Raw genomic sequence first — 131970 nt, forward strand, 5'->3', positions numbered from 1 at the left:
TGACTCCTGTTGTTTTAAAGTTTCATTTTGATCGCCTCTCATTGTCCTAAATTCAAGGGAACACAGGCCTTGCCTATTACCCTCCCTTGTATATTATATTGCAAACCTACACTGCCCCTCGTGAATCTTCATTCCATTCCCTCCATGGACAATCTTCTGGCTGGCAAAAAAATCTCCTCAGAACCCGTCCGCACCATTTGCCACTTAGGATCATACAGGCTCTTCAGCCCAACTCATCCATGCTAGCCCAACTCATCTATGCCAGCCATGGTGCCCACCAAGCTAGTCCCATTACCTCACGTTTACCCATACCCTTCTAAACCCCTCCTATCCAAATGTTTTTAAATGTTGTTATACTTGCCACAGCCATTTTTTCTGACAGCTGATTGACGTTCACACCACCCTTTGTGAGTTTGTGCCCCTCAGGTCCCTTTTCAAATTGTTCGCCTCTCAACTTAAAGCTGTACCCTCTGTTTTTTTATTTCCCTTCCCTAGGGAAAAGGTTCCTCCTTCAATCCTGCTGAAGAGTCTTGGCCCAGAACATCAACTGTACACTTTTTCATAGATGCTGCCTGGCCTGCTGAGGCTCGGCATTTTGTGTGTGTTGCATCTGAAGGTTTACTCGTTTCCCTATCTATTCTTGTTCCTTTTTGCGCCTTGTGCATGGGGTGGCATTTTTTTGCAGTTTCCTTAGTGTTTGTTTTCTTTATGAGGCTGAGTTGCTAGCTTGATGCTCAACCCAGCATGGGTGAAATGTGTGCAGGGAGCTGGCTGGATTTGAACCTGGGACCATTGGTTTCGAAGTCCGGTGTTGATGCCACTACACCACCGTCCAGCTATCAGCCTATCTATACCCCTCACTATTTTCTGCACTTCCATAAGGTCATCGCTCAATCTGCTAGTTCCATAGAATAGAACTTCATTGTCATTGCTCGAGACAAAATTGCAGTGCTACTCCAGTCTGTGCAAAAATGGATATTTATAATGTTTATTTACATGCAGCAAGTGACTTTGATAGTCCATGACACTCAAAGGCCACTGACAAGCTGGGGTGTAGCGTTATTCAGCTATACAGCTGCTCTCAGGAAGAAACTGTTTGTCAGTCTCACTGCCTTTGCTAAGATGTTTCCGTATCTCCTTGGCCAAGACATTTCTATACCACCTTGCCTAAGACGTTTCATATCTCCGTGACTAAGATGTTTCCGTATCTCCTTGGCCAAGACGTTCCTGCATCTCCTTAGCCAAGATGTTTCTGTATCTCCTTGGCCAAGACGTTTCTATACCACCTTGCCTAAGACGTTTCATATCTCTGTGGCTAAGATGTTTCCGTATCTCCTTAGCCAAGACGTTTCTGTATCTCTTATCAGATGGAAGGAATTTGAACGGACAGTGTCCCAGATGGAATCGGTCTTTAATGATATTACAAATGCACTCCGGGCATCGAGAGTTGTAGAATGTTTCCGGGGTCAGCAGTTGAGTCCTAATCTCCTGTTACAGTGCTTTGTTATTAATTCCTAGCCTGCCCAGCCTCTCCCTATAACTCAGGCTCTTATCCTGCTTCCTTGTAAATCTTCTACACACTCGTTCCAGTTTAAGGATGTCATTCCTATAATAGACGATTAAACACCAAGTGCAGTTTCGGCAATGTTTTGTAACACTTGTAACATAGTGTTGCAATTTCAGTGGAGTTGTAACTGATGAAAGCCAGCATGTCTATCTGTGATGGCTGCTTTCAATCAACTACTTCACAGGTCCTTCTGCTCCACAATACTTTCCAGGGCCCAACCATTCACTGTATAAATCCCACCTCGATTCGAGCCGGGCAGAGAAGTGGCAGATGGAGTTAATTCTGGAAAAGTATGAAGTGATACAATTCATCAGATCAAACTTGAAGACGGAATACAAGGTCTTTGGAAGGATTTTCAGCAGGGCAGAGGAATAGAGGGATCTTGGAGTCCAGGTCCATGGGTCCCTAGGTTGGGAGGGTGGTTTAGATGGTCTAAGGTGTGTTGGCCTTCATTAGTTGAGGAATTTAGTTCAACACTTGTGAGGTAAAGTTACAGCTCCATAAAATTCTAGTTAGACTACACATGATGTTCTAGTTGCATCATTATAGGAAGGATGTGGAAGCTTTAGAGAAGACACAGAGATTTACCAGAATGCTGTGTGGATTAGAGAATATGTCCATTAGGAAAGTGAGCTATGGCTTTTTGGGGTGACGAAGGATGAGAAGAAACTGAGATTTCCTGGTGGTGGCTGATGGAGTAACAGCAATCTGCCATTGCTCCAACTCTAATTGAATACTCTGAATACTCAAACCATGTATCCATTTGCTAATCCCTGAACACAGACTACTGGTTAAGCAAGTCAAACCAGTTCACAGGATGATCAGGACCTTGCCAGAAGGTGACACCACAGTGCTGCAGGACTGCTTCGAAAGCACAGACTGGACCAAACTCAAGGAGGCAGCTACCTACGACCATTAGTAATGTAGAGGTTAGCACAACGCTCTACAGTCTCGGCAACCCGAGATCAGTCCCTGCTGCTGTCTATAAGGAATATGTCTGTTCTCCCAGTGACCTTGTAGTTTTCCTTCAAGTGCTCCAGTCTCCTCACACAATCCAAAGTTTAGTAGATTAATTGGGCATTGTAAATTGCCCTGTGATTAGGCTCAGGTTAAATTGGGAGATTGCTGGGCGTCACAGCTCAAAGAGCTGTAGCGGCCTATTTGGTGCTGCATCTCAATAAATCACGCCAATATCGACAAATATGCAGGATCGGTGACTGGCTACTTATGAAAGTGCATTGAGGACGTCAGTGTGTTTAAACATGACATTATCTGGGCAAGCCAGAAACCATGGCTGGCTGCAGAGGTCTGTGCACTGCTTAGGGATCAGGACACTGCCGTCAGATTGGGGGACAGGACAAGTCAAAGGTCAACAAGAGCTGCACTCTCCCATGCCATCAGGAAGGCAAGGTATGAGCATGCACCGAAAATGCACAGACACCTTGTGACCCCAGGGACGTACAGCATGTGGCAAGGTACACAAATCATAACCAATACCAAGTCCACCCTGCACACCAACAACAGTGAAGCCTCTTCCTGATAGGCCGAATGCTTTCTATGCTCGATTTGACCAATTGAATGATGTGACATCAACGAAAGCCCTCTCTCTTCCTGAGGAACGGGCACCCTATCTGGCCACAAGTGAAGTGAGGAGGACCCTAGTCGGGGAAGCCCACGCAAAGCCACAAGGCCAGACAACATACCTGATCAGGTTCTGAGGGACTGTGTGGCCCAGCTAACAGAGGTCTAATAGACATCTCCAATATCTTACTGAAACAGTCCACTCTCCCTGCAGGCTAGAAGGTAGCCCGAAAGAATAATGGAAACTGACCTAAATCATTACCCCCCAGTGGCACTGACGTCAACAATCATGAAATTCCACCTTCCAGTTCACCTACCACTCAAACCGGTCCACTGATGATGTCATAGCTTCGACCTTCCACTCCATCCTGTCCCACCTGGAAAACCATGCCTCATATGCCAGAGTTTTGTCATTAACTTCCCTCGATATTTAACACCATCATGCCTCAGAGAGTGGTGGGTCAACCGCCCTCGTTGGGACTCAACACCCCTTTCTGCAGCTTGACGGGAAGACCCCAGTCAGTCCAATTTGTCAGCAACGTCCCAAGCTCCATCATGATGAGAACTGGTGCCCCCCCTCCCCAGGGCTCCGTGCTCAGCCCACTGCTGACTCATATTTGCACTGCCAGATTCAACTCAAACCACATCATCAGGTTTGCTGATGGTACTACAGTAGTTGGCCTCTTCGGCAACAATGATGAGTCGGCATACAGAGAAGAGGCAGAAAGGTTTGTCAGGTGGTGCAAGAACGACAACCTGAATCTGAACATGGATGAAAGAAGTTGTAGACTTCAGGAAGGCACATGTCGATGCCTCTTCATTGCACATCAGTGGAGAGAGTGAAGAGCACAAAGTTCTTTGGTGTGAACATAACAGACTATATTACCTGGACCCACAACACCTCCTCACCAGTCATGAAGGCATAACAGTGTCTGCACTTTCTGAGGAGATTGAGGCATCCCTGCCCTATTCTAACCACTTTCTACAGAATGTCCTGTCTGGCTGCATCATTGTGTGATATAGATGCTGCCAGACCCTACAGAGGATAGTGAAAACTGCCAAGAGGATCACCAGGGTCTCCCTCCTCCCAATTTATTACATTTACTGGGAATGTTGCAGACAAAGGACCCAAGGCATTGTTGAGGATCTCTACCACCCATCCCACAATTGCTTTGAGCCAGGACTGTCAGGAAGGAGGTACAGAAGCATCAGGACTAGGATTAGGCCTAGGTCAGACTAGGTAATAGCTTCTTTCCTTGGGATGGGAGACTAATGAATACCCTGCCACCACTGAGGTCTCATCTCTAGGACACCAAGCTATTTACTGCTTACTTGTGTAATGTTTCATTTGGTTGTACAGTACAGTATATATGTTTAGTCAGATGACAATTAACATGAACTTGGAAGTTGATAAAGGAAACATTGCCTACATGTACTTGAGCAAATCCGTTGACGAGGTCCCAGTTGGAGGTCAGAAGGTTCAATCGCTTGGCATTCAGGATGAGGTAGTAAATTGGATTAGACATTGGCTTCATGGGAGAAGCCAGAGTGGTATTAGATGGTTGCCTCTGACTGGAGGCCTGTGATGGGCTGAAAAATGACAGATGGAATTTAAGCAACACGCACAAAATGCTGGAGGAACTCAGCGGGCCAGGCAGCAACTATGGAAAAGAGTAAGCAGTCAATGTTTTGGGCTGAGATCCTTCAGTCGTACAGGTCCTGCTGAAGGGCTCCGGCCTGAAATGTCAACTGTACTCTTTTCCATAGTTACTACTGGTCTGCTGAGTTCCTCCAGCTTTTTGGATGTGTTGCTTCAATTTCCAGCATCTGCAGATTTTTCTTGTTTAAGATGGAATTTAATGCAGGCGATGTGTTCGGGTAGGTCTTACACGGTGAGCAGAAGGGCACTGAGCAGTGCAGTGGAGCAGAAGGATCTGGGCATATAGATGCATAATTCATTGAAAGTGGCATCACAGGTAGATAGGGTTGTAAGGAATAATTTTGGCACATTGGCCTTCAAAATCAAAGTACAAAGTATAGGAGTTGGGATGTTATACTGAATTGCATAAGATGTTGGTGAGGCAAAATTTGTGATATTGAGTCTAGTTTTGGTCACCTACTTACAAGAAAGATGTAAATAAAATTGAAAGAGTATAGAGAAAATTTACAAGGATGTTGCCAGATCCAGGTCACTCCTCAGGAAGGAGCTGATAAACTTCATGATCAACCTCGCAAAGTATTTCATCACAGTGGATGTAAGTGCTACCGGATGACAGTCATTGAGGCAGCTTCTTCTTGGGAATTGGCATGACTGAAGCTAGTTTTAAGCAGCCGGGTACCTCAGGCTGCCGAGGAGAGAAGTTAGAATCATAGAGTTATAGAAAAGTACAGCACAGAAACTGGCCCCTCAGTCCAACTAGTCCGTGCCGAACTATTTAAACTGCATTCTCCCATCAAACTGCACCAGCACCATAGCCTTCCGCACCCCCACCATCCGTGCACCTATCCAAACACCTCTTAAATGTAAAAATTTAACTTGCATACACCACTTGTGTTGGCAGCTCATTCTACACTCACACATCCCTCTGAATGAAGAACTTTATGTTCCCCTTAAATATTCCACCTTTCACCCATGCCCTCTGGTTGTAGTCCCACCAAACCTCAGTGAAGAAAGCCTGCTTGCATTTACCCTATGTATACCCCCCATAATTTTGTCTACCTCTATCAAAATCTCCTTTCAATCTTCTACATTCCAAGAAATAATGCCCTAACCTATACAATCTTTCCGTATAACTCAGGTCTTCTAGACATGGCAAAATCCTTGTAAATTTTCTCTGTACTTTTTTGACCCTATTTACGTCTTTCCTGTAGGTAGGTGACCAAAACTGCACATAATACTCCAAATCAGGCCTCACCAATGTCTTCAATATAACATCCCATCTCCTGCACTCAATACTTTGATATATGAAGGCGAATGTAGCCAAAGCTTTCTTTATGACCCCGTCAACCTGTAACACCACTTCCAATGGATTATGGACCTGTATTCCCAAATCCCTTTGTTCTGCCATACTCCTTAATACCCTGTACCCTGTCATTCACGCTTGGCTGCGTGAAATTCCATCTGCATTTTCCAGCTGAGTTCCTCCAGCATTTTGTGTGCATTGATTGGTTAGAAGCTAGCTCTTTTTACACACCCCTGACATTGATCGTCCAACTCAGGGAAAATCGCCGCAAAGTTCTGCTTTTTAAATCTTGAACGCGGACCTGACTGAAAGGTAGCTATTTTTATGGCACCATAATAGGCCAGTTAGCCTGAATTCAGTGGTTGGGAAGATGTTGGAGTCCACTATTAAGAATGAGGTGTTATGGTACTTGGAGGCACACGATAAAATCAGCAAAAGTCAGCATGGTTTTCTTAAGGGGAAATCTTACCTGACAAGCACGTTGGAAATCTTTAAAGAAACAACAGGGATGATAGACAAAGGAGAATCAGTGGGTGCTGTGCACTTGAATTTTCATAATACCTTTTACAAGGTGCTGTACATGAGGTTGCTTAACAAGATGAGAGCAAATGTTATTACAGGAAAGATGCTAGCATGGATAGAAGATTGGCTGACAGTGAGAATAAAAGGGGCCTTTTCTGGTTGGCTACTGGACTCACTTTAAAGGACTCTTTACCTGATGTTCTCAATATTTATTGCTTATTTATTTATTTATTATCATGAATGTTTCTTCTTTCTTTTCGAATATGCACAATTTGCTGTCCTTTGCACACCGGTTCTATGCCCTGTTGATGCAGTTTTTCATTGATTCCATTATGGTTATTGGATTTATTGAGTATGCCAGCAAGAAAATGAATCTCAAGGTTGTATATGGTGATATACTTTAATACTTAATTTACTTTGAACATTAACAAATAGGATCACAACTTCCAATTTTCCAAATTAAAGCAAGACTTAAGGAACCAGTAACAAATAGAAAATATAATCACTTTTGACACTTCCCTGGAGCTTAGCCATGAGCAGTTGCAGCACTTGCTTTAAAATTACTAATGGAAGTTATAAAAATACCCTAAAACCAAGTTTTTCATAACCAAATGGGATTATAAAATTATGTTCAATAGAAAAATTTATGAGGTTCTTTCTCATTTGAAATCCATAGCGTGAAGAATATTCTTATGACCTTTTGCAGCAATGCTGAAGAATGGTATCAAATTGTCAGTACAGTTCAATGGTGAAAAAGAAAGCCAAAAATCCTCCCCACTCTCAATTGAAAAAGACTAACCACGTCAACACTATCAATCCCCCTCACAATTTTAAACACCTCTATTAAGTCTCCTCTCAACCTTCTACGCTCCAAAGAATAAAGACCTAACTTGTATAACCTTTCTCTGTAACTTGGGAGATGAAACCCAGGCAACATTTTAGTAAACCTCCTCTGTACTCTCTCAATTTTATTGACATCTTTCCTATAATTTGTTGACCAGAACTGTACATAATACTCCAGATTTTGCCTTACCAATGCCTTATACAAATTCAACATTACATCCCAACTTCTATACTCAATGCACTGATTAATAAAGGCCAGCAAACCAACAGCTTTCTTCACCACCCTATCCACATGAGATTCCATCTTCAGGGAACTATGCACCATTATTCCGGGATCCCTCTGTTATAAAGCATTCTTTAAAGGGTTAGGGTTTGGGTTTGGGTTAGGATTAGGGTTAGAGTGAGGTTGAGAGTACGCGGACAGTGGGCAAATCAGCCCTCTTGTGCCTTTTAATCTCTTCACTTGAGATTCAATTTCACGCAACCCTGCCACATTGATCTGGCCTACGCCTTCATTAACCAGGTCGCACTAGGTTTAAGGTCAGGTTGAGAGTATGCGGGCAGTGGGCAAATCAGCCCTCTTGTGCTTTTTGATCTCCTCACTTGAGATTCAATTTCACGCAACCCTGCACTTTGATCTGGCCCACGCCTTCATTAACCAGGTCCAACACTTGCCTTTCTTGGATCTTGCCCCTCCTGAGAAAGCTAATCGGGTTTGTGCGGGTGTGGCCAGGGTTAGTTGGGGTGTGCCTAGGATTTGTGGGGGTGTGGCAGAGATAATCGGGATGTGCCGAGGGTTTGTCGGGGTGTGTGCCCCCTTGGACTTTAGAATTAGGTTTGAGTATCGGGCTGGTGAATGTATATGTGTGACTGGGAGAGGTAAGGCTGTGGAGTTTTGAGTGGTGAGGTATGAGGTGCTATGGCGTATAGACTTGTGTGGTGAAGCCAGGTGAATCTGGCCCATGCCTTTCATTATTGTGGTCTGACACCACTTGGTTCAATGAACCGGGTGTGCACTGGGACACATCATCAGTAATGCATCCTCGGATCATCAGGTGTTTCGGGTCTTTCATCATTAAACACCCTCCCCGAGGCGACCCAGCCGGAGTTGATCAAGCTCGGCTTGGGTTTTCCCATGGACCAGGATAATGAGAGACATGTAACTATGAGAGTAATGATGTTTTTAAACATCAAAACCTGGCATCTGTATGCCTGGGATTGCATGGGTTAAATTGATAGTGTTTACTGGGCATTCGGTGTCTCTGCTCCTGAGTTTAGTGGTGAGTTGTTTTCTGTGGACCCAGCTTGGGTTTAACTTTCTGGTTCTCTCTCGCTTTTTGGGTATCTGGGCTTTTTTATTGCCATTTTGTCGACCAGGAGAATGAAGAGCGTGTCACTGTAAGGTTAGGTTGAGAGTATGCGGGCAGTGGGCAAATCAACCCTCTTGTGTTTTTTGATCTCCTCATTTGATATTCAATTTCACGCAACCCAGCCACTTTGATCTGGTCCACGCCTTCATTAACTAGGTCCAACACTTGCCTTTCTTGGATCTTGCCCCTCCTGACAAAGGTAATCGGGTTTGTGGGGGTGTGGCAGAGATAATCGGGATGTGCCGAGGGTTTGTGGGGGAGTGTGCCCCCTTGGGTTAGGGTTAGGTTGAGAGTATGCGGGCAGTGGGCAAATCAGCCCTCTTGTGCTTTTTGATCTCCTCACTTGAGATTCAATTAGGGTTAGGGTTAAGGAATGGGCTAGGGTCAGGTTTCGGGTATGGGAATGGGCTAGTGTTACGGTTAGGGTATGGGATGGGCCAGGGTTAGGGAATGGGCTAGGGCTAGGGTTAGGGCAAGGGCTAGCGTTTGGGAATGGGCTAGTGTTAGGATTAGGGAATGGGCTAGGGTTGGGGTTAGGGTTAGGGAATGGACTAGGGTCAGGGTTAGGGAATGGGCTGGGGTTAGGGTTTGTTTGAGAGTATGCGGGCAGTGGGCAAATCAACCCTCTTGTGCTTTTTGATCTCCTCACTGGAGATTCAATTTCACGCAAACCTGTCACTTTGATCTCGCCCACGCCTTCATTAACCAGGTCCAACACTTGCCTTTCTTGGATCTTGTCCCTCCTGACAAAGGTAATCGGGTTTGTGGGGGTGTGGCCAGGGTTAGTCGGGGTGTGCCTAGGGTTTGTGGGGGTGTGGCATGATAATCGGGATGTGCCGAGGGTTTATGGGTGTGTGCCCCCTTGCACTTTAGGATTAGGTTTGAGTGTTGTGCTGGTGGATGTGTTTGTGTGACTGGGAGAGGTAAGGCCGCAAAGTTTTGAGTGCTGAGGTATGAGGTGCTATGGGGCATAGGCTTGTATGGTGAAGACAGGTGAATCTGGCCTATGCCTTTCATTATCGTGGTCCGACACCACTTGGTTCAATGAACCGGGTGTGCACTGGGACACATCATCAGTAATGCATCCTCGGATCATCGGGTGTTTCAGGTCTTTCTTCATTAGACACCCTCCCCGAGGTGACCCAGCCAGAGTTGATCAAGCTCGGCTTGTGTTTTCCCATGGACCAGGATAATGAGAGGCATGTAACTATGAGGGTAATGATGTTTTTAAACATCATTACCTGGCATCTGTACGCCTGGGTTAAATTGACAGTGTTTACTGGGCATTCAGTGTCTCTGCACTCGAGTTTAGAGCTGACTTGTTTTCTGTGGACCCAGCTTGGGTTTAACTTTCTGGTTCTCTCTCGCCTTTTGGGCATCTGGGCTTTTTTATTGGCATTTTGTCGACCGGGAGAACAAAGAGCGTGTCACTGTAAGGTTAGGTTGAGGGTATGCGGGCAGTGGGCAAATCAGCCCTCTTGTGCTTTTTGATCTCCTCACTTGAGATTCAATTTCATCCAACCCAGCCACTTTGATCTGGCCCACGCCTTCATTAACCAGGTCCTTTCTTGCCTTTCTTGCATCTTGCCCCTCCTGACAAAGGTAATCAGGTCTGTGGGGGTTTGGCCAGTGTTAGTCGGGGTGTGCCTAGGGTTTGTGGGGGTGTGGCATGATAATCGGGATGTGCCGAGGATTTGTGGGGGTGTGTGCCCCGTTGGACTTTAGGATTTGGTTTGAGTGTTGGGCTGGTGGATGTGTGTGTGTGACTGGGAGAGGCAAGGCTGCAGAGTTTGGAGTGGTGCTATGGCGCATAGGCTTGTGTGGTGAAGCCAGGTGAATCTGGCCCATGCCTTTCATTATCGTGGTCCGACACCACTTGGTTCTATGAACCGGGTGTGCACTGGGACACATCATCAGTAATGCACATCGGATCATCGGGTGTTTCGGGTCTTTCATCATTAGACACCCTCCCCGAGGTGACCCAGCCGGAGTTGATCCACCTCGGCTTGAGTTTTCCCATGGGCCAGGATAATCAGAGGCATGTAACTATGAGGGTAATAATGTTTTTAAACATCATTACCTGGCATCTGTATGCCTGAGATTGCATGGGTTAAATTGACAGTGTTTACCGGGCATTCGGTGTCTCTGCACCTGAGTTTAGTGGTGACTTGTTTTCTGTGGACCCAGCTTGGGTTTAACTTTCTGGTTCTCTCTCGCCATTTGGGCATCTGGACTTTTTTCTTGGCATTTTGTCGACCGGGAGAATGAAGAGCGTGTCACTGTAAGGTTAGGTTGAGAGTATGCGGGCAGTGGGCAAATCAGCCCTCTTGTGCTTTTTGATCTCCTCATTTGAGATTCAATTTGGGTTAGGGTTATGGAATGGACTAGGGTCAGGGTTAGGGTTAGGGAATGGGATAGGGTCAGGTTTCGGGTTTGGGAATGGGCTAGTGTTACGGTTAGGGTATGGGATGGGCCAGAGTTAGGGAATGGGCTGGAGTCAGGGTTAGGTTGAGAGCATGCGGGCAGTGGGCAAATCAGCCCTCTTGTGCTTTTTGATCTCCTCACTTGGGATTCAATTTCACGCAACTCTGCCACTTTGATCTGGCCCACGCCTTCATTAACCAGGTCCAACACTTGCCTTTCTTGGATCTTACCCCTCCTGAGAAAGGTAATCGGGTTTGTGGGGGTGTGGCCAGGGTTAGTCGGGGTGTGCCTAGGGTTTGTGGGGGTGTGGCAGAGATAATCGGGATGTGCCGAGGGTTTGTCGGGGAGTGTGCCCCCTTGGGTTAGGGTTAGGTTGAGAGTATGTGGGCAGTGGCCAAATCAGCCCTCTTGTGCTTTTTGATCTCTTCACTTGAGATTCAATTAGGGTTAGGGTTAAGGAATGGGCTAGGGTCAGGGTTAGGGTTAGGGTCAGGTTTCGGGTATGGGAATGGCCTAGTATTACAGTTAGGGTATGGGATGGGCCAGGGTTAGGGAATGGGCTAGGGCTAGGGTTAGGGCAAGGACTAGCGTTTGGGAATGGGCTAGTGTTAGGATTAGGGAATGGGCTAGGGTTGGGGTTAGGGTCAGGGTTAAGGAATGGGCTGGGTTTAGGGTTAGTTTGAGAGTATGCGGGCAGTGGGCAAATCAGCCCTCTTGTGCTTTTTGATCTCCTCGAGATTCAATTTCACGCAACCCTGTCACTTTGATCGGGCCCACATCTTCATTAACCAGGTCCAACACTTGCCTTTCTTGGATCTTGCCCCTCCTGACCAAGGTAATCGGGTTTGTGGGGGTGTGGCCAGGGTTAGTCAGGGTGTGCCTAGATGTTTGTGGGGGTGTGGCATGATAATCAGGATGTGCAGAGGGTTTATGGGTGTGTGCCCCCTTGCACTTTAGGATTAGGTTTGAGTGTTGGGCTGGTGGATGTATATGTGTGACTGGCAGAGGTAAGGCTGCCAAGTTTTGAGTGGTGAGGTATGAGGTGGTAAGGCGCATAGGCTCATGTGGTGAATCCAGGTGAATCTGGCCTATGCCTTTCATTATCGTGGTCTGACACCACTTGGTTCAATGAACCGGGTGTGCACTGGGACACATCATCAGCAATGCAAACTTGGATCATCAGGTGTTTCGGGTCTTTCATCATTAGACACCCTCCCCGAGGCGACCCAGCCGGAGTTGATCAAGCTCGGCTTGTGATTTCCCATGAACCTGGATAATGAGGGGCATGTAACTATGAGGGTAATGATGTTTTTAAACATCATTACCTGGCATCTGTATGCCTGGGATTGCATGGTTTAAATTGACAGTGTTTACTGGGCATTCAGTGTCTCTGCACCTGAGTTTAGTGGTGACTTGTTTTCTGTGGACCCAGCTTGGGTTTAACTTTCTGGTTCTCTCTCGCCGTTTGGACATCTGGGCTTTTTTCTTGGCATTTTGTCGACCGGGAGAATGAAGAGCGTGTCACTGTAAGGTTAGGTTGAGAGTATGTGGGCAGTGGGCAAATCAGCCCTCTTGTGCTTTTTGATCTCCTCATTTGAGATTCAATTAGGGTTAGGGTTAAGGAATGGGCTAGGGTCAGGGTTAGGGTTAGGGAATGGGCTAGTGTTACGGTTAGGGTATGGGATGGGCCAGGGTTAGGGAATGGGCTCGGGCTAGGGTTAGGGCAAGGGCTAGCATTTGGGAATGGGCTAGTGTTAGGATTAGGGAATGGGCTATGGTCAGGGTTAGGGTTAGGGAATGGTCTAGGGTCAGGGTTCGGGAATGGGCTGGGGTTAGGGTTAGTGTTAGGGAATGGGCTAGGGTTAGGGAATGGGTTTGGGGTTAGGTTTAGGGAATGGGCTAGGGGCCGGGTTAGGGAATGTGCTGGGGTCAGGGTTAGCGAATTGGCTAGGGTTAGGGTTAGGGAACGGGCTTGGGTTTGGGCATAGGAATTAGCTAGGGTTAGGGTTAGGGAATGGGCTGGGGCTTGGGCTAGGATGCGAGTATGCGGGTAGTGGACAAAATATCGCTCTCGTATTTGTGGATCTCTTACTGGAGATGCAGTATCACTTCACCCTGCCACTTTGTTTTTGGCCCACGTTGTAATCATCTCAGTCCGCAACTTGCCTTTATTGGGATCTTCCTCCTCTTTGACTTCCATTCTGGAGTTTAATTTAAAATGGTGGAGTTCTTGCCTGTGGATCGTGTTTTGGATTTGGGGACTTTTTTTATAGGGCCTGCGTGCTGTGATCTGGGGGCTGTGCAGTAGCTAATTGAGGGGTGTGTGGGGAAGGACATGCCCAGGGGTAGAGTTAGGTAATGGTTGTTGAGGATTCACGGCAAAGCGAGGTGGGGTGGGTGGCAAATGGTTTTGCGGGGGGGAGGGCTGAAATAGGAGCCTAACTGCTGGTGATATTGTGTGAATTTGGCCCCTTGATGGGGTGAGGGTTTGGGTTTCTGGGGGTGTGTAGCAGGGTTGGAGGTGTTAGGTTTAGTGGTAGGGCAAAGGACTATTATGTAAGCCCTTTAGTGTGGTGTGGTTAGGGTTATTTGGGGTGCTGTCCGGTTTAGTTGGGGTGCACGGTCCCTTGGAAATTAGGGTTAGGGTGAGGTATAGAGTTGGAGATGTTTATGGGGTGGCGTGGTGCTGGTGCGTGGTGTACTTGGCTCCTGGGAGGGGTTTGGGGTTAGGGTTTAACCCTAAACCTAACGCTAACCCTAACCCAATCTTGTTCCATCCACTGTAATTTTTTTCCAAGGCAGTGGAGTATGGTTTGTGCAACACCCATTTTAAAGTACCTGGATAGCTGTGTTTGTTACAACAGATAAACCCCATGGGAACTATCATCACTGAGCACAGTAGAAGGACTGCATCATTCTCCAGTTCTGCTCTTCCTCAGATTCAAATAAATGTTTAAACATCTCCTTTATCACAGCACCTCATCAGATAAGTTGACTGTCATCCTTGCATATCTGTCTCCTTAAGCATACAGGAATTTAGTTCCATAACAAAATCAATTGGATCTCTTTTTATTGCAGTTACTTATAGTAACTCTTTAAAAAATCCTTTCATCTTCTAAAATAATTAGAACATCAGTGATTATTCATGATCAGTTGGTAAAGGAAATTTGTATTGTGTTGTTAACTTCACAACCCTGCTAAGCTTTCTATTAATGAGGACCATTGCTTTGTAATTAACTTGTGACCTTTTCCTCTGCCATCAGATGTCTGAATGGACAATGAACACATGTACACTACCTATTTTTACCTTTTTTTGTTCTCTTTTTGTACAACTTATTTAATAATAAGGCATGTTTTATTGTAATTTATAGTTTTTATTCTTATGTATTGCAATGTACTGCTACTGCAAAACAAAAAAATTCACAACTTACGCAGTGATATTAAACCTGATTTGGATTCGGATTCAGATTCTGTCATTGGAAACTCACTCAAGCAGAAATCTGATCCAAATTTGAGAAGCCATGCATACGGCTCATTCCTGCCTCTAACTGCTCCCAGTAATGAGATGTTGGACAGATAGCATTTATAAAACTGTGCTCTAAGTGAGACAATGCAAAGTCCTAGCTGTTGTTCTAACTTACTTTAGGGAAGATGCCTGGCAAATTGGGCTGTGTGTTGCATATATAAAAAAGCAGTGAGTTTTCAGTGTAAGAAATGCAAGGGATCATGTCAAAAACATGACATGTGCCCTGAAAGCAGAGATTATATACATCACTTTCACAGCACCTCACTGAAAAAATGCAGTGGGTATTTCCAAAAAGGATTGAATAAAATCAAACATGACCAGAACAGTAAGAGTGATCAAATCTTGGATATGTCATACAAACTCAAGTCCCAATTTACACCCTCATCAGCTGTAGAATTTCAGTCTTTGCTGTTTAACTGTTCAATCGGAATATGCAGTTGTAAAGGGTTCCTCAGTCGTCTGAGATCCTCTTCTACCTACAAAATAAGGACATTGGATCAGCAAAAACCACGAACATGGAGTAAAACTGCACATTTTAAACAGAGATATTACTAAACGGAAATGAAATGCCATGCCAAAGGAAAAGAAAGTAGAATGAGAAAGAAGTGAGTGTCATATGGGTAAAAAAAGAAGTGTGGTAGAAGTGTCTAAATGGCAAATTCTGAAATATGTAATAGACGGCCTAATAAATTGCTGCCAATGACATTTGGAAGGAAATGGAGAATGGTGAGGAAATTACTACAAGAGACAATAGTTGGAGGTAGTGGGTTATGAAATTGAAGGATATTAATAGCAGACAATGGAGAGACTCAAACACGAGGCTTTGTGTTTTAAAATGTTGATTTCTGGATCCCATTATTCAGTTTATAGCAATGTCGAAAAGAAATGAGCATGCATATTAAGATCTTTTGGTGGCAGAGTATCAGGTGAACTGAAGTTTACATACGTAGCAGCCCGGCCAGAAAAATTGTTGAGTCTGGAAATAAAGTTTGAATAAGTTGGTTAGAATGGTTAATGTTATAGAAGTACGCACTTTTCGGATACGATACAAAGGCGAACCAAAATGTTTTGAATAGCATCCTTTAGCAAGTGGCAATGAGCAGAGAGGGGTTTGAAAATAATGGAATGGCACAAAGTTTGCACTGGCTGCTGAAGATTCTAGTTTTTGCCATTTGAATTTGGTGGTAGTTCTACCACATCTGTGGCTCACAAATTTCATCATACCGTCAAGAATATTAAGTATCTCTGATCAAAGATTTAAACAAAGCCAGGATTTAAAATGAACTCATCTGAAGTAAGATAGTGGCTGAACAGAAGTTGTTTGCAAATGAATAAACTATCTGAAGGAAAAACAAAGGCAAGATTGCTGACCACTTGCTGAGCCTAAGGCAGCTCTGGTGTTGAGATAAGCAGAGAAAAACAGAGGCTAAGATTTCTGATCAAATAATTCAAGCTTTGAACTTGGTGCTACCTAACCTTAGCTATCTCTTCCTTGATTTTGTTGTAGTTTCCTACATCAAATCTACATCTTCTGGCAAATCGATGAAAGTAGCGAAGTTTCTGTCTTTCTTTCATTTCATTATACACCCAGTCCTAAAAAAAAGGACACAATTTCAGTAAATTGTATAAAAATGCCATCCAATGAAAAAGCAAAATAAAACAGATCCTAGATATATTTACTTGTTCACAAGATGTGTATACTGCTGGTAACATTGGCATTTATTGTTAGTCCTTATTGATCTAAAGCAGGTGAGAGCGAAGTCCAATGCAGGACAAGGATGGCTAATCTCCTTCCCTGAGGAGGGATGAAACAGCTGTCTGTGTGGAGATTGTACATTTTCCATTGCCTTCAAAGATTTCCTCGAGGTTCTCCAGTTCCCTCCCACAAACCAAAGGCATTTTGATGGGAAACAAGATGCTGGAAATGGTAGTTTAATTGGTTACTTTGAATCCACTCCACCCCCCCCCCCCGTATAGATAAGTAGTAGAATCTGTAGAGAACTGATAAGAATAAAATACTGAAATTGAGATTTAGTGCGTGAAGTCGGCAGGCCAAAAGGCTTGTTTCTGTGGTGTCTTTCCATAATTCTATATTTTGGAATTTTTAAAGATGTACGCATAAGCTAGTTTGATTCCTGCACATCCTCTGAGTTGGTATGATTTTCATATAATCTGTCCTTTTATCCCATCCTTCACTCAATGATATGAAGTTTGGAACCACTAAATATTTTTCTGAATCTCTCTAAACTACAGCTCACAAGTCATAAATGTCAATTCATCAACACTAAAAATGCCATTCTTTAATATAAAACCATAAGACATAAGTAGAGAATCAGGCCCTCAGACCATCAAGTCTGCTCTGCCATTCCATTACGACTGATTTCATCCCTCTCATCCTCATTCTCCTGCCTTCAGCCTGTAACCTTTAATACCATTAGTAAACAAGAACCTGTCAACCTCAGCTTCAAATATACCCAATGACTTGGCCTCCACAGCCACCTGTAGCAATGAATTCCACAAATTCACCACTCACTGGCAAAAGAAATACCTCCTCATCTCTGTTCTAAAGGAACGTCCTTTTATTCTGAGGCTGTACCCTCTGGGGCTAGACTTTCCCGCTATAGGAAACATCTTCTCCATGTCCACTCTATCTAGGCCTTGTAATATTCGATAGATTTCATTGCGATTCCCTCCCCTCGATTTTCTAAACTCCTGTGAGTACTAGAGGCATTAAAAGCTCCTCATATATTAACCCTTTCATTCCCAGGATCATTCTCAGGCTCTCCTCTGGACCTTCTCCAATTCTAGCATATCCTTTCTTAGATAAGGGGCTCAAAACTGCTCATGATATGGTCTGACAAATGCCCTATAAATCCTCACCATTCCATCCTTGCTTTTATATTCTAGTCCTCTCAAAATGAATTTTTTTTCTAAATTTTATTTTTATTTGGATAAGGTATTCACAAGTAATACACAAACTTTTTTTTTAACATATATAACCTTTTCCATTTTTTATGTGAGTAAATCTATATTAATTTGTACATTCACAAGTGCACATTGAGATAATATAGAAAATAATTAGGCACCCAAATAAATGTTTATGTGCAATTGTAATTCCACTCTAATAAACTAAATAATGAAAATAGTTGTTATAAAAAATATTAATAATTGTGGTTGAATACTAACTTCCATGTATCTCTTCTGGTCCATTTCTTTCTGGTCTAAAATTTCCCCAGATCTTTTCTTTACTTGTGTTAATTCCACATTTTCCAAAAAAAAACAGTAAACATTCGAGCCGAGCCAAGGGTGCTTACGGTAACACCATTACTATGTTGGTGAGACAAACAGTATAAACCATTAGGAGAATCATCTAAAGTCTGCTCACTCTGGGGTTATAAATTCAATCCATTTATTCCAAATTTAATAATTTTTTTCCTTTTGAATTCTCAGAGAGTAGGTCATCTTTTCCATTTTAAATATTTCCAAAATGATTTCATGCCAATCTTCTAACGTAGGTGACGTTGGATTTAACCACTTTCTGGTGATTGATTTCTTACTTGCCGCTAAAAGGACCTGCAGCAGCTTTATATCTTTCTTCTGTTCCAAAAACAATACATGCCCAAGTAGAGTGTCTCAAAGTTCAGAGGTATCTGAGTCTTAAATACCTTAACTAATGTTCTCTGAATATCTTCCCAATATAAACTTAATTTAGGGCAATCCCAAAAAATATGGAAATGATTTGCCTTCTTGGAACCACACCTTCTCCAACACTCCACGTTTGTGTCTTTATATTTTTCCTGGTATGGGGTCTTGAAGTATCTTATAATATTTTTCCAACAATGTTCTCTCCAAATCAAAGACTCAGTCGAAGACCACTGGAAGCTGCATATTTTCCCACAAGCCTCCTCTGAAAGTACCAACCCTGCTTCTTTCTCCCACTTCTCTTTAATATACAATGTGTTTTCATTTTTGGCATGAGAGAGGGCATTATAAATCGAGAAATTGATTTACTTGGTATTGAACTGTAAGCTGAATTCAGAATCTTGAAAAATTCTAATTCTACTGTTGATCAAAATGAATTCTAACATTGCATTTGCCTTTCTTACCACCGACTCAACCTGCAAGTTAACCTTCATGGAATCCTGCACGAGGACTCCCAAGTCCCTTTGCACATCCGACTTCTGAATTTGCTCTGTTTCGAAAATCATCTATGCTATTATTCCCTCTATAAAATGCCAAACCGGCCTATATTATACTGTCTTTTGCCATCCCTCCCCACTTAAAGAGTGGAGTGACATTTGCAGTATTCCAGTCCTTCTGAACCATTCCAGAATCTAGTGATTCTTGAAAGATCATTATTAATGCCTCTACAATCTCTTCAGCCACCTCTTTCAGAACTTTGGGGTGCATCTGATCCAGGTGACTTGTCTACCTTCTGGCATTTCAGCTTCCCAAACACTAGCAACTACACTCATTTTTGTCCTATGACACTCTTGAATTTCTGAAATACTGCTGATATCTTCCATGGTGAATACAGAAGCAAATGATGGAATTATTTAGGCTTTTGTACATGAAGGTACTTTTGACTGAAGAGTGAAAAATAAAAATCACCCTTTTATGTAATAGTTACCTGACGAGTGATGAGGAAGTATGCATAAAAGACCATGGAACTCCCACAGGCTATGAAGTAGGTGACAGGCTCCATGATGTCCCAGGAGTAGACCCACCATGTTAACCAGGCTAATGCTCCAGCTTGTGTGGACATTAGAGCCAAACCTATCCACAGCAACCGACTGGATTTAGCTTCAGCTTTCAGGAATAATCGCGACTTCATCTAGAGGCATGGAGGGTATAGTTACTCACAAGTCTTGTATAATTGAAACACACCATGAATAATCGCTGCAGTCTGTAAACACCTAGGCTTTGTATTAGTTTTAGATTCTATTGTACAGTACACTGATCCTGAGAGCATTTACATCACAGTTTAAAACCGTATCACAGAACATGTATGGTTGGCTCAATGAACTGGTTCAATAGCACTTTTTTTTTTAACCCAGAATGGTCATTATCCGGAAATGCACCTGAGGGTTCTTTACAACTGTGAAAGAGACAAGCTACTGGAGCAGCACTTAATGATTTGACAGCAAATGCAAAATTGTTATGTCCAGGTATATGGAGGAATTTAAGGTGGGGGGTTATATGGGAGGCAGGGTTTGAGGGTCAGCACAACATTGTGGGCTGAAGGGCCTGTACTGCGCTGTACTATTCTATGTTCTAATTCTAGTTTTATTTTAATCCCCTTGTGCAATCAATTAATTCTATTACAATAACTCAATTCACCAATTCCAAAACAAAATGCACAGGGAATCAGCTGACTGCTCATAATTGCTGACTGTCATACCAAATGAAATATTAAAAACTAATTATATGCATATGAAATCATAATGAATAACGTGATCCAACACTCCAACTGATCACCAAGATATTCTTAATCATTTTATCTTACAACTATAGAGTATACAGTAGACCATAAGACCATAAAATATAGGAGCAGAATTAGGCCATTCGGCCTGTCAAGTGTGCTCTGTAATTTTTCATGGCTGATCCATTATCCCTCCTAATCCCATTCCCTGCCTTCTCCCCGCCCACGACTAATCAAGAACCTATCAACCTTCACCTTAAATAACCTGGCCCCTACAAGCACTTGTGGGAACAAATTTCACCACCCCTAGGCTAAAGAAATTCCTGCTCACCTTTGTTTTAAATGGACATCCATATATTCTGAGGCTGTGCCCTCTGGTCCGAGACTCCCCCACTATAGGAAGCATCCTCTCCACATCCACTCTATACCTAGGCCTTCCTAGATAATCTAGGCCAGACACACTCTTTTTACTGTATTTCATGGTTAGTAATCACACATACGTCAGAGAAAAATTTTATGAGACATTTTCAGCTATAGTCCTGAACTAGCTCAGTCATTAACATTGATAATGAAACACTTCTGTAGCTGACAACATTATTAAACCTCATTGCTTGCTCCACTGGTTGTGTATACAATCTTTAGACAAAATAGATTTTTAAAATGCTTAAGAACAATTACTATGAACTGTTTCACCTGTTTGAAAATCTGTAGTTTTCCATTTAGATTTTCCAGTTTCTCCAGGAGTTCCCACTCTTTGTGCAGTTGGTGTTCTTGTATATGAAACGCCATGTAAAGCTTATGAGTCAAATCTTTTATACCATCCATTTCCACAGACCGCTCACTACTTATCTGGTCTAAGGTGATGAAAAAAATAGTCAAGAAAGAATTAACGCATTGTCTGAACAATCAAATCAGCTGATCATTTTGCAAAACCACAATATAGATCATAACATTTCCAATTAATGTCGATGTTCATCAAGAATAAACTTACTGATGAAGCTGAAGAATGGGAAATTGAATAATCCAGAGCAATGTTTTTACTGTCATAGAATCATAATTATACAGCATAGAAACAGTTCACCTGGCCCATACAAACTAAATGAGCTTGTTCCATTTACCATCTCTCTCTAAACCAGAGGTTCTTAACTTTTGTTATGCTACGGACCCCGTAGGCAGTGCCCCGAGGCCAACGGACCGCATTGGCAGTGCCCCGAGGCCGACGGACCCCTTCTCAGAATAATGTATTTAAATACATTGGATCACAAAAGAAACCATTTATATGGAAACAGAGTTATCAAAATATTTAAAAATAAACAAATAATTGAAGGAAATGCTAAATTTCAGTCAGGGGTTAGTGAAAATGAATATGTAAATTTTTTCCCATCCAAGGACAGACCCACTGGAATCTATCCACAGATCCCTGAAGGGTCTGTGCACCTCAGGTTAGGAATCCCTGCTCTTCATGTTAAATATTGCAATTATACCTGTCTCTACCCATGCACCTATTCAAATCCCTTTTAAATATTGCAATTGTACCTGTCTATACCACATACTCTGTTAAATTGTTTGACATACCTACCTGTGGGAAAAACTTAACTCTTCAATTTTTTGCGTTATTATGGGAAAAATACTGACCACCCACTCTATATATTGATTTTAAATACCTCTCTATAAGTTCACCCCTTAGCTTTCTGTGCTCCAGGGAACATGCTGACCCTGAATTTTCACTGTCTCACCTTTGTAAATGTTAGGTAACGCTGGTCAAAATACTAGTATGATATATAAAAGCACAATAAAGGTCAAGTGAACCTCAGCTCAAAACATCAACAACAGATCATTTATTCGGTCCAGGCTTGATTATATCAGAAGTGGCTCGAATCTGTAGTCTTCTGATATAGAAGCTGGAGGGTAAATATGTACAATAAACTCCTCCTTCACTCTTTAACAGATACATTAGTGTTAGTGTCAATAGTTGGGTCAAAATATAGTAAGTCTTTTTGAATTGAAGTATTAAACATAATGGATTGTGCTGAGGACAGGCTGTGAAGAAGCAGAGCTGTGCTGGCTTTGACATTCCCCCAGACTCTTAAAACAGAAAGCAACTTTCAACATTTTGAAAAGAAAACCACAGACAATGTACTCAGAACACTGACATTTGTACACATTCACCCAGAAAATAACTACTAAAAATATATACTGTATATGTTAATTAAGCAAGACACCTCATGTAGAGATAAAATATTCAGTAAATTTAAATGAATTGCTGTCAAACCAGATGAAATGTTTACCTTTACAGGACAGAATGTTACGCCATCATGACCTTACTTTCTTGTGACCTTACAGGGCTTCTAATCATTTCTTAAATGTGAACTCTTGCAGCAGCAGCTACTTCATTCTCTGTTCAGTATTTGTAGCCAAAAATCTGACCCTGTGAATTTTTAATCTGACTCCACGTCATATTTGATTTTTTAATAAGTACATAATGGTACAATTTATTGTAACAGGCATGACCCACTGTATTCTTCCAACATCTTATGTAGTTCCAGAATCCAGCATCTGCAGTTTGTTGTGTCTACAGTTTGGTCCACAGAATTGTTATTTTCCCCATGTTAACCTGTCGCATAGAGTACCAATACATTATGGTTTTCTTTTGGCTACTACTTAGCCTTGACTCATAACTAATTCTCCTCTGCCTCAACCATTTGTTTTCATAGAATTAATCCATGAAAAGACAGCACAGATTCACATGAACATAGAACATAGAATAATACAGCACAGTACAGGCCCTTTGGCCCACAATGTTGTGCCGACCCTCAAACCCTGCCTCCCATATAAGCCCCCAGCTTAGATTCCTCCATATACCTGTCTAGTAGTCTCTTAAACTTCACTAGTGTATCTGCCTCCACCACTGACTCAGGCAGTGCATTCCACGCACCAACCACTCTCTGAGTAAAAAACCTTCCTCTAATATCGCCCTTGAAATTCCCACCCCTTACCTTAAAGCCATGTCCTCTTGTATTGAGCAGTGGTGCCCTGGGGAAGAGGCGCTGGCTATCCACTCCATCTATTCCTCTTGTTATCTTGTACACCTCTATCATGTCTCCTCTCATCCTCCTTCTCTCCAAAGAGTAAAGCTCTAGCTCCCTTAATCTCTGATCATAATGCATACTCTCTAAACCAGGCAGCATCCTGGTAAATCTCCTCTGTACCCTCAAAGAACTCTCTCAGGCTTGTTAGACACGATCTGCCCTTCACAAAGCCATGCTGACTGTCCCTGAACACACCCTGCTCTGGCACCAAGCCAGAGTTGGAGGGTTGTAGCTGAGTGTTGTTTTTCAGACTGGAGGTGTGACATCAGCAGTGTGCCATAGGGATCAATTCAGGGTGAACTGTTGTCTAGACACTTCCAAGATCTAGCCTGCTGTATGGTAGAGAATTGTACACATTCCTCATTCTCCTCTCGCCACCCCATAAGCACAAGAATTATGACACACCTCAGTTTTCACTTACCAGTTCCTCAGTGCCCATTTACATCATTATCACTCATTAGGATGTGGATTTAAAAATACATATGTAAAAGTAAAAGTACAACCAGACACTAGATGTATAAATAGATTTTATTTAGGACAATGCAGTACATGTGGCTTTATAAGCCTTTTGATAAGGTCTCTCACAGTAAATGTGGTTTACAGGGACTTCAGCAAGCCCTTTGACAAAGTCTCTCACAGTAGATGGTTTACAGGGACTTCAGCAAGCCCTTTGACAAGGTCTTGCTTGAGATTCTGTTTCAAAAAGTTAGAGCACATGGGATCCAAAATTGTTTTGGGAAAAGGAGACAGAGTGATGATCAGAGGGTATACTTTGCCAGTGATTAGTAATATTCCACAGGAATCATTGTTAGGGCCCTTGCTGCTTACAATATACATAAATGGTTTAGATTTGGATTAGGTAGCACAATCATAAGTTTGCAAATGACAAGAAGATTAACTGAGTTGTGTATAATGTAGAGGGTAGTCTTAGGCTACAGAGTGTCATCAATGAGCTGATCAACTTGGCTGCGACATGGCAGATGGAGTTTAATCCTAATAAATGTGATTGTGCAATTTGTAATGAAGCTAGGTGATACACTAGGAGTGGTAAGGTCCTATGAAATATTGAGGAAAACTGAGGTGCACATAGGATACCAGCCTTCAATAGTCAGGGTACTGAATACTAAAGTGAAGAGGTTATGATTCAACATTGGTTAGACATACAGTTCTGGTCATCAAGCTACACTAAGGATATGATAGGGTGCTGAGGACATTCATCAGGATGTTGCCTGGGATGGAGTTTTAGTTATGAGGCGAGACAGGAGAAGTTAGGTTAGTCTTTGCAAGGGTGGTGGAGGTTAGAAGGGACAGGACTGATATTGATGTCAGGGGTAAGTTTTTTTTTTAATTTAGAGAGTGGTGAGTGTGTGGAATGGGCTGCCAGCAGCAGTGGTAGTGGAGAACACAATAGGGTCCTTTAAGAGACTCCTGGACAGGTACATGGAGCTTAGAAAAATAGAGGGCTAGGGGTAACCCTAGGTAATTTCTTAGGTAAGGACATGTTCAGCACAGCTTTGTGGGCCGAAGGGCCTGTATTGTGCTGTAGGTTTTCTATCTTTCTATGTTTATAAGTGGCATAAATAGTGTAAACTACATAAAACTTGTTGAATAAAACTAGAGGACATTGATTTAGGGCAGGGTGTATGAGATTTCGCGTGGACCCGAGAGGGAGTGTGGTGAGTATGTGGAATGAACTGCCAAAGAGAGAGGTGGCAGCAGAGCACTGACAGCATGAAGGAGAGTCTCAATGAACACTTGAATCACTTGGAGTAGAAGGCAATGGGCCAAGTGCTGGAAGATAGGATTAATATGGATGAGTGTCCATTGATTGATGTGGCTGTGGTAAACTCAATGGCCTGTGTCCATGAAAACCAAACTGTTATTTGAATGAAATGATAGGAGGCAATGAGCAATAAGATCATACAGCAGACATGGATATAAACTGGGGTGTGTCTGAACTGAACTCTCACTGGTTATTCTTCATATACAATAAGTAAATAGAATATATATTCAGATTCTTATGGTACAAAGATTGAACCAAATGACATGGATATAGTGTCCATAGGCTCTTATTACCTGTCACAGTGTCCTGTTAGTTACAGAGGTAGACACATCCTTGATGGAAGGCAGTAATCTCTCAGCTAATGTCTTTCCTAACATATGTGCCCTTAATCTTTTATATATTACAATGTGTAAATCCATATTAAACTTGTTCGAAATTGAGCACAACACTAAACATTTTTAACTTTCTTAAATATCACACATTCGTGCCAGACAAGGGGGTTGCAGCAAGGAACAGGAATTCTGCAGATGCTGGAAATTCAAGCAACACACATAAAAGTTGCTGGTGAATGCAGCAGGCCAGGCAGCATCTCTAGGAAGAGGTGCAGTTGACGTTTCAGGCCGAGACCCTTCGTCAGGACTAACTGAAGGAAGTTAGGAGCTGAAGGAATTATAGACCGGTTAGCCTAACGTCGGTGGTGGGGAAACTGCTGGAGTCAGTTATCAAGGATGTGATAACAGCACATTTGGAAAGCGGTGAAATGATTGGACAAAGTCAGCATGGATTTGTGAAAGGAAAATCATGTCTGACGAATCTCATAGAATTTTTTGAGGATGTAACTAGTAGAGTGGATAGGGGAGAACCAGTGGATGTGGTATATTTGGATTTTCAAAAGGCTTTTGACAAGGTCCCATACAGGAGATTAGTGTGCAAACTTAAAGCACACGGTATTGGGGGTAAGGTATTGGTGTGGGTGGAGAATTGGTTAGCAGACAGGAAGCAAAGAGTGGGAATAATCGGGACCTTTTCAGAATGGCAGGTGGTGACTAATGGAGTACCGCAAGGCTCAGTGCTGGGACCCCAGTTGTTTACAATATATATTAATGACTTAGATGAGGGAATTAAATGCAGCATCTCCAAGTTTGTGGATGACACGAAGCTGGGTGGCAGTGTTAGCTGTGAGGAGGATGCTAAGAGGATGCAGGGTGACTTGGATAGGTTGGGTGAGTGGGCAAATTCATGGCAGATGCAATTTAATGTGGATAAATGTGAAGTTATCCACTTTGGTGGCAAAAATAGGAAAACAGATTATTATCTGAATGGTGGCCGATTAGGAAAAGGGGAGGTGCAACGAGACCTGGGTGTCATCATACACCAGTCATTGAAAGTGGGCATGCAGGTACAGCAGGCGGTGAAAAAGGCGAATGGTATGCTGGCATTCATAGCAAGAGGATACAAGTACAGGAGCAGGGAGGTACTACTGCAGTTGTACAAGGCCTTGGTGAGACCACACCTGGAGTATTGTGTGCAGTTTTGATCCCCTAATCTGAGGAAAGACATCCTTGCCATAGAGGGAGTACAAAGAAGGTTCACCAGATTGATTCCTGGGATGGCAGGACTTTCATATGAAGAAAGACTAGATGAACTGGGCTTGTACTCGTTGGAATTTAGAAGATTGAGGGGGGATCTGATTGAAACGTATAAGACCCTAAAGGGATTGGACAGGCTAGATGCAGGAAGATTGTTCCCGATGTTGGGGAAGTCCAGAACGAGGGGCCACAGTTTGAGGATAGAGGGGAAGCCTTTTAGGACCGAGATTAGGAAAAACTTCTTCACACAGAGTGGTGAATCTGTGGAATTCTCTGCCACAGGAAACAGTTGAGGCCAGTTCATTGGCTATATTTAAGAGGGAGTTAGATATGGCCCTTGTGGCTACGGGGGTCAAGGGGTATGGAGGGAAGGCTGGGGCGGGGTTCTGAGTTGGATGATCAGCCATGATCATAATAAATGGCGGTGCAGGCTCCAAGGGCCAAATGGCCTACTCCTGCACCTATTTTCTATGTTTCTATAAATACAAGATTCAGGTGCTGGCTTCTAAAAACTGGCAATAACCTGAATATTTTGCCTTTAATAATTTCAATTCAGTCATGTACACTCAGATCTTGCTCTAGTACTTTACTAGACTGAATGTGGGCAATGATCATATGCAAATGCAAGATGAAAGATTGCTTTATTTGTTACATGTACAACAAAATGTACAGTGAAAAGTGTCACTTACATCAACGACTAATGACTGGCCTCAAGTGTCACCATGCTTCCGATACCAACATAGCATATCCAAAATTTACTAAACCTTACACCTTTGGAATGTGTGAGAAAGCGGGGCATGTGGAGGAGAGCCACACATTCACTAGAAGAATGTACATACAGTGGCGAGACTGAATCCAGGGCGCTGGTGCTAACTGCTATGCTACAGTACTGTCCAAGGTAAAGAGACAGAAATTAATCTGATCAGACAGTTTTACTTGTTTACAAGAATATTTTAAAGAAAACAGTGAAAAATAGCTCTGAAAATCATAAATAAAAATATCTTAACTGAAGAAACCCAATGTCAAGATGCTCATCTTACCTTTATGAGGAGGTGTTACAAAATAATTTGCCTTGTTAATAACTAATTGAAAGTTATTTGATAGCAGAACAGTCATTGGTGTGCAGGCAGAAACTCTGGCGCCATCTGCAGGAAAACAATAAAATATCTTTGAAAGTTACAGGAAAAAAATCCAGTGAACTCAAATGTTTTATTCTCACTCTTTATTCAAGATATGGTGCTCGATGCCAGATATAAATGACCCCAGTGATAGTATCAAGAGCAGCAGTGTTGACCATTCTATTAGAATTCAACACCACAACTTCATTGAGACAAAGGTATTCTCAACTCCCACTGCCAGATGATATTCACCTTGACAGAATTCTCACACTGAATTTTCAGAAATTAAGCGAAGACATCTTTTCTCTATCACTCATTTTTCCTTCTTAATTGATGAAAATTAGCACGATTCACGAGAGTTAACATAGCTGGCTAACAAACAACAATGTGTGGACGTTAATCAGTTACCAACATTACACCACCCTAAAGTTTTATAGTCGTAGAATATAATTTATAAACTGAGAAATTGCTATTGATTGCATATTTACAATGAGGTGAAATTTTTTGGGGGGGATGTTACTTTATTACTGAAAAATGGTTCAACTACATTAACAGAAGAATCAGCAAGCTATGTTGTAAAAGTATATGAAACTTAAGTATCACCGTTCTACTAACCAAGAGATTTCTCCTCCATGATCCTGACTGTAGTTTACATACCGCCAAAAGCAGCTATTAAGCAAGCACTCGATGTATTGAATACTGCAATAAGCAAATAAAAAACAGTCCAGGTGCTTTCCAAATCATTGCCACAGACTTCAATCAAGCTTGCTTGAAGAAATCTGTGTCCAGTTATCATTAACATATCACCTGTAGCACCAGGGGTCCCAACACACTTGACCACTGCTACACTACCAACAAGAATTCCTACCATTCCATACCTAGACCGTATTTCGGGATCATCTGGCTGTCCTCCTGCCTGCATACAGGCAGATGATAATGAGCAAAGATACACAGGTAATGACAACAAAGAGGTAGAGGATAATGAGCAAAGGTACACAGGTAATGACAACAAAGAGGTAGTAGTGGGAGGCTAAGCAGCAGCTGCAGGATTGTTTTGAGTCTGTGGACTGGACTGAGGACTTAGAGAATCTAAATGAATACAGCACGGTTGTCATGAATTTATAAAGTCTGTTGGGGACAAGTGTACTGTATGCCCATAAAGTCATTCAGTCTTCCCCAACCAAAAGCCCTGGATGAACCAAGAACTCTGCAATCTGCCAGGGCGAAAAGTAAAACACAAGAGGTATAGGTACGACCTCTGGAAAGACATCTCACATGAGAAGTGGCAATTTTGGACCAAACTTGAATCGCAGAAGACGGCTCAAAAGCTGCGGCAGGACTTGAAACCAAGTGACACAAGGTTTTGCTCCCAGATGAGCTCAATGCCTTTTATGCTTGCTTGGACTGCAAAAAAGCATGGAATCACCTTCACGAATTCCCACACCCTGTGATTTCAGTCTCTGAGGGCAACGTGAGATCATCCTTCATGGGGTGAATCCATGAAAAGCCAACTGGCCCAGATGCAGCACCTGGCTGTGTACTAAAGATCTGCACTAATCAATCAGCTGCAGTAGTCACTGATATCTTTAACCTGTTGCTTCAGAAATCTGAGGTACCCACTCATTTCAAGCAGGCTTCAGTTATCCACGGCCCACAAAGAACGTAGTGACCTGCCTCAGTGACTATCCCCCATTGCACATATATCCACAGTGATGAAGTGCTTTGAGATATTGCTGATGAAACCATCAGCTCCTGTCTGAGAGGCAACTTGGATCCACTCCAGTTTGCCTACAGGAGCAACAGGTCCACAGCAGCTGCTATATCATTCACTTTTCACTAAATCCTGGAACATCTGGACAGTCTAGATGCATAGAGGGCTATGGGTAACCTGAGATAATTTCTAAAGTAAGTACATGTTTGGCAGAGCATTGTGGGCCAAAGGGCCTGTATTGTACTGTAGGTTTTCTATGTTTCTATATAATAGGATGCTCTTATTCGACTACAGATCATCATTCAATACCATCATACCCCCAAAACTAATCAATAAGCTCCAGGTTCTTGGCTTCAATCCCTCCTTGTGCACTTGGATCTCAATTTCCTCACTTGCAGACCCCAGTCAGTTCAGCCGACAATACTGTACAGCAAACATGCACTCAGCCTGATGGTTTGAGATATGTTCATTTTAATGCAAGGAGTATCATAAACAAGGCGGATAAGCTTAGAGTGTGGATCAATATGTGGAACTATGACATTGTGGACATTACTGAGACTTGGATGTCTCAGGGGAAGGAATAGCTGCTGAGGGTGCCAGGCTTTAAACATTTCAAAAAGGAGGGAGGCAAAGGAGGTGGGGGCGTGGCATTGCTCATCAAGGATAGTATCACAGCTGCAGAAAAGAAGGAAGTCAGAAACAGGAAGGGGGCAATAACTCTACTGGGTTTTTATTTATAGACCCCCCCCTCCCCAATAGTAACAGGGAAATCAAGGAGCAGATAGAGAGGCAGGTTCTGGAACGGTGCAATAATAATAGGGTTGTTGTGATGGGTGATTTTAACTATCCAAATATTGACTTATACCTCCTCAGAGCAAGGGGTGTAGATGAGGTGAAGTTTGTTAGGTGTGTTCAGGAAGGTTTTCCAACGCAATATGTAGATAAGACAACTAGAGGAGAGGCTGTACTTGATCTGGTATTGAGAAATGAACCTGCTCAGGTGTCAGATCTCTCAGTGGGAGAGCATTTTGGAGGTAGTGACCACAATTCTATCTCCTTCACCATAGCACTAGAGAGGGATAGGAGCAGACAATTTGGGAAAATATTTAATTAGGGTTGGGGGAAATATGATTTTGGGCAGGAACTTGGGAACATAAATTGGGAGCAGATGTCCTCAGGGAAATGCACGGCAGAAAGGTGGCAAATGTTCAGGGAATACTTGCATGGTATTCTGCATTGAATCATAGTGTACAAAGGATGCAAGTTAAGAAGAAAAGCTTATGAAAGGTTCGAGAAGCTAGGTACTGTTAGAGCTCTAGAAAGTTACAAGGGTGCCAGAAGGAACTCAAGAATGAAATTAGGAGAGCTAGAAAGGGCCATGAGAAGGTCTTGGTGAGCAGGATTAAGGAAAACCCCAAGGAATTCTACAAGTATGTGAAGAGCAAGAAGATGAGCCATGTGAGAATAAGACCAATCAGGTGCGATACTGGAAACATGTACTTGGAGCTGGAAGAGGTAGCAAAGGTACTTAATGAATATTTTGCTTCAGCATTCTCTACGGAAAATGACCTTGGTAATTGTAGGGATGACTTACAGCAGACTGAAACACTTGAGCATACAGACATGAAGAAAGAGGATGTTCTGGAGCCTTTGAAAGCTATTAAGTTAGAAAAGTCACTGGAATTGGGTGAGATCTGGAGGAAGTAAGGGATGAGATTGCTGAGCCTCTGGCAATAATCTTTACATCATCAATAGGGATGGTAGAAGTACTGGAGGATTGGAAGGTTGCAAATGTTGTTCCCTTGTTCAAGAAAGGGAGTAGAGATAACCCAGAAAATTATAGACCAGTGAGTCTTACTTGAGTGGTGGGCAAGTTGTTGGAGAAGATCCTGAGAGGCAGAATTTATGAGCATTTGGAGAGACATAATCTGATTACGGATAGTCAGCATGGCTTTGTCAAGGGCAGGTTGAGCCTTCCAAGCCTGACTGAATTCTTTGAGGGGGTAACAAAACACATTGATGAAGGTAGAGCAGTGGAAGTAGTGTATATGGATTTCAGTAAGACATTTGATAATGTTCCCCATTTGAGGCTCATTCAGAAAGTAATGCGGCATAGGATTCAAGGAGACCTTGCTTTGAGAATCCAGAATTGGCTTGCCCACAGAAGGCAAAGCGTGGTTGTAGATGGTTCGTATTCTACATGGAGGACGGTGACAAGCGGTGTTCAACAGGGATCTGTTCTGGGACCCCTCCTCTTTGTGATTTTTATAAATGACCTGGATGAAGAAGTAGAAGGCTTGGTTAGTAAGTTTGCTGATGACACAAAGGTTGGGGGTGTTGTGGATAGTCTGGAGGGTTGTCAGAGGTTACAGCGCAATATCGATAAGATGAAGAACTGGGCTGAGAAGCGGCAGATGGAGTTCAACCCAGATAAGTGTGAAATGGTTCATTTCCATAGGTCAAATTTAAAGAGAGAATATAATATTAATGGTAAGACTCTTGGCAGTGAGGAGGATCAGCGAGATCTTGGGGTCCATGTCCAAAAGAAGCTCCAAGTTGCTGCGCAGGTTGACAGTGTTGTTAAGAAGGTGTATGGTGTGATGGGATTCATCAACTTTGGGATTGAATTCAAGAGCCGCGAAGTAATGTTGCAGCTATACAAGACCCTAGTTAGACCCCACTTAGAGTACTGTGCTCAGTTCTGGTCACCTCACAACAAGGATGTGGATACTATAGAGAGAGTAAGAAGAGATTTACAAGGATGTTGCCTGGATTGGAGAGCGTGCCTTATGAGAATAGGTTGAGCAAACATGGCCTTTTTTCCTCGAAGCAACGGAGGATGAGAAGTGACCTGATAGAGGTGTATACAATATTGAGAGGCATTGATCATGTGGATAGTCAGAGGCTTTTTCCAGGGGCTGAAATGGTTAACACAAGGGGGCATAGTTTTAAGGTGCTTGGAAATAGGTACCAATGAGATATCAGGGGTAACTTTTTAGAATGGTGGGTGTGTGAAATGCACTGCCAATGACGATGGTAGAGGTGAATACAATAGGGTCTTTTAAGAGACTAAGATAGGTAGGTACATGGAGCTTAGAAAAATAGAGGACTATGCGGTAGGAAAATTCTAGGCAGTTTCTAGAGTAGGTTACATGGTCGGCACAACATTGTGGGCCAAAGGACCTGTAAAGTGCGGTAGATTTCTATGTTCCATTTATCTCTTCCACAATCACCATTAGCATAGGTGCACCATAAGGCTGTGTGCTTAGCCCCCCAGCTCTACTTGCTTTACACTTATGAATGAAGGATAAGTACAGCTCCAACGCCATATTTAAGTTTGCTGCTGACATCACTGTGTGGGCCAAATCAAAGGTAGTGATGAATCAGCATATAGGAGGGAGACTGAATATCTGTCTGAGTGGTGCCACAACAACAACCTCTCACTCAATGTCAGCAAGACCAAGGAGCTGATTCTTGACCTCAGGAAGAGGAAACTGGAGATCCATGAGCCAGTCCCCATCAAGGGATCAGAGATAGAGAGGCAGCAACTGTAAATTTCTGGCATTACCATTTCCACGGATCTGTCCTGATGAAACGGTGGAGCAGACTCGTTGGGCTGAATGGCCTAATTCTGCTCTGATGCCATATGGTTTTACGGTCCTGTGTCCAGCACCAATGTGCCAATACAAAGCAGGCATGGCAGCTCCTCTACTTTCTTAGAAGTTTGCAAAGATTCAGCATGTCATCTAAAACTTTGATAAACTTTTACTTTTATTTATTTAGAGATATGGTGAGGAATTGGCCCTTCTGGTCCAAAAAGCTGCACTACCCAGCACCCATCTATTTAGCCCTAGCTTAATCTCAAGACAATTTATAATGACCAATTAACCTACTAACTGGTACGTCTTTGGACTGTGCGAGGAAACTGCAGAACCCGGGGAATACCCCCACACTCAGGGGAAGAACATACATACTTTCTTAGAGGATGCGGGAATAGATGCGTGGTGGAAAGTATACTAACTGGCTGTAACACAACCTGGTATGGAAATACCAATGGCTTTGAACAGAAAAACTTACAAAAAGTAGTGGATATAGCCACTGCAATTACAGTTAGAACCCTCCCCACCATTGAACACATCGACATGGAGCATTGTTACAGGGAAGCAACTTCCATCAGCAAGGACCCACACCTTCCAGGTCATGCTCTCTTCTCACTGCTGCCATCAGCAAGGATACAGGTACAGGAGCCTCAGGTCACACATCACGAGATTTCAGAATATTCATTGCCCCTCAAGCATCAGGCCTTGAACCAGAGGGGATAACTTCACTCATCTTCACTCACTCCAACACTGAACTGAGTCCACAACCTATGGACTCACTTTCAAGGACTCTACAACTCATGTTCTTGATATTTCTTGCTTATTTGTACAAAAGGTACAGGCTACACTTAAACCCGAGGGAGTCCAATATCCATGTGGGCAGGTTGGCTAGAGTTGTTCAGGAGGGTTTAAACAGATTTAACAGGGGACTGGGAACTAGAGTGATAGTGCTGAAGATGAGGTAGCAGGTTTACAAACAGAGACAGTGTGTAGTGGGACTCCTAGCAAGGAGAGGCTGGTGAAAGGGCAAAATTGCAGTCAACAGGATGAGTTGCAACATATAAGGTGGACAAATTCAAAAAAGGCCAATACAGGTGTTGTATTTGAAAGCGCGCAGTATACGGAATAAGTAGATGAACTTGTAGCACAGTTACAGGTTGGCAGATATGACGTTGTGGGCATCACTGAATCATGGCTGAAAGATTATAGCTGAGAGCATAATATCTAAAGATAAACATTGTATCAAAGGGACAGTCAGGAAGGCAGAGGGGATAGGGTGACTCTGTTGATTAAAAAAACAGAATCAAATCATTTGAAAGAGATGCCATAGGATCAGAAGGTTATAGGCAATTGTTATGAACAGAGCTAAGGAACTGCAAGGGTAAAAAGACCCTGATGGGAGTTATATAGGGATCCCCCAAACAACAGTAAGGAAGTGGTCTACAAATTACTATGGGAGATAGAAAATGAATGCCAAAAGGGCAATCTTACAATACTCAGAGGATTTCAATAGCAGACCATAAGACATAGAAGATTTAGGCTATTTGGCCCATTGAGTCTGCTTTGCCATTCAATCACGGCTGATCCTCTCCCCACTACCCCCACAAACCTTCTCCCCAAACCCTTGATGCCGTGGCCAATCAAGAACCTATCTCTGCATTAAATACCCCAACAACCTGGCCTCCACAGCTGCCAGTGGTAACAAATTCTACAAATTCACCACTCTCTGGCTAAAATAATTTCTCCTCATCTCGGTTTTAAATGGACACCCCTCTATCCTGAGGCTGTGGCCCCTTGTCATAGACTCCCCACACCATGGAAAACATCCTTTCCACATCTACTCTGTCTAGGCGTTTCAACATTCAAAAGATTTCAATCAGATCCCCTCTCTTGCTTCTAAATTCCAGTGAGTACAGGCACAGAGACACCCAAAGTTCCCCTGATAATTCTTTCATTCACAGAATCATCCCTGTAAACTGCCTCTGAACCCTCTCCAATGTCAGCACATCTTTTCTTAGATATAGAGCCCAAAACTGTTCACATTACACAAGGTGAGGCCTCACCAGTGCTTTATAAAGCCTCAGCATCACATCCCTGTTCTTATATTCTAGACCTCTTGAAATGAATGCTAACATTGTGTTTGCCTTCCTGACCACCACTCAACTTGCAAATTAACCTTTAGGGAGTTCTGCACAAGAACTCCCAAGGCTCTTTGCATCTAAGATTTTTGGTTTTTCTCCCCGTTTAAAAAAATAATCTACCCATTTATTTCTTCTACCAAAGTGAATGACAATGCATTTTCCAACATTGTATTTCATTTCCCACTTCCTTGTCCACTCTCCTATCATCTGCAAACTTGGCAACAAAGCTACCTATTTCATCATCTAAATCATCGGCATACAGCATAAAAAGTGGTCCCAACAGCGACCCCTGTGTAACACCACTAGTCACTGGCAGCCAACCAGACACAGATCCATTTATTCCCACTCACTGCCTCTTACCAATCAGCCAATGCTCTAACCATGCTAGTTACTTTCCTGTAATGCCATGGGCTCTTAACTAGGTAAGCAGCCTCATGTATGGCACCTTGTCAAAGGCGTTCTGAAAGTCCAAATATACAACATTCGCTGCATCCAACTTGTAAATTCAAGTAGTCCTCAAATAATTCCAACAGGTTTGTTTGGTAACATTTTCCCTAAGGAAGCCATGCTGACTTTGTTCCATCTTGTCCTGTGTCACCAAGTATTCCATAATCTCATCCTTAACTCATTCGTAAGGCCAGTGATGTTGTGGGGATGGAACTGGACTCTCTCACGGTGGTGTCTGAAAAGAGGATGCTGTCTAAGTTGCATGCCATCTTGGTCAATGTCTCCCATCCACTACACAATGTACTGGGTGGGCACAGGAGTACATTCAGCCAGAGACTCATCCCACCGAGATGCAGCACTAAGCGTCATAGGAAGTCATTCCTGCCTGTGGCCATCAAACTTTACAACTCCTCCCTTGGAGGGTCAGACATCCTGAGCCAATAGGCTGGTCCTGGACTTACTTCATAATTTACTGGCATAATTTACATATTACTATTTAACTATTTATGGTTCTATTACTATTTATTATTTATGGAGCAACTGTAATGAAAACCAATTTCCCCCGGGATTAATAAAGTATGACTATGACTATTAACAATTGACTCCAGCATCTTCCCAACCACTGAGGTAAGGCCAACAGGTCTATAATTTTCCTTCTGCTGCCTCCCCTCCTTTCTTAAAGAGTGGAGTGATATTTGCAATTTTCCAGTCCTTTGGAACCATGTCAGAGTCCAATGATTCTTGAAAGATCAATACTAATGCCTCCACAATCTCTACCGCTAACTTATTCAAAACCCTAGGGTGCATTTCATTTGGTCCGGGTGACTTGTGTACCTTTAGGTCTTTCAGCTTTTTGAGCACCTTCTTCCTTGTAATAGTAATTGCACCACTTCTCTTCCTTCACACCCTTCAATAGCTGGCACACTGCTAATATCTTCCACAGTGAAGACTGATGCAAAACACTCATTTAGTTCATCCACCATCTCTCCTTATCCCCCATTATTATTTCTCTGGCCTTGTTTCTAGTGGTCCTATATCTACTCCCATTTCCCTTTTTTTTTTACATACTTGAAAAAGCTTTTACTATCCACCTTGATATTGTTTGCTAGCTTGCTTTCATATTTCATCTTTTCCCTTGGAATGATTCTTTTAGTTGCTCTCTGCAGGTTCTTAAAAGCTTCCCAATCCTCTATCTTTCTGCTAATTTTTGCTTTGTTGTATGTCCTCTCTTTGGCTTTTACATTAGCTTTGACTTCCCTTGTCAGCCATGGTTGTACTATTTTGCCATTTGAGTGTTTCTTCATTTTTGGAATACATCTATCCTGCACCTTTCTCATTTTTCCTAGAAACTGAAGCCATTGTTGCTCTGCTGTCATCCCTGCCAGCATCTCCTTCCAATTTACTTTGGCCAACTCCTCCCTTGTACCACTGCAATTTCCTTTACTCCACTGAAATACTATGTCAGACTTTACTTTCTCCCTATCAAATTGCAAGTTGATATTGTGATCACTGCCTCCTAAGGGTTTCTTTACCTTAAGCTCCCTAATCATCTCCAGTTCATTACATAACACCCAATCCAGTATAGCTGACCAGCTATTCTTGACTGGATGTTGTGCAATGAACCGGTATTGATTAGAGGGTTTAAGGTTAAAGATCCTTTTGGAGAAAGCAATCATAATATGATCGAATTCACCCTAAAATTTGAGAAGAGAAGCTAAAGTCAGAAGTATCAGTATTACAGTGGAGTAAAGGGAATTACAGAGGCATGAGAGAGGAGTTGGCCGAGATTGATTGGAACTAGCAGGGATGATGACAGAACAGCAAAGACTGGAATTTCTGGAAGTAATCTGGAACCCAGAAAGGAAAAAGTATTCTATGGAAAGATGACACAACCGTGTCTAACAAGAGAAGTCAAAGCCAACATTATAGCCAAAGAGAGAACATATAATAGAGCAAAAATTATTGGGAAGTTAGAACATTGGGAAGCTTTTAAAAACCAACAGAAGGCAAATAAAACGTCATTAAGTTAAAGGTGGAATACGAAAGTAAGCTAGCCAATAATATTAAAGAGGATACCAAAAGTTTCTTCAGTTACATAAAGTGTAAACGAGAGCAGATATTGGACCGCTGGAAAACAATGCTGGAGAGGTAGTAATGGGGACAAGGAGAAGATGGAAAAACTGAATAAGTATTTTGCATTAGTCTTCACTGTAGAAGACACGAGCAGTATATTGGAAGTTCCAGGTGTCAGAGGTAATGAAATGTGTGAAGTCGTCATTACTAGCAAGAAAATTCTTGGGAAACTGTAAGGTCTGAAGGTAGGTGTATCACCAGAACCAGATGGTGTATACTCCAAAGTTCTGAAAGAGGTGGCTGAAGAGATTGTGGAGGCATTAGTAGATATCTTTCAAAGATCACTAGATATTGGAATAGTTCCGCAAGACTGGAAAATTATAAACGTCACTGCAATGTTCAAAAAGGGACAGAGGCAGAAGAAAATAAAACTATTTTAAAACAGTTCGTCAGACCTCAGTGGTTGGAAAGATGTAAGAAATGATCATTAAGGATGTGGTTTCAGTGTACTTGGAGGAACGTGATCAAATAGGTCATAATCAGTATGTTCTCCTCAAGGGAATATCTTACCTGACAAATCTGTTGTAATTCTCAAAGACAAAGGAGAATCGGTTGATGCTGTATATTTAGATTTTCAGAAAACCTCTGACAAGGTGCTACACGTGAGGCTGCTTAACAAGTTAAGAGTTCCTGGTACTATAGGAAATATACAAATATAGATAAAGCAGTGGCTGGTTGGCAGCAGGCAAAGAGTGGGAATAGGGGAGCCTTTTCTGGTTGGCTGCCAGTGACTAGTGGTGTTCCACAGGGGTCTGTGCGGGACTGCTTCTTTTTACATTATATGTCAATGACTTGGATGATGAATCGATGGCTTTGTTGCAAAGTTTGCATATGATATGAAGATAGGTGGAGGGGCAGGTAGTTTTGAGGAAGTGGAGAGTCTACAGAAGGGCTTAGATCAGGAGAATGGGCAAAGAAGTGACAGTCTCTCCACATATACTGCCTGAACTGTTCCTCTTCAAATGCTCTGCCTGAATTTCTGAGTGCTTTTATGTTACTGCAAGATACTTTAGCCACAAAACAACAAACCTGATGTTGATTCTGAGATTAACTGGTCAGTATTACAGTTCAAAGGATGCTGTGAGAATTTTGATTCAAGAGCTATGGGCATTAGTAGTGGGGCATTATAAAGTGACCTGGGGAAGGATAACCAAACTGTGTGAGGAAGAGGGAAGGTAAAGCAGCAAGTGGGTTCAAGAAAGAAAACATGGTAACAAGATGAATAGGTTGTAATAAAAATCTGAACACCAGATAAATATTTAAAAGACAACTACACTGTATCTAATTGTATGGAGCATTCATAATAACAACACAAATTAACAACACAATTTAATGTAAACAGGTAGTTCACAAGTACCACTGAGGATAATAGAACCAGGAAGGAGCTTTGTAGAGTTTGTTTGGGGAACTGCAGTAGGCCAGCTGATAGGAGTTTCAAGGGGAGAGCACTTTTGGACCAGTGATCCTAACTCCATAAGTTTTCAGATACTTATGGGTGAGGATAAGACGGATTTTGGTGCAAAGTGCTAAACTGAGGGACAGGAGCTGGGAAGAGTAGATGAAGGATGACAAACCCACATCAGATATGTGGGAGACATTTAAAGGCAGCTAGTATGAATTCAGGACCAAGATGTTCCTATAAGTAAGACAAACAGAGATCACAAGGCTTCTGAATCTTGGATGACAAGATCAAACTAGGAAGGGGCATCCTAGAGTCATTTCGGAAAATGTGGTAGGAGTTTCAGTGGGAGTTTAGAAAGAGTTGTATGTGTAAGGTTTAGAAAGCCAGAATCCAACAGGGCCATTGAGGAATATAAAGGAAGCAGGAGAAATCTTATACAAGGAATCAAGAGAGCTAAAAGGGGTCATGAGATTACCTTGGTTGATATGATTAAAGAAAATCCCAAGGGACTTTAAATATACATGGAAAACCACAAGACAGCTTGGGAGAGGGAAGGACCATTCAAGGACAAAAAGGGGAATGTATGTCAGGATCCAGAGGAAGTGGGTAAGGTACTTAGTACCACATCAGTACTCCCCAAGGCAAAGGCCATGGAGGACAGCAAGATATAGTAGAGGTCTGCCGACAATCAGGATATGTTGATATCAAGGAGGAAGTAGTGCTGACAAACATGAGAAAAGGTGCAGATACTGGAAATCCAAAACAGCAGACATATAATGCTGGAGGAACTCAGCAGGCGAGGCTGTATCTATAGAAAAGAGTAAATGGTCGATGTTCCCAGACGAGACCCTTTATCAGGACTGGAAAGGAAGGGGGAAGGAGTCAGCATAAGGAGCTGGGGGGGGGGGGGAAGGGGAGGACATAGCACAAGGTGGCAGGTGATAGGTGAAACCAGGAGAGGTGAAGTAAAGAGCTGGTAAGTTGATTGGTGAAAGAGATAAAGGGTTGGAGAAGGGGCAATCTGATGACAGGACAGAAGACCTTGGAAGAAAGGGAAGGGGGAGGAGCACCAGACAGTATATTTTCAGCAGACAATTGTTGACGGGGAGAAGAGAGGGGCAATTACCAGGAGTATGAGAAATCAATGTTCATGCCATCAAGTTGGAGGCTACCCAGGAGGAATACAAAGTGTTGCTCCTCCAACCTGAGTGTGGCTTCATTGCAGCAGTAGAGGCGGCCGTGGACTGACATGCTCAAGGATGTAATGTTAAGACTTTATAAAGCACTGGCACGGCCTCACTTGGAGTATTGACAGCAGTTTTGTTCTCCTTATCTTAGAAAGGACATGCAGATGAGGTTCAAATGAGGTGCATGAAAATGATTCCAGGATTAAACATGAAGAGTCTTTGATGGCTCTGGGCCTGTATTCAGTTCAAAAGAATCAGGGGTGACCTCACTGAAACTTATTGAATGGTAAAAGCCCTTGATAGAGTGGATGTTCTATGGTGGGAGAGTCTAGGACCAAAGACACCGCCTCAAAATAGGGGGACATTCTTTTAGAATGGAGATGAGGAGGGATTTCTTTAGCCAGAGAGTAGTGAATCTGTGGAATTTGTTACCAGATGCAGCTGTGGAGGCCAAGTCTTTTTATTTTTATATATATATATATATATTTTTTTTTTAAAGGCAGGGGTTGATAGATTCATGATTGGTCAGGGCATGAAGGGATATGGGGGAGTAGGGGAAGGCAGGTGATTGGGACTGAGAGGAAAAATGGATCACCTATGATGAAATGGCGGGGCAGACTCAATGGGCCAAATAGCCTAATTCTGCTCATATACAGTATCTTATGGTCTTATGTCGGAATGGGAAAGAGAAATAGAATTGAAATGGGTGGCCACCGGGAAACCTCGCTTTTTGTGGCAGATGGAGCAAAAGTGCTTGATGAAGCAGCCTTCCAACCTACATTGGGTCTCACTGACATAGGTGACCTCACTGATACACAGAAGGCCACACCGAGAACATCAGATACAGTAGATGACCTCATGATACACAGAGCATCGGATACTGTAACTTACCTCACCGATAGTCAGGAAGTCACACCAGGAGCACCTCACTGATATACAGGAAGGCACACTGGGAGTGGCGTTGAATGGGAGACCGCTTCATTGAACAACTTTGCTGCAATTTCCCAGTGGTTACCCATTTCAATTCTGCTTCCCATTCCAACATGTCAGTCCATGGCCTCCTCTACTGCCACAAGGAGGTCACACTCAGGATGGAGAACAACACCTTATATTCTGCCAGGGTAGTCTCCAACCTGACTAAGTGTAATGTAAGAATGAGGGTTTGAGATACAGTACGAGGAGAAATTGGATAGGCTGGGATCGTTTTTCATTGCTCAAGGAAGGCTGAGAATTGATCTTCAAGAGATTTTTGAAATTATAAAGGACATAGATAGATAGCCAAAGTCTGTTTCCCAAAATAGGAAAATCTAAAACTATAGGGCAGAAGTTTAATACAAGAGGGGTAGGATTTATATATCAATATAAATCATTATATCAATAATCACCTCCTGAAAATATTGCAACATTGCTGATGCCTTGATCCTCTTCCTTTATGTCCTTGAGAAAGTCTCCAACATTCACCAACAATGGCTTCACAATAAACTGGCAGCGCTCATTTCTGGAGGGGAGTGTGATGGAAATTATTGTAAACCTATTCTTGTGTTCAACAGTCACCTCTGGAAAATAAAAGCATAATTCAATCACAAATTGCATTTTCATTACATTAAACAAATGATGAAGTATGGTTTCCAAACCTCTGACAGTGTTTAGTGAGATGCTGGTTTTGTAATCCTGATCAATATCTATCTCTCACTCCACATTACTAAAAATAAATTGTCATTGGTCCATGGAGCTTAGAAAAATAGAGGGCTATGGGTAAGCCTAGTAATTTCTAAGGTAGGGACATGTTCGGCACAACTTTGAGGGCCGAAGGGGCTGTATTGTGCTGTAGGTTTTCTATGTTTCTATTATCATATTGCCATGGAACTGACTGCTCTACTTCCTACATTACAATAATAACACTACAAAAAGAATTTAATTTGTCATTAGTTTTATAATTGTAAAGCCAATTTTTACAAGAAATATATATTTTCACTGGAACTGGAGTAGAGGTGAGCTTTGTTCAAAGTTCAAAGTAAATGTATTATTAAAGTACACACATGTCACCATAACCTTGAGATTATTGCAGACATACTCAATAAATCCAAGAACCATAATAGAATCAATGAAAGACTGCAACTAACAGGGTGGACAAACAACCAATATGCAAAAGATTAACAAACTGTAAATACAAAAATGAAATAATAATAAATAAATAAGCAATAAATATCAAGAACACCAGTTGAAGAGTCCAAACTCACCAATAGGCACCAAGACCTTGCCTGGTTGGCGGTGAGAGGGGCCCTCCCAGTCACATCCCTCCTGCACGCCCGGCATGTCATCTCTACACCCCACTGCCCACGGGAGGACTGCAGTGAGGTGGAGTCTGTGACCCACCTCTTTTCAACTGTGGGTTTGCGGAGGAGGTGTGGAGGAGGGTGTCACACTTCATCCCCAGCAGCTGCGTGACAGAGGACTCTCTGCTCTGCAGGCTGTTCCCGGGGACGCACATGGAGACCAACATCCGGTGCTGCTGGCAGATCATCATCTCGGTGAAAGACGCTCTTTGGTCAGCCTGAAACTTGATGGTCTACCAGCACATGGAGATGTCTGTGGGAGAATGCTGCTGACTGGCACATTCTCGGCTACAGGAGTACGTGCTGAGGGACGCACTGAAACTCGGTGCAGCCACCGCAAGGGCCCTTTGGGGAAGGACCACGGTTTAGGGTTCTTCTCCCGTAGGAGTGGGAGGGGTCGGGTGGTGGGGAGTATACCCCTCAACAATGATGGGTAAAGATAAACCAGAGCGGCACGTGAGTGGATGGAAGTGTGGAAATGTATAGAATGGAATGGTAATGTCTGTAAAGGAGTCAGAGTCATTGAATGGCTTATTGTAAATTATTCTATTTTGAATAAAGTATATTTTGTTAAAAAACTGATTGGTACAGTGTAATAACAGTCGGTCATCTTTATTTGTAAAAAGAAAATGTTCCAAGTAAACACAAGAGCTTTTGCAGATGCTGGAAATCCAGAGTAACACACACAGCACTGGAGGACACCTGATAGAGGATCTAGGCCTGAAACGTCGGCTTTTTATTCCTGTCTCTCAATGCTGCCTGACCAGCTGAGTTCCTCCAGCAGTTTGTACATGTTACTCAACTTTCTAAGTAATTTGCCTCTGAACTAGAATAGAGGATTACTAAAAGGAAAACAGTCGGTGCCTATAATGCTGTAATAAGGTAGAAAACTATAAAGTTATTCAAAATATAGTGTTGACCTACCATCAGATGAAACCAGGGTGCTGTGAAAGGTCACTGTACTTTGTCTCAGGTGGATGCGAGATTCTGAATCCTTTTGCTGCAGGACATAAGAGATTGCACGTGAGACATCTTACAACAAGTCCAAAAGGATCTAAGCACTTGGCTGCTAAGATTAGAGTGGATTTCAGATAGTTTATGATAAAAATATTTAAAATTTAGAAAGAGTGATGAAAGATGAGACAGGACAGTAATTTAAAAGAAAAGAGCAAAACTACTTTTATCATCAATGCGTGTGTGGCCTCCGTCAGTCGTGGTCGACCATGGTAGTTTGTCGAGTAGCGTCGACTGTGGCTATTAAGGCCGATCCTAAAACGGCAGGCTCTGCCACAGTTGCTGCATGTGTAGGGCGTCATGAGGGAAAATTAAATGGTCTTCTCTCTGACACCATCTTATGGCTACCATAGTCCTTATATAATGGTCAAGAAATGAGTATTGCTATTTCAATCACTGATTATAAACCTTTACCTTATACACCGTAGTCCATTATCCTGGAACTTCTGCCTTGTTGATCGTTCAGATCCTTGCGTTAGTCCAGGAATTGTGGCATTGGACTTCAGAGATAATGAGGGGTGGCTTATCATAAAAGATTGCTGTTTCCCTCTCCCCTATGTTTTTTTTAAAATCATCTCCATGGCAACTTTATAAGCAACTGTTCTGCAGCTGCCACATAGAGAGCTCCCTTATGATCTTATGATCTGATGACCTAGCCTGCAGCTAGCATAACATTGGAGCTCTGCTCACCGGATTTGGGAAGGATGCACTTATCTTGTTGAGCACTCATTTTATGTGTTTTCGTGAGATTGTTTCTCCTTTTTCTAAACTCTGAGTGTACACACTGAGGTGATCGTGTGGTTGTAATTAAGCCTACTTGGATTTTCCTCATATAACATAACTGGCATCCTAAGAATCAATCTCGTGAACCTTTCAAATCTCTTACTAACTCTTCCTTCAGTTAGTCCTGACGAAGGGTCTCGGCCTGAAACGTCGACTGTACCTCTTCCTAGAGATGCTGTCTGGCCTGCTGCGTTCACCAGCAACTTTGATGTGTGTTGCTTGAATTTCCAGCATCTGCAGAATTCCTGTTGTTTGTTGTTCATGAACCTTGGCTGCATTCTCTTGTAATCATATCCCCTTTTAGAGAGGTAGGCCAGCCCTATACTCCAGGTGCAGTCTCACCCTATATAAATGCAACAAGATGTAGATGAGAGATTTTGCAGCTGCTGGAATTCTTGACTAACACACATGCACATGCACACATGCGCACACACACACACACACATTTGCACAATGCTGGAGGAACTCATCAGATCAGGCTGCATCTACAGAAGGAAATGAACATTGACATTTTAGGCTGAGACCCTTCATCAGGACTGGAAGGCAAAGGGGCAGAGGCAAACTAAAAGGGGAAGGAGCGGGAAGAAAAAGGAATGGTGAAAGAAGTTAGCAGTGGTTAGATCAGGGGTCCCCAACCTTTTCTGCACCGCGGACCGGCCGTCCGGGGTGGGGGCGGTATCCAAGTAGGGTTAAACTCACCTCAACATGTCTTTTACAGTAAGGGTTGCCAACTTTCTCACTCTCAAATAAGGGACAAAAGTAGCAGTCAAATCCCGGGACACTTTACCCCAGGAAAGACTACCATGACCATGAGATGGGATGTCTCGGATCGGGTCCTGAATATTCTGAAGGGGGAGGGTGAGCAGCCAGTTGTCTTGGTACATGTTGGTACCAATGACATAGATAGGACAAAGGAGGAGGTCCTGAAGAGAGATTTCCAGGAGTTAGGAAGGAAGCTGAGAAGCAGGACCTCCAGGGTAGTAATCTCGGGTTTGCTACCTGTGCCACGTGCTAGCGAGGGCAAGAGTAGTCGGATCAGGCAGATGAATGCCTGGCTGAGAGACTGGTGTAGGGGGCAGGGCTTCAGATTCTTGGATAACTGGGATCTCTTCTGGGGAAAGTATGACCTGTTCAAAAAGGACAGGTTACACCTGAACCCGAAGGGGATCAATATCCTGGCGGGAAAGTTTAATAGAGCTGTTAGGGACGGTTTAAACTAATTTGGCAGGGGGATGGGAACCGGAATGATAGAGTGGAGGAAGGGGAAAACAGAAATAAATCTAAGGTAGTGAGCAGTAAAGATGTCAGAAAAGACAGGCAGGTGATGGGGCAAATTTGTAGCCATTGGGATGAGTTGCAGTGCAATAAAGTTGCAGTGAAATCAAAGCGAAAAGTACCAAATACTGGTCTTAAGGTGTTATACTTAAATGCACGCAGCATAAGAAATAAGGTGGATGATCCTGTCGTACAGCTACAGATTGGCGGGTATGATATTGTGGCCATCACTGAGACCTGGCTAAAGGATGCATGTCTCTGGGAGCTGAACGTCCAAGGATACACGGTGTATTGGAAGGATAGGAAGGTAGGCAGAGGGGGAGGCGTGGCTTTATTGGTAAGAAATGATATTAAATCATTAGAAAGAGGTGATATAGGATCGGAAGGTGCAGAATCTTTATGGGTTGAGCTAAGGAATAGCAGGGGTAAAAGGACCCTGATGGCAGTTATTTATAGGCCTCCAAACAGCTGCAGGGATGTGGACTACAAATTACAACTGGAAATAGAAAAGGCTTGTCAGAAGGGCAGTGTTATGATAATTGTGGGGGATTTTAACATGCGAGTAGATTGGGAAAATCAGGTCAGCACTGGATCTCAAGAGAGAGAATTTGTAGAATGTCTGTGAGATGGCTTTTTAGAACAGCTTGTTGTTGAATGCTGATACAAAGGTTGGAGGTGCTGTGGATAGTGTGGAGGGCCGTCAGAGGTTACAGTGGGACATCGAAAGGATGCAAAACTGGGCTGAGAAGAGGCAGATGGAGTTCAACCCAGGTTAATGTCAGGTGGTTCATTTTGGTAGGTCAGATATAATGGCAGAATATAGTTATTAATGGTAAGACTTTTGGCAGTGTGGAGGATCAGAGCGGTCTTGGGGTCTAAGTCCATAGGACATTCAAAGCTGCTGCACAGGTTGATTCTGTGGTTAAGAAGGTATACGGTGTATTGGCCTTCATCAATCATGGGATTGAGTTTAGGAGCCGAGAGGTAATGTTGCAGCTATATTGGACCCTGGTCAGACCCCACTTGGGGTACTGTGCTCAGTTCTGGTCGCCTCACTATAGGAAGGATGTGAAAAGCATAGAAAGGGTGCAGAGGAGATTTACAAGGATGTTGCCTGGTTTGGGGAGCATGCCTTATGAGAATACGTAGAGTGAACTCGGCCTTTTCTCCTTGGAGCAACAGAGGATGAGAGGTGACCTGATAGAGGTGAATAAGATGATGAGAGGCATTGATCGTGTGGATAGTCAGAGGCTTTTTCCCAGGGCTGAAATGGCTAGCACGAGAGGGCACAGTTTTAAGGTGCTTGGGAGTAAGTACAGAGGAGATGTCAGGGGCAAGTTCTTTTTTTCAAAAACCCAGAGTGTGAGAAATGGGCTGCTGGCGACAGTGGTGGAGGTGGATATGATAGGGTCTTTTAAGAGACTCCTGGATAGGGACATGGAGCTTAGAAAAATAGTGGGCTATGGGTAACCCTAGGTAATTTCTAAGGTAAGGACATGTTCGGCACAGCCTTGTGGGCCGAAGGGCCTGTATTGTGTTGTAGGTTTTCTATGTTTCTATCTCTGCTCCTATACACTCCACAGCGCCCAACCACTTAATGTGTACCCTGAGTGGTCCTTCCAAATTGCAACAGCTCACACTAGTCTGCATTAAATTCCATCTGCCATTTTTCAGGCCATTTTTCCAGCTGGTCCAGATCCCGCTGCAAGCTTCCTCACTGTCCACTATACCCCCAGACTTGGTGTCATCCGCAAATTTGCTGATCCAGTTAACCACATCATCCAGACCTTTGATACAGATGACAAACAACAACTGACTTAGCACCAATACCTGCGACACACCACTAGTCAGAGAGGCTACCATCTAATACCACTCTCTAGTTTCTCCCACAAAGCCTATGTCTCATCCAATTCACTACCTCATCATGAATGCTAAGTGACTGAACCTTCTCGATCAACCTCCCATGCGGAACCTTGTCAAAGGCCTTGCTGAAGTTCATGTAATCACATCTACTGCCTTGTCTTCATCAACTTTCCTGGTAACTTCCTTGAAAAACTTTATAAGATTGGTTAGACGCAATCTACCATGCATTAAGTCATGTTGATTACTCCTAATCAGCCTATCTATCTAAATACTCATACCTCATCCCTTACAGCAGGGGTCCCCAACCTTTTGCGCACCGCGGACCAGCCGTCAGGGTTGGGGCGGGGGGTACTACAGTGCATGACAGGAAATGAGGAAAGGTGCAGCTGACTCATACCGTTTCATATCGCCAAATCATTTCCTAAGACAGTGGTTGGGGACCACTGCCTTAGAATACCTTCAAATAACTTTCCCACTACTGATGTCAGACTCACTGACCTACAATTTCCTGGTTGATTTTTAGAGACTTTCTTACACAGCTGAACAACATTAGCTTCCCTCCAATCCTCCAGTAACTCACCCGTCGTACAATCATCACAGCAATATTTGATTCTGCGCTTCTCACCCCCTGGATTACAAATATTAAATACTAAAAATATTAAAAATACTAAAAATTAGTAAATATTAAAAATTTAAATTATAAATCATAAATAGAAAATAGAAACATGGAAAGTAAGGTAGTACAAAAAAACCGAGAGGCAGGTCCGGATATTTGGAGGGTACGGCCCAGATCTGTGTCAGGATCTGTTCAGCAGTCTTATCACAGTTGGAAAGAAGCTGTTCCCAAATCTGGCCGTATGAATCTTCAAGCTCCTGAGCCTTCTCCTGGAGGGAAGAGGGATGAAAAGTGTGTTGGCTGGGTGGGTCATGTCCTTGATTATCCTGGCAGCACTGCTCTGACAGCATGCGGTGTAAAATGAGTCCAAGGACGGAAAATTAGTTTGTGTGATGTGCTGCGCCGTGTTCACGATCTTCTGCAGCTTTTTCCGGTCTTGGACAGGACAACTTCCATACCAGGTTGTGATGCACCCTAGAAGAATGCTTTCTACGGTGCATCTAAAAAAATTAGTGAGGGTTTTAGGGGACAGGCCAAATTTCTTTAGCTTTCTCAGGAAGTAAAGGCACTGGTGGGCCTTCATGGCAGTGGACTCTGCTTGGTTGGACCAAATCAGGTCACTTGTGATACTGACCCCGAGGACCTGTTCCACTTGTGCACCACCAATGTAAATGGGGTTGTGCGATCCACTATTCGTTCTGAAGTCAACAACCAATTCCTTCGTCTTGTTGACGTTGAGGTATAAGTTATAGTCTTCACACCATGCCACCAGGTTCTTAATTTCCTCTCTGTACTCAAACTCCTTATCTGAGATACGGCCTACAATTGTGGTGTCATCAGCAAACTTATATATTGAGTTTGATGGAAACTTGGCTACACAATCATGGGTGTACAGTGAGTACAGCGAGTACAGCAGGGGGCTGAGTACACAGCCTTGTGGGGCACTGGTGCTCAGAGTGATTGTAGAGGAGAGCTTGTCCCCTATTTGTACACCCTGGGTCCTGTCTGTGAGGAAGTTGAAGATCCAGCTGCAGGTCTGAGTGCTAAGGCCCAGGTTCTGGAGCTTAGGAATCAGTTTCAGAATTTAGGGTCCAGAATATTCTGAAGGGGGAGGGTGAGCAGCCAGTTGTCTTGGTACATGTTGGTACCAATGACATAGATAGGAAAAAGGAGGAGGTCCTGAAGAGAGATTTTTGGGAGTTAGGAAGGAAGCTGAGAAGCAGGACCTCCAGGGTAGTAATCTCCGGAGTGCTACCTGTGCCATATGCTAGCAAGGGCTAGAATAGTAGGATCAGGCAGATGAATGTGTGGCTGAAAGACTGGTGCAGGGGGCAGGGCTTCAGATTCTTGGATAACTGGGATCTCTTCTGGGGGAAGTATGACCTGTTCAAAATGGACAGGTTACACCTGAACCCCAAGGGGACCAATATCCTGGCGGGAAAGTTTAATAGAGCTGTTAGGGAGGGTTTAAACTAATTTGGCAGGGGGATGGGAACCGGAATGATAGAGTGGAGGAAGGGGAAAACAGAAATAAATCGAAGATAATGAGCAGTAAAGATGTCAGAAAAGACAGGCAGGTGATGGGGCAAATTTGTAGCCATTGGGATGAGTTGCAGTGCAATAAAGTTGCAGTGAAATCAAAGCGAAAAGTACCAAATACTGGTCTTAAGGTGTTATACTTAAATGCACGCAGCATAAGAAATAAGGTGGATGATCCTGTCGTACAGCTACAGATTGGCAGGTATGATATTGTGGCCATCACTGAGACCTGGCTAAAAGATGCACGTCTCTGGGAGCTGAACATTCAAGGATACATGGTGTATCGGAAGGATAGGAAGGTAGGCAGACGGGAAGGCGTGCCTTTATTGGTAAGAAATGATATTAGATCATTAGAAAGAGGTGATAAAGGATCAGAAGGTGCAGAATCTTTATGGGTTGGGCTAAGAAATCGCAGGGGTAAAAGGACCCTGATGGCAGTTATTTATAGGCCTCCAAACAGCTGCAGTGATGTGGACTACAAATTACAACAGGAAATAGAAAAGGCTTGTCAGAAGGGCAGTGTTATGATAATTGTGGGGGATTTTAACATACGAGTGGATTGGGAAAATCAGGTCGGCACTGGATCTCAAGAGAGAGAATTTGTGAATGTCTGCGAGATGGCTTTTTAGAACAGCTTGTTGTTGAGCCCACTAGGGTATCGTCTGTACTGGATTGGGTATTGTGTAATGAATCGGAGGTGATTAGAGAGATTGAGGTGAAGGAACCCTTCGGAGGCAGAGATCATAACATGATTGAGTTCACTGTGAAATTTGAAAAAGAGAAGCCGAAATCTGATGTGTCGGTGTTTCAGTGGAGTAAAGGAAATTACAGTGGCATGAGAGAGGAACTGGCCAAAGCTGACTGGAAAGGGACGCTGGTGGGAAGGGTGGCAGAGCAGCAGTGGCTGGAGTTTATGCGAGAAGTGAGGAAGGTGCAAGACAGGTATATTCCAAAAAAGAAGAAATTTTCGAATGGAAAAAGGATGCAACCAAGGTTGACAAGAGAAGTCAAAGCCAAAGTTAAAGCAAAGGAGAGGGCATACAAGAAGCAAAAGTTAGTGGGAAGACAGAGGATTGGGAAGTTTTTAAAAGCTTACAAAAGGAAACTAAGAAGCTCATTAAGAGGGAAAAGATTAACTATGAAAGGAAGCTAGCAGATAATATCAAAGAGGATACTAAAAGCTTTTTCAAGTATATAAAGAGTAAAAGACAGGTGAGAGTAGATATAGGACTGATAGAAAATGATGCTGGAGAAATTGTAATGGGAGATAAGGAGATGGTGGAGGAACTGAATGAGTATTTTGCATCAGTCTTCACTGAGGAAGACATCAGCAGTATACCGGACACTCAAGAGTGGCAGGGAAGAGAAGTGTGCACAGTCACAATTACGACAGAGAAAGTACTCAGGAAGCTGAATAATCTAAAGGTAGATAAATCTCCCGGACCAGATGGAATGCACCCGCGTGTTCTGAAGGAAGAAGCTGTGGAGATTGCGGAGGCATTAGCGATGATCTTTCAAAAGTTGATAGATTCTGGCATGGTTCCGGAGGACTGGAAGATTGCAAATGTTACTCCGCTATTTAAGAAGGGGGCCAGGAAGCAAAAAGGAAATTATGGACCTGTTAGCTTGATATCGGTAGTTGGGAAGTTGTTGGAGTCGATTGTCAAGGATGAGGTTACAGAGTACCTGGAGGCATATGACAAGATAGGCAGAACTCAGCATGGATTCCTTAAAGGAAAATCCTGCCTGACAAACCTATTACAATTTTTTGAGGGAATTACAAGTAGGCTAGACAAGGGAGATGCAGTGGATGTTGTATATTTGGATTTTCAGAAGGCCTTTGACAAGGTGCCACACGAGGCTACTTAACAAGATAACAGCCCATGGAATTATGGGAAAGTTACATACGTGGATAGAGCGTTGGCTGATTGGCAGGAAACAGAGAGTGGGAATAAAGGGATCCTATTCTGGTTGGCTGCCGGTTACCAATGGTGTTCCACAGGGGTCAGTGTTGGGGCCGCTTCTTTTTACATTGTTCATCAACGATTTGAATTATGGAATAGATGGCTTTGTGGCTAAGTTTGCTGACGATACAAAGATAGGTGGAGGGGCTGGTAGCACTGAGGAAATGGAGAGTCTGCAGAGAGACTTGGATAGATTGGAAGAATGGCAAAGAAGTGGCAAATGAAATATAATGTTGGAAAGTGTATGGTTATGCACTTTGGCAGAAGAAATAAATGGGCAGACTATTATTTAAATGGGGAAAGAGTTCAAAGTTCAGAGATGCAACGGGACTTGGGAGTCCTCGTACAGGATACCCGTAAGGTTAATCTCCAGTTTGTGTTGGTGGTGAAGAAGGCAAATGCAATGTTGGCATTCATTTCTAGAGGAATAGAGTATAGCAGCAGGGATGTGATGTTGAGGCTCTATAAGGCGCTGGTGAGTACTGTGGGCAGTTTTGGTCTCCTTATTTAAGGAAGGATGTGCTGACGTTGGAGAGGGTACAGAGAAGATTCACTAGAATGATTCCGGGAATGAGAGGTTTAACATATGAGGAACGTTTGTCCGTTCTTGGACTGTATTCCTTGGAGTTTAGAAGAATGAGGGGAGACCTCATAGAAACATTTCGAATGTTGAAAGGCATGGACAGAGTGGATGTGGCAAAGTTGTTTCCCATGATGGGGGAGTCTAGTACGAGAGGGCATAATTTAAGGATTGAAGGGCGCCCATTCAGAACAGAAGTGCGAAGAAATTTGTTTAGTCAGAGGGTAGTGAATCTATGGAATTTGTTGCCACGGGCAGCAGTGGAGGGCAAGTCATTGGGTGTATTTAAGGCAGAGATTGACAGGTATCTGAGTAGCCAGGGCATCAAAGGTTATGGTGAGAAGGCGGGGGAGTGGGACTAAATGGGAGAATGGATTAGCTCATGATAAAATGGCAGAGCAGACTCGATGGGCCAAATGGCCGACTTCTGCTCCTTTGTCTTATGGTCTTATAGTTTATTTGGAATGATGGTATTGAAGGCAGAGCTTTAGTCAATGAAAAGGAGCCTTACATATGCATCTTTATTCTCCAGGTGTTCTAAGGAGGAATGTAGGGCCAGAGAGATGGCATCTGCCATTGACCTGTTACTCCTGTAGGCGAATTGCAAAGCGTCGAGGTTGACTGGTAGGCTGTGGTTGATGTGTGCCATAACCAATCTCTCGAAGCACTTCATAGCAATTGATGTCAGAGCCACAGGTCGATAGTCATTCAGGCATGCCACCTTGCTCTTCTTCGGCACCGGGATTATCGTTGCCTTCTTAAAACACGAGGGGATCTTAGACTGAAGCAAGGAGCAGTTGAAGATGTCAGCAAACACTCCAGCTATCTCGCTTGCACAGGCCCGGAGAACCCGTCCCGGGACGCCATCTGGGCCCGTCGCCTTCCTTGGATTTACCTTCAGGAAGGCCCTTCTAACGTCCTCCTTGGGAAGCCCCTTGGATTTGTCCACCCTAATTTGCATCAAAATAGCAAACACCTGCTCCTGTTTAGATGTAGTCAGATGACAATAAACTTGAAACTGAACTTGATCATCCTGGTTTATCCTTTCTGCCCCCTTTATAGGTTAATGACATCTTTCCTGTAACAGGGTGATCAAAACTTTTCCATAACACGCCCTGGGGATGTACCGTTCACTGTTCCATAACACTCACATTTCGGTTCTTTGCAGGAATGGTACCCACTCTTAGGGCCTCACAATCAGCCATTTTGATATGCCAACGATACGGCCTGGAAGGCAAGTGCACCTTCAGGGTGCCAGATTTTCGTAGCTCTGGAGATGGGCTGATTCAAAGCTGGTGCCCCTGATTGAGGCGTCACGGGAGAACACAGAACATCTGGAGCTATGTGTCCAGGAGACCTGAACCTTTCCAGGGCCGGTTCTCTGGACACAGAGCTTGTAAAAAGCAATGCAGCAGACTTCTAACATCATAAATTAGTGAGTTGTTTGTTATGTCTCCCCTCTCACTGTGAATGGAAGACACCTCTTTTTCCCTTATTAGGGAGAGAGAGAGCCTGTGGTATGTTGAATTACCAGGTGAACGAGTAATCTTTGGGGTACTGCAAGTCTGTGACTTTATTGATGGCTTTACTGCTGCTTATGCATCGGATGGGGGAGCTGGGGAGGCTTTGGGGTGCTAGCGTCTAACTGCTACTCATTCGTTGGGGTACTCTTCTGTTTTCATGGATGTTCGTGAAGAAAAATTTCAGGATATATATTGTATGTATTTATCTGACAATAAATGTACCTGTTGAACTACTGAACACTCCCAGGGGATGTACCATTCACCGATACATAACCCTCCCCAGAGACGTACCATTCACTGATACATAACACTCCCCAGGGACGTACTGTTTACTGTACAAGTCTCACCATAGTCTGATCTCCCAAAATGCAACACCTCACATTTATCTGGTTTGAAAAACATTTGTCAATCTCAACCAACACAGCTGACTGTTCAGCATCTCCCTGTAATAACTACACTACATATCTACAATTTTTATAGCATCTTCCAATAAGTTACTAACCATGTCCTGTATATTCATATGCAAATCATTTATACAAATTACAAACAACAAAGGTCCCAGAACTGACCCTGTAGCCTACTACAGGTCTCTAGTGTGGAAAAACAGTGTCGAACATTACCCTCTACATGCTACCATGGTCCTAGAACTGACCCTGTAGCCTACCACAAGTCTCTAGTGTGAAAAACAATCTCGAACATTACCCTCTACTTCTTACCACTGTACCAATTCTGAATTCAACCTGCTGTTATCCCTGGATCCCACCTGATCTAACCTCTGGACAAGCTTGTCATGAGGACCTAGTCAAGGGCATGCCCAAGACCATATATTCAACAACCACAGCCCTATACTCATCTACCCGCTTGCTTACCTTCTCAAAGAACTGCAAGAGATTTGTCAGATATGCACCAATCCGTACTGATATCCCAAATCAGGCTGTGTCATTCTCAGATCCTGTAACTGAGCCATTTACACACCACTGATTTCACATTCATCTGCATGGCTTGTTTTTGCTACTCTTTCCCAGCCAGAGATGAAACAAAAATTTATAGCTCTTCAAATGTTTGGAGAATACATCAGGTCAGGCCCTGGGGATTTTCCTACACAACTATACTCAAGGCCTTCAATTCCTCCTTCTTGCTACTTCATGTGTGCTCCAAGGCAACACTACTCATTCCCCTCATTTCCTTAGCTCCAATCATTTTCTCCACAGAGAAAAATATTCATTAAAATTCTCTCTCATTTCCTTCAGTTCCATACACAGACAGTCACGATGATCTTCAAGGAGACCTCTTCCTAGCCACCCTTTTACTCTTAATATACCTCATGTCCTAGGATTTTCCTCAGCTACCCTGCCAGATCCTTCTCATATCCGCTTTTCCACTCCTAACCTCTTTCTTAAATGCATTCCTACTGTTCTTGTAGTCAACAAATTCCCTAGTTTCCAAATGCTTACGCGCAGTATATGCTTCCCTCCATTTTCCTAATCAGAGCCTGAATATCTCTTGTCAGCTAGGGTTCCTGAAAACCACACTCTGTCCCATTCACTGAAGAGACCATAAGGCATAGGAGCAGAATTAGGCCATTTGGTCCGTTGAGTCTGCTCTGCAGTTCCATTAGGCTGATATATTATCCTTCTCAACCTTATTCTCATGCCTTTCCTCCATAACCTTTCATGTCCTGTCTAATGAAGAACTTATCAACGTAGGCCCCAAGATCCAGGCCCTGAGCTCTTGACATCACACTTTTAAAGGCCTCCCACTTGGTCACCCACTGATGAAAAACACAAGAAGCTGTTTTTTTTCCTATGGTAAATAACTCACCCCGGCTGTTTAAAGAAGAAAATGCTGGTATCTACAAGGCACAGGTCAAGATTAGAATAGAATACTCCTGATTTTCATGGATTGATGCAGCTCCAACAATATTCAAGCCTGACATTTTTGAGAGTAAAGCAGCCTCAGATTATCTATGAATAGAGCAAATCTCCTCAGAAACTATCTACTCTCTTGCCTCAGTTGTGTTAGGTTCTATCAAAACTCTTAATTCAGTGGAAGCATGTCATCTTCGACCTCGAGTTCCTTAAGAAACGTAAAGCACTGTGCTTAAAGCAGTTTTCACTAAAACTGGTGGAAGGGTTTTGAAAAATATCCATTGCTCCACTTGTAGTGTTGTCAGCAATTTCTTATTCCTCCGCTGCTTTCTGGTTCTGTACACAGCCTTCAAATTTAGCTTCTCCATATTTCACAACAAGCTTGTGACCAACAATGTCTGCAACCATTCAAGAAATGACTGACTCCACTTTCTTCAAGGTAATTCGCGGTAGGCAATAAATGTGGGACATGCCAAAAAAATGCCAAAATCTCACAAATTAAATTAAAAAATTATCATTGCTCACCTCCCAAAACATTCTAATATATTTCTTTTTTGTCAGACCAACTGGAACTTTTAAGAAAGTAAGTGTAACATTTTATTGAATCCGGTAGTTTGTTGTATTTTCTGGTATTGGTACTAGGCTACTGCTCTACCACAGACCACAGCGACACACATTTCCTGTCTTTAACAACACTTATCTGATAATCAAAAACCAATGCTAATATTTCCTCCCAATCCGATTAGCAGACAGAGAGTTGCTGATCTCTGTAAACCTTTACAAATGACTTTAAAACTTCTAACTCCATTCCAGGAATATAATCGCATCTGCACATAATTATACACACAAATATGAATACTGTGCTATGAATCTACACAGATCTTGTAATTGAAATGGTTTCTTTCATTGTAAGAATGACATGTATTTTACAGCCAAAATATCATTAGAAATTTTGCAGAATCCTTCAATAAATTGTTGATATACGTTTGTAGGTGAATATTTATGCATAGTTAAGCCGACAAAAATATAGATGAATCAACAAGATGATTCAGCTGTACGAAACTAAAATAGTGCTAATTATCATTCCTTTGGTTCATGGCTCTACTTGGCTCCATGTTAACGATGCCTGAAGCTGTTTTGTCTCACCCTGTTAATCCAAGGCATTATTACTTGGCCCCGATACCTGGAAATATTTTCATCACATTAAATCGTGGGCACAAATCTGACAATATTTATTGTTCCATTATTTTTACACCTTGCATTCTGGACTACGCATTTAAAATTCGAAGTGTAAGTAAACATTTTTTATTTTTATTCAGAGATACAGTGTGGAATAGGCCCTTCTGGCCCTCCAAGCTGTGCCACCCAGCAACCCGTGACAACCCCGGTTATAGCCTAACCTAATCACTCAACAACTTACAGGGTTCATGGCTTCATCGGATTTTTCATCATTAATGTACCCAGTACGTCTTTGAATTGTGGGAGGAAACTGAAGCTCCTGGAGGAAACCCACGTATTCCACAGGAAGGAAGAACTGATACTGAGATTGAACTGTGAACTCCGATGCCCCGAGCTGTAAAAGCTTTGCTCTAACTGCTACACTTATTATACTAAGAAACAAGCAAAATTCCCAGATATAAGTGGAGGAGTCAACTCTTCCTTGCAAGGAGGCTTTGAGATCTTGAATCTTTTCCTGTGATGTTTGGAAAACAGTATCTAGAGCTTTACTCTGGCACATGAAGGAGAAAGCCTGCCCAACACCATGTGACTACAATTTGTATTTTAATGTTTAAAATATTTCCTTGTTTCTCATTCCAGTGGATTTGATTTTGGAGGAATGTGCAGTGCTGACTAAATATGCCATGTGTTTGAGGGAGTTCAATTGACCAAGCAATGTGAGTACATGTAAATAAAGTATCTGCTATGCTAAAACCCATGGGATTCTATTTCCTGCTCCCTTAAAACTCACTGGAACTCCCTTTAAAATGAGTGAGTTTAGTGAAAGCTTATTATATGACTACGTAACAAGGAAAAAGATACGTTGGGGGATTACTACGAATAACCTTTCCCTACACTAAAACTTTTGTGCATGGATAATCAGCCCACTGTTGACCAGAAAGAACTACAATCAGTGAACAGGAATAGAGGTGGCCATTTTGTGAGATTGTCCTCGCAACTGCCATTTTGTGAACTGATTCCTACTCTTTGATAATTTAATCAGAGCAACTAGATGTGGGCACTAGGAGTTTCCGCTAATGATCTACTAAACCTGAGGCCATTCTCAGATAAGAATCTGTTTATTGCGTAAAATGGCAGGTTTGCAGAAGTAATCTCGTCATTGGAACACAGTGTCTGGTTGACCCGGTTTAACTGGTTTGGAACAGTCAGAGCTGAATAGAACAAGTCACCTAAGACATGAATTTAAAGGCAAAGGCCATAAAACAACATGGCTACACCCAATGGGAATCTGACTGACACATCTGATAACATTGAGCTAACAAAATTGAAACATCTTAGATTTACCTGATGAGGAAAAGTATAAGAATAGAGGACTTTGGGAGTTATTGGTGACAACTCTCTGGAGATAATCATCACGGATGTAGAGGACCCCACGTCGAACACATGGAGGTCACATCAGGAGCTGAAAGAACACCTGGCCAACATAGACTTTTTCCCAGGATATCTTTTCTATTAATTGACTGTCCCTGAAGGGCCAGGGACATTTAGTAGATGTGTACACAGGTATTCCGTTGTGTGAATTTGCGTGCTTGCGAACTGAGGTAATAAATTTAATTGTCAGTAAATACAGATTCTCTCTGTGCCTAACTGATCATTATAATGAAGGGGTAATCCTTGTAACACCATCCATATGTTTGTTACTGTGTTTATAAATCTCACCACACCCTGCCCTGTAGACTTGCATCCCACACACTACAACTCACTAATTCAGGTGGCACAACCTGTGTGATTTACTCTCCATATTAGAGTGCTGGAACCGCCTTCTGGACTCTAGCATTCCTGTTGCTAGCATCTGAGTACTAGCTGTTGAATTCCCACAGCTCACTTTTATCAAATGGAGCTCAGTTCACATCTGTACCTCTAAACCTATACCACTCAGTGGACTGTTTCATCAACTTTACAGGAAGGTCAAGTTCACTACTGTGACTGAACAGAGGTTTTCTACAAAGTAATAACACAACTTGACCAGCTTAGCTCAGCCTATGGGCAACAACAGTTGACTTCAGCACCTAAGACCAAGTTGACAGAGTTACTTTTTCCTGTTCTACTGGTCCCTAATGCAATTACATATGCAACATCAGTGATGTTCACTAATGTCAAAAAAAGCAGCACACTCATGGAGTCATAGAACGATATAGCACAGAAACTGGCCCTTCAGCCCATCTAGTCTGTGTAGAACTATTAATTTGCTCAATCCCATCAACCTGCAGCCAGAACATAGACCTCCATAACCCTCCCATCCATGTACCTATCCAAATTTATCTTAAATGTTGAAATCAAACCTGCACCTACCACTTGTACCGGCAATTTATTCCACACTCCCACTACCCTCTGAGTGAAGAAGTTTCGCCTCATGTTCCTCTTAAAAATTTCACTTTTCACCCTTATCCCATGACCTCTAGTTGTTGTCTCACCCAATCTTAATGGAAAAAGCCTGCTTGCATTTACCCTATCTAGACCCCTCATAATTTTGTACATCTCTATCAAATTTCCTCTCAATCTTTTACGTTCTAGGGAATAAAGTCTTTACCTATTCAACCTCTCCCTATAACTCAGGTCCTGAAGACCCAGCAACATCCTTGTAAATCTTCAGTGCACTCTTTCAATCTTATTTACATCTTTCCTGTAGGTGGGTGACCAAAACTGTACACAATACTCCAAACTAGGCCTCACCGATGTCTTATACAATTTCAACATAACATCCCAACTCTTGTACTAATACAATGACCTATGAAGGGAATGTGTCAAAAGCTTTCTTTATGAGCCTATCTACCTGTGATGCCACTTTCAAGGAATGATGGATCTGTATTCCCAGATGCCTTTGTTCTACCACACTGCTGCGTGTCCTACCATTCACTGTGTAAGACCTACACTGGTTGGTCCTCCCAAAGTGCTACATTTCATACTTGTCTGCATTAAATTCCATCTGCCATTTTCCAGTCCATTTTTCCATCCGGTCCAGTTCCTGCTGCAAGCTTTAATAGCCTTTCTCACTGTCCTTCAATCTTGTTGTCATCTGCACTCACTCTCTAGCTTCTCCCAAAGAGCTAATGTCTAATTGAATTTACTACATCATCTTGAATGTCAAGCAACTGAACCTTTTTGACCAACTCCCACCCAGGACCTTGTCAAATGCCTTGCTAACGTCCATGTAGACAACCATCCACTGCTTTGCTTTCATCAACTCTCCAGGTAATTTCCCCCCAAAAAACTCCAAGACTGGTTAGACATGACTTACCATGCACAAGGCCATGTTGACTATCCTTGTATTCCGAATACTTACATATCTGGTCCCTTGCTTTCAATTAACTTTCCCGCTACTGATGTCAGACTCACCAGCCTATAATTTCCAGGCTTATTCTTAGAACCTTTCTTAAATAACGGAACAATATTAGCTATCCTCCAATCCTCCAGCACCTCACCCATTGATAAAGATGCTTTAAATATCTCTTCTATATAACCATACAATAATTACAGCACGGAAACAGGCCATCTCGGCCCTTCTAGTCCATGCCGAACTCTTACTCTCACCTAGTCCCACCGACATGCACTTGGCCCAAAACCCTCCATTCCTTTCCTGTCCATATATCTATCCAATTTAACTTTAAATGACAACATCGAACCTACCTCAACCACTTCTGCTGGAAGCTCATTCCACACACCTACCACTCTCTGAGTAAAGAAGTTCCCCCTCATGTTACCCCTAAACTTTTGCCCTTTAACTCTTAACTCATGTCCTCTTGTTTGAATCTCCCCCATTCTCAATGGAAAAAGCCTATCCACGTCAACTCTATCAATCCCCCTCATAATTTTAAACACCTCTATTAAGTCCTCCTCAACCTTCTACGTTCCAAAGAATAAAGACCTAACTTGTTCAACCTTTCTCTATAACTTAGGAGATGAAACCCAGGCAACATTTTAGTAAATCTCTTCTGTACTCTCTCAATTTTATTGACACCTTCTAGGGCCCCTGTAACTTCTGCACTAGCCTTGCAAAGGGTACAAAGGAACACCTTGTCAGGCCCTGGGTTTTTATCCACCCTAATTTCCCAAGACAGCAAACAGCTCCTCTTCTGTCATCTGTATATGGTTCATTACATCCTTCGTGCTTTTCCTCACTTCTGTATGCTCCGTACACATTTGCCAGAAAACAACCTGGCCAGATCCTTTGATTCCATCAGAATTGAAGGGGGGGGGGGGAGAAGATAGCAGTGCGACGCAGTGCGCACGGCCGCTCCAAAATGATATCGTATTTGTGCACAATCCTGATTTGGTGGAGACAGACATGAGAAGCATGGAAGAACATCTGGAGAAACTTCTGAAATGCCCGCTTCGCTGCTGCTGCTACTGTGCAATCAAGAATCTCTGGAGGGGAGGGCCCCAAATCCTCGGCTTTGCCTGTTGCTAGGGCCAGGGTCAAAGCGCTCGGCCGAGATGGTGCTCAGTGCTTGGTGTCAGAGGGCTGGTCGGAGGCTCGAAGTTTTCGGATGGACTCAGAGTCGGACTGTGGTTGGGTGTTTCCAGGATGCTGCATCAGCAAGTTTGTGGCGCTGGAAGCTCATGGCAGGGAGAGTTTCTCCCTTCAACCGTCTGCGTGAGATGATGGGACTTTCGAGAGACTTTGAGACTTTTTTTTTTACTGTGCCCATGGTCTGTTCTTCATCAAATTACGGTATTGCTTTGCACTGTTGTAACTATATGTTATAATTATGTGGTTTTTGTCAGGTTTTTTTAGTCTTGGTTTGTCTTGTGTTTCTGTGATATCATTCTGGAGGAACAAATTGTATCATTTCTTAATGCATGCATTACTAAATGACAATAAAAGAGGACTGTGTGTCCTCATAATCTAAAAAAAAATTGGCCCTTCTCCAATTTAGAATCCCATCTTGAGAACCAAACCTAACCTTTTCCATAATTACCTTGAATCTAATGGCATTATGATCACCAGATGCAAAGTGTTCCCCCACACAAACTTCTGTCACCTGTCCTGTCTCACTCCCTAATAGGAAATCTAATTTCACAATTTCTCTCATTGGGATTCTATGTATGAATTAAGGAACTGACCCATGAACACATTTGACAAACTCCTTCCCATCTAGTCCTTTTACAGTATGGGAGTCCGAATTAATGTGGAAAGCTAAAATTACCTACTATAACAACCTTATGTTTCTTGCAACAGCCTGTGATCTCTCTACAAATTTGCTTCAATTCCTGCAAACTGTTGTGAGGTCTATAATGTGGCCCCATTAACATGGTCATACCTTTCTTTCAGTTTTATCCATAAAGCCTCACTAGATGAACTCTTCAGTCTTTCCTGTCTGAGCATTGCTGTGACATTTCCCCTAACTAGTAATGCTACCCCTTGCCTTTAATCTCTCCCACTCTATTATTATGTCTAAAACACAGGTACCCCAGAACACTGAGCTGGTGTCCTATCCCTCCTGTGACCAATCTCACTAATGGCTACAACGTTATAATTCTATGTCTTGATCAATGCCCTAAACTCATCCATCGTTTCTACAATTCTCCTAGAATCGATGCATACACAGCTCTGAATATCCTGGAAGCCCGAGAAGAGTTCATTTGTCATAGAGAGAGCTAGTTACACTCAAGCTGAAGGACATGGGTAACTGCATGACTGTCAGGAGGGGTAAAGGGGATAGGCAGGACACAGGTCCTGTATGGGTTGTGATCTCAGGATTGCTACCTGTGCCACATGCTAGTGAGGCTAGAAATGGGAAGAACATACCGTTTAGCACATGGCTAAGGAGTTGGTGCAGGAAGGAGGGCTTCAGATTTTTGGATCATTGGGCTCTCTTCCAGGGAAGGTGAGGCCTGTACAGAAGGGACTGTTTGTACCTGAACTGGAGGAGAATTAATATCCTAGTGGGAAGGTTTGCTAATGCTGCATGGGGTGGTTTAAACTAGAGTTGCAGGGGAATGGGAACCAGAGTGCCAGAACAGATAGTGGGGTGTTGTGGGGAAACATAGAAACATAGAAAATAGGTGCAGGAGTAGGCCATTCGGCCCTTCGAGCCTGCACCGCCATTTATTATGATCATGGCTGATCATCCAACTCAGAACCCCACCCCAGCCTTCCCTCCATACCCCCGATCCCCGTAGCCACAAGGGCCATATCTAACTCCCTCTTAAATATAGCCAATGAACTGGCCTCAACTGTTTCCTGTGGCAGAGAATTCCACAGATTCACCACTCTCTGAGTGAAGAAGCTTTTCCCTAATCTCGGTCCTAAAAGGCTTCCCCTCTATCCTCAAACTGTGACCCCTCGTTCTGGACTTCCCCAACATCGGGAACAGTCTTCCTGCATCTAGCCTGTCCAATCCCTTTAGGATTTTATATGTTTCAATCAGATCCCCCCCCCCCAATCTTCTAAATTCCAACAAGTACAAGCCCAGTTCATCCAGTCTTTCTTCATATGAAAGTCCTGCCATCCCAGGAATCAATCTGGTGAACCTTCTTTGTACTCCCTCTATGGCAAGGATGTCTTTCCTCAGATTAGGGGACCAAAACTGCACACAATACTCCAGGTGTGGTCTCACCAAGGCCTTGTACAACTGCAGTAGTACCTCCCTGCTCCTGTACTTGAATCCTCTCACTATAAATGCCAGCATACCATTCGCCTTTTTCACCGCCTGCTGTACCTGCATGCCCACTTTCAATGACTGGTGTATAATGACACCCAGGTCTCGTTGCACCTCCCCTTTTCCTAATCGGCCACCATTCAGATAATAATCTGTTTTCCTATTTTTGCCACCAAAGTGGATAACCTCACATTTATCCACATTAAATTGCATCTGCCATGAATTTGCCCACTCACCCAACCTATCCAAGTCACTCTGCATCCTCTTAGCATCCTCCTCACAGCTAACACTGCCACCCAGCTTCGTGTCATCCGCAAACTTGGAGATGCTGCATTTAATTCCCTCATCCAAGTCATTAATATATATTGTAAACAACTGGAGTCCCAGCACTGAGCCTTGCGGTACCCCACTAGTCACCGCCTGCCATTCTGAAAAGGTCCCGTTTATTCCCACTCTTTGCTTCCTGTCTGCTAACCAATTCTCCATCCACATCAATACCTTACCCCCAATACCGTGTGCTTTAAGTTTGCACACTAATCTCCTGTGTGGGACCTTGTCAAAAGCCTTTTGAAAATCCAAATATACCACATCCACTGGTTCTCCCCTATCCACTCTACTAGTTACATCCTCAAAAAATTCAATGAGATTCGTCAGACAGGATTTTCCTTTCACAAATCCATGTTGACTTTGTCCGATGATTTCACCGCTTTCCAACTGTGCTGTTATCACATCTTTGATAACTGACTCCAGCAGTTTCCCCACCACCGACGTTAAGCTAACCGGTCTATAATTCCCCGGTTTCTCTCTCCCTCCTTTTTTAAAAAGTGGGGTTACATTAGCCACCCTCCAATCCTCAGGAACTAGTCCGGAATCTAATGAGTTTTGAAAAATTATCACTAATGCATCCACTATTTCTTGGGCTACTTCCTTAAGCACTCTAGGATGCAGACCATCTAGCCCTGGGGATTTATCTGCCTTCAATCCCTTCAATTTACCTAACACCACTTCCCTACTAATACGTATTTCGCTCAGTTCCTCCAGCTCACTGGACCCTCTGTCCCCTACTATTTCTGGAAGATTATTTATGTCCTCCTTAGTGAAGACAGAACCAAAGTAATTATTCAATTGGTCTGCCATGTCCTTGCTCCCCATGATCAATTCACCTGTTTCTGTCTGTAGGGGACCTACATTTGTCTTTACCAGTCTTTTCCTTTTTACATACCTATAAAAGCTTTTACAGTCAGTTTTTATGTTCCCTGCCAGTTTTCTCTCATAATCTTTTTTCCCCTTCCTAATTAAGCCCTTTGTCCTCCTCTGCTGAACTCTGAATTTCTCCCAGTCCTCAGGTGAGCCACTTTCTCTGGATAATTTGTATGCTTCTTCTTTGGAATTGATACTATCCCTAATTTCTCTTGTCAGCCACGGGTGCACTACCTTCCTTGATTTATTCTTTTGCCAAACTGGGATGAACAATTGTTGTAGTTCATCCATGCAACCTTTAAATGCTTGCCATTGCATATCCACCGTCAATCCTTTAAGTGTCATTTGCCAGTCTATCTTAGCTAATTCACGTCTCATACCTTCAAAGTTACCCCTCTTTAAGTTCAGAACCTTTGTTTCTGAATTAACTATGCCACTCTCCATCTTAATAAAGAATTCCACCATATTATGGTCACTCTTACCCAAGGGGCCTCTCACAACAAGATTGCTAATTAACCCTTCCTCATTGCTCAAAACCCAGTCTAGAATAGCCTGCTCTCTAGTTGGTTCCTCAACATGTTGGTTCAAAAAACCATCCAGCAGACATTCCAAGAAATCCTCTTCCTCAGCACCTTTACCAATTTGGTTCACCCAATCTACATGTACATTGAAGTCACCCATTATAACTGCTGTTCCTTTATTGCACACATTTCTAATTTCCTGTTTAATACCATCTCCGACCTCACTACTACTGTTAGGTGGCCTGTACACAACTCCCACCAGCGTCTTCTGCCCCTTAGTGTTACGCAGCTCTACCCATATCGATTCCACATCTTCCTGGCTTATGTCCTTCCTTTCTATTGCGTTAATCTCTTCTTTAACCAGCAACGCCACCCCACCTCCCCTTCCTTCATGTCTATCCCTCCTGAATATTGAACATCCCTGAACGTTGAGCTCCCATCCTTGGTCACCCTGGAGCCATGTCTCTGTGATGCCAACTATATCATAATCATTAATAACAATCTGCACTTTCAATTCATCCACCTTATTACGAATGTTCCTTGCATTGACACACAAAGCCTTCAGGCGCTCTTTTACAACTCTCTTAGCCCTTATACAATTATGTTGAAAAGTGGCCCTTTTTAATGCTTGCCCTGGATTTGTCGGCCTGCCACTTTTACCCTTCTCCTTAGTACTTTTTGCTTCTACCCTCACTTTACACCCCCCGTCTCTCTGCATTGGTTCCCATCCCCCTGTTGTGAACTAACCTCCTCACGCCTAGCCTCTTTAATTTGATTCCCACCCCCCCAACCATTCTAGTTTAAAGTCACCTCGGTAGCCCTCGCTAATCTCCCTGCCAGGATATTGGTCCCCCTAGGATTCAAGTGTAACCCGTCCTTTTTGTACAGGTCACGCCTGTGCCAAAAGAGGTCCCAATGATCCAAAAACTTGATGTTATTAAGCCTACATACAAAGTCAGGGATCAAAAATTTGAATGTGGTAGAGATCTCTGGTGCCAGAGACCTGGCTTTCTTCTGTTAGGTCATACTCCGCAAAGCAGTATACCTGTTGTTGAGCGGAATGGCCACTGGATACCCCACCCAGGCTGTCTATCTCCTTTCCCCTTCCTTACAGACATCCTATAACCTGTGTCCTGCCTATCCCCTTTACCCGTCCTGACAGTCATCCAGTTACCCACGTCCTTCAGCTTGAGTGTAACTACCTCTCTCTATAACAAATAAATTCATCTTGGGCTTCCAGGATATACAGGAAGGTAAAATAGGATCTAGTGCTATCCAGGTGTATATAACAAATTAACTCCTCTTGGGCTTCCTGCAGGGTACAGGTATCGATAATAACCAACGTTTCGATGACAAACTCCACTATCCCTGAAGAAAGTGGCAGTGTCTGCCATTGAAACGTCAGTTATAATCACTCATTGCTATCTTATGTAAAATGCATTGTAGGCATTCCTCCATTGTATTCCTTTACAGAAAGTGCTAAGCTTGTCATTAGCTTCACAAGTCAAAGACACACATACCCCAAAGAGTCAATAATGTGATAGTGAAAATTTAAACTAAAGCATCAATTAAAGCTCCAAAATTTTCAATGTTTGGCAATATTTTAATAGAATTAACTGTTCTTAGATTGTAAGCACTTCTAATCTTTTAGACTGCATGGAATCCAGGGAGAGCTAGCTATTTGAATACACAATTGATGTGATGGTAGGAAGCAGAGATTGATGGACTTCTCTTATTCCTCCTCACCTGTCTATCTGGTAAGGAGAAGCAGTAAGAGAGAACCCTCTCACTCTAGTGCCTCTTCTCTTTCCCTTTCTCCCATGGTGCAATGGCCTCTTTCATCAGATTCTTTCTTCTTTAGTCCTTTACCTATTCTATCTTTCAGCTCCCACCTTCTTACTTTATTCTCTCCCCCCACCCACTCACCTTCCCCCTCAGCTGGTTTCACCTATTACCTGCCAGCTTGTACTCCTTCCTCTCCCTCACTTTCTTCCTCTTCTTCATAAAGGGTCTTGGCCTAAAATATCAAATGTTTTTCCTCTCTTGGCTGATCTGGTGATTTTCCAGCATTTTGTGTGTTGTTGATTGATACAGGAAGATAATTTCTCAGACTGGGGACCCATGATAGTGGTTCTCCCCCGGGGTTGGTACTAGGCCCACTGCAATCTGTCAACCTTGTCAATGATTTGGATAGAATGTACAAAGCCTGGTTACTAATTTTGCAAATGACACTAAACTATGGTGTTATTGACTGTGTCAATGGTTAACATGATTTACAGAGGAGTCTTGATCAGCTGGGTAAGTGGCAAAAGGAGTTCAATTCGGATAAGTGCACAGTACTGCATTTTGGGAAGACCAATGAGGGTAGGACTTTCAGAAAGAATAGTGTACTGAGGAGCATTGTGGAACAGAGGAACTTGGGAGTGCAACGACACGATTCCCTGAAAGTAGCATTGCAGGTAGACAGTGTGAAGGCGGCTACTGGCACACTGGTCTTTATCAGTCAGGACGCTGAGTATACAAGTTGGGATGTTATGTTGCAGTTGTTCAAGATGGTGGTGAAGCAGCATTGGAACACAATGCTCTGTTTTGGTCACCTGTTACAGTAGATGCCAATAAGCTGGAGTAAGTACAGAGGATGTTTACAAGTATATTGTTGGAACTCAAAGAACTGAGCAATGGAGAGAGGTTGGGTGGTTTTCTTTGGAGTGTAGAATGAAAGGAGACCTTATAGAGGTAGGTAAGATTTTGGAGTGTGGTAGAATGACAGCAGATCATTTAGAGGTAGGCAAGATCATGAGGTACAGAGATAGGATCAATGTACACAATCTTTTTCCCAGGGTCGGTGAATCAAAAACCTCAGGATATATGTTTAAGGTAAGAGGTTGAACCTGAGACATAACGTTTTTCACCCGGATGGTGGTCAGTATATGGAACGAACTGCCAGAGTAAGTGATTGAGGAAGGCATATTCGCAACATTTAACAGGAACTTGGACAGGTACATGAATAGGAAAAGTTTAAAGGGATATGGCCGAACATAGGCCAACAGGACTAGCTTAGATGGGAATCTTGGTTGGCATTGACCAGGCAAGACACATCAAAGTTGCTGGTGAACGCAGCAGTCCAGGCAGCATCTCTAGGAAGAGGTACAGTCGACGTTTCAGGCCGAGACCCTTCGTCAGGACTAACTGAAGGAAGAGTGAGTAAGGGATTTGAAAGTGGGAGGGGGAGGGGGAGATCCAAAATGATAGGAGAAGACAGGAGGGGGAGGGATAGAGCCAAGAGTTCGACAGGTGATTGGCAAAGGGGATACGAGAGGATCATGGGACAGGAGGCCCAGGGAGAAGGAAAAGGGGGAGGGGGAAGAAAAGCCAGAGGACGGGCAAGGGGTATAGTCAGAGGGACAGAGGGAGAAAAAGGAGAGAGAGGGAAAGAACATGTGTATATAAATAAATAACGGATGGGGTACGAGGGGGAGGTAGGGCATTAGCGGAAGTTAGAGAAGTCAATGTTCATGCCATCAGGTTGGAGGATACCCAGACGGAATATAAGGTGTTGTTCCTCCAACCTGAGTGTGGCTTCATCTTTACAGTAGAGGAGGCCATGGATAGACATGTTAGAATGGTAATGGGATGTGGAATTAAAATGTGTGGCCACTGGGAGATCCTGCTTTCTCTGGTGGACAGAGCGTAGGTGTTCAGCAAAACGATCTCCCAGTCTGCGTCGAGTCTTGCCAATATATAGAAGGCCACATCGGGAGCACCGTACGCAGTATATCACCCCAGCCCACTCACAGGTGAAGTGTCGCCTCACCTGGAAGGACCGTCTGGGGCCCTGAATGGTGGTAAGGGAGGAAGTGTAAGGGCATGTGTAGTACTTGTTCCGCTTACAAGGGTAAGTGCCAGGAGGGAGATTAGTGGGGAGAGATTGGGGGGACGAAACAAAGAAACATAGAAAATAGGTGTAAGAGTAGGCCATTCGGCCCTTCGAGCCTGCACCGCCATTCAGTATCATCATGGCTGATCATCCAACTCAGAACCCTCTACCAGCCTTCCCTCCATACCCCCTGATCCCTTTAGCCACAAGGACCATATCTAACTCCCTCTTAAATATAGCCAATGAACTGGCCTCAACTGTTTCCCGTGGGAGAGAATTCCACAGATTCACCACTCTCTGTGTGAAGAAGTTTTTCCTCATCTCGGTCCTAAAAGGCTTCCCCTTTATCCTCAAACTGTGACCCCTCGTTCTGGACTTCCCCAACATCGGGAACAATCTTCCTGCATCTAGCCTGTCCAATCCCTTTAGGATTTTATACGTTTCAATAAGATCCCCCTTCAATCTTCTAAATTCCAGAGAGTATAAGCCTAGTCAATCCAGTCTTTCATCATATGAAAGTCCTGCCATCCCAGGAATCAATCTGGTGAAACTTCTTTGCACTCCCTCTATGGCAAGAATGTCTTTCCTCAGATTACGGGACCAAAACTGCACAAAATACTCCAGGTGTGGTCTCACCAAGGCCTTGTACAACTGCAGTAGTACCTCCCTGCTCCTGTACTCGAATCCTCTTGCAATGAATGCAAGCATACCATTCGCCTTTTTCACCGCCTGCTGTACCTGCATGCCCACTTTCAAAGACTGGTGTATAATGACACCCAGGTCTCGTTGCACCTCCCCTTTTCCTAATTGGCCACCATTCAGATAATAATCTGTTTTCCTGTTTTTGCCACCAAAGTGGATAACCTCACATTTATCCACATTAAATTGCATCTGCCATGAATTTGCCCACTCACCTAACCTATCCAAGTCACTCTGCATCCTCTTAGCATCCTCCTCACAGCTAACACTGCCACCCAGCTTCGTGTCATCCGCCAACTTGGAGATGCTGCATTTAATTCCCTCATCCAAGTCATTAATATATATTGTAAACAACTGGGGTCCCAGCACTGAGCCTTGCGGTACCCCACTAGTCACTGCCTGCCATTCTGAAAAGGTCCCGTTTATTCCCACTCTTTGCTTCCTGTCTGCCAACCAATTCTCTATCCACATCAATACCATACCCCCAATACCATGTGCTTTAAGTTTGCACACTAATCTCCTGTGTGGGACCTTGTCAAAAGCCTTTTGAAAATCCAAATATACCACATCCACTGGTTCTCCCCTATCCACTCTACTGGTTACATCCTTAAAAAATTCTGAGATTCGTCAGACATGATTTTCCTTTCTCAAATCCATGCTGACTTTGTCTGATGATTTCACCATTTTCCAAATGTGCTGTTATCACATCTTTGATAACTGACTCTAGCATTTTCCCCACCACCGATGATAGGCTAACCGGTCTATAATTCCCCGGTTTCTCTCTCCCTTCTTTTTTAAAAAGTGGGGTTACATTAGCCACTCTCCAATCCTCAGGAACTAGTCCAGAATCTAAGAGTTTTGAAAAATTATCACTAATGCATCCACTATTTCTTGGGCTACTTCCTTAAGTACTCTGGGATGCAGACCATTTGGCCCTGGGGATTTATCTGCCTTTAATCCCTTCAATTTACCTAAAAACCACTTCCCTACTAAGATGTATTTCCCTCAGTTCCTCCATCTCACTAGACCCTCTGTCCCCTACTATTTCCGGAAGATTATTTATGTCCTCCTAAGTGAAGACAGAACCAAAGGAGTTATTCAATTGGTCTGCCATGTCCTTGCTCCCCATAATCAATTCACCTGCTTTTGACTGTAGGGCACGGGTCCCCAACCTTTTTCGCACTGCGGACCGGTTTCATATTGACAATATTCTTGCGGACCGGCCGACCGGTGGGGGGGGGGGTGGATAGCCAACGGACAAGAGTAGCAGTCAAATACGCTGGGTTTTTCCCAGAAACACTACAATGACCATGAAGCCTTGCACGGGCATCAGTGCGCATGCGTAACTTGCGCATGCGTGTACGATTTTTTCTACAAATCGTTTTTGGCGATTCTGTTCGGGAGGGGGTGTTAATCACGACCGCAATATAGATGATAATTAGCTAATACACTCAATTTCATTTCTAAAAGGGATTATCTAACGAATTTAATATTAAACACACAGCACATATTTTCCTCCCATGAATATAGTGATAAGTCAATTATCAGGGGAGGACAGGGGAGCTTTAAGTAAATGTTGAACGAACTTCCAGTAGAAGTGGTAGAGGCAGGTTCGATATTATCATTTAAAGAAAAATTGGATAGGTATATGGACAGGAAAGAAATGGAGGGTTATGGGTTGAGTGCAGGTCGGTGGGACTAGGTGAGATTAGCGTTCGGTACGGACTAGAAGGGCAGAGATGGCCTGTTTCTGTGCTGTAATTGTTATATAGTTATGTAAGTCAATAGCATCATAACATTTTAAGTATCTTTTGGATATTAAACACGCGGCACATATTTTCCCCGTATGAACATATAAAATCATTGCAACACACCAATATCACTGAATCAGTGGGAGCCCTGGGCTTGTTTTCCTGCAACAAGACGGTCCTATCGAGGAGTGACGAGAGACAGCGATACTCGAACGGGGTTCCTTATGTCCAGCCTATTCTGCAATTTAGTTTTCGTTGTATTCATTGCAGAGATACGTTGGAAAAGGAAGCAACATTTTCAGTGCTTTCGTGGCTACCTCAGGATATTCAGCCTTGACTTTGATCCAGAATGCCGGCAGAGATGTTATGTCAAACATACTTTTCAGCCCGCCGTCATTTGCAAGCTCGAGGAGTTGATCTTCCTGCGCTGACATGGATGACGCGCAGGTAATGACCTCGCGTGCGTTCAAGCTCAACAGTGGGCGTGACAGGGAATGAGGGAAGGTGCAGCTGACTCCTATCGCCAAATCATATCGTTTCCTTGCGGCCCGGTAGCGCATGCTCCGTGGCCCGGTAGTTGGGGACCACTGCTGTAGGAGACCTACATTTCTCTTAACCAGTCTTTTTCTTTTCACATATTTATAAAAGCTTTTACAGTCAGTTTTTATGTTCCCTGCCAGTTTTCTCTCATTATGGTCTGCATAATCTTTTTTCCCTTTCCTAATTAAGCCCTTTGTCCTCCTCTGCTGGACTCTGCATTGCTCCCAGTCCTCAGGTGAGCTGCTTTTTCTGGCTAATTTGTATGCTTCTTCTTTGAAATTGACACTATCCCTAATTTCCCTTGTCAGCCATGGGTGCACCACCTTCCCTGATTTATTCTTTTGCCAAACTGGGATGAACAATTGTTGTAGTTCATCCATGCGATCTTTAAATGCTTGCCAACCCTTCATTTGCCAGTCTATCTTAGCTATTTCACGTCTCATACCTTCAAAGTTACCCTTCTTTAAGTTCGGAACCTTTGTTTCTGAATTAACTATGTCACTCTCCATCTTAATAAAGAATTCCACCATATTATGGTCACTCTTACCCAAGGGGCCTCTCACGACAAGATTGCTAATTAGCCCTTCCTCATTGCTCAATACCCAGTCTAGAATAGCCTGCTCTCTAGTTGGTTCCTCGACATGTTGGTTCAAAAAACCATCCCGCATACATTCCAAGAAATCCTCTTCCTCAGCACCCTTACCAATTTGATTCCCCCAATCTATATGTAGACTGAAGTCACCCATTATAACTGCTGTTCCTTTATTGCACGCATTTCTAATTTCCTGTTTAGTGCCATCCCCAACCTCACTACTACTGTTAGGTGACCTGTACACAACTCCCACCAGTGTTTTCCGCCCCTTAGTGTTATGCAGCTCTACCCATATCGATTGCACATCCTTCTGGCTAATGTCCTTCCTTTCTATTGTGTTAATCTCCTCTCTAACCAGCAATACTACCCCACCTCCTTTTCTTTCGTGTCTATCCCTCCTGAATATTGAATATCCCTGAATATTGAGCTCCCATCCTTGGTCACCCTGGAGCCATGTCTCTGTGATCCCAACTATATCATATTAATTAATAACAATCTGCACTTTTAATTCATCCACCTTGTTATGAATGCTCCTTGCATTGACACACAAAGCCTTCAAGCTTGCTTTTACAACACTCTTAGCCCTTATACAATTATGTTGAAAAGTGGCTTTTTTTGATTTTTGCCCTGGATTTGCTGGCCTGCCACTTTTACTTTTCACCTTACTACTTTTTGCTTCTATCCTCATTTTACACCCCTCTGTCTCTCTGCACTTGTTCCCATCCCCCTGTTGTGAACTAACCTCCTCTCTCCTAGTCTCTTTAATTTGATTCCCACCTCCCCCCCCCAACCATTCTAGTTTAAAGCCACCTCAGTAGCCCTCGCAAATCTCCCCGCCAGGATATTGGTCCCCCTAGGATTCAAGTGTAACCCGTCCTTTTTGTACAGGTCACACCTGCGTCAATAGAGGTTCCAATGATCCAAATACTTGAATCCCTGCCCCCTGCTCCAATCCCTCAGCCACACATTTATCCTCCATCTCATTGCATTCCTACTCTCACTGTCGCATGGCACAGGCAGTAATCCCGAGATTACTACCTTTGCGGTCCTTTTTCTCAACTCCCTTCCTAACTCCCTATATTCTCCTTTCAGGACCTCTTTCCTTTTCCTACCTATGTCATTGGTACCTATGTGTACCACGACCTCTGGCTCCTCACCCTCCCACTTCAGGATATCTTGGACGCGATCAGAAATATCCCGGACCCTGGTACCAGGGAGGCAAACTACCATCTGGGTCTCTGGACTGTGTCCACAGAAACGCATATCTGACCCCCTTACTATCGAGTCCCCCATTACAACTGCCCTCCTCTTCCTTTCCCGACCCTTCTGAGCTACAGGGCCGGACTCTGTGCCGAAGGCACGGCCACTGTCGCTTCCCCCAGGTAAGCTGTCCCTCCCCCAACAGTACTCAAACAGGAGTACCTATTGTCAAGGGGCACAGCCACTGGGGTACTCTATAATACCTGACTCTTCCCCTTCCCCCTCCTAACCGTGACCCACTTGTCTGCCTCCCGTGGCCCTGGCGTGACCACCTGCCTGTAACTCCTCTCTATCAACTCCTCACTCTCCCTGACCAGACGAAGGTCGTCGAGCTGCAGCTCCAGTTCCCTAACGCGGTCCCTTAGGAGCTGCATCTCTGTGCACCTGGCGCAGATGTGGACGTCCGGGAGGCTTGGAGACTCCAGGGCTTCCCACATCCAGCACAGAGAACAACAAACTGCCCTCACACTCATACTGCCCCTCTCCTCAAATAACAAAAAAAAATGAATACCAAACCTTCCTCACCTCGCCCATTTCCGCCTAAGCCCATTGAGCCAAAGCTCTTAAGCCTTCACTCTGCTCCCAGCTCACTCCGCCGCCCGCTGTATGAGGCTCTGTTCCTTTTAAATCTTCCGCGCTTCACAGCCCGACGTCACACACCTGCACAGTCCCGCCTCTCTGAACGCCGATGGAAAAAAACCCAAAAAATTCAGAAATGGTTTCCTCCGCACTCCCGCTCCGATTCTCAGAAGGGAGTCACGTAGGGAGCGATCCCTGCGGAAAGCAGAGGTGGGGGGGTGGGGAGGGAAAGATGTGCTTAGTGGTGGGATTCCGTTGGAGGTGGCGGAAGTTACGGAGAATTATATGTTGGACCCGGAGGCTGGTGGGGTAGTAGGTAGAGGGGAACTGATTAGGTCTGGAATCCAAAATGTAGCGGAGAGTTTTGAGACCTTCCTAATGGGGGATGGAAGTATATAGGGATTGACCAATTGGGCCATAAGGCCAGTATAACTCTGCGATTTTAGATACATTTTTTTTTTCTTTTTACAGACATTTGAAAGCTCTGAACAGTTTTGGCAGTTAGTAACTCTGGCCACATGATTTAACCAGCTGCCAAGGTACTTCTACAAGGGGTTCTAACTATTTACCACAGGATGGCCCTGTGCTTCCTGTGCTCCTCAGGGATGTACTGATCTTTGGTTACACTGCGGAGTAGACTGCCACTGCTAGTAAATGCAGGTCAGAAAGGGAGCTGACGGAGGAGGGCCAGATGAAATGTCCCATATACTTATGAGGCTTGTGGACTATATGCCATGCACCACCTAGTCAGGCCTAGAGTTCTTCATATCAACTAACAGGGGCATTACAACTAACTTTGCCACTTGCATGGGCACTGGCTGAAAAGGCTAGTAATGGTGTCAAGACCCAACTCAGCTAGAACAGTTGGATGCAGACTGGCACTGTGGCATTGACCAATGACTGACCAAAACAACTGGATGTGGTATTGCCAACAGTGGGAGAGATGTTCCAGGATTGTCAGCCACTTGCTCTGCCCAGGTGGGGTGTATACATTAATTCGCCAGAGTGGAGTGTTTCAGTATGTTATATTTGCCTCAAGGAGGTGCCCCTCCCCCAAACTACCTCTCTGACTTGGGTTATTGAGAAGTTGTTGCCACCCCGTAGTAAAATTCCGAGGCCGGAAAGCCAACAATCACTGCCCTCCAACCACACAGACAAACCATGCAGCCACCATTATGACCACCTTGTGGGTGTTGTGGAGGCCTGCACTCCCGTAAAAATATATTACATCGGCCTTGACCTTGATCAGGTATTGTAAGGCTTTGATATATCACACTGTGCATATACAAAGATGCCAGTTTCATGACCATGATTGAGCTCTTGGATCACAGTTCACTTGTCACTCATTAGATGGTGTTATGCCCACAGCCTTGGTAAACTGCCACACTGTTAGTGGGTTCAGATACTGAGGATGATCCTTCCCGGTCAGGGCGATACTGGTAATGTGCCTGGTGGGAGGTTGACCACTGCTCCTCATCTAACATCCAGCTCCGGTCGATCCGCACCCTCAGAGCTGGAGGGTGACTGCCACACTCCTGTGTTGCTCCCAGTTTCCCGGAGCTGGAAGCCAGTGGCCTCTGTGCAATTTCTGGTTTCCTGATTGGATGCTGTGCTCCCAGTCTCTTGGAGCTGAGGGCTAATGGCCTCTGTGCTGTCCCAGAGCTTGGGTTTGGTCAGCAGAACTCCCTTCTTCATCCATAATTGCCTGTGGCTCCTTTCACCTTTTCCCTCAGTTGTTTGGTGCTTCATCACTTTCCTGTGCTTAATTCATCCTCCAGTGAAGAGACGTTGCTGCCATCTGTTTGCTGCCCTGACCTTTTTCTTCCTGTTCCTTTTATTCTCGGCAGCCTGTTGTCTTTTGGATGGTGCCTTCTGCGACTTTATTCTCTTTACCACCCTCCAGTCCATTTCTTGTCCTTCTGCCTTCCCCTCCTCATGGACACTTCATCCTGGGGTTTTTCAGCTGCAGGGTGGTCAGCCGTTCGACAGTCAGTCTGGGTTTTGGTGTTGGCTGTGGCCTCTGCGCTGGTGGTGGCATATTAGCATTTTCCTGAGCATCATCAGTGCCAGCTCCCCCTCTTATTGTCTGTGCACAGGTGCAGGTGTGTTTTGAGCAGGCTTTGTAGAGGGGACATGCCTCCCCACAGAGGTTGCAGCATTTGCCTTCCTGGCCGTCCTTTGTCAGGCAACCTTCCTGTTCGCAGTTCTCGCTGATCACTGCACTGCACTGGGCATTCACCTGTAAACACGTTCCCTCTGATGGCAAAGACTGAGGGGGAGGGGGTGGATGATGGAGCAGTTCGAATCCACCCTTAGTTTGAGCTTCACTTGGTGCTTGCTTCTCCAGATGCTGAATACAGCTTCGATATCCACAGGCTCCTGCTCCCTCAACATTAGGGACAAGGAAGGTGAGGACGTCCACAATGGGCACATGTGGGCTGAACACGTGTAGTGTGATCACATACTCCTGGGGGGCCTGGGGAGAATGTAAAATGTGATCACACACTCCTGGGGTGGAGGGGAAATGTCAAATATGATCACACACTCCTTCTGGGGTGGAGAGAGAATATAAAAAATGATCACACACTCCTGGGGTGGGGGGAGAATATAAAAAGTGGCTGCTCCTTCAGCAGCGACAGTTGTGCCTTGTTCCCTTTCATTTGAAAATCCTGCAGAGCCCTCTTCCACACAGTTGAACCACAGCCCTATGTCAGCAGGTTAACCCCCCCCCCCCACCCAATAACAATCAGTCCCTCTTCTGTCTCAATGCTGGTGTCCTCTGCCATCCACCATGATACTACACTTGACCTTAGCCAAAAGACTGAGAAGCGATCTACTGCCACACCTGCACATATACCTAAGAGGAAAAGTTTCTATCTCAGTTGAAATGTCTTACCTGAAACTAACTCCATAAATAACGTCTAGGGTAAATGCATAAAATATTTACATGGCTAATGACAAAAAGCTAGAAAGTGAAATGAAACAAGTTTTACTTTTTTTTAAAAAAGAAAGCTAGCACAAGAAAGATGGACTAGATAGCATTCTCCTGTCCTGCAACTTTTTACATTTCTATGAAATGTGTAATTGCATTATTTCAAATAAGGGTGCTGGACTTGTCTCTTATGCCCAAGTTACTTATGGAAAGCAGGGAAATCTGTGACTAATTTAAAACAGCTGGGACAATGCCACATAAGCACTTCCTGGAACAGAAAGGTTTTGACAAATAAGAAACAGCACCGAATCCTGAGTCACTCTTGTGACTAAACACATTTCCTCTTTTAAAATAATGGACTCTTATTTTAGAAACATCCAACGGATTCCAGTGATTACGCTGACAATCATGGATTTAATCCTCTTTCCTCTTTAACAACTTCTAACAAAAGAACAAAACACCCATTTTGGATGCACTTTAAAATTCTAATGCAGACATAGTGCTCTTACTGTGTGATGGCATTGGGTTTGCTGACCTTGAAGTTCTAAAGTCAGAGGAAGATCTTTAGCCCTATTTGATATAGATAGCAATGGGTACACTCACTAAAGGGGTGGGGGGTGGGGGCTGGGGGCTATACTGTAGCCACTTACTCTTCAATGGCTAGATCATTTCCCTGTTTATCCTCCATAGCAAGCTTAACTGCCAATACCCACTATTTGAGTAGTGGGTCGTGGGTCGTCCTTCACTACCAAGTAAAAGATACTTCTAGCTGACAAAGTAGTTTAAACATTTATTTCAGCGATGCACATTTAAAACTCAGGATTTCAATCTTGTATAGATTTTCAAACTACAAATGATTTCTAAAACATAAAGGATTTCCAAAACACATACAGGTACAATTCCCTCAAGCTAAAAGAACATACCAATGAACTGCAAACCAACGAGTCAACCACCACAGAAAATGAAGGCAGGGGAATGAATTCTAGTTCAGCCCATCTTTGTCATTTTTTGACCATCCCTAACAAGCCTGACTGCTTTCTTACATCCACATGCTTTTTTGCCACTTGGTGACCTCACATACATGTGGTATTTCTTTCACACAGATGGGGACAGATATCCTGGACACCCAAAATTAATGTTGTGAAGCCGACTTACTGAGTACCAACTACCAACTATTAATAGATCAGCTATTTGATGTGCTAACTGAAAGTATCAATCTGGTCTGCAAGCTTCCTTGAACTAAATAAATTAGGCAGTGTTATTTGGTTTGATGCAGACCAATTAAAATAATCCCATTGTTTTACACTGCAATCAGCCCCATACTGTAGGCCTGCAGTCTGTGCTCTATAGACAGTACTGTTTATTTGCAAAAATGTCCTTTTAACCCAAGGCTCATTACTGCTTTCCATTTACATTAAGTACTGAAGACTGGCTCTTGTTTATGACAAGAAGCTGAACAAAGAATTGGTTGGAAGTTTAACTTACTCAAGAACAAGTGTCAGCTGCTCTGGTAGAAAGCTGAGCTTGGCAAAAGGCCCCCTGGCCCTGGACAGTGAATATCCATCAGAACTATTTCCTATTTAATACTTATCTGCAATCATCAAAAGAATAGAAATCAAAACAAAATAGCTAAAAGTCTGCATCTTCACATCAAAACTGCAAATTTCAAAAGATGAAGTCACCATTATGCTGCTATACTTGTGCTGGTGCTTAATGAGAAACTCCACCCTTTGAGTAGAATGCAAGTATGATGCCATCTTCTCAATAGGATGTTCTGCATCTAGCCATTGCTCGTTGAGCTGTTCAATCCCAGCACACGTCACACATGCACTACTTCATACAAAATGATAGAGAAACTCAGCAGGTCAGGCAGCATCACTGGAAATGAGAAATGTCAATGTTTCGGGTTGAGACCCTTTATCAGGACTGGAAAGGAATGGGGAAGAAACCAGAATAAGGAGGTGAACGAAGAGGAACTAGTACAAACTAGAAGGCTATAGGTGAAGCCAGGTGGGTGGAGAGGGGAATGGGGGATGAAGCTGGTAGTTGATAGGTGGGAAAGGCAAGGAATCTGATAGGAGAGGAGAAGTGGACCAAGGGAGAAAAGGAAGAGGGGGGTGGTGATAGACAGGTAAAGAGAAGAGGGGAGCCAGAGTGTGGAATGTAAAAAGAGGGAAGGGGAGGGAAAAAAATGACCAGAAGTTACATCCATGCCATCATGCTGGAGGCTACCAAGATGGTATATGAGGTTTCACTCCTCCAATCTGACAGTTCAGAATCAGGTTTATTATCACCGGCATGCATCATGAAACTTGTCAACTTAGCAGCAGTTCAATGATAATATAGAAAGGAATTTAAAAAAAAGTAATTTTAGTAAGCATATACAGTATATGTATATTGAATAGATTAAAAGTAGTGCAAAAACAGAAATAATATATATTTAAAAAGTGAGATAGAGTTCATGGGTTCAATGTTCATTTATGTATCGTCTGACAGAGGAGAAGCTGCTGCCCCTGAATTACTGTGTGCGCACCCTGGGAGAAGGGGGTCCTTAATAATTGGCATTACCTTTCTGAGGCACTGCTCCTTGAAGATGTCTTGGATACCACGGAGGCTAATACCCAAGATTTTACAACTTTCTGTAGCTTATTTCTGTCCTGTGCAGTAGCCCCCCACCACCAGAGAGTGATGCAGCCTGTCAGAATTCTCTCCATGGTACATCTATAGAAGCTTGAGTGTTTTAGTTGACAAGCCAAATCTCTTCAAACTCTTAATGAAATATAGCTGCTGTCTTGCCTTCTTTATAGCTGCATTGATATGTTGGGAACAGGTCTTGCCACCCAGAAACTTGAAATTGCTCACTCTATTTCTGATCCTTCTATAAGGATTGGTTCGTGTTCCCTCGTCTTACCCTTCCTGAAGGGAACAGTTGCATCATCATGGCTGAATTTCCTTCTGTCAGTATACATAGAAAACCTATAGCACAATACAGGCCCTTCGGCCCACAACGCTATGCTGAACATGTCCTTACCTTAGAAATTACCTAGGGTTACCCATAGCCCTCTATTTTCCTAAGCTCCATGTGCCTATCCAGGAGTATCTTAAAAGACCCTATTGTATCCACCTCCACCACCGTCGCTGGCAGCCCATTCCACGTACTCTCCACTCTCTGCGTAAAAAATGTACCCATTATATGTAAAATTAAAATCAGCATGATATTTATGATTAATCTTGGAATGCAAATGAATTTAACCACTCATTCAGTACACACACCAACACAAGAGTCATTACACATTCAAGTCTATCTTATAATTAACAAGTCTAATTTGCTTGCTTCATGGGTTATGTCTGGCTACACAGAATCAGTTTTATTATACTGACATTTATTATTAAATGTGTTATTTTGGGGCAGCAGTACAGTGCAAGACTTAAAAGTTACAACAAATAAGTAAATAGTATAAAAGAAGAATAGTGAGGGAGTATCCATGAGCTCATGGCCTGGTTCGCTCAGAACACTGTTCCAGCACTATCCTCTCTTGATATCTTGGCATGATGAATGTATAATCATTTTTTCTTGAATATATTTAATAACTTAGTCTCCACTGTCTTCTGCAGTAACAAATTTCAGTTTCATAGAAGGAATATTCACAAGAAAAATCAAATTATATGAAATTTTAATAATAAAGTAGTATGAAGTCGATTTTAATGCAAAGTGATCAAATTGCTAGATTGTAGTTATAGGGCTGTGCTGGTTGGTTCAAGAATCAAGTGGTTGAAGAGAAGCGCTGTTCTTAAAAGTGCTGACGTGGGACTCCAAGCTTCTATGCCGGCCCAATGGTAACTGTGAGAAGATGGACTGCCTGGAAGGCTGGATCTTCCATGATGGATGTTCCTTTCTTGAGGCAGTGCCTCCTGTTGAGGTCACCAATGGGGGAAGAATGTGCCCGTGATGTATTGGAGGGAGTCCACTATTTCCCGCAGCTTCTTCCATTCCTATGCATTTGAGTTGCCATACCAGACATAATGCAGTACATCTGTAGATGTTTGTTAGAGTGCTCAGTGACTCTTTCCAGCACTGAGGTGCATGTCGCCTTCCTTTCCCTTCCTGAAGTCAACAATCATCTCCTTAGTTTTACTGAGATTCAGCAAGAGGTCATTGTGGCACAACTCAACCAGGTGCCCTATCTCACTCCAGGAAGCTGACTCATTGCAACTGTAATTCATCCTATAACCATAATGATGTCAGCAAATTTATGTAAATTCCAAGTAAACACATCTCAAAACACCTAGACCTTGGACTCAACACTTAACTTTACAACTGGATGTTTGCCTTCCTGAGCAACAGACTGCAATCAGTAAGAATAGACAGTAATACCTCTGCGACAATTTTCGTCAATACTGATGCTACACAAGGCTGCATCCTCAGCCCTCTACTTTTCAAAGTTTAAAGTAAAATTTGTCATCAGAGTACTTAAATATCACTGCATAGAACCCTGGCCTTCCCTTTTTTCTGTGAGTATACTTATCAAATCTATAGAACAGTAACCATAAACTGGATCTATAAACTGTAAGATGTAAACTAAACAAACTGTGCAAATACAGATAATAAATAGCAATAAATAATGACATGAAATAACAAGATAAAAGAGTCCTCAAACTAGTGTAGCTATCCCCTTTTATCTAAAAGCCTGATGGTTAAGGAGTAGTAACTGTTCTTGAACCTGGTGGTACGAGTCCTGAGGCACCTGTACCTTTTACCTTCTACCTGATGGCAGCAGATAGAAAAGAGATGGCCTGGATGGTGAGGATCTTTAATGCTGCTTTTCTACGACAACTTTTCATGTAGATGTGCTCAATGGTTGGGAGGGTTTTACCCAGGATGTACTGGGCTGAATCCACTACCTTTTGTAGGATTTTCCACTTAAAGGCATTGGTGTTCCCACACCAGGCCATAATGCAGTCAGTCAGCACACTCTCCACCATACATCTATAGAAGTTTGCCAAGGTTTCTGATGACATGCCAAACCTCCACAGACTCCTGAGGAAGTAGAGGTGCTGTCGTGCTTTCTTCGCAATTTTATTTATACAATAAGTCCAGGACAGATCCTCTAAGATAGTGACACCCAGGAATTTAAAGTTACTGACCTCTCCACCTCTGATCCTCTAAGAATTACTGGCTCATTGACCTCTAGTTTCCCTCTATCAGTTCCTTGGTCCTATTGATATTGAGTGCAAGGTTGTTGTTATTACGCCACTCAGCCAAATTTTCAATCTCCCTCCTGTAGTTGATTCATCACCACCTTTGACACATCCCACAGCAGTGGTGTAGTCAGCAAACTTGTATATGGTGTTACTTTACTCCCTAGTTTACAGATGTACTGGGCTAAATCTCAAATAACGTTGATTCCGAGTACAAGAAAGAGAGAGTGCCTAGTAGTATGGGGTCATGACAACAATGTTTCCCTCAATGTCAGTAAAAGAGTTGATTATTGACTGCAGGAAGGGGATAGTGCACTGTTCCTGTCTACACAAGGTCAAGAAATTTAAGTGCTTGAAATTCCTAGGAGTGAACATCACCAATAGTCCATCCTGGTCCAATCACATAGACATCATGGCCAGAAAGTTTGTTAGCGTTTCTATTCCCTAGGAAGCTAAAAATATATATTGGCATGTCCCCTTTAACCCTACCCAATTTTAATAGATGCACCATAGAGAGCATCCTATCCAAATGTTCACAACTTGGTATGACATCTGCTCTTCCCAAGACTCAAGAAACTGCAAAGTTGTTGACATAGCTCAGCAGCACATCATGCAACTAGCTTCCCCTTCATTGGCTCAGTCTACACTTCCACTTCCTTGGTAAAGAACCAACACAGTCAGAGAGCTCACTCGCTGGTGACGGCACACAGGGAGACCCCTCCAAAACTGCCATACTGCAAAAGTGCCATCATGTTTTAAAGAACACAGTTAAAATGCTAGAGGAACTCAACAGGTCAGGCAGCATCTACAGTTGACATTTTGGGCTGAGACCCTTAGATCTCCAGCATCTGCAGAATATCTTGTGCTCAGGTTTTAAGGAGCCTGTTCAGATGAATCATCGATAAGTATGACTGCACGCAATTCAGCAAATTGTGCTTACACAGGAATTGATGGAAACTCCAAAATGGGATTGGCATCAATAGTAAATAGGGGAAGTGGTAGAACTAGTTCAGCAACTTCAGTCTGTGCCAACGCAACAGAAGCCTGATGAATATATCAAGGCATACCAAGATCAATGGGGAACTGGAATCCGGGGAGGAAATCATTTTTTTAACCTTCTCCACCTTCCTCATAAATGAGCAGTTTGACACCTTTAGAGATTTAACCAACCACACTAATGGTCTGTTCATGTAAAAACCAGTGAATGAACATTCCACTGTAGCCACCGTTTGTTTGACAAGGCTTCTGCACACTTGCGCCTTCTCCTGTTTTTGTACAGGTACGTGGAAAAGGCACAAAGAGATATCTACTCTCAGAAAAAGAGAACGTGGAAACTGACAACAAGTAGTTTTACTGGCACAATGACAGCGAGTAAAATCAGTACCCAGTAAAGGATAATACTCCTGAACTTTTTTACATTCAATTCAGTTTCAGTGCTGTGTTGCAATTTGAATAGTTCTTTGCACAAACTCTAAGTTATGGTCAATTTTACTTTCTGCTCATTTAAACAATATTCTGTTTTTATGCTGGTTTCTTGTGGTAACACCAAATGGATTAGGAGCACAACCCATATCTATGACACTAACACTGAACAACCAAGGGCAATATGAAGTGAACAGCACAATTTCAAAAGTAGCTGCAGGAACAAGGAAACTTAGGGTGTGTAAGGAAAGGCTGAGGGAGCCAGTAAACAAGTTCAAGTTTAATTGTTATTTATTCAACCCTACATGAATACCAATGAATACAACCAAATGAAATCGCGTTGCTCTGCCTCTCTGTATAAACAGACGAAGAGTACAAAACAAAGTAAGTGCTGTTCCTCTTATAAATACTAATTAATACTGAACTGAGAAGACTGATCAACATCTTGACAGAAGGACAAGGTTTCAGAGGTACTGCAAGATAGATTTATAAAGATTCCAGACATAAGCAGCTCAAATTGTATGGAGAGATTGGAGAAGCTCTGCTGCTCTCTAGACAGTACAAAAGGACAAACGAGAGATGTTCAAAGTTGTGGGATAGAGGACAAATTTCAGACAACTGACTAAGAGTTCGGCGTGTAGAAGGTGCAGAGGCAGAAGAAGCAAGTGTTTGAAAACAGGATAACAAATAATTGAACTTTTTGAAAAACTAAGTAAAGACTGCTGCATTTTACTATTCAGCAGTGCACTCTTGTTCACCCTATTTCCATATGACTCATTCCACTTCAGCACCAATCTCTAAGTGATGCAACTTGAAAGATGTGTTGTAGTATGAGAATGAGCAATATACTAGCTTTTCAATACAATACAGCAAGATACGGTAAATTAAGCAACATACATCAAAGTTGCTGGTGAATTCCTGTTGTTTACGGTAAATTAAGCATTTGTCATATGAGAGCCTAGGGATGGTCCAGTCACTAATAGTTTGGCTGGATTCTATAAGCCTACCAAAGCAGATAGAATATCTATCTTTGGATCGGGGTGCAGTGTGGGGAAGGGAATCAGGGTAATTAATGGATTGGATCATAATATGATTGAATTCATTCTACAGTTTAAGAGGGAGAAGCATAACTCACATGTATCAGTATCACAGTGGAACTACAAAGGCATGAAAGAGGAGCTTGCCCAGGTGGATTGCAGGAGGGTTCTGGCAGGGATGACGGCAGATCAGAGATGACTGGAGTTTCTGGGAATAGTTCGCAAGGCGCAGGATAGACATGTCCCACAGAGGAAGATCTCAAATAGCAGGGGTAGGCAACTGTGGCTGACAAAGGAAATTAAGGGCTGCATAAAAGCCAAGGAAAGGGCATATAAGGTAGCAAAAGTGAGTGGGAAGTTGGATGATTGGGAAACTTTTAAAATCCAACAAAAGGCAACTAAAAAGCTAGAAGGGAAAAGGTGAAAATATGAGGGCAAACTAGCCAATAATATAAAGCACGATACCAAAGGAGAAGAGTAAAAGGGAGGTGAGAGTTGTTATTAGACCACTGGAAAATGAAGCTGGTGAGGTAGTAATGGGGGAAAAAGAAATGGCAGATGAACACCACCCGCCCTGCTCTGCTGGGGAAGAAGCTGACAGCGATGCAGGTGGATGCTTCCCTGGTGTCATGGATTCTTGATTACCTGGCTGGCAGACCACAGTACGTGTGCTTGCAACACTGTGTGTCCGACAGAGTGATCAGCAGCACTGGGGCTCCGCAGGGGACTGTCTTGTCTCCCTTTCTCTTTACCATTTACACCTCGGACTTCAACTACTGCACAGAATCTTGTCATCTGCATAAGTTTTCCGATGACTCTGCCATAGTTGGGTACATCAGCAAGGGAGATGAGGCTGAGTACAGGGCTACGGTAGGAAACTTTGTCACATGGTGTGAGCAGAATTATCTGCAGCTTAGTGTGAAAAAGACTAAGGAGCTGGTGGTAGACCTGAGGAGAGCGAAGGTACTGGTGACCCCCGTTTCCATCCAGGGGGTCGGTGTGGACATGGTGGAGGATTACAAATACCTGGGGATAAGAATTGACAATAAACTGGACTGGTCAAAGAACACTGAGGCTGTCTACAAGAAGGGTCAGAGTCGTCTCTATTTCCTGAGGAGACTGAGGTCCTTTAACATCTGCCGGACGATGCTGAGGATGTTCTACGAGTCAGTGGTGGCCAGTGCTATCATGTTTGCTGTTGTGTACTGGGGCAGCAGGCCGAGAGTAGCAGACACCAACAGAATCAACAAACTCATTCGTAAGGCCAGTGATGTTGTGAGGATGGAACTGGACTCTCTGACGGTGGTGTCTGAAAAGAGGATGCTGTCCAAGTTGTATGCCATCTTGGTCAATGTCTCCCATGCACTACATGTACTGGTTGGGCACAGGAGTACATTCAGCCAGAGACTCATTCCACCGAGATGCAACACAGAGCGTCATAGGAAGTCATTCCTGCCTGTGGCCATCAAACTTTACAACTCCTCCCTTGGAGGGTCAGACACCCTGAGCCAATAGGCTGGTCCTGGACTTATTTCATAATTTACTGGCATAATTTACATATTACTATTTAACTACTTATGGTTTTATTACTACTTAACTATTTATGGTGTAACTGTAATGAAAACCAATTTCCCCCGGATCAATAAAGTATGACTATGACTATTAACGGATTCTTTGCGGCTGTCTTCACTATGGAAGACACTAGCAGTGTGCCAGAGGTCCGTGAGTGCCATTGCTATTACAAAGGAAAAAGTGCTAAAACTGAAAGGTCTTCAGGTGGATAAGTCACCTGGACCAGATGGACTACATCCCAGACTCCTGAGAGAAGTTGCTGATGAGATAATGGATTCATAACAGATCTTTCAAGAATCTCTTGATTCTGGCATGGTCCCAGAGGAATGGAAGATTGCAAATATCACTTCGCTCTTTAAGAAGGGAGGAAGGCAAAAGAAAGGAGATTATAGGCCAGTTCCCAGTGGATGGGAAAGTGTTGGAGTACATTATTGATAAGATTTCAGGGTACTTGGAGAGTAATGATAAAATAAGTCCAAGTCAGCATGGATTCTGTAGAGGGAAATCTTGCCTGACAAATCTGTTACAGTTCTTTGAGGAAGTAACAAGCAGGGTGGACAAAGCAGAGGCAGTGGATGTCATTTACTTGGATTTTCAGAAGGCATTTGATAAGATGCCACACATGAGACTGCTTAAAATCCTATGGCATTACAGGAAAGATACTGGTATGGATAGAGGAATGGCTGACAGGCAGGAGGCAGCGAGTGTGAATTAAAGGGGCCTTTTCTAATTGGCTACCAGTGACTAGTGGTGTTCCTCAGGGAACAGTACTGGGACTGCTACTTTTGTCAGTGATTTAGATAATGGAATTGATGGCTTTGTGGCAAAGTTTGTGGATGATACAAAGATAGTTGGCGGGGTAGAGCTGCTGATGAAGCAATGCGATTGCAGCAGGACTTGGACAAATTGGAATAATGGGCAAAAAAGTGGCAGATGGAATATAGTGTTGGGAAATGTATGATAATGCATTTTAGTAAAAGGAACAACAGTGGAGTATTATCTAAATGGGGAGAAGGTTCAAACATTAGAGGTGCAGAGGGACTTAGGAGTCCTCATGCAAGACTCCCAGAGGGTTAATTTACAGTTTGAGTCTGTGGTAAAGAAGACAAATGCAACGTTGGCATTTATTTCAAAGGGAATAGAATACAAAAGCAAGAAGATAATGCTGGGCCTTTATAAGACATTAGTCAGGCCACACTTGGAGTATTGTCAACAGTTCTGGGTCCCATGTCTCAGAAATAATGTGTTGTCATTGGAAAGAGTCCAGAGAAGGGTCAAGAGAATGATTCCGAGAATGAAAGGGTTAACATGAGCAGCGTTTGGCAGCTTTGGGCCTGTACTCACTGGAATTTAGAAGGATACTGGGGGATCTCAATGGAACGAACCGAATGTTGAAAGGACTAGACAGGGTGGATATGGAGAGGATGTTTCCTACGGTGGGGGTATCCAGAACTAGAGGGCACAGCCTTAAAATTGTGGTGCGACATTTTAGAACTGAGCTAAGGAGGAATTTTAGCCAGAGAGCAGCGAATTTGCAGAATACTCTGTCGCAGATTGAGATGGAGGCCGTGGGTATATTTAGGGCGGAAGTTGATCGTTTCCTGAATGGTCAAGGCATCAAAAGATATGGAGAGAAGGCAGGTGTGTGGGGTTGAGTGGGATCCAGGATCAGCCATGATGGAATGGTGCAGCAGGCTCGATGGGTGAATGGCCCAATTCTGCTCCTATGTCTTATTCACTTTATGGGGATTAGCAACATAAAGTAGAAGGTCATTAATATACTTGTTCAGGGCTTTTAATTAACCTTTGAACACCAGTGAGTGTAATCTTTCTTGGGATTTGGAAGCTGAGGGATGGGTCAACATTTATTGAATTACTCTCTCCTGTGGAATAACTATTGCAGTTATTTCAGGAGACAAACCAAACTTTTCTGAAAATATCACAGATTAACTAGTTGGATTTTTTTTTTTTTACAGAGATGCTTTTTTTTTAAAAACTGTGTCACTTTTTACTGAGGGCACATGGAAGCGTAGTGGTCAGCACAACACTATTACAGCTCAGGGTGTTGGAGTTCAGAGTTCAATTCCAAGCCGTATGTAAGGAGTTTATACATCCTACCCGTGAATGTGTGCGTTTCCTAAAGATGCCCAGTTTCTACAGTGGAAAACATAGGGGAAATGGTTTTATTATGTTTTAGCATCTTAAAGGAGGATAATTTCCCAGCATCCGAGGAGTACTTCCCAGGCTGCTAAGGGAGGCGAGAGAGGAAATTACTAGCCCCCAACAAACATTTTGAAATCTTTGCTGAATAATTATGAGGTACCAGATGATTAAAGGATCACAAATATGGGAACCATAATTATGACAACTGTAATTCATGCAGGGCCATGGCTTTACAGACAAGGAGGACTGTTGAATAGAGAAGCATGGTTGATTTACTCTACAGGGATTTCAGTAAGGCCTTTGGCCAGATCCCATATGGGAGGCTGGAGTGACAGGGAGAAACAGCATGGACTCTGGTCCTTTGGTGCACCTACCATCAAGTACCCAGTTATGCTACCAGTCCCACCAGCTCCCCAAGACAGTGGTTCCCAACCTTTTTATGCCATGGATCCCTACCAGTAACCAAGGACTCTGTGGACCCCAGGTTGGGAACACTTGCTCAAAGAGATTCCCTCACTGACCTACACACTGGGGGCAATTTTACAGCCGTTAAATAATCTACCAACCTGAACATCTCTGGGTCAAGGAAATCTACTAACCTGCACATCAGGTATACTCCTTTGGATACTGCTGAGGAGGACGACCTATCTGGGCAAAACAGCAGCAGCCAGATCAATAGCACTGTGGCCAGCTCTGAATCTCAGAAGGGTAGAGTGAAGTCAGGCGAAGCAGAAGTCATAAGGGACTCGATAGTAAGGGGAATAGATGGTAGATTCTGCAGCAAAAAATAGATGCCAGGGTAGTGTGTTGCCTCCCGGGTGCTAGGGTCCAGGATGACTCTGAGCGGTTGCAGAATATTCTTGAAGAGGAGGGTGAGTAGCCGGAGATTGTGGTATATGTTGATACAAATGACATAGACAGGAGAGGGGTAGAGGTCCTGTGCAGAAAGTTTAGGGGGTTAGGAAGGAGGTTGAAGAGTAGGACCTCCAAGGTGGTAATCTCCAGATTACTCCCAGTGCCACAAGCAAGGGAAGGTCAGAACAGGAAGAGAGTGCAGATGAATGAGGAGATGGTGCAGGGGACAGGGTTTCATATTCTTGGATCATTGGAACCTTTCCCAGGGAACGAGTGACCTGTACAAGTGGGACAAGTTGCCCCTGAACTGGAGGGGAACCAATATCCTGGGAGGGAGGTTTACTAATGCTATTGGGGAGGGTTTAAACTAGATTTGAAGGGGAGTGGGAACCGAAGTGAAGAGGCAAAGAATGGGGCGGCTGGCAGAGACAGCTTATAGGGAGTTTGTGAGGAAGGATAAGCAGATGATAGAGCAAAGATGCACTTAGCCAGACGATTTAAGATGTGTCTATTTTAAGGCAAGGAGTATCATAAACAAGGCAGATGAACTTGGAGCATGGATCAATATGTAGAACTATTATGTTGAGGCCATTACAGAGACCTGGATGTCTCAGGGCAGGAATGGCTGCTGAGGGTGCCGGGCTTTAGATGTTTCAAAAAGGTCAGGGAGGAAGGTGAAAGAGATGGGGCGTGGCATTGCTAATCAGGGATAGTATCACAGCTGCAGAAAAGGAGGAAGTTACGGAGGGAGTGTCTACTGAGTCATTGTGGGTGGAAGTCAGAAACAGGAAGGGGGCAATAACTCTACTGGGTGTTTTTTTTTATATAAATCCCCCCCCCCCAATGATAACAGAGACATCAAGGAGCAGATAGAGAGGCTGATTCTGGAACGGTGCAATAATAATAGGGCTGTTGTGATGGGTGATTTTAACTTTCCTAATATTGAATGACATCTCCTTAGAGCAAGGGGTTTAAGATAGGGTGGAGTTTGTTAGGTGTGTTCAGGAAGGTTTCCCGACGCAATATATAGATAAGCCAACTAGAGGAAAGGCTGTACTTGATCTGGTATTGGAAGATGAGCCTGGTCAGATGTCAGATCTCTTGGTGGGAGAGCATTTTGGAAGTAGAGTTCACAACTCTCATCTCCTTCACCATAGTGCTAGAGGAGGATAGGCGCAGACAATTTGGAAAAACATTTAATTGGGGTAGGGGGAAATATGATGCCATTAGACAGAAACTTGGGAACAACTTGGGAGTAGATGTTCTCAGGGAAATGCACAGCAGAAATGTGGCATATGGTCAGGGAACATTTGCATGGCGTTCTGCATAGGCATGTTCCACTGAGATAGGTTAAGGATGGTAGGGTGAAAGACCCATGGTGTACAAAGGATGTAGAAAATCTAGTTAAGAAGAAAAGCAAAGCCTATGAAAGGTTCAAGAAACTAGGTACTGTTAGAGCTCTAGAAAATTACAAGGGTGCTAGGAAAGAGCTGAAGAGCTGAATTAGGAGAGCTAGAAGAGACCATGAGAAAGCCTTGGCGAGCAGGATTAAGGAAAATCACAAGGGATTCTACAAGTATATGAAGAGCAAGAAGATGACCCGTGTGAGAATAGGACTAATCAGGTGCAATGGTGGAAATGCGCATGGAACCAGAAGAGATAGCGGAGGTACTTAATGAATACTTTGCTTCAGTATTCATCAGGGAAAAAAACCTTGGCAATTGTGGGATGACTTACAGCAGACTGAAACGCTTGAGTGTACAGACATTAAGAGGGAGGATGTTCTGGAGCTGTTGAAAGGTACTAAGTTAGGTAAGTCACCGGGACCAGGTGAGATATACCCTAGACTACTGTGGGAAGCGAGGGAGGAGATTGCTGAGCCTCTAGCAATAATCTTGGCATCATCAATAGGGACGGGAGAGGTACCAAAGGATTAGAAGGTTGCAAATGTTGTTCCTTGTTCAAGAAAGGGAGTAGAGATAACCCAGGAAATTATAGACCAGCCAGTCTTACCTCAGAGGTGGGCAAATTGTTGGAGAAGATCCTGAGAGGTAGGACTTATGAGCAGATGGAGAGACATAATCTGACTAGTGTCAGCGTGATTTTGTCAAGGGCAGGTTGTGCCTTACAAGCCTAATTGAATTCTTTGAGGAGGTAACAAAACACATTGATGAAGGTAGAGCAGTAGATGTAGTGTATATGGATTTCAGTAAGGCATTTGATAAGGTTCCCCATGCAAGGCTTGTTCAGAAAGTAAGGAGGCATGGGATCCAAGGAGACATTGCTTTGTAGATCCAGAACTGGCTCGCCCACAGAGGCAAAGGTGGTTGTAGATGGTTCATATTCTGCATGGAGGATAGTGACCAGGGGTGTTCAACAGGGATCTGTTTTGGGATCCCCCATCTTTGTGATTTTTATAAATGACCTGGATGAGGAAGTAATAAGTTTGCTGATGACACAAAAGTTGGTGGAGATTACAGATCAACATCAATAGGATGTAGAACTGGGCTGAGAAGTGGCAGATGGAGTTCAACCCAGATGTGAAGAGGATCATTCTAGTAGGTCAAATATGAAGACAGAATATAATATTAATGGTAAGATTCTTGGCAGTGTGAAGAATCAGCAAGATCTTGAGGTCCATGTCCACAGGACACTCAAAGCTGCTGTGCAGGTTGACAGAGATGTTAAGGCGGCGTATGGTGTGATGGCTTTCATCAACCGTGCAATTGAGTTCAAGAGCTATAAGGTAATGTTAAAACTAAACAAGACCTTAATTAGACCTCAAAGTTGCTGGTGAACGCAGCAGGCCAAGCAGCATCTATAGGAAGAGGCGCAGTCGACGTTTCAGGCCGAGACCCTTCGTCAGGACTAACTGAAGGAAGAGTGAGTAAGGGATTTGAAAGCTGGAGGGGGAGGGGGAGATCCAAAATGATAGGAGAAGACAGGAGGGGGAGGGATGGAGCCGAGAGCTGGACAGGTGATAGGCAGAAGGGGATACGAGAGGATCATGGGACAGGAGGTCCGGGAAGAAAGACGGGGGGGGGTGACCCAGAGGATGGGCAAGAGGTATATTCAGAGGGACAGAGGGAGAAAAAGGAGAGTGAGAGAAAGAATGTGTGCATAAAAAGGAGTAACAGATGGGGTACGAGGGGGAGGTGGGGCCTAGCGGAAGTTAGAGAAGTCAATGTTCATGCCATCAGGTTGGAGGCTACCCATACGGAATATAAGGTGTTGTTCCTCCAACCTGAGTGTGGCTTCATCTTTACAGTAGAGGAGGCCATGGATAGACATGTCAGAATGGGAATGGGATGTGGAATTAAAATGTGTGGCCACTGGGAGATCCTGCTTTCTCTGGCGGACAGAGCGTAGATGTTCAGCAAAGCGGTCTCCCAGTCTGCGTCGGGTCTCACCAATATATAAAAGGCCACATCAGGAGCACCAGACGCAGTATATCACCCCAGTCGACTCACAGGTGAAGTGATGCCTCACCTGGAAGGACTGTTTGGGGCCCTGAATGGTGGTAAGGGAGGAAGTGTAAGGGCATGTGTAGCACTTGTTCCGCTTACACGGATAAGTGCCAGGAGGGAGATCAGTGGGGAGGGATGGGGGGGACGAATGGACAAGGGAGTTGTGTAGGGAGCGATCCCTGCGGAATGCAGAGAGGGGGGGGAGGGAAAGATATGCTTAGTGGTGGGATCCCGTTGGAGGTGGCGGAAGTTAGACCTCACTTGGAGTACTGTGTTCAGTTCCGGTCACCTCACTACAGGAAGGATGTGGATACTATAGCCAGAGGGCAGAGATTTACAAGGGCGTTGCCTGGATTGGAGAGCATGCCTCATGAGAATAGGTTGAGTGTTTTCTCCTTGGAGTGACAGAGGATGAGAGGTGACCTGATAGAGGTGTATAAATGATAAGGGGCTTTGACCAGAGGCTTTTTCCCAGGGTTGAAATGGCTAACACAAGAGGGCATAGTTTTAAGGTAATTGGAAGTAGGTACAAGGGGGGGATGTCAAAGGTAAGTTTTTTTTTTAAAAACACAGAGTGGGGGGGTGCATGGAATGCACTGCTAGCGACAGTGGTAGAGGTGGTACAATGGAGTCTTTTAAGAGACTCTTAGATAGGTACACGGGGCTTCAAAAAATAGAGGGCTACGCAGTAGGGTAATTCTAGGCAATTTCTAGAGTAGGTTACATGGTTGACGCAACGTTGTGGGCTGAAGGGTCTGTAATGTGCTGTAGATTTCTATGATCTCTGGGCTGAGGAAATCTACTAACCTGCACATCTGGGCTGAGGAAAGAAGCAGCTGGGGACACCCATATTGTCACAAGGGGGATGAGCAAATTCCAAAAAGACAGCACCCAAAGTCAGGATTCAAGTCCCGGGCAGTTGCGAAGCAGCCACTCTACTAGCTATACAACTGTGCTGCCTGTTTTCTTTTTTTGATAATTTCATGGCACCTGCTTAACAAGATAAAATCCTATGGCATAACAGGAAAGATACTGGGCGTGGATAAAGGAATAGCCCACAGGCAGGAGGGAGTAAGTGGGAATAAAGGGGGCCTTTTCTGGTTGGCTGCCAGTGACTAGTGGTGTTCCTCAGGGGTCAGTATTGGGACCACTACATTTCAGATTGTTTGTTAATGATTTAGATAATGGAATTGATGGCTTTGTGGCAAAGTTTGCAGATGATACAAAGATAGGTGGAGGGGTAGGCAGTGCTGAGGATACAGTGCAATTGCAGCAGGACTTGGACAAATTGGAAGAGTGGGGAAAAAGTAGCAGATGGAATACAGAACAGGGAAATGTACGATAATGCATTTTGGTAAAAGGAATAATAGTGCAGACTATTATCTATCGTCAACAGTTTTAGGCCCCATATCTCAGGAAGGATGTGATGTCATTGAAGAGAGTCCAGAGGAGGTTCACAAGAATGATTCTGGGAATTAAATGGTTAACATTGAGGAGTGTTTGGCAGCATTGGACCTGTACTCACTAGAATTTAGAAGGATGCGGGGGCACCTTATTGAAACCTACCAAATATCAAAAGGACTAGATAGAGTGGATGTAGAGAGGATGTTTCCTATGGTGGGGGTATCCAGAACTAGAGGGCACAGCCTCAAAACTGAGGTTCGACCTTTTAGAACAGAGGTAAGGAGGAATTTCTTTAGCCAGAGTGTAGTGAATCTGTGGAATGCTCTGGCATAGACTGTGGTGGAGGCCAAGTCCTGGGTATGTATAAAGCGGAAGTTGATAGTTTCCTGATCGGTTAGGGCATCAAAGGACATTGCAAGAAGGCAGGTGTATGGGGCAGAGTGGGATCCAGGATCAGCCATGATGTAATGGTGGAGCAGACATGATGGGCTGAATGGTCTATTTCTGCTCTTATGTCTTATTGTCTAACTGCAATTAGATTGAAACAGAAATTCCTGAATCCCTGCTTTTGACGTCACTACTGTCTGTTTGGCACATTTAATCTGGTTCACTACACCAGGAAGTTTCAATGAAACAAAGGCTGCTGCACGACATATCATTTTAATAAACTGACATACAAATGATATGTCTGGTTTCAGACACACCAACACCAAAAATATAACACACCTGCTACACTCTCAAATTCTACCAAATCTCTTTAGCATTTCAAAACTGTTTTTTCAGACTTGTAACAATGACTTGATAAAGGCTGTGCAAGACACATAGAAAACCTACAGCACAATACAGGCCCTTCGGCCCACAATGCTGTGCCGAACATGTACTTACTTTAGAAATTACCTCAGCTTACCCATAGCCCTCTATTTTTCTAAGCTCCATGTACCTATCCAGGGGTCTCTTAAAAGACCCTATTGTATCCGCCTTCACCATCGTCGCCACACCCCATTCCATGCACTCGCCACTCTCTACGTAAAAAACTTACCCCTGACATCTCCTCTGTACCTGCTTCTAAACACCTTAAAACTGTGCCCTCTCGTGCTAGCCATTCCAGCCCCGGGAAAAAGCCTCTGACTATCTACATGATCAAGGCCTCTCATCTACACACTGCTTGTTTTTGGTGCAAATTGGTATGACAGGTAGCTAATATGGCAGACCCTTCTAAATGTGGGCATGATATTGGAGGTTAATGTTGAAAACTGCAAGGACTAATAAAGCTAAAGCTTACACAATAGATAAAGAAAACAACCCACAGAAGGAACGGCAATGTCCTTTCCTCCCACAGATGCTGCTCAAAAAACTTCATTTTGGAACACTGTAGGTCTATGTGCAATCAGCAGGAAGGATGCGATTTCTCTCAAAAGGGTACAGAAGCAATTCACGATCATGTTGCCTGGGGAGGAACGTTTCAATCATCAGGAGAGACTGAATTATCTGGTTTTCTAGTCTTTGGCATGGAGAAGGCTAAATGTTGACCTGATTAGATCTCTGAGGATCTAATCTGGTCCCAACACATTGATGTAGTCATAAAGAAGGCAAGGCAGTGGCTATACAGAACTTTATTAGGAGTTTGAAGAGATTTGGCATGTCAACAAATACACTCAAAAACTTCTATAGTTGTACTGTGGAGAGCATTCTGACAGGCTGCATCACTGTCTGGTATGGAGGGGCCACTGCACAGGACCGAAAGAAGCTGCAGAAGGTTGCAAATTTAGTCAGCTCCATCTCGGTGCTAGCCTACAAAGTACCCGGGACATCTTTAGGGAGTGGGGTCTCAGAAAGGCAGCATCCATTATTAAGGACCTCCAGCACCCAGGGCATGCCCTTTTCTCACTGTTACCATCAGGTAGGAGATACAGAAGCCTGAGGCACACACTCAGCGATACAGGAACAGCTTCTTCCCCTCTACCATCGATTCCTAAATGGACATTGAAGCTTGGGACACTACCTCACTTTTCTTAAATATACAGCATTTCTGTTTTAGCACATTTTTAAAAAATCTATTCAATATATGTAATTGATTTACTTGTTATTTATGTTTTATTTTCTTGATTTTTTTTTCCTTCCTCTCTCTGCTAGATTATGTATTGCATTGAACTGCTGCTGCTAAGTTAACAAATCTCACGTCACATACCAGTGATAATAAACCTGATTCTGATAAGGTTATGGAGAATTCTCAAGCACAATCACTTATAGGACAGAAAGTTGGAACATTGACGCCATTACAGACGTGTCTGTAACCAAAGGGTGCAGGCTTGAGGTAAGGAGTAAGAGGTTTACAGGGAATTGGAGGAAGATTGTTCACCCAGAGAGTGGTTGAAAACAGGAAATCGATGGCTTTGGGGGTAATGGCAGCAGGTATTTTTACAACACTTAAATAAGAATTGAATTGCAACAGCATGGCAGGTGACAGGCCAATTCGTGGGAAATAGGATAAGTACTGATTGGTCACAGTGAGCTGAACAACCTGTTTCCGCACTGCATCATTTTAAAATTCTATTCATTTCAAACAACTTGCAAAATAATCAGGGTAGAGATGAGAAGAATTTCTTTCAAGCAAACAGTTTTGAAATGAATTGTACTGTATGAAAGCTTGGTGGAAGCAATTACAATAGTAACTTTCAAATGGATTTAGACATCCACTTTAAAAGGAAGAATGTAAGAGAAGGGAGTTTATAGGCAGCTCGTTTTTTTTTTAAAATGGTATTGTTGCAATTACCAAATACTGTGCTGAAGATTTGGTGGCCACATATGCAATGACGCAATTTAGAAGACTTTAAAAGTCTATTGTTACTTTTCATGAGATGGTATAGCACATTAATGGCTTGAAATGTATATGCACCCCACCATATGGATTAAAACTAAAGATAAAAGCTATGCAGTGAGTTAAACATCTTTTCGAAAATCACCCGAGATGGAAGCTTTCTTCAGGGTTTTTAAATGAGATCTTACTTGTGAAAAGATATTGCTGTTTCAAGGGCAAATAAAGAGAAGATACAGATTGATGCCTTTCCACCATGTGCTTCAAACTGAAATCCAAATTAACCTGCGCAGGAAATGATGTAAAAAACAGTTTACATAAGTAATGTGATGTTCATACAAAACAAACTGGGCCTCCAGAAGCAAGAACAATCAGTCTATAAACAACAACTGTCTCCTTGGAAAAATCACATTTACTTAGTGAATCTTGCCTAAAGACATGAAATGTAAAATGACATCAAGTTTGAGGAATAGTCGAATGGCTTTGTGTGGAGAGCCATTTTGAACAATTCAAATACACTCACAGAAGATTAATCCATACCAGCACAGCATTTTCAATTCTTCCGTTTTTTAAAAATCAAAATTGTCAAAATGATGAAAGGTTGTAAAATCATATTGAGCTCAGATTAATTGGAACCATACACTACATTAATGGCTTTAATTCAGAACTCTGTGGGAGACTTGAATAATGTCACTAACTCTATGTTAGGAAAGTGCATTGACCGGGCAATCAATTCTGGACCAAAAGGAGTCCTAATTAGTTAGCCAACTGCTTATCAACATGACAACAAGGCATTCAACATGGACAATCAAAATCCTGATGACTAGTATTATTTTCATATTAATAGTTCCCCTACTGCAGATTCAGATTTATTTAACACATTGAAACACAGTGAAATACATTATTTGCGTTGATAATCAACACACCCAAGGATGTGCTGGGAACAGCCCGCAAATGTCACAACATATCCTAGCACCAACATAGCATGCCCACAATGTTCAGTGGAACAACAGAGAAAACAATAAAACAGAACATACCAAGTGGAACCTGCCCACGTACATAGGCAGTTCTCAGGACCGGCTGTCTTCAGCTTCCAGCAGACTCCTGGATTCACAGACACTGGGCCTAACTTCACCAGCAGACCCACAGAGATTCACAAACTTGGAGCTCCAGTAATTGGGCCTCAACCAAAAATTGGCGGCCAGATCTCCAGGCGTTCCATCCAGACCAGAGCCCCGATCCAGACGTCCAACCCTGGCCTCTGATCCAGGCCTACAGTCTGGGATCCTGGGCTCTGCACCATAACTCCAGGTATGATCTGAACTCTGAATTTCCAACCAGAACTCCGACTGGCCTTCGGGCTTTGATCTTCCGCATTGACCCAGGACTTACAGATAATAATAAATGCGGACCCTGAATGTCACATTCGCCAATGTCATGGCCTTGAAAACTAGATCTTGAGCTCCAGTCTCGCTGAGCCTCACGATCTGCCAGTCTGACATCTGACATCATCCGCACTCATGCCGCTGGCCTTTGACCACTGAGCAGTGTCCTAGACCTAGGCTCCAGCCTGTTCTCCAAGTCCCCCACATCCATCTCCAAACACTAACCTGACCACTAACTAGCCTCTCCATCACCAAAACCATCCCCATCAACCAAAAACCCCTAAAAAGTAACTAAATCTGAACCGTGACCTCGACAGATTGCAGCTCAGCACCATTTTGATCGGTGTGCAGTCCCTGCTCTCTACATCTTCAATGGATTTTAACTAATTTAACTCTGTAGTGTTGAGATCATTATTCCAAAGGTAAGAATGATTAACCACAATATTTAATCAAGAACCTGGATCCAAGCAAAACACCTCAGATGGCTCGGAAACAGTCGATTGACCAATGAAGAACCCAACATGGCCACATGAAAATATAATAGATGCAAGGACAACACTGTGAAAAGATTCTTTTTGACACTAACACCCACTCACTCCGCCTCTATTCCTAGATGCAACCAGACTTCAAAAATTCAATGTCATATTAAGACCATCAGACACAAGAGTTGAATTGGGCCATTTGGCCTATCGAGTCTGTTCTGCCATTCCATCATCCCTCTCAACCCCATTTTCCTGCCTTCTCCTTGTAACCTTTGACATCCTGACTAATCAAGAACCTATCAACCTCTGCTTTAAATATACCCAATAATTTGTCCCCACCTTAGATTTTGGCACCCATACCCCAGGGATCACATTTTCCTTTCACCCATAAAGCCTCACTAGATGAGCTGGCCAGTTTGTCCTGACTGAGCACCGCCATGACATTTTCGCTGATTACTAACATCACTCCTCCCCCTTTAATCCCTCCCACTGTATCATGTCTAAAACAACGGAACACCAGAACATTGAGCTGCCAGTCTAGGCCCTGCTGCAACCAAGTCTCACTAATGGCTACAATATCATAACTACATGAGTTGATCCATGTCCTGAGCTCAACTGCCTTTTCTACAATACTTCTTGCTTTAAAATATACGCAGCTCAGAACATTTAGTTGTGCCATGCTCAACCTTGTGATTCCTAACTTTGTCTGAGGTCTTAACAACATGTCTCCCAAACACCCAACTGTGTGGCACTCTGGTTCCCATCGTCCTGCAACTCTAGTTTAATCCTTCTGTGCAGCATTAACAAAGCTTCCCACTAGGATATTAGTTTCTCTCCAGTTCAGGTACAAACTGACTCTTCTGTACAGGTCCCACCTTTCCTGGAGGAGAGCCAATGATCCCAAAATCTGATGCCCTCCCTCCTACACTGTCTCCTTAGTCATGTGTTAAAGTGTACAATCTTCCTATTTCTGGCCTCACTAGCACGTGGCATGAATAGCAATCCTGAGATCACAACCCTGAAGGTCCTGTCCTTAAATTAGCACCTAACTCCATGAACTCCCAATGCAGAAACTCGTCACACATCCTACCTTTGTCATTGGTACCAACATGGACCACGACCTCTGGCTGCTCACGTTCCCACTTCAGAGTGCTGAGAACTTGATCAGAAATATCCTGAACCTTGGCACCCAGGAGGCAATTTGCCATTTGGAAATCTTGTTCTCTTCCACAGAACCTCCTTTCTGCTCCTCTAACTAATGAATCCCCTATCACCACAGCTCATCTCTTCTCTCCCCTTTCCTTCTGAGCCACAGAACCAGGCCTGGCTGCTGTGATTTTCTTCTGCTAGGTCATCTCCCACCCCCCCACCAAACAGTATCCAAACCTGTTGTCAAGGGGATGGCCGCAGGGGTACCCTGCACTGACTGTTTAACCCCGTTCCCTTTCCTGACTGCCACCCAAGTCTTGTGTGTTCTGCACCTTGGGTGCAACTACATCTCTATATGTCCTGTCTATCACTCACTGAACCTTCCAAATGATCATCTAGTTCCAACCCCTTAACATGGTTCGTTCAAAGCTGCAGCCGGATGCACTTCTTGCAGGTGTAGTCATCAGGGATGCTGGCGGTCTCACTACCTTCCCACATCCCACAAGAGGAGCATTTAGCTATCTTGCCTGGCATCCCTACTGTCCTCACTGTGCAAATGCAAAGGAAAAGAATAAATAAACAGAGGAAAAATAGCCTACAGCCTTTTCACCTTCTCTCACTCAAGCCACTCCTCGATGATGCCTTGAAGAGATAAAGCCTAAACCCCCACTTTAACACTGTCCATGCCAACAAAGGCTCTTCATTTGTTCCTGCTTTATTTCTATTTGTTTTTGCCAATTGTTTCCAATCACAGATTGGCTGCTGCACAAAACACTAAACTGCCACAAATCGATGCCTTACGTACTCAATCGGCAAACCTGAGTGAGCTACGTCTTCTCATCCTTCAGATTGCTGACTGGCCCCTAGCTATTTCAGAACCCTGGGGTGTAGTCCATCTGGTCCAGGTGACTCGTCCATCTTCAGACTCTTCAGCTTCCCAAGCACCTTCTCCTTAGTAATAGCAACTACACTCACTTCTACCCCCAGACTCTCTAGAATTTCTTGTGTGTTCACAGTGAAGACTGACACGAAACACTTGTACAGTTCTTCCATCTTTTTTTCATTCCCCATTACTACCTCGCCAGCATAATTTCCCAGCAGTCCAATTCCCACTCTCGCCTCTCTTCTACTCTTTATATATCTGCAAAAATAGTTTTGTTTTTCTCTTTTATTTCTCTGTTATTGGCTAACTTGTTTTCATATTCCTCAGTGTTATTATTGTAGAAGAACTGTCCTGGGCCCAACACAAAAGTGCCATTATGAAGACAACACGGCAGCGCCTCTACTTTCTCAGGAGTTTGCAAAGATTCACCATGACATTTAAAACTTCGACAAACTTGTATAGATGTAAAATGCAGAGTATATTGACTGGTTGCATCACAACCTGGTATGAAAACACCAATGCCCTTGAATGGAGAATCCTACATAAAGTAGTGAATATGGCCCTGCCCATCATGGGTAAAGCCCCATTAGGCACATTTACATGAAATGCTGTTGCAAGAAAGCAGCATCCATCATTACGACCCCCCACCACCCAGGATATGCTCTCTTCTTGCTGCTGCCATCAGGTTAGAAGGTACAAGAGCCTCAGGACTCATGCCACCAGGTTCAGGAGCAGTTATTGCCCCTCAACCATCAGGCTTTTAAAACAAAGGGGATAACTTCACTCAATTTCAAATGCCCTATCATTGAAATGTTCCCACAATCAATGAACTCACTTTCCACAACACTCACACATGTTCTGAATATTTATTGCTTATTTATTATTTTTATATATTATTTTTGCACATTTGTGGTCTTTTGCACACTTTTGCACTTCTTTCATTGATTCTGTTATGGTTATTATTTTATGGATTTACTAGGTATGCCCGCAAGAAAATGAATCTCAGGGTTATATATGATGACATATGTATTTTGATAATACATTTACTTTGAACTTTGATATTTCACCTTTTCTCCTTATTGCTTTTTTTAAAAACTTGTTTTCTTCTTTTTTTTAAAAATCTTCCCGAACCATTTGCTTCTCACTACTTTTGCTCTATGCTTTTATTTAATTTTTACTTCTATGCTGTCTTTGACTTCCCTGTCGGCCACTGTTGCCTCACCTTCCCTTCAGAATGCTGCTGCTTTTCTGGGATAAATTAATCCTGCACCTTCGGAATTACTCCCGAAACTAGCCACTGCTGCTCTACCATCATCCGTGCTAGTATCCCCTTCCAATTAACTTTGGCCAGCTCCACTCTCATGCCTCTGTAGTCATCTTTAACCAACTGTGATACTGATATATCTAGTTTTAGCTTCTCCTTCTCAAACTGCAAGGTGAAATATATTACAGGTGTCCCCCGCTTTTCAAACGGTTGCTTTACAAAACCTCACTGTTACGAAAGACCTACGTTAGTATCCTGTTTTCGCTTTCAGAAGGTGTTTTCACTGTTACAAAGAAAGGCAGCGCACAATAAAAAATCAGCGCGCGATAAAAGGCAGCGTGCGCCCCGAGCAGCCGCTCTGCCCCGGATTTGGAATGGCATTGCTGAAACACGTTGCATTGAGCAGCCGTTAGCAAGATGAGTTCTAAGGTGTCGGAAAAGCCTGAAAGAGTAAGGATGTTACACTTAGCGTAAAACTAGACATAATTAAGCGTTTCGATCGTGGTGAACGAAGCAAGGACAAAGTGAGTTTGGCTTGTGGAAGCTGACGAACATGATGTTAAACAGGTTTTGTCATCCCATAACCAAGAACTGATAGATGAAGAGCTGATGCAATTGGAAGAGGAAAGGATAACAATCAAAACCGAATGCAGAAAATGAAGCAACTGCGTGAGATTTTCACTGCAATGATAAAGTACGACTTTAATTTTGAAAGGGTACGTAGGTTTAGGGGACATTTGCAAGATGGTTTGAGTGCTTACAAACAACTGTATGATAGAAAAATGCGCGCGGCTCAGCAGTCAAGCAAGCCTTCCACATCAACTACAGCAGACGACAAAACTCAACCTTCGACATCGAGGCGAGCAGTCATAGGAGAAGATGAGCTGCCTGCCCTGATCGACGACGAGATGACACCCCTGTGTCCCACCACCCCAACACCCGGGCCCCGGACAGATACTGTACCGATTCACGAAGAATGCAGCGGTAGCCGGGAGGCACACAGCACATCTTTAAGAAAAAAGCCAAAATAAACATGCTAATTAATTAGGTGCTGCCTAGCACGTAATTGTCAGCCCAGATCAGAGGCGATGCAATGGGCAATCTGAGTCCTGATGTAGGGTCTCGGCCTGAAACATCAACTGTCCCTCTTCCTAGAGATGCTGCCTGGCCTGCTGCGTTCACCAGCAACTTTGATGTGTGTTGCTTGAATTTCCAGCATCTGCAGAATTCCTGTTGACTGTCTTTTATCTCATGGGCTCAACCATAAGCTGCTATAAAAAGCCATCTCATAGGGAGCACATCCTTTCTGTTGTGTTGGTTGTTGAAGCATTTCACTATGTGTTTCGAAGTACATGTAATAAATAAATCAGAATCCGAATTCAAATTCTACAGATTCCTTCTGCTGGAATCCAGTACCAAGCTGATTTGCCCGATCTACTTGCATATTGAAATCCCACATGACCATCATAACCTTGCCCTTTTTACATGCCTTTTTATCTCCCACTGTAATATGTACCCCACATCACGGCTACTATGTGGAGGCATGTATACAACTTCGCATAACGGTCAACAATTCTTGTGATATCAATGATTTGGATACCAATGCAGGAGGTGGGTGTGGACGACACATCAGTGGTGCTATGGATGACAAGGAAGGTTGTCTATGTACAGCAAAATACTGATCAGATGGAAAGTCAAAGCAATGACAGATAGAATTTAATACTAACAAGTGCAAGATAAAGCAGATTGAGAAATCACATAGGATTAAACAACACTCGTGAAGAGAGTGATATAAGGTGGAAGTTCATATTTCACAGAGAGGCAACATAACTGGATAGGGTGATGAAGAGACATGTCATATGCTTACCTTCATACAGTGGGGCATATAATGCAAGAGCTTATGTTACAGGACAATGGTTGGGCCATACTTTAAATACTGTGTTCAGTTCTACAGAAAGGATAATTGCACTGGAGAGAGCAGAGTGGATACACCAGATGGTTGCATTGCCTGGATTGGAAGACTTCCATTATAGAAACATAGAAAACATAGAAACATAGAAACATAGAAAATAGGTGCAGGAGTAGGCCATTCGGCCCTTCGAGCCTGCACCGCCATTTATTATGATCATGGCTGATCATCCAACTCAGAACCCAGCCTTCCCTCCATACCCCCTGACCCCTGTAGCCACAAGGGCCATATCTAACTCCCTCTTAAACATAGCCAATGAACTGGCCTCAACAGTTTGCTGTGGCAGAGAATTCCACAGATTCACCACTCTCTGTGTGAAGAAGTTTTTCCTAATCTCGGTCCTAAAAGGCTTCCCCTCTATCCTCAAACTGTGACCCCTCGTTCTGGACTTCCCCAACATCGGGAACAATCTTCCTGCATCTAGCCTGTCCAATCCCTTTAGGATCTTATACGTTTCAATCAGATCCCCCCTCAATCTTCTAAATTCCAACGAGTACAAGCCCAGTTCATCCAGTCTTTCTTCATATGAAAGACCTGCCATCCCAGGAATCAATCTGGTGAACCTTCTTTGTACTCCCTCTATGGCAAAGATGTCTTTCCTCAGATTAGGGGACCAAAACTGCACACAATACTCAAGGTGTGGTCTCACCAAGGCCTTGTACAACTGCAGTAGTACCTCCCTGCTCCTGTACTCGAATCCTCTCGCTATAAATGCCAGCATACCGTTCGCCTTTTTCACCGCCTGCTGTACCTGCATGCCCACTTTCAATGACTGGTGTATAATGACACCCAGGTCTCGTTGCACCTCCCCCTTTCCTAATCGGCCACCATTCAGATAATAATCTGTTTTCCTATTTTTGCCACCAAAGTGGATAACTTCACATTTATCCACATTAAATTGCATCTGCCATGAATTTGCCCACTCACCCAACCTATCCAAGTCACCCTGCATCCTCTTAGCATCCTCCTCACTGCTAACACTGCCACCCAGCTTCGTGTCATCCGCAAACTTGGAGATGCTGCATTTAATTCCCTCATCCAAGTCATTAATATATATTGTAAACAACTGGGGTCCCAGCACTGAGCCTTGCGGTACCCCACTAGTCACCGCCTGCCATTCTGAAAAGGTCCCGTTTATTCCCACTCTTTGCTTCCTGTCTGCTAACCAATTCTCCACCCACACCAATACCTTACCCCCAATACCGTGTGCTTTAAGTTTGCACACTAATCTCCTGTGTGGGACCTTGTCAAAAGCCTTTTGAAAATCCAAATATACCACATCCACTGGTTCTCCCCTATCCACTCTACTAGTTACATCCTCAAAAAATTCTATGAGATTCGTCAGACATGATTTTCCTTTCACAAATCCATGCTGACTTTGTCCGATCATTTCACCGCTTTCCAAATGTGCTGTTATCACATCCTTGATAACTGACTCCAGCAGTTTCCCCACCACCGACGTTAGGCTAACCGGCCTATAATTCCCCGGTTTCTCTCTCCCTCCTTTTTTAAAAAGTGGGGTTACATTAGCCACCCTCCAATCCTCAGGAACTAGTCCAGAATCTAACGAGTTTTGAAAAATTATCACTAATGCATCCACTATTTCTTGGGCTACCTCCTTAAGCACTCTGGGATGCAGACCATCTGGCCCTGGGGATTTATCTGCCTTCAATCCCTTCAATTTACCTAACACCACTTCCCTACTAACATGTATTTCACTCAGTTCCTCCATCTCACTGGACCTTCTGTCCCTTACTATTTCTGGAAGATTATTTATGTCCTCCTTAGTGAAGACAGAACCAAAGTAATTATTCAATTGGTCTGCCATGTCCTTGCTCCCCATAATCAATTCACCTGTTTCTGTCTGCAGGGGACCTACATTTGTCTTTATCAGTCTTTTCCTTTTTACATATCTATAAAAGCTTTTACAGTCCGTTTTTATGTTCTCTGCCAGTTTTCTCTCATAATCTTTTTTCCCCTTCCTAATTAAGCCCTTTGTCCTCCTCTGCTGAACTCTGAATTTCTCCCAGTCCTCAGGTGAGCCACTTTCTCTGGCTAATTTGTATGCTACTTCTTTGGAATTGATACTATCCCTAATTTCTCTTGTCAGCCACGGGTGCACCACCTTCCTTGATTTATTCTTTTGCCAAACCTACAGCACAATATAGGCCCTTCGGCCCACAAAGCTATAGCGAACATGTCCCTACCTTAGAACTACCAGGGCTTACCCATAGCCCTCTATCTTTCTAAGCTCCATGTACCTATCCAGGAGTCTCTTGAAAGACCCTAACATTTCCGCCTCCACCACCATCACCGGCAGCCCATTCCACACACTCACCACTCTCTGTGTAAATAAACTTACCCTTGACATCTCCTCTATACCTACTTCCAAGCACCTTAAAACTTTTCCCTCTCGTGCTAGCCATTTCAGCCCTGGGAAAAAGCCTCTGACTATCCACACGATCAATGCTTCTCATTGTCTTATACACCTCTATCAGGTCACCTCTCATCCTCCATCGCTCCAAGGAGAAAAGGCTGAATTCACTCAACCTATTCTCATAAGGCATGCTCCCCAATCCAGGCCACGTGCTTGTAAATCTCCTCTGCATCCTTTCTATGGTTTCCACGTCCTTCCTGTAGTGAGGCAACCAGAACTGAGCACAGTACTCCAAGTTGTGTCTGACCAGGGTCCTATAGAGCTGCAACATTACCTCTCGGCTATTAAACTCAATTCCACATTGATGAAGGCCAATGCACCATATGTCTCCTTAACCACAGAGTCAACCTGTGTAGCAGCTTTGAGTGTCCTATGGACTCGGTCCCCAAGATCCCACTGATCCTCCACACAGCCAAGAGTCTTACCATTAATGGTATATTCTGCCATCATATTTGACCTACCAAAATGAACCACCTCACACTTATCTGGGTTGAACTCCATCTGCCACTTCTCAGCCCAGTTTTGCATCCTATCAATGTCCCTCTATAACCTCTGACAGCTCAACACACTATCCACAACACCCCCAATCCTTGTGTCATCAGCAAACTTACTAATCCATCCCTCCACTTCCTCATCCAGGTCACTGATAAAAATCACAAAGAGTAGGGGTCCCAGAACAGATCCCTGAGGCACACCACTGGTCACTGACCTCCATGGAGAATATGACCCATCTACAAGAATATGACGCTTTGCCTTCTGTGGGCAAGCCAGTTCTGCATTCACAAAGCAATGTCCCCTTGGCTCCCATGCCTCCTTACTTTCACAATGTCTTTCATGGGGTACCTATCAACTACCTTGCTGAAATCCATATACACTATATCTACGGCTCTACCTTCGTCAATGTGCTTAGTCACATCCTCAAAAAATTCAATAAGGCTCGTAAGGCATGACCTGCCTTTGACAAAGTCATGCTGACTAATCATATTATGCCTCTCCAAATGTTCATAAGTCCTGCCTCTCAGGATCTTCTCCATCAACTTACCAACCACTGAAGTAAGACTCACTGGTCTACAATTTCCAGGGCTACCTTTAGTCCCTTTCTTGAATAAGGGAACAACATCTGCAACCCTCCAATCCTCCAGAACCTCTCTCATCCTCATTGATGATGCAAAGATCATCACCAGAGGCTCAGCAATTATGAGGAGAGATATTACAGGCTAGGCATGTTTCCCTTGATTGAAGGATGATATGATAGAAGTTTATCAAACCTTTTCCTGCACAATGGGGGTATCAAGGACAAGTGGGCATAGTTTTAAGATAATAGGAAACAGCTTTAAAGAGAATCTGAGAAGCAAGTTTTGCGTGCAAAACACAGGGGTGATTATGGAATCAGCACTTTTATATGATTTATGAGACATTTATTTAGATGGACACCTAAACAAAATAAGAGGACATGGCCTTAATGCTGGAAAATGGGATTTTTGTAGGTGGGCAAAAAGATCGGCATGGACTTGGTGGACTGCATTTCCTGATTCTGTGCTGTATGACTGACTATGATCCCACGGCAGAACAGACTTGAAGGTGGAAAGCCTATTCCCATTCTATTTTCAGTACTGAAGCCCTCAAGTATCACAGGAAAAAAAGTTCTTAGACAGCACTAATTACCAATATGTGCCTAAAAGCATACACAATCTTTCCTCAAGTACACTATAATTAGCAAGTGTGAAGACTCTCTTAGTTCCTTCACCAAAGACAACCAGAATCCAGGAGGCAATCAACTGCAAGAATACAGATTTGAATCATATTCTACAGGCACCTGAAGACTGTAGTCCAAGAGAAAAACTTCTACAAAAAGAACAGAAAGTTAGAGGGGGAAAAAAACAAAGGAGGCTCTACAACTACTTCCAGGTAACTAATGCTGTGAAGGCCATCAAGCCAAAATTCCAGCGTATCCCACATCATTGGCAACAAAGAACATTCAAACTTCAAAGACACAGACAGCCAACACACTGAGTAGAACACTTCAAGGATCTTTTCAACTGCAACTCTGTCCTTCACCAGACTGCCCCTGACTCTAGCCCCTCTGCAAACTATTTGATTCAGCTAGTAACCTCCAAGAACTGACAAGAAATCAATGGCCATATGAAAATAAGAATAGTTTAGTCTCTGAAATGCCAGTATCCCTGCTTATATACTAAAATTCAGCAATGAGGACCCAAAGTTATGAATCCATAACTTGCTGCCCACATCTAGAATGTGAAAGACATAGCTGGGGACATCAGAGATACAGCAATTTTGACTATCTTTGCAAAAGGAAACAATCCAACTATTCAGTTGGGTCTCCCTGCAATCTAGCTCACAGAAAGTCATCAATCACCACCTCCTAACGGCTGAGAAGCTCTTCCCTGAATTATAGCTTCTGGCATTTTGAAAGCACAAAATTTGTAATCTTCACTATGTGACAACTTCAACAGACATCTAGGGAGTAGTAATAAAGCAATATATCTAGCTTTTTACCAACCTTACATACAATTAATTGTTTGCATCTGCTTGCTTGGTTGTTTTCTGATTAAAACCTTTTCCTGACCTCTGGAAAGCCGATATTTGAGCATCAGCTTGAATTTCTAACTAAATCCTAACTTCTGTGTTATTAGTGGAGAGTGAGCACCTGAATACCTCTGCAGTGTGTGAAGAAGTGGTTCCCACATCAGCTTTGAACAACCTGTCTTCAATTTTCTTGCTCCCTTATCTGAAATTTCCCAGTAAGGTAAATAGTTTCTTACCCGGAAGGTATAAAAGCAGCTTTAGTAGCTGTAGTCAGGTTTTGCTTTCAAAACAATAAGGACCAAGTTAAGTTAAAGAGTTAAAGATGCAAATCAGTCATGAATTAACTGCACGATGAAACCCACTTGACCTGAGTGGCGTCTTCAGTTCCTATATCATTTCTATTCAAATAATTGCAGAGACTGATATCTGGTCTCAAAAATAAAAAAGGGAACAAGGTAAAATATTTTTTAAAGAGTCATTCTTGAATGATGTAGCTGTATTTCAAGCCCCTTTGGTTGACACCATGGTCTGGCACAACCAGACAAATAATAAGTTAAAGATGCTCCTTGCAGAGGCTCTCAGCCTAGGTACGATCACCAATTAGAGAAGCAGAGAGAAAATTCAAACATCATCCCAGGAAATTCCACACTCAAGGGTGGCCTTTGAATTCCAGTTGTGCAGATTTAGAATGAGAGGAAATTTAGTTCATCTGACATATTATCTGATATCAAATCAAGGCTTAATTAAAAGGAACATTAAACTCTCATTCCAGTGGATTAAAATTAGCACAATCTGCACCATATGATGTCAGAATTTTATCTTCCTTAAACAAATAATTACGCGTTGTTATAGCTTTGGAAGCACAACAACATTACAGCAATAAGCTCCATTTGGTAAATTAGATCCTTTACATATAAAACATAAGACCATAGCAGCACAACATCGCAGACCACACAGGCCTTCTGGCATAGCCCTTCATTTTCCTAACATCCATATGCCTATCTAAGAGTAAAATATCCTCAATGTATCTGCCTATATTCTTTATTTCCATGGAAAAAACATAATCTATGCTAATTTAGAACAAACAATATATACACAACCTGTCAAAACAAAATACTTAATTCATTTTCGATTTCTGAATGGAATTCAACTCTGGAAACAAAAGAAGTGTTACACTTGCATGGGTGAATTGTAATATCATTTTATGCCTATATCCTCAACTTCTCAAGTTAAGCTACATCTTATTTGGTATTTTTATAGGAAACACTTTCATTTTACAGTTGCACTTGCATTAGTACTTAATCCTTCATTGCACTTGACCATAAACCATAACAGCAGAATTAGATCATTCGATCATGGCTGAGTTATTTTCCCTCTCAAACCCACTCTCTTGCCGCTCTCTGTAACTTTTGAAGCCCTTACTCATCAAGGATCTGTTAACCTCTGCTTTAAATACACCCTATGATTTGGCCTCCACAGCCTCCTGTGGCAATGAATTACAGATACACTATCATCTGGTTAAAGGAAGTACTCACCCTTGCTCTCAAGGTTTCAATAGGTACATATAATTTCAGAGAAATGCATACAATATACATTCTTTTTCTTCGCAAACATCCACGGAAACAGAGGAGTGTCCCAAAAATGAATGACAGTTAAATGTTAGAACCCCAAAGACCCCCCCAACTCTCCCCTCCCATGCATAAGCAGCAGCAATGACCCCCCCCACCAGCAAAAATAGCATCGGCACCCCCCACCGAGCACTCAAGCATCAGTAAAGACGCAGTACCCCAAAGACTACTCATTCACCTGGTATTCAACATACAACAGGCTCTCTCTCCCTAATAAGGGAAAAAAGGGGTGTCCCCATTTCACAGCAAGAGGGGAGACACAAAACAACTCGCCAATTTATAGTGTTAAAAGTCTGTTATGTCGCTTTTTCCAAGCTCTGTGCCCAAAGAACTCGGGTCTCTGGGCACACAACCAGCAGCCAGCTCGCTGCTTTCGATCTTCCATGTACTCCCACGACACATCAGGCGACAACACCAACCTCGAGTCAGCCCACCTCCAGAGCCACGAAAAATCCGGCACCCTGAAGGCGCACTAGTCTTCCAGGCTACGTGCTTGGCACATCGAAAAACGGCCTTCTATTACGAGGCTGTGCCCTCTGGCCCTAGACTCTCCTACTGTTGGTTTAAGAACTTTATTCCCGAAGCATAAAGTTTCCAGAATGTGAGTGAAGTCAATTTCAATACCATTGCCTAGATTCAGTGCACAGCTATAGGCATACAGGTTTGTAGGTTCATTGGTCACATGGGTGTAACAGGGCATGCAGGCTTGTTGGGCCAGAAGGGCCTTGTTACAGTGCTAGATCCCTAAATAAATAACTGCTCAAAATACTTGACAAATGGCTTCACTATGGCAGAAGGCTGTTTTCAATATGGAGACTCCTCACTGAAAAAAAGGCCTTCAGCAAAACCATCAGCTACCTCTGATAGCCCAGAACCTCATACAATTTACATCTGACAGTCAAGTGAGAACATTTCTGAAAAAATTGTGCAATTGTGGAGGGGGGAGAATGTGCTAAGGGAAGAGCAGAACTACATGCTTTAAGGGGAGTGTTTTGATATTTGTGTTTGTGTGTCATAGGGAGTTGTGCTTTACCTGTTGGAAGGAAATACGTACTAGGGCATGTGGTGTTTGTGTTCAAAGACGTGCGATGTATGTTTACATTGTGAGGACATTCTGTATGTTATGGGTGACCAATATAGATCCAATGTTCTATGACCAGATGACATAGTCCTGCTCTCTGACCAGATGCAGGAAGCACAGCAGCTACTGACAAAAGTGGAAACTGAGTGCAATAAAGTTGGACTTCACCCAAACACTAAAAAGGCAGAGTACATGGTGTTTAAAAGCGAAAGTACTGTCAAGACCATAAAGAATAATACCACTAAGTAAGTCTTTGACTACAAGTACATCGGGTCAAGAATGACGAGTTCAGAGGAGGACATAAAGATACGGAAGGCGCTGGTGTGGAGGGCTATGAACGACATGAAGGAAATCTGGAAGTCGATCCTGACCAGGGGGCTTAAAAAGAGGATCTTCATAGCAGTCATAGTGTCCATTCTCACGTATAGATGCGAGACGTGGATGCTCACCAAGACTATGCGAAAGTCTCTAGATGGTTGCTATACACGAATGCCCTGGATGGCTCTTGTCGTGAGTTGGCAACAGCACATGACAAATGTCGAGCTCTATGACGACCTACCGATGCTCACCACTACAATCGAGGCGAGAAGACTGCAACTAGCGGGGCACTGTCTACACCACCCCGAGCTACCTGCCAGCCTAGTCATCATATGGGAGCCCAAGCACGGGAGGATGAACCCTGGGCGCCCTCCCAAGACTATGGTCAACACGCTCCTAGAAGACAGCGGCGTGGCTAATGTAGATGAACTGAACACACTGATGAGGGAGGGGGAGAAGTGGAGAGTCTGTCATCGTGCCTGATGCTAGCCCCCTTGGCCTGAGTCAACATAGTAGTGGTAATATGCTAGGAATACCTCAGGATCCAGCAAGAGGTACAGGTATCACTATTGTCTCATAGTTCCAGCCACCTGGGTTCAATTCCAACTTGCGTGCTGTGAGGAATTTGTACATTCTCCCTGTGATCACATGGAATGTGCTAGTGTGTTAAATAACCCTTACTGCAGATGGGTGGTAGGAGAATCAGGGCAATAAATGGGCATGAAAAAGAGAAAAGGGGTGAATGGTGTAATGAAATTAACAGGATTTCTCCAAGGTCCAGGTAGCCTTATGGCAGCAACACAGGCAGAAGCACCCATTTCTATATAATTCCTAAAGAGCAGCAGGTAGTGGTTCCAGTGGTGATGTCACTACAAGGTGACACTTGCACCCATTTCTCTGGACACAGGATGGGATTGTTAAATTGCTTGAGCTAGAAAAGAAGTTTGAAATAAGAGAAATGCTTTGACATCTGGCTAGTTTATAACCATGGTGAACAAGCATCTGACAAATGCCGCAGAGCACAGTTCATCAGGAAAATTGAAAAATCCAGCACAGGAACAGGCCCTTTGACCCAAGATGTCGTGCCAAACTAATTAAGCCAATGACACTTGATATATTCTGCATGCAGATGACCCCCAACCTTCCATTCTCGGTACATTCATACGCCTCTTAAATATCACCTTCCAGCAGCGCTTTCCAGGAACCCACTACTCTCTATATAAAACTTGTTCCACTCCATCCCCTTTTTCCCCCTCACCTTAATCTATTTGACTCTTGGAAAAAGATTCTGTCAACCCTAGAATCTTAGAATTTTATAAATTTCTGTTAGCTTCAGCCCCACCTCTGACAATCCAGAGAAAATAGTATGAATTTGTCTTATAGCTCATACTCTCTAATCCAAGCAGCATCTTCGCAAAAACTTCAGAACCCTCGTTATATCCTTCATACATCGAAGAGACCAGAATTGATTGCAATACTCTAGATACAGCCTAACCAGTTTCATAAAGCTGCAACATAACTTCCTGACACTTGAACTCAATGCGTCCACTATTAAAGGCAAGAATGTCTTTGCTACCTTTACCATCCTATCAGCTTGTGTGGCCATCTTCATGCAGCAGTTTTGTTGCTTATGGCAATATTAGCAGAGACAGAATATCTATCTATATCTAGCTTAACATAATTGCTATGCTGACTGAAAGGAATATCTTTCAAAGCAAAATGATCAGCTTTGCAATTGAAGGCAGTTAGTGACCTTAGTTAATCGTAATAGTAGAAGTGTGTTTGGGACACAAAATGTGCAGACCCATGGGGAAGGGTCTTCTAGCCCAGCAGCAAGGAAGACATTTGCAAGTTGTTGGGATAAATAAGTAATAATCCAAAATTCTATGTAGTTATCAAATATATTGGCTTGGGAGTTGTGTATTTACTTGTGAGAGGGGGCAAGTAATAGAAACATAGACAATAGGTGCAGGAGTAGGCCACTCGGCCCTTTGAGCCAGCACTGCCATTCACTGTGATCATGGCTGATCATCCACTATCAGTGTCCAGTTCCTGCCTTATCCCCATAACCTTTGATTCCACTATCTTTAAGAGCTCTATCCATCTCTTTTTTGAAAGCATCCAGAGATTGGCCTCCACAGCCTTCTGGGGCAGGGCATTCCATATATCCACCACTCTCTGGGTGAAAAAGTTTTTCCTCAACTCCGTTCTAAATGGCCTACCCCTAATTTTTAAACTGTGGCTTCTGGTTCTGGACTCACCCATCAGCGGGAACATGCTTCCTGCCTGCAGCGTGTCCAATCCCTTAATAATCTTATATGTTTCAATAAGATCCCCTCTCAGCCTTCTAAATTCCAGAGTATACAAGCCCAGTCGCTCCAATCTTTCGACATATGACAGTCCCACCATCCCGGGAATTAACCTTGTGAACCTACGCTGCACTCCCTCAATAGCAAGAATGTCCTTCCTCAAATTTGGAGACCAAAACTGCACACAGTACTCCAGGTGTGGTCTCACCAGGGCCCTGTACAGCTGCAGAAGGACCTCTTTGCTCTTATACTCAATTCCCCTTATTATGAAGGCCAGCATGCCATTAGCTTTTTTCACTGCCTGCTGTACTTGCACGCTTGCTTTCAGTAACTGATGTACAAGAACACCTAGATCTCGTTGTGCTTCCCCTTTTCCTAACTTGACTCCATTTAGATAATAATCTGCCTTCCTGTTCTTACCACCAAAGTGGATAACCACACATTTATCCACATTAAACTGCAACTGCCATGCATCTGCCCACTCACCCAGCCTGTCCAAGTCACCCTGCATTCTCATAACATCCTCCTCACATTTCAACCTTTCTCCCAGCTTTGTGTCATCAGCAAATTTGCTAATGTTACTTTTAATTCCCTCATCTAAATCATTAATATATATTGTAAATAGCTGCGCTCCCAGCACTGAACCCTGCGGTACCCCACTGGTCACCACCTGCCATTCCGAAAGGGACCCGTTAATCGCTACTCTTTGTTTTCTGTCAGCCAGCCAATTTTCAATCCATGTCAGTACTCTGCCCCCAATACCATGTGCCCTAATTTTGCCCACTAATCTCCTATGTGGGACTTTATCAAAGGCTTTCTGAAAGTCCCGGTACACTACATCCACTGGTTCTCCCTTGTCCATTTTCATAGTTACATCCTCAAAAAATTCCAGAAGATTAGTCAAGCACGATTTCCCCTTCATAAATCCATGCTGACTCAGACCAATCCTGTTACTACTATCCAGATGTGTCATAATTTCATCTTTTATAATTGACTCCAGCATCTTTCCCACCACCGACGTCAGGCTAACCAGTCTATAATTTCCTGTTTTCTCTCTTCCTCCCTTCTTGAAGAGAGGGACAACATTAGCCACCCTCCAATCCACAGGAACTGATGCTGAATCTATAGAACATTGGAAAATGATTACAAATGCGTCCACGATTTCTAAAGCCACCTCCTTAAGTATCCTGGGATGCAGACCATCAGGTCCCAGAGACTTATCAGCCTTCAGACCCAACAGCCTATCCAACACCATTTCCTGCCTAATATAAATTTCCTTCAATTCATCCATTACCCTAGGTCTTTTGGCCACTATTACATCTGGGAGATTGTCTGTGTCTTCCCTAGTGATGACAGATCCAAAGTACCTGTTCAACTCGTCTGCCATTTCCTTGTTCCCCATAATAAATTCACCGGCTTCTGTCTTCAAGGGCCCAATTTTGGTCTAACTACTTTTTTTCCTTTTCACATACCTAAAGAAGCTTTTACTATCCTCCTTAGTATGAACAGTAATGTTGAGTACACTTTCAGGGATGGTGTTGCCATGTCGGGGGGGGGGGGTGTCCATTAATACGTTGCACCATGGTTAGGAGGTTATGGAACGGGGAACAGTGTGTGTCTATCACCAGAAATATTGCCCCGGTTCAGCTTTCATTGTGATTGGGAGAGGGTGGGGTGGGTGTGTTCAGTGTTTGGAGAGGGGTGGTATTCTCGGTGTTCGGGGGGTGGGGAGGAGTTTGGTGCGTACATTGAGAAGGGTCGGGACTGGGATGCCCACTACTCACTCACCAGCTGTGTCCGCGCCGCCGGCCACCTGCCGGCCCACGGGATGGTCCTGCCGAGCGGGAGCAGCGCGCCGAAGGCTCTTCGACCCCATGCCATGCCTTGCTGAGTTCCCTCTTCACTCCTCCGCGCTGCTCTGCATCCTCCCAGAGCTCAACTGCCGAGTGAAGGCCGGGAGGAAGCCGCCGTTAAATCAGGGCCGAGTGACAGCCCAGCCGAGCCGAGCCGAGCGGAGCAGAGCGACCTCTGCCGCCGCCGCTCACCACTGTCCCACGCCCTCACAGGTGATGGGCGAGGAGGCAATGTTAAAACAAAAATCCAGAACTGGTTCTATGCGACGCCAGAGGAATTGTGCTGGTAATAAGAGAGACGTGTGTTTATATAACTTCTTTCGAGATGTCGTGATGCGCTGCCGTTGGTAAGATGGCCGTAAACGGGGCAGACATTGTGTTGACAAGCTCCCATGAAGTGCTGGGACCCTCAAGTTATTCAGAGGCGGCTCCCCGAAACACGGCTTTGCCTTGTTTGCACCACTTCCTACGGTGTCCCTACGAAGAATGTCTTATTCTTGTGCCTGCCTCCTCTCAGTAGCTGAGATACAAATAAATGTTTATTGATTTAATATAAGTGAGTTTCCAAGCTTGCTGCTCAAACCCAAAAAAAAACAAAATGTGTGAGTAAATTGATTTTTCTCTGTACTCGAACTGAAATTATTTTAATCCATTGTCGGTCGACAGAGCTGTTTTTTTTTATTACGTATTGTTCTTGGCTTTTAAAATGTAAAACAATATTGTATCAATGAGATATAATGATGCAAAGCGAGATGGGGTGGGCGGGGATTACACTGAACTTGTATCACAGACAACGGGAAATTCCAGTAATGCTTGCAGTGTAATTGCTATTTTTGCTGGATCTGACGAACGTGGAGCAGGATCTAAAGAACGTCTGAAAGACGATAATTACATGGAAAAGGATAAGGTGAAGATGGTTTGCTGAAACGGAGCTACTTGTAGTGAATTGGAGGGCGGAGCAGGAACAATGAATTGTAAACAAAGAACAGCAGTCAAATTAGCAGAAGAGGAAGCTAAGGTCTTGATGGAAGAGATAATTTAAAATCAGATTACTGTTGATACATTACTACGTGAAAGGAAAGAATACAAATATCAAGTTTCCTGGACGACTTCGTTAAATAAATAATAGATTATAACGAAATAGACCTGAAACATCACAGCGATTCTGCAGATGTTGTAAATCTTGAGCAACACACAGAAAATGCTGAGGCAGCTCAGAAAGGCCGGGCTATGAAACTAAATGAACAGTCGACGTTTTAAGTCTTGATGAAGGGTTTGGGCAGAAAGGGACGGTTCATTTCCCTCCGTGGGTGGCACATGGGTTCCCCCTGTATTTTGTGTGTGTTGACCTTTCTCTTGCTCTACACCTATTGCCAGAGATAATGGGTATTTCCAGTTGTTTCTGCTTTTAGTTTACATTTCCAGAATATGAATTCATAAACTATAGAAACAGATCCTTTGGCAAATGCATCCATGCCAAAAATGGTGCCATGCAAACTGATTTCAAAACACAAAATACTCTGCAGATGCTGGGGTCAAAGCAACACTCACAACATGCTGGAGGAACTCAGCAGGTCGGGCAGCATCCGTGGAAATGATGAGTTGATGTTTCGGGCCGGAACCCTTCCATTTGCCAGGAATTGGCCCACACACCTTGAAACTCTCCTGTCTATTTTCTAAGTACATATCATGGGAGATGCCAGAGAGTGCTAGTAGATAAAACCATAACTTATAGGAGCAGAATTAGGCCATTTGGCCCATTGAGTCTGCTCTGCCATTCCATCATGGCTGATCCATTTTCCCTTTCAGTCCCATTCTCCTGTCTTCTCCCCATATCTTCATGTCCTGACCAATTAAGAATTTATTAACCTTTGCTTTAAACATACATAAAGACTTGACTTCCACAGCCACCTAAGGCAATGAATTCCACAGGTTCACCACTCTCTCTAAAGAAATTCCTCATCTCTGGTTTAAAAGGACACCCCTCTATTCTGAGGCTGTGTCCTCTGGTCCTAGACTCTCCTGCCATAGGAAACATCCTCTCCTGATTTACTCTATCAAGGCCTTTCAACATTTGGTCTGTTTCAATTAGCTCACCCTTCATTCTTCTAAATTCCAGTGAATACAGGCCCAGAACCATCAAATGCTCTTCATTTGACAAGCCATGTAATCCTGGAATCATTTTCACGAACCTCCTTTGACTCCAGTGTCAGCATATCCTTTCCCCTCTCAGTCCCAGTAAAGGGCCCATAACTGCTCACAACACTCCAACATTACATCCTTGCTTTTATATTCTAGTGCTCTTGAAATGAATGTTAACATTGCATTTGCCTTCCTTTCCACCAACTCAACCTGGAAACTAACATTTAGGGAATCCTGCTCAAGGATTCCAAGCAACACACACAAAATGCTGGTGGAACTCAGCAGGCCAGGCAGCATCTAGGAAGAGAGTACAGTCGATGTTTCAGGCTGAGACTCTTCATCAGGACCCAAGGACTCCAAAGAAAAGATTTTTGAATTTCCTCTTCATTTAGAAAATAGTCAACTCTTTTATTTTTCTACCAAAGTGCATGACCATACATTTCCCATCACTATTCCATCTGCCACTTCTTTGCCTATTCTACTAATCTGACTAATGCCTTCCGTAGGCTCTCTGGTTCCTCAAAACTACCTGCTCCTCTGCCTACCTTTGTATCATCCACAAACATTGCAACAAAGCCATCAATTCTGTCATCCAAGTCACTGACATATAATGTAAAAAGAATAGGTCCAACCCAGGCCCCTGTAGAACACCACTAGTCACCAGCAGCCAACCAGGAAAAGGTCCTTTTATTCCAACTATTTGCCTCCTGCCAATCAGCCACTGCTTTATCAATGCCAGTATCTTTACTGTAATAGCATAGGCGTTTAACTTGTTAAGCAGCTTCATGTGTGGAATCTTGTCACAGGCTTTCTGAAATCCAAGAATGCAAGATTTAGTATTCACTATGGAAAAGGATCGTGGTGAGGGTAGGGATGACTTACAGCAGATTGAAAAGCTTGAGCATTAAGACATTAAGAAAGAGGATGTGCTGGAGCTTTTGGAAAGCATCAAGTTGGATAAGTCAACGGGACCGGATGAGATGTACCCCAGGCGACATCTGTGGGAGGCGAGGGAGGAGATTGCTGAGCCTCTGGCAATGTTCTTTGCATCATCAATGGGGACGGGAGAGGTTCCGGAGAATTGGAGGGTTGCAGATGTTATTCCCTTATTCAAGAAAGGGAGTAGAGATAGCCCAGGAAATTATAGACCAGTGAGTCTTACTTCAGTGGTTGGTAAATTGATGGAAAAGATCCTGAGAGGCAGGATTTATGAACATTTGGAGAGGCATAATATGATTGGGAATAGTCAGCAAGGCTTTGTCAAAGGCAGGTCATGCCTTATGAGCCTGATTGAATTTTTTGAGGATGTGACTGAACACATTGATGAAGGAAGAGCAGTAGATGAAGTGTATATGGATTTCAGCAAGGTATTTGATAAGGTACCCCACGCAAGGCTTATTGAGAAAGTAAGGAGGCATGGGATCTAAGGAGACATTGCTTTCTGGATCCAGAACTGGCTTGCTTACAGAAGGCAAAGAGTAGTTGTAGACAAGTCATATACTGCATGGAGATCGGTGACCAGTGGTGTGCCTCAGGGATCTGTTCTGGGACCCCTACTCTTCGTGATTTTTATAAATGATCTGGATGAGGAAGTGGAGGGATAGGTTAGTAAATTTGCTGATGACACAAAGGTTGGGGGTGTTGTGGATAGTGTGGAGGGCTGTCAGAGGTTACAGCGGGACATCAATAGGATGCAAAACTGGGCTGAGAAGTGGCAGATGAAATTCAACCCAGATAAGTGTGAGGTGGTGCATTTTGGTAGGTCAAATCTGATGGCAGAATATAGCAGCGGTCCCCAACCACCGGGCCGCAAAGCATGCGCTACTGGGCCGCGAGGAAACGATATGATTTGGCGATATGAGTCAGCTGCATCTTTCCTCATTCCCGGTCACGCACTGTTGAGCTTGAACGCACGCAAGGTCATTACCTGCGCGTCATCCATGTCAGCACGGGAAGAAGATCAACTCCTCGAGCTTGCAAAAGACGACGGGCTGAAAAGTATGTTTGACATAACATCTCTGCCAGCATTCTAGATCAAAGTCAGGCTAAATATCCTGAGATAGCCACAAAAGCACTGAAAATGTTGCTTCCATTTCCATCATATCTCTGCAATGAATGCAACGAAAACTAAATTGCAGAATAGACTGGACATAAGGAACCCCCTTCAAGTATCGCTGTCTCCCATCACCCCTCGATGGCACCATGTTGTTGCAGGGAAACAAGCCCAGGGCTCCCACTGATTCAGCGATATTGGTATGTTGCAATGATTTTATATGTTCATACAGGAAAAATATGTGCTGTGTGTTTAATATCCAAATGTTACTTAAAATGTTATGATGCTATTGACTTACTTATATAACTATATAACAATTACAGCAGGGAAACAGGCCATCTCTGCCCTTCTAGTCCATGCCGAACGCTACTCTCACCTAGTCCCACCGACCTGCACTCAGCTCATAACCCTCCATTCCTTTCCTGTCCATATACCTATCCAATTTTTCTTTAAACGATAATATCGAACCTGCCTCTACCACTTCTACCGGAAGTTCGTTCAACACTTACTTCAAGCTCCCCTGTCCTCCCCGATAATTGACTTATCGCTATATTCATGCGAGGAAAATATGCGCTGTGTGTTTAATATTAAATTCGTTAGATAAACCCTTTTAGAAACGAAGTTCAGTGTATTAGCCACTTATCACCTATATTCCGCACCCCCCCCCCCAACAGAATTGCCAAAAACAAATTGTAGGAAAGATCGGCACGTACATGCATGCAGAAATCACGTATGCGCACTGGTGCCCGCGCAAGGCTACATGGTCCTTGTAGTCTTACGGGGTAAACAACATATTTGACTGCTACTCTTGTCCGTTGGCAACCCTACCCCCCAGCCCCCCGGTCGGCCGGTCTGCAAGAATATTGTCATATGAAACCGGTCCGCAGTGCAAAAAAGGTTGGAGACCCCTGGAATATAGTATTAATGGTAAGACTCTTGGCAGTGTAAAGGATCAGAGAGATCTTGGGGTCCGAGTCCATAGCACACTCAAAGCTGCTGTGTAGGTTGACTTTGTGGTTAAAAAGGGATTCGGTGTATTGGCCTTCATCAACCATGCGATTGAGTTTAGGAGCCGAGAGGTAATGTTACAGATATATAGGACCCTGGTAAGACCCCACTTGGAGTATTGTGCTCAGTTCTGGTCTCCTTACTACAGGAAGGATGTGGAAACTATAGAAAGGGTGCTGAGGAGATTTACAAGGATATTCCCTGGATTGGGGAGCATCCCTTATGAGAATAGGTTGAGTGAACTCAGCCTTTTCTCCTTGGAGCGACGGAGGATGAGAGGTGACCTGATAGAGGTGTACAAAGTGATGAGAGGCATTGATCATGTGGATAGCCAGAGACTTTTTCCCAGGACTGGAATGGCTAGCATGAGAGGGCACAGTTTTAAGGTGCTTGGAAGTAGGTACAGAGGAGATGTTAGGTAAGTTTTTACGTAGAGAGTGGTGAGTGCCTGGAATGGGCTGCCAACGATGGTGGTGGAGACAGAAACGATAGGGTCTTTTAAGAGTCTCCTGGATAGGTACATGGAGCTTATAAAAATAGAGGGCTATGCGTAACCCTAGGTTATTTCTAAAGTAAGTACATGTTTGGCACAGCGTTGTGGGCCGAAGGGCCTGTATTGTACCGTAGGTTTTCTATGTTTCTATGTCCACCGATTCCCCTTATCTATCCTGCTATCCTTCAAAGAATTCCAACAGATTTGTCAAGCAAGATTTTCCCTGGAGGAAACTATGCTGACTACAGCATATGTGCCTCCAAGTATCCCGGAACCACATCCTTAATAATCGACTGCAACATCTTCCCAGCCACTGATCTCAGACTAACTGGCCTACAGTTTCCCCTCTTCTGCCTCTCTCCCTTCTTGAAATTTGGAGTGACATTTACAATTTTCCAGTCATCCTAAACCATTCCAGAATCTAGTGATTCTTGAAAGATCAATACTGATCAACACCTTAAATTCCTCCATATACCTGTCCAGCAGTCTCTTAAACTTCACCAGTGTATCTGCCTCCACTACTGACTCAGGCAGTGCATTCCACGCACCAACCACTCTCTGAGTAAAAAACTTTCCTCTAATATCCCTCTTGAACTCCTCACCCCTTACCTTAAAGCCATGTCCTCTCGTATTGAGCAGTGGTGCCCTGGGGAAAAGGCGCTGGCTATCCACTCTATCTATTCCTCTTAATATCTTGTACACCTCTATCATGTCTCCTCTCATCCTCCTTCTCTCCAAAGAGTAAAGCCCTAGCTCCCTTAATCTCTGATCATAATGCATGCTCTCTAAACCAGGCAGCATCCTGGTAAATCTCCTCTGTACCCTTTCCAATGCTTCCACATCCTTCCTATAGTGAGGTGACCAGAACTGGACACAGTACTCCAAGTGTGGCCTAACCAGACTTTTATACAGCTGCATCATTACATCGCAACTCTTAAACTCTATCCCTCTACTTATGAAAGCTAACACCCCATGAGCTTTCTTAACTACCCTATCTACCTGTGAGGCAACTTTCAGGGATCTGTGGACATGTAACCCCAGATCCCTCTGCTCTTCCACACTACCAAGTATCCTGCCATTTACTTTGTACTCTGCCTTGGAGTTTGTCCTTGCAAAGTGTACCACCGCACACTTCTCCCAGTTGAACTCCATCTGCCACTTCTCAGCCCACTCCTGCATCCTATCAATGTCTCTCTGCAATCTTCGACAATCCTCTACACTATCTACAACACCACCAACCTTTATGTCGTCTGCAAACTTGCCAACCCATCCCTCTACCCCCACATCCAGGTTGTTAATAAAGATCACGAAAAGTAGAGGTCCCAGAACAGATCTTTGTGGGACACCACTAGTCACAACCCTCCAATCTGAATGTACTCCCTCTACCACGACCTTCTGCCTTCTGCAGGCAAGCCAATTCCGAATCCACCTGGCCAAACTTCCCTGGATCCCATGCCTCCTGACTTTCTGAATAAGCCTACCGTGTGGAACCTTGTCAAATGCCTTACTAAAATCCATATAGATCACATCCACTGCACTACCCTCATCTATATGCCTAGTCACCTCCTCAAAGAACTCTATCAGGCTTGTTAGACACGATCTGCCCTTCACAAAGCCATGCTGACTGTCCCTGATCAGACCATGATTCTCTAAATGCCCAGAGATCCTATCTCCAAGAATCTTTTCCAACAGCTTTCCCACCACAGACATAAGGCTCAGTGGCCTATAATTACCCAGACTATCCCTACTACCTTTTTTGAACAAGGGGACAACATTCGCCTTCCTCCAATCCTCTGGTACCGTTCCCGTGGACAACGAGGACATAAAGATCCTAGTCAGAGGCTCAGCAATCTCTTCACTTGCCTCATGGAGCAGCCTGGGGAATATTCCATCAGGCCTCAGGGACTTATCTGTCCTAATGTATTTTAACAACTCCAACACCTCCTCTCCCTTAATATCAAAATGCTCCAGAACATCAACCTCACTGATATTGTCCTCACCATCATCAAGTTCCCTCTCATTGGTGAATACTGAAGAGAAGTATTCATTGAGGACCTCGGTCACTTCCACAGCCTCCAGGCACATCTTCCCACCTTTATCTCTAATTGGTCCCACCTTCACTCCTGTTATCCTTTTGTTCTTCACATAATTGAAGAATGCCTTGGGGTTTTCCTTTACCCTACTCGCCAAGGCCTTCTCATGCCCCCTTCTTGCTCTTCTCAGCCCCTTCTTAAGCTCCTTTCTTGCTTCCCTATATTCCTCAATAGACCCATCTGATCCTTGCTTCCTAAACCTCATGTATGCTGCCTTCTTCCACCTGACTAGATTTTCCACCTCACTTGTCACCCATGGTTCCTTCACCCTACCATTCTTTATCCTCTTCACCGGGATAAATTTATCCCTAACATCCTGCAAGAGATCTCTAAACATTGACCACATGACAATAGTACATTTCCCTGCAAAAACATCATCCCAATTCACACCCGCAAGTTCTAGCCTTATAGCCTCATAATTTTCCCTTCCCCAATTAAAAATTTTCCTGTCCTCTCTGATTCTATCCTTTTCCATGATAATGCTAAAGGCCAGGGAGCAGTGGTCACTGTCCCCCAGATGCTCACCCACTGAGAGATCTGTGACGTGACCCGGTTCATTACCTAGTACTAGATCTAGTATGGCATTCCCCCTGGTCAGCCTAGTATGGCATTCCCCCTATAGTGATCAAAGGAACATATTCTAGCTGGTGTTTATGGTGTTCCACAGGGGTTTGTACTGGATCTCTGCTGTTTGTGATAGATATAAATAACCTGGTTGAAAATGTAGAAGGGTGGGTTAGTAAGTTTGCAGATGATATGAAGATTAGTGGTTTTGTGGATAATGTAGAAGACTGGCAAAGAATACAGCAAGATATAGATCAGATATGTATGGCAGAGAAATGGCAGACGGAGTTTGACCTGGCCAAACGTGCATCTTGGTAGGTGAAATGTAATGAGATAGTACACTGTTAAGAGCAAGACCCTTAAAAGTGTTGATGAGCAGAGGAATCTTGGGGTCCAAGTTCACAGCTCCCTGAGAGTGGCTACATAGGTTGATGGGGTGGTTAAGATGACATATATCATGCTTGCCTGTATTAGTTGAGGCATCGAGTTCAAAAGTCAATTAGTTACAGAGTTATGTTGCAGTTTTATAAAAGTCAAGTTAGGCTGCATCTGGAGTATGACATACAGTTCTGGTTGATAGGAGTTATATGCAGACTTCCTAACAGTTGATTTCTTCTTCAAATTACAATGGGAGATGGAAAAGACATATCAAAATGGCAATGTTAAGATAGTTATGGGGGAATTCAATATGCATGTAGATTTGGAAAATCAGGTTGGTGCTGGGTCCCAAGAGAGAATTTGTAGAATTTTTAGTGATGATAATGCCTAAATATTTAAAAGAATCCGTAACTTTTAGAGGAATGTCATCATATATAGAAGCAGAATCATTTAAAGGAAATAATTCACTTTTATGCAGGTTTAATTTATATCCTGAAAACAATCCAAATTCATTTAATAATTTCAATAAACTAGGAATAGATTCTTCGGGATTCGAAACATTAACCAAAAGATCATCTGCATAAAGGGAGATCTTATGAATAGTCCCATTTATAGAAATTCCTTGAATATTTTTAGCTTCACGAAGTGCAATAGCCAAAGGTTCCAACATCAAATTAAATAACAGAAAATGCCTTTTCAGCATCTAGAGAAACAACACACTGGGGAGTCTTAGAGAGGGATGAGTATATAATATTTAACAATCTCTGAGTGTTAGAAAAAGAATAACGGCCTTTTATAAAACCCGTTTGATCCTGAGAAATAATTTTAGCTAGTATATTCTCCGTCCGATTAGCCATTATTTTTGAAAGAATTTTGGCATCCACATTTAATAATGAAATAGGTCTAATTATGGAGACCTTTATAGAGCTAATTTAGTTCCCTTGGTGGATTTTATGAAGCAATTTTTTTCTAGATGGAATCCACTTACACTTTCGTTAGCAGGTCAAATTCATGCAGTTAGAATGATGATTTTAACAAAATTTTTATATGTATTTCAAAATATTCCTATTTTTTTTAACTAAGAAATTTTTTGATCAGGTTGACTCTATTATTTCATCTTTTGTTTGGAATAATAAAAGACCAAGAATTGGAAAATGTCATTTACAAAAATTAAAAAAGGATGGAGGTCTTACTTTGCCTAATTTAAGAATGTATTATTGGGCGGTTAATATACGTTATGCATGTTCTTGGTTATATTGGACCGATAAAAAGGAACGACCATCTTGGGTTAATTTGGAATTGAAAATTGTGAAACAATTTCATTTAACTTGGTTATTAGGAGCTCCTTTACCTGTACAATTCACTTAGTGATCCTACCTTTTCTCTTTGGAGGAATAAAGGAATTTTTTCCTGTATGGACTTGTTTCAAGAAGGTCGATTGATGTCCTTTGAGAAATTAGTAACTAAATTTTTTGCAATTTCTTCAGGTCAGACATTTCTTACAAGAATATTTAAGTAATTTTCTATATATACAAGACTCTGACCTGTGAGACATTATTTTAAAAATGAACCCTTTAGTGAAAGGTTTTATAGGGAAAATTTATAATTTACTATTACAACAGGATAATTATCCTTTACTTAAGATTAAGCAAGATTGGGAAAGAGAGCTTAATATGACCTTGATAACAGAGGATTGGTTGCGAATTTTGAAGCTGGTTAACTCTTTTTCGATTTGTGCCAGTCATTCTCTAATTCAATTTAAAATTGTACATGGAGAATTTGTAGAATGCCTATGAGACAGCTTTTTAGAGCAGCTCAAGCCCACCAGAGGATCAGCTATTCTGGTTTGGGTGTTGTGCAAATAAGCAGAATTGATTAGAGAGCTTAAGTTAAAGGAATCCTTAAGGTTCAGTGGTCGTAATATTATAGAGTTCACTCTGCAATTTGAGAAGGAGAAACTAAAGTCAGATGCATCAGTATTATAGGGGAGTAAAGGGAAATAGAGACATGCAAATAGAGCTGGCCAAAATTGACTGGAAGGGAACACTAGTAGAGATGACAGCAGAGCAGCAATGGCTGGAGTTTCTAAGAGCAATTTGGAAGACACAGGATGTACACATCCCAAAGAAAAAGCAGGATATAACCATGAGATAAACAAGAGATCAAAGCCAACATAAAAGCCGATGAGAGAGAGAGCATATAATAGAACAAAAATTAGTGGGAAGATAGAGGATTGGAATGCTTTTAAAAACCAAAGAAAACAATTAAAAAGTCACAAAGAAGGAAAAGATGGAATATGAATGTAAGCTAGCCAAGAATATTAGAGAGGACACAAGAAGATTCTTCAGATATAAAGTGTAAAAGAGAGGTGAGAATAGATATTGGACCGCTGGAAAACAATGCTGGAGAGGTAATAATGGGGGACAAGGAAATATCGATGAACTGAATAAGTATTTTGCATCTGTCTTCACTGTAGAAGACACCAGCAGGATGTCAGAAGTTCAAGAGTTCCAGGGGGCAGGAGTAAGTGAAGTTGCCATTACTAGGGAGAAGGTGCTTGGAAAACTGACAGGTATGAAGGTAAGTAAGTCACCTGGACCAGATGACCTGCACCCCAGGGTTCTGAAAGAGGTGGCTGAAGAGATTGCTTTATACATTTATTTATTGAGATTCAGTATGGAGTAGGCCCTTCTAGCCCTTCGACCCACAACACCTAGCTATCCCCAATTTAATGCTCGCCTAATCATAGGCCAATTTACAATGACCAATTAGACTACCAAGCAGGAATTTTTTGGACTATGGGTGGAAACCAGAGCACCCAGAGGAAACCCACGTGGTTACGGGGAGAACGTACAAACTCTTTATAGGTAGTGGCAGGAATTGAACCTGGGTTGCTTGTACTGTAAAGCATCACGCCAACCATTAGGCTACCAAACCATCCCATTGTGGAGGTATTCATAATGATCTTTCAAGAATCAATAGATTCTGACATGGTTCTGGAGGACTGGAAAATGGCAAATGTCACTCCATCCTTAAAGAAGGGAGAGATGCAGAAGAAAGGAGATTATAGACTAGTTAGTGGTTGGAAGATGTTGGAACAAACAGTTAGGGATGTGGTTTCAGGTATTTGGAGGCACGTGATAAAATAGGCCAAAGTCAGTACGGTTTCCTTAAGGTAATATCTTGCCTGACATTTCTGTTGCAATTCTTTTAAGAAATATCAAGTAGGATAGACAAAGGAGAATCAGTCAATCTCATGTACTTTCATTATCAGAAGGTCCTTGACAAGGTACCACACATGAGGCTGCTTAACAGGTTAAAAGCCCATGGTATTACAGAAAAATACTAGCATGAATAGAGCATTGGCTGAATGGCAGAGGCAAAGACTGGGAATAAAGGAAGCCTTTTCTGGTTCACCGGCAGTGACTAGTGGTGTTCCACAGGGTTCTATGTTGGGACTGCTTCTTTTTGCATTATATGTCAATGATCTGAATGACAGAATTGATGGCTTTGTGGCCAAATTTGTGGATGATATGAAGAAAGGTGGAGAGACGGGTAGTCTTGAGGAAGCAGAAAGTCTACAGAGGGACTTGGACATACTAATAGAATGAGCAAAGAAGTGGCAGATGGAATACAGTGTCAGGAATTGTGTGGTCTTGCATTATGGTAGAAGAAATAAAAAGCATAGACTATTTTCTAAATGGAAAGAAAATTCAAAAATCGAAGGTGCAAAGGGACTTGGGAGTGCTCATTCAGGATTCCCTAAATATTAATTTACAGGTTGAGTCAGATGTGAGGAAGGCAAATACAATGTTAGCATTCATTTCGAGAGGACTAGAATATAAAATCAAGAATGTAATGTTGAAGCTTTATAAAGCACAGGTGAGGCTTCATTTGGAGCATTGTGAGCTGTTTTGGACCCTTTTCTAAGAAAGGATGTGCTGACATTAGAAAGGGTTCAGAGGGGGAGTCTAAGACCAGAGGATATAGCCTCAGAATATAGGGATGTTTATTTAGTATGGAAATGAGGAGGTATTTCTTTAGCCAGACAGTGGGTGAATCTGGAATTTGTTGCCACAGGTGGCTGTGGAGGTCAAGTCATTGGGTATATTGAAGGCAGAAGTTGATACATTCTTGATTAGGGCATGAAGGGATATGGGAAGAAGGCAGGAGATCAGGGCTTAAAGGGAATCGGCCTAATTCTACTCCTCATCTTATGGTCTTAATATAGGAAGGATGTTGAACTTTGGGAGGGTGCAGAAAAGGGTACACCAGGATTCTGCCTGGATTAGAGGGTATGTGCTATAATGAGAGGTTGGACAAAGTTGTTTTCTCTGGAGTGGCGTAGGATCAGGGTAGATCTGATAGAGATTTATAAGATTATGAGAGGTATAGAGTAGACAACCTTTTTCTCAGATTGAAATGTCTAATTTCCAGTCTCTCCTGATGAAAGCATCCCCATAACATGATGCTACCTCCACTATACTTTACAGTAGGGATGGTGTTACCTTACCTGGCTGATATGCAGTATTAGATTTATGCCACATGTTCTGCTAAAAAATAGTATATCCTTACTCATAAACACTTTGCAAAGCTTCACTTAGAAAATACTGTAAAGATGTGGAAGAATGTTTTGTGGTCAGAAGAGACTAAAGTGGAAATTTTTGACAGCAAGTGCTAAGCGGGACTGAAAATCTCTTCAGAATTGATGGGAAGATGAATGCTGCTAAATACCGAGAAATCTCGGATAAAAACCTGTTAGCCTCTGCCAGAAAGCTTAAACTGGAGAAGTTAGTTTTTCAGCAGGTCAATGACCCAAAGTACACTGCCAGAGCAACCATGGAGTGGCTTCAAATGAGGAAACTTTATGCTCTTGATTGGCCAGAGTCCTGACCTTAATCCGATCAAATATCTCTGGTAAGACCTTAAGATTGCTGTCCAGCGCTGCTCCCCAAATTACCTGCAAGGATGAATGAGCAAATCCTGCTCCATCACACTCTGCAAGGCTATGAGACTGAAAAAGGATCTAGTGCTTTCCTGGCATATATGATGAATAAACTCATCTTGGGCTTCCAGTCAGATGTAGGTTATCAATTATAATCCACATTTTGATGACAAACTCTGCCATCTTCATCAGGATTGATACCCAGGCATGTCTAGTCTAGTGGTATTTATACCCCCGTGGCCTATTTCTCCTGATTGTTTGGATCTTATCCGATCAGGTTTCCACTCTCCCACCTTCTTTACAATCAGTTTCCAGTTCTTACTTCGAACAAAACCTTCGTCTTTGTTAAAATTTGTTTTCTCTAGTTTTATTTCAATGGCTTCTTTTACCAGACAGTCCCAAAAGCCATTGGTGTGGCACCGTAGTTTTGTCAATCCTATGGCCATTGTGAATGCAATGTTCTGCTACCACCAATTTCTCTGGGTTACCCAAAAGGATACACCTCCTGTGCTCCTTGCTGTAGGTTTCCATTGTGCATCCCATCTGGCTGATATACGCTGCTCCACATTCACAGGGAATTCTGTAAATGCCTCACGATCCTTCCAGAAACCATGGAAATATAGGGAAGACAGGCAGCAGCGACAGGTTCTACTTTGTTGTTAGTTTAACTGGTTTATATGTCGGCCCTTTTAAGACCTATTGATTTCTTTCACCTTGTAGCCATTCTGTTGGAGTGTTGTGTGTAATTGTCTTATTTCCTTGGGGAGACTCTCTGGGTCCAAAGCAGAAAGAACCACTTTATGTTGGGAGGCATGATGGTGGCTGTTATTGTTGTAAGTCCACGTGAGTGGGTTTCTGATAGACGCCATGTCCGAGGCTACCGTCCAGTTTCTGTCATATTAGAATGTCCAGGAACAGGAGGCAACCATTCTTCTCCATCTCGATTGTAAATTGAATGTTTTGATGTATACTGTTCAGATGGTCGTGAAACTGCTGGAGTGCCTCAACTCCATGAGGCCATATTAAGGAGGTGTCATAGACATATCTGAAGAAGCATTTCGGGCGTAAGGGCGATGATCTTTGAACCTTCTCCTCAAAGTTCATGTAGAAATTAGCAATCGCCGGTGACAAGGGTGATCCCATGGCCCCTCCGTCCATTTGTTCACACTAGTTCCCCTTATAGAGGAAGTATGTTGATGTAAGGGTCTGTTCAAAAAAGCAAATGGTATCTTTGACCACAGGAGGACCAAGCTGTCCTTAATGGAAACTCTCGTGAACAGGGACAGCAGTTTGAAACTGACCATTATGTCCTCTAGATTCAGCTGGAGGTTGGTTATCATTTTAACAAAATTTGGGGAATGTGTGATGTGATGCTCACAGCCCCAAAGGGAGACAGCATGGTTGTTAAATGCTTAGCAAGGTAGTAAGTCAGATAATCTAACCCTCTGATGATGATAGGCTTCTGTGTGTATCTTAGGGAGCCTA

General features: G+C 43.3%; 1 protein-coding gene across 1 annotated transcript; it reads right to left on the reverse strand.

The window, feature by feature from the left end:
* Positions 1–7027: 7027 nt before the first annotated feature.
* LOC134345515 (calcium uniporter regulatory subunit MCUb, mitochondrial-like) lies at positions 7028–117312 on the reverse strand. The gene is made up of 8 exons (XM_063046276.1): positions 116745–117312; positions 43678–43753; positions 41803–41973; positions 27720–27824; positions 20912–21072; positions 19427–19630; positions 16273–16389; positions 7028–15272 (listed from the first exon to the last, which is right to left on the reverse strand). The coding sequence occupies exons 1-8, from the start codon at positions 116835–116837 to the stop codon at positions 15195–15197; spliced, it is 1005 nt and encodes a 334-aa protein (XP_062902346.1). The 5' UTR covers positions 116838–117312; the 3' UTR covers positions 7028–15194.
* Positions 117313–131970: the final 14658 nt, after the last annotated feature.

This window comes from Mobula hypostoma, chromosome 4 (assembly GCF_963921235.1).
Source record: "Mobula hypostoma chromosome 4, sMobHyp1.1, whole genome shotgun sequence".
NCBI classification, from domain to species: domain Eukaryota; kingdom Metazoa; phylum Chordata; class Chondrichthyes; order Myliobatiformes; family Myliobatidae; genus Mobula; species Mobula hypostoma.

Coding starts and splice junctions, on each gene's coding strand:
- LOC134345515 (XM_063046276.1), bottom strand. CDS start 116,837: ATGGCATGGGGTCGAAGAGCCTTCGGCGCGCTGCTCCCGCTCGGCAGG. Junction 19,631..20,911: donor AACTACAGATTTTCAAACAG/GTGAAACAGTTC, acceptor CCATGCCTCTAG/ATGAAGTCGCGATTATTCCT. Junction 15,273..16,272: donor TCAAGGAAGAGATAGCTAAG/GTTAGGTAGCAC, acceptor CTTATTTTGTAG/GTAGAAGAGGATCTCAGACG.